We start from the raw sequence: 144179 nt of genomic DNA, 5'->3' as shown, positions 1-144179 counted from the left end.
GAACAGGAAGCGGACAAGCAAGGGCTGGGCATGCGAGAGGAGCAGCTAGGTATGTTACATAGCCTCCCTCTTAAAGTGCCATAAAGCATTTTGAGTTATGTGCATATTCTAAAAGGGTCAACTGAGATAAAACAGTGTGTGAAAAAATTTGTGTAAAAAAAGCTTATAGGTATTTTAAAACAATTTCCAAAATTCTGCAAAATTTACTTACACTTCAGTGTTCCAAAATGAAGCTTGCTCTACCCCCCTTATCATTGTCTTACTCCAAACCCAGAGATATCATGTAACAAAGTGTGCACATGAGGATTATTACCTAAGCAAGTAAGGGTTGAGGAGGGACATCAGATACTGCTTTTGTTTGTTGCCAAGAGGCTAGCTTGTTTCCATGGAGATATAATGTCACATGCTTTGTGAAAGCTTCAGCATTATGCTGTGCCCTGCTTTAGTCAGGTGTCATGTGACTGTACCCCCTACCGTGTATGTGCACGAGTGCATTCTGCCATAGCTATGGCCTGTATAGCACCTTCCATATATGGAAATGTATGGGGGGGGGGTTTAGTTCATACTGTTTTATGTCCCTTTAAGGGTACCACTAAGACCCTAAGCTGGCTTGGAGGGATGAGCAACATGAAACCTGGAGACAAGAGAAGGAGCATGGACATGACAGGAACCCAGAAACAGTCTGCCACGGAGTAACCCTTCCAGTGTACAAGGCATTGTAGTTGCTTGCTCCTGCATCTGGAATGCAGGATCTTAGCAATCTCATATTCAGGTTCGCCTTGAACAAAGAGTGGAGGAGGAGGTGATCTGACATGAGTATACCTGTTAACAAGATAAGGCTTGAGCAAGGACACCTGAAACACATGATGTGCAAAGTCTTGGGCAAGGCAACTTTATAAGCAAAAGGAGAAACTCTCTTAAGGACTTTATATGGATCTATAAAATGCGTTCCAAATTTATGGGTAGGCTGATGAAGCAGATGTGTCTGGTACCGAAAAAGCATACATGGTAGCTTGATGACGATCAGCGAATACCTTGTATCTAGAGACAGGGGAGCGTAACTTTGACCATATTTGATGCCAATGAGCAGAGAGGTCAGTAAACCAAAGTTCAGCAGCTGGAACCCCTATAGTAGTGAGGCTGATAGCCTGCAGCAGCTTGAAAAGGAGAACATCGTAGAAAGAGTGCCAATAACTGTTATTACCTAGTTTAGCTAAGAGTAACAACTCAGACCAGTTGGAATGCTGTTAGTTGACATAGGCTCTGAGATAACCATCAATATCTGTCTGGCCATTAGTTTGAGGATGATAACCAGAGGACAATGAGATGGTTGTACCAAGTAATTTACACAAACCTCCCCAGAATGTAGAAACAAATTTACGTCCTCTGTCAAAGATGATATTCAAGGGTATACCATGGAGTCGAACAACATGAAAAAGGAACAAATATGCCAATTCTTGAACTGTGGGTAGCTTTGGAAGAGGTATAAAATAGGCAAGCTTAAAAAATGGATCTACCACATTCCAAAAAAACTGTATTATTACTGGAAGAAGGTAGATCCCCAACAAAATCCATGGCAATGTTTGTCCATGGTTGCTTAGGTATGGACAAGGGTTGAAGCAGTCCATGAGGCAAGGATTGAGGGGTTTTGTTCATAGCACAGGTCTGACTCTTTAGTATCAGATTTCAGGGTGGGCCACCAGACATGTTGAGAGAGAATTTTAAAAGTTCGCACCAAGCCAGGATGAGAGGACAGTTTGCTGTTATGAGCTCAGGACAATACAGCGGTACGGAGAATTGGAGGTACAAAAAGGATATTAGAATCTGCTGGAGCTTTGGGTGATCTCCTAACTTGTGCCTGTTGCAACCTTTTGAGAAGAGACTTGTTGAGTTGACTTATAACACAGGAAGGAGGAATGATATGCTCAACAAGAGTTTCAGTGGAAAGGTTGTCTGCCTTTTTATTTGTGGATCCAGGAAGATAAGAGACCACAAAGTTAAAACAAGAGAAAAATAGAGACCACCTGGCCTGCCTACAATTGAGTCAGTGGGCAGTCTCCAAATACATCAGGTTCTTATGGTCAGCTAGAATCTGAATTGAAGTATCAGTACTCTCTAGCCAATGTCGCCACTCTGTGAGAGCCATCTTCATAGCTAAATGTTCACAATTTCCTACATCATAATTCCTCTTGGTAGGAAAAATCGCCTGGAAAAGAAAGCCACTAGGTGCATTTTGGATGTGGAAAGTTCCCTTTGGATCAGTACACCACTAGCTCAATCTCAGAGGCATCAACTTCTAGAGTGAACTGAAGATCAAGATCAGGATGTCGTAATACAGGAGTAGTACAAATGGCTCTTTTTAACAGTAAAAAAGCAGCCACAGCAGCTGGAAGCCAAATCTTGCAATCCTTATTGTACTTAGGCAAGTCAGTGAGAAGAGCAGTGATTCTGGAGATTTTCTTATTAAACTCAGAATAGTAATTTGCTAAGCCCAAGAATCTTTGTAATTCTTTAAGAGTGGTGGGTTGAGGCCATTCCAAAACTGCTGCCAGCTATGAAGGATCCATGGCAAAACCTTCTTTGGAGATAACATAACCATGAAATTGGATTTGGACTTTATCAAATTCACAATTCTCCATCTTAGCAGCAAGTGAATTATCTCTGAGATGTTGGAGCACTTGTTTGACCAGCACATGATGCTCTTCCAAAGACTTGAGAAAAATGAGAATGTCTTCCAAGTATACAATGAAAGTACAATTAAGAAGGTCAAAAAAGATAGGGCGGAGTCTGGCCATGCTCGTGAATGGCCGCAGGCAATTGAAGCTCTGTGCTAATGTGGGACTTTATCTCTGATATATGGAGATGGAAGCTGTCAATTACGATCCAAATTGATCTAGGAAGCTCCTAACTAACTTGGACTCGATTTCACTTGAGCAAGGTACCTAGGCTGTGCGGTACTGCAGCATATCTACCAGCGGCGGAGGTATGTCTCCTCCTCCGCCATCTTGGCTTCACCCGTATCACTTCTGAGCTGCTGAAACGCTATCGCAGCTGGACTGCAGACAACCTAACAGGCTCCAATATAGGTCAGTGCTGATCCTCATGGAACAGGTGGCATTTAGATAGTACCCCTGATACTCTTCGGTACATACCCTACCCCTGAGAACTGACGACTATAAATTTACAATCTGCATCATAGTGGCCTAATGGCCAAACAAGCCTCCCATGTTCAGCTAGCTCTAGCAGATGTAGGATCTGAGGACTGCTTGAACTCTAGGCTCAGATACATTATACTGGATATGTTTGTTAAGAGGTTATTCTCTATTCCTCTTTTATCCCTAGAACTCTGCTTCTCACATTCTATGCATAAAGGAATACATGTTTCTTACACTCTATGATGGTCTTTACAGAGGCACAATACAATCAAGATAGATGGGCCTGACCTCTTATGTCTGATTTGTTACAACAACTTCAGCAACACAGCACAGAGAGTGCCAGCTTGGGGGCAACTGAGATTTATTATTGGTTTCTTAACCCCATATACCTTATTGAGGGTAGCTCTTCTTAACTCTATCATGTCCACATAAAGCTGAAACACCCCAGAAAGGCCAAACGTCTCAATTAAAATCAGTTATCAGCTTTTTTCAAGGATCAGGCTCTACCACGCCTTCCAGGCTAGATCAATTACAATCAATTCCAATTCCTACAGAAGACTCATCCTCAACCACAAATATGCATGAAGTGGATGTTAAAGAGCTTAAAGAAAATATAGCTAACCTGCCCACTAAGGCAGATTTTGATGCCCTCAAGTCTTTAATTACATCTGAACTTGTAAATATGAAAAGGGAGATGAAAGATCTAGGCCATCGAATTGAAGACGTTGAAGAATCTCAAGAATCTATTAACACGCTTTATGATAACTTTTCTACAAGCACAAATGTTAACAGCTCGCAAATCGAATCCCTACAAGATAAAGTAGAGGATCTCGATAATAGGGGGAGACGCAGTAATTTTAGGATTATAGGCATACCAGAGATTGTCACGTTCACAGATTTGCAGAATTACTTGCAAGGCCTCTTCAAGTTCTTACTTCAAGACCCACATGCCCCAGACATGGAACTGGAAAGAGCCCACAGAGCACTAAGGCCATTACCTCCCCACCTAGGGATGTCATTTTGAAGCTTTTGAGGTTCACTGACAAAGAAAAAATTTGGCAACAGGCCAGAAAATCTCAAGCTATCTCATATCTGGATCATCGACTTCAAATGTACTTGGACCTATGGCCTACCATAGTACAGAGGAGAAAGGAGGTTCGCTTTATAACTAAAGTACTTCAAGATAAATCTATTTGATATCGATGGGGTTTTCCTTTCAGCCTACATATCACACACAAAGGTTGATCGATCACATACAGATCTATGGAGGACCTGGAGTCGATTTCCAAAAGCCTTAAATGTTACATTCCATGCCCCTCAGCTTTCAGATGTCTCAATAAGGGATCTTCCATTAGAAACAAATAATGCTCTGAAGACCAGACCACAAGAATGGACAAAAGTCAATCCCAAAAAAAAGAAGGGAGCACCAACCCCTACACCCGAGAGAGATGATTCTGTTACCTGAAAGACTGTCTTTCATCTTACATGGTGAGATCTTTCCATTTACGCAGTTCTTGCATAGACTCATTGGGTTATTGATATAAGTCTGACAATCTAATATGACCATTTGTATTTCTGTACTGAAATCTTTTCAAATGTTCTCTATAATATGTATCTGTTTAAGCATTGCTCATGCATTTAGTTACAGATAATTCTGTATCCTATATGGATCTAAGTTGTTATCATATAAATATCACAAACTTACAACTGTTTTATTTTGTCTGAAGTCCACGCTGAGCATTTCCTCACATTGTAGTCATGTTATTTGACTTTGTTAATGTTTATTGTTCTTGTTATATTTTTGCTTTTTTATTTTTCTTGTCTAACATGAAACATATCCTGAATTACCAAAATACAATTCCCAACAGCCCTCCATTTAAACTTATAGATCCATCCCAGTTCTCACATAGACATCCATATAAATTACACTACTCCCAATATTTTGGGATTATTGGACGACATCTCCACCCTAGTCCACATAGATTACACAGGTAAATAGATATCTGAACATTATTACAGCTAATTCCAAAGGTTTAAATTGCCCCATAAACGTAGTGTGGTGGCGCGATATATGATTCACCGTAAAGATGATATTATTTTTTTGCAGGAAACGCACTTTATACACTGCAAAGAACCTAGGACTTTTTCCTTTAAATTTAGAGCTGCATATTATGCTACTAATTCAGTCAAAACAAATGGAGTAGGGGCGGAGCTTGTAGCTGAAGCAGCAGGACGCATCTGAGAGGAGTTCCTGACATTAATCACTCTAAATAGCCACTAGTTTTAGATATTCCATTAAAACAAAGTATATGCTTTACAATAGTCTGCAGAAACTTGAAGTTTGGAACCGTATCAAGATTGCTGACCACCTATGTTCTTTAGCTGAGCCATGAAGTGATTTCTAACAAGACCTTCATCTGCGCGACCAGGGCTGCCGCATTATACCCCCCCCCAGGAAACTGGGTTACTAGGCAGATATTTAATGCTGCCCCAAACCATCTAAGCGATCATTGGGTCATATGTATAGCTGGGAACACTGGACTTCATATAACAAATTGTAGACCTGTTCTGGCTAACCATTAGGAATCCTGTGCCAATACAGAGGTACATTGCATCTGCATGACAACGTGCTCAAAATGGAGACTGTGGTTGCAGTAGTACTGCAAGATGTGGAGGCAATGCTTAATGCTCATTTTTATGCGCTCCAAGAAGCATTCACAGCTGAATGAAACTTTCTGAGAGCAGTGTGTGGCTCCTTCCATAGGAGATCAAAATCTTCAGCTGAGCCTATAGTGCCCTACCTTACACAAGAACCTACGGAGTTACACACCTCTCCTCCATCAGGTCTGGGTGACTCATGGCATTACGCCCCAGAGATGAACATGGACCTTGGACCGGACACGCCAGATGTGATTGTGGAGGCTGATGCTCGTTGCAGAGCTGGCGATCAGCTGACCAAGCTGGGAAGGGCAGTTGACTCATCGGATATTGGTGAGCATGAAAGAATTTCAGTAGGTGGCAAACTAGATACTCAGGGGTCGGTGACACACCCTAATACTACTGTAGATGTCACATTAATTCCCAGCTCCCTGTTCCTACTTGAGGAGAACTTTGTTTGGCAGATGAGTGCAGACTTTTTGCCCTTGCTGAGAGACTATGTTGGGGGCCCACAATCGTGGATCTATCTGAACATAGGAACCATGATGAGTCACCTTAAAATTTCACAAATACAGGCTAGTATATATGACTCTTGGAGGGTTCCACTTTACTGCACATATCTGAGACTTTCGTGCTTGGTTTCATATCTAGGCAATACATGCCTTTAAGGTTGGAATAGGATAGATTACTTGCAGTCACTAATGTTCAATGGAGCATACTGTATATCAATCCACTATATTGTTTTCTGTTCTTCCACCTTATTGTCCTAATACTGATGGTCATCTTATCTGGAGCTCTATAAGATATTTTACCATGTTCACACATTTCCTGTTGACCCATTTGGCGTCTCATATTACATCCCCTATTGCTAATTCACATGTATATCTGTGTAACAATGGGGAAATTACCCTTTGCATCCTAAATATATTTATTGGCAGTTTATACTTTATTTTATGTTTATACTAATTTTATGTGGGGGGAGAAAGGACATATGCCTCCTATACTCTCAAGCTCAAAGAGCACTTTTGTTGCTGCTCTTATATTTTCAGCTGCTATTATACTTATATCACAATACTGTCAGGGTGCCATGAATCAGACTGAGACGAGAAGTGAAAAAATAATCACACCTTTATTAATAACAAAAAATAATAAAAAGTCCACAAGTCAAACAACAAGCCAGGAGTCAAAGTCAGAGCTGGTAGTCAGATGAGCTGAATCAGGAGCCAAAGTGAATAGCCAGATGAGCTGAGTCAGGAGCCAAATCGAGTAGTCAGATGAGCCGGAATCAGGCACAAGGAGAACAGCAGTCAGGAACAAGCCAGGGATCAGGAACCATGAGGGACATCAGACAGACAGGTAATACTCAGGAACACAGGAACTCACAAACAGGTCTGAGACAACGCAAGGGCAAAGCATACTGAACAGAGGCCCTTTAAATAATAAGTGACGACATCACAATTCTGAGACTACAACCTGTCTCACACGGATGATCTACACCAGTCTGGCCATAAGAGGGTGTGCAGGAAATGAGCAGCATCACACACTCTGCACCAGATTCAGCAAGAGAGGTGAGTAAAATGGCTTCCAGCACAACATGGTAAACAAAGCAGGGAAAAAACCCTGACCATACCCTCCCCTCAATGACCCCTCCCCCGCGGGAGGACAAAAGGCTTATTGGGGAAATGGGCATGGAAGGCACGGAGGAGGGCAGGAGCATGAACATCAGAGGGGTGAACCCATGAATGCTCCTCCAGACCGTAGCCCCTTAAGTTAACCAAATACTGTATGCGGCCCCTGGACATACAAGAGTCAATAATTCTGCTGACCTCATATTCTTAATGGTTGTCAACAGAGATAGGATGGGGACGAGGCAACACAGTGGTAAACCATCTACAAACCAATGGTTTCAAGAGGGAGACATGAAAAACATTGGAGATGCGCATTGCAGGAGGAAGATCAACAGCATAGGCCACAGGATTGACTCGTCAGAGTATTTGAAAAGGACCAAAATAATGTGGAGACAGTTTATTGGAAGTCACATGTAGGTTCAAGTTGCGGGAGGACAGCCAAACCCTCTCACCAACCTGGTAGGAAGTCGCAGGCAGACGCCTACGATCAGCCTGGAACTTTTGGCACTGCAAAGAATGATGAAGGCAATCCTGAATCTGCACCCACATGGAACGGAGTTGACGGAGATGCTCCTCCAAAAAGGGAATACCCTGAGACATTAATGAATCAGGCAACAAGGATGGTTGAAACCCATAATTCGCCATGAACGAGGAAAACTGAGAGGAAACATTAATAGCACTATTACGAGCGAACTCTGCCCAAGGTAACAGTTCAGACCAATTATTGTGGTGATCTGAGACATAGCAATGGAGGAACTGTTCCAGAGCTTGATTAGACCATTCCGCTGCCCCATTGGATTGAGGGTGATATGCCGAAAGAGAAGGAAAGCTGGATACCCATTTGAGCACAAAAGGAATGGCAAAATCTGGAGACAAATTGGCTACCCCGGTCTGAGACTATCTCCTTGGGTAACCCATGTAAATGGAAGACCTCCCAGGCAAAAATTGAAGCAAGCTCCTAAGCGGTAGGCAGCTTCTTCAAGGGAATGCAATGTGACATTTTAGAAAAACAGTCAACCACCATTAGGATAACAGTATTGCCATTGGAAAATGAGAGATTGAACAATCTAGTCCATGGCAAGATGTATCACCATTAGTAATAGGTTAAAGAAGACCCACAGGAAAACGTCGAGGAGTCTTATTCTGTGCACAAACTGAGCAGGAGACAACATATGCAGCACCTTCAGAACGAAGACCTGGCCACCAGAATTGTCGAGTGACAGACCAAATCATTTGGTTCTTGCCCAGGTGACCTGCAGCTTTAGGATAGTGGTAAGTGTGCAAAAGTTTAGTTCAAAGATTCTCAGGAACAAAACACTTACCACTAGGTTTCTCAGGAGGTGCATTGGTTTGTGCAGCCAGGATCTCCTCCCCCAAGGGAGAAGTCAAATTAGTACGTATGGTAGCCAAAATATGGTCAGGAGGTATAACTGGAGTAGGTACAGACTCCTCCTTGGACAGAGGTGAAAATTGTCAAGAGAGGGCATCAGCCCTAACATTCCTACTACCAAGCAGGTAGGAGACCACATAATTAAACTGAGACAAAAATAGCGCCCATCTGGCCTGTTGGGGCGACAAACGTTTTGCTTCGGATAGATAAGTTAAATTATTGTGGTAAGTAAGAATGAGCACTGGTATGCTAGTACCCTCAAGAAGATGCCTCCATTCCTTGAGTACCAAAATTATGGCCAGTAATTCCCTGTCTCCAATTTCATAATTGCACTCCGCTGGAGACAATTTCTTTGAGAAGAAACCGCACGGATGCAAGGAACCGTCAGGCCTAGGACGCTGAGACAAGATGCACCTACTCCAGTCTCAGACGCATCAACCTCAAGAACAAAAGGCAGGACAGGGTTAGGATGAGACAGAACTGGAGCGTCAGCAAAGGCAGTCTTAAGACTATCGAAGGCCTTAATGGCAGTAGGTGACCAATGGAGTGGATCATTCCCTTTACGGGTCATGTCTGTGATAGGTTTGACCAAGGAAGAAAAGTTTTTAATAAACTTTCTATAGTAATTGGCGAAGCCCAAAAAACATTGAATAGACCGAAGACCAACTGAGCGAGGCCACTGCAGAACTGCAGATAACTTGTCAGGATCCATGGAGAACCCTGCAACGGAGATAATATTTCTCAAGTTTAAAAAACAGGCCGTTCTCACGTAGTCTATGAAGAATCCTTGTAACATTAGATTGATGAGTCTCAAGTGTGGGTGAGTGTATGAGGATGTCATCTAAGTACACCACAACACACTGTTACAACATATCACGTAGGACATCATTAATACATTTCTGAAAAACAGCATGAGAATTACATAGGCCATAGGGCATTACAAGATATTCATAATGCATGCTCCTGGTGTTAAATGCTGTTTTCCATTCGTGGCCCTCCTTGATTCTAACGAGATACGCTCCTCTCAAATCAAGTTTAGAAAAGACTGTAGCTCCCTTGAGGCAGTCAAAGAGTTCCGTAATGAGCAGAATAAGGTAAGCATTCTTAATGGTAAGATGATTAAGACCCTTATAATCAATTCATGGTCTTAACTCGCCACCCTTTTTCTTCACAAAGAAGAAGCCAGCTCCTACAGGAGAGCAGGATTTGTGGATGATCCCCCACGACAGAGAATCGGCAACATACTCCTCCATAGCATAATTCTCTGTAAACAGACAGAGGGTAAACTCTGCCCCGAGGAGGAATGGCTCCGGGTTGCAGGTCTATGGCACAATCGTAAGACCGTTGAGGAGGCAACGTACCGGCACACACCTTGTCAAAAACATCTAGGAACTCTCGGTACTCCTCTGGCAATTGAGATACCGAAGAAGTGCACAAGACTTTGAAGACAAGTGGAAATACATTGCGGAGAAAATGACAAAATTTCAGACCTGCACCAGTCAAGACTGGGATTGTGCTTTTGGAGCCAGGGATAACCCAGAACAGCCGGAAAATGCAGATAGTTTATTGGCTGGAACTGGAGGGTTTCAAAATGGAGAGCTCCAACAGCCATGGATAACGGAGCATTTTCATAAGTAACGAGTGTGGGCTGAAGGGGCCTGCCATCAATGGCCTTAATAGCAAGCCGAATGGACCGAGGCAATACAGGAATGGAGTGTCAAAGAAATAGCCCGCAGCACCGGCGTCAACAAGAGCCTGGGTGACTATGGAGGAGTCCACTGAGGCAAGGACAACTGTGACCAAAGGTTTCTCCTTTAGCGGTTCCGGGGATAAGGATAAACCACCCAAGGTCTGCCCACAACAGGACCTTAGGTGTCAGCAATTCCCAGCCGTGTAGGATAAGACTTTAAAAGGTGGCCCTGTAACCCACAATAGAGGCAGAGCCCCTCCCTCCTCCTAAAGGCCCTCTCCACCGTGGAGAGATGTGTGAGTCCCAACTGCATCGGCTCAGCAGTACCTGGTGACTCTGGACCAGGAGGCATGGGAGGAGAGGGAGGCATGGGTGGGAACTAACATGTAGGAGACAACGGAACAGGAGGCTTCCACAAGCGCTTCTTGAAAGAGGGCCTCTCTCTGAGTCTGATGTCAATTAGGATCAAAAAAGACACCAATACCTCGAGATCCTCTGGTAAATCTCTGGCAGCAACTTCGTCTTTAATCGCATCAGAGAGCCCATGAAAGAAGGCAGCAACAAGGGCTTCATTGTTTCAACCTATCTCTGTGGCAAGTGTACGGAACTCAAGGGCATATTAAGCAACAGATCTTGTACCTTGCTGAATGGACATGAATCATTTAGCAGTAGAGGAGGAGCGAGCTGGAACATCAAATACCCTTCGAAAGGAGGCCACAAATTCAGGGTAATTTGAAATCACAGGGATTAGCCCAGGCAAGATCTGTGCCAGAGAGTAACAAGATGAGAAATCCCACCTTAGCTCTGTCTGAGGGAAACGCCTGAGGTAACATCTCAAAGTAAATGCCCACCTGGTTCAAAAACCCTCTGTACTGAATAGGATTGCTTCCATATCACTGAGGTTGAGGTGCAGAACTGGACAGGCTCCTGGTAGTACTAGGTGCAGCAGCGGAAACAGGAGCAGCAATAACTTGTGGGACGCTCTGGTCCAAATGTGCAGTGTGAGTCAGCAGGGTTTGCAGGGCTAGTGCAAATTGATCCAAGCGGTGATCCTGTTCATCCATCCTGGAAATGATGGTAGGTAAAGGTGGATTATTAGCACCATCAGGATTCATGGCCCTTGAGTAATGTCAGGGTGCCAGGAATCAGACTGAGACGAGAAGTGCAAAAATAATCACACCTTTATTAATAACAAAAAATAATAAAAAGTCCACAAGTCAAACAACAAGCCAGTAGTCAAAGCCAGAGCTGGTAGTCAGACGAGCCAAGTCAGGAGCCAAAGCGAATAGACAGACAAGCCGAGTCAGGAGCTAAAGTGAGTAGTCAGATGAGCCGGAATCAGGAACAAGGAGCACAGCAGAGTCAGGAACAAGCCAGGGATCAGATAACCAGGAGGGACATCATACAGTCAGGCCCTTTAAATAATAAGTGATGACATCACAATTCTGAGCCTGCAACCTGTCTCACACGGATGATGTACACCAGTCTAGCCATAAGAGGGCGTGCAGGAAATGAGCAGCATCACACACTCTGCACCAGATTCAGCAACAGAGGTGAGTAAAATGGCTGACAGCAGCACATGGCAAACAAAGCAAGGGAAAAACCCTGACAAGTACTCTGTAATAATCCTTTGTTATTTGGAGATTTAACTAAGGTTGATCTAAGTATTCTAAGAGTCCTCCACTTGGGTACAGTTCAATCTCCTCATCTTATCCTTCATATTACCCCCTATAGGCAAGTGGGCTCATAGTTGGAATTTTATAGTAATTGTAGAACATCCGATAGCTTACCCAGAGTGGTACTTTTCCCTTTTACTAAATCTGCTTGGGCCAGGGGGATGTAAGATGATGATGAGCACTACGATATGTCACTCTTTTCCACAGTTATTATTAATTCACCTAACTGTTATACCAGTTATACTAGGCCAGTTTTATTTTCAAGTACATCATTGCTATATTACATAAAATTGATGTTTCAAGTTTATTACTGTATGTGTCATTATATCGTATGCTAATTAATAATTAGTAACTTCAAGGTCCAAATTGACCATCTAGTGGTTATCAAGTGAGAGACATTATACACAATCAAATCGCCCACGAGTGATCAGTTTAGTAACCACTCATACGATTACATTAGTTATAGAAAATTAGGTTTTTATTGCTTAACATAACACAAGGTATATAATTCTCTAATTTCAGTACGTATTCTGTTGTTTTGTACTCTCAATATCTGTGACATGACTTCAATTTTTTGTTAGAATCTGTGTATAACCTCAATAAAAGAATATTAAGCAAACAAGAAAAAAACAAATGGAGTAGGTATCTTAATAAAAAGGGATATACCATTTACTCTTCTCAAAAAAATATAAGAATAATACTGGGCGCTATCTCATACTAGTGGGAAAACTATATAATACTTTTGTAACTTTGGTTAATGTACAGTAAGTGCAGAATTATTAGGCAAATGAGTATTTTGACCACATCATCCTCTTTATGCATGTTGTCTTACTCCAAGCTGTATAGGCTCGAAAGCCTACTACCAATTAAGCATATTAGGTGATGTGCATCTCTGTAATGAGAAGGGGTGTGGTCTAATGACATCAACACCCTATATCAGGTGTGCATAATTATTAGGCAACTTCCTTTCCTTTGGCAAAATGGGTCAAAAGAAGGACTTGACAGGCTCAGAAAAGTAAAAAATAGTGAGATATCTTGCAGAGGGATGCAGCACTCTTAAAATTGCAAAGCTTCTGAAGCGTGATCATCGAACAATCAAGCGTTTCATTCAAAATAGTCAACAGGGTGGCAAGAAGCGTGTGGAAAAACCAAGGCGCAAAATAACTGCCCATGAACTGAGAAAAGTCAAGCGTGCAGCTGCCAAGATGCCACTTGCCACCAGTTTGGCCATATTTCAGAGCTGCAACATCACTGGAGTGCCCAAAAGCACAAGGTGTGCAATACTCAGAGACATGGCCAAGGTAAGAAAGTCTGAAAGACGACCACCACTGAACAAGACACACAAGCTGAAACGTCAAGACTGGGCCAAGAAATATCTCAAGACTGATTTTTCTAAGGTTTTATGGACTGATGAAATGAGAGTGAGTCTTGATGGGCCAGATGGATGGGCCCGTGGCTGGATTGGTAAAGGGCAGAGAGCTCCAGTCCGACTCAGACGCCAGCAAGGTGGAGGTGGAGTACTGGTTTGGGCTGGTATCATCAAAGATGAGCTTGTGGGGCCTTTTCGGGTTGAGGATGGAGTCAAGCTCAACTCCCAGTCCTACTGCCAGTTTCTGGAAGACACCTTCTTCAAGCAGTGGTACAGGAAGAAGTCTGCATCCTTCAAGAAAAACATGATTTTCATGCAGGACAATGCTCCATCACACGCGTCCAAGTACTCCACAGCGTGGCTGGCAAGAAAGGGTATAAAAGAAGAAAATCTAATGACATGGCCTCCTTGTTCACCTGATCTGAACCCCATTGAGAACCTGTGGTCCATCATCAAATGTGAGATTTACAAGGAGGGAAAACAGTACACCTCTCTGAACAGTGTCTGGGAGGCTGTGGTTGCTGCTGCACGCAATGTTGATGGTGAACAGATCAAAACACTGACAGAATCCATGGATGGCAGGCTTTTGAGTGTCCTTGCAAAGAAAGGTGGCTATATTGGTCACTGATTTGTTTTTGTTTTGTTTTTGAATGTCAGAAATGTATATTTGTGAATGTTGAGATGTTATATTGGTTTCACTGGTAAAAATAAATAATTGAAATGGGTATATATTTGTTTTTTGTTAAGTTGCCTAACAATTATGCACAGTAATAGTCACCTGCACACACAGATATCCCCCTAAAATAGCTATAACTAAAAACAAACTAAAAACTACTTCCAAAACTATTCAGCTTTGATATTAATGAGTTTTTTGGGTTCATTGAGAACATGGTTGTTGTTCAATAATAAAATTAATCCTCAAAAATACAACTTGCCTAATAATTCTGCACTCCCTGTATATGCACCCAATCAGCAGGACACTTTTTTTAAACACCTTACAAATGTGATTCTAGAAGTGGCTAAGGGAGTTAACATTATGGGGGGTCACTTCAATCTCACTCTGAACCCCAAAATGAATCATTCTAATGAACAGTCATCCGCCCCACATAAAGTTATAAATTCGGTAAAGCAGTGTCTGAAAGATCTCACTCTCTATGATGCATGGCAAATAATACATAAAGAAACTAGGGAATATACTTTTTTCTCCAATCCCCATCGTAGACACTCACGTATAGATTATTTCTAGACATGTGCGATTTGTTTGCGGATTTATTCGGAAATTCGGAAAATTCTGTAAATTCGGAGATTCGGATCGATTCGAATTTACGAATTAAAATACTTCCGAATCTACCGAATGAATCCAAAATAGCTGCCGTATCTCCGAATAAATCCGAATTAGCTCGGTAAAATTCGGTATTCCCCCATAGGAAACAATGGGGCAGTTTCGGCTGAAAAAAAACCTAACACCGCAGCCCCATTGTTTCCTAAGGGGAAACAGTAAGTCTGCACCTAACACCCTAACATGTACCCCGAGTCTCTAAACACCCCTAATCTAACACTTATTAACCCCTCATCTGCCGCCGCCGCGTTTGCTGACACCTGCATTATCTTATTAACCCCTAATCTGCCGACCGGATATCGCCCGCCACTAAAACAAAATGTATTAACCCCTAAACCGCCACACTCCCGCCTCGCAAACACTATAATAAATTTCATTAACCCCTAATCTGCCCCCCCCAACGTCGCCGCAATCTAACTACAAGTATTAACCCCTAATCTGTCGACCGGACATCGCCGCCACCTACGTTATAGCTATTAACCCCTAATCTGCAGTCCCTAACATCGCCGACCCCTACATTATAGTTTTTAACCCCTAATCTGCCCCCCCCAACGTCGCCGCAATCTAACTACAAGTATTAACCCCTAATCTGCCGATCGGACATCGCCGTCACCTACATTATAGCTATTAACCCCTAATCTGCTGTCCCTAACATCGCCGACCCCTACATTATAGTTATTAACCCCTAATCTGCCACCCCCAATGTCGTTGCAACCTAACTACAAGTATTAACCCCTAATCTGCCGACCGGACATCGCCGCCACCTACATTATAGCTATTAAAACCCTAATCTGCTGTCCCTAACATCGCCGACCCCTACATTATAGTTATTAACCCCTAATCTGCCCCCACAATGTTGCTGCAATCTAACTACAATTATTAACCCCTAATCTGCTGACCAGACATTGCCGCCACCTACATTATAGCTATTAACCCCTAATCTGCTGTCCCTAACATCGCCGACCCCTACATCATAGTTATTAACCCCTATTCTGCCCCCCCAATGTCGCCGCAACCTAACTACACTTATTGACCCCTAATCTGCCGACCAGACATCGCCACCACTATAATAAATGTATTAACCCCTAAACCGCCGCACTCCCGCCTCGCAAACACTATAATTAATTTTATTAACCCCTAATCTGCCCTTCCTAACATCGCCGCTACCTACCTACAATTATTAACCCCTAATCTCCCGCCCCCAATGTCGCCGCTACTATAATAAAGTTATTAACCCCTAAACCTAAGTCTAACCCTAACCCTAACACCCCCTAACTTAAATATAATTTAAATAAAACGAAATAAATTTACTATAATTAAATAAATTAATCCTATTTAAAACTAAATACTTACCTGTAAAATAAACCCTAATATAGCTACACTATAACTAATAGTTACATTGTAGCTAGCTTAGGGTTTATTTTTATTTTACAGGCAACTTTGTATTTATTTTAACTAGGTACAATATTTATTAAATAGTTAATAACTATTTAATAACTACCTAGCTAAAATAAATACAAATTTACCTGTAAAATAAATCCTAACCTAAGTTACAATTACACCTAACACTACACTATCATTAAACTAATTAAATAAATTAATCCTGTTTAAAACTAAATACTTACCTATAAAATAAACCCTAATATAGCTACAATATAACTAATAATTACATTGTAGCTATCTTAGGATTTATATTTATTTTACAGGCAACTTTGTATTTATTTTAACTAGGTACAATAGCTATTAAATAGTTATTGACTATTTAATAGCTATCCTAACCTAAGTTACAATTAAACCTAACACTACACTATAATTAAATAAATTAAATAAATTAACTACAAGTACCTACAATTATCTACAATTAAATAAACTAAACTAAAGTACAAAAAAACCCACTAAATTACAAAAACAAACAAACACTAAATTACAAAAAATAAAAAAATATTACAAGAATTTTAAACTAATTACACCTAATCTAAGCCCCCTAATAAAATAACAAATCCCCCCAAAATAAAAAAATGCCCTACCCTATACTAAATTACAAAAGTTAACAGCTCTATTACCTTACCAGCCCTTAAAAGGGCCTTTTGCGGGGCATGCCCCAAAGAAAACAGCTCTTTTGCCTGTAAAAAAACCCCACAATACCACCCCCCAACATTACAACCCACCACCCACATACCCCTACTCTAACCCAAACCCCCCTTAAATAAACCTAACACTACCCCCCTGAAGATCTCCCTACCTTGAGTCGTGTGCACCCAGCTGGGCCGAAGTCTTCATCCGATGGGGCAGAAGAGGACATCCAGACCGGCAGAAGTCTTCATCCAAGCGGGGCAAGAAGAGGTCTTCCATCCATCAGAAAAGTACCAAAAAACAAACAAACACTAAATTACCAAAAATAATAAAATATTACAAGAATTTTAAACTAATTACACCTAATCTAAGCCCCCTACTAGCTATTAATATAGTTACAATATAACTAATAGTTACATTGTAGCTATTTTAGGATTTATATTTATTTTACAGGCAACTTTGTATTTATTTTAACTAGGTACAATAGTTATTAAATAGTTAATAACTATTTAATAACTACCTAGCTAACATAAATACAAATTTACCTGTAAAATAAATCCTAACCTAAGCCAATCGGAACAGCCAATAGAATGCGAGGTCAATCTGATTGGCTGATTGGATCAGCCAATCGGATTGAACTTGAATCTGATTGGCTGATTGAATCAGCCAATCAGATTTTTCCTACCTTAATTCCGATTGGCTGATAGAATCCTATCAGCCAATCGGAATTCAAGGGTACAGTCATTTAGTCGTCGGATCAAGAAAGAAGAGGATGCTCCGCGTCGGATGTCTTCAGGATGCTGCTGCTCCGCTCCGGATGGATGAAGATAGAAGATGCCGCCTGGATGAAGACTTCTGATGGATGGAAGACCTCTTCTTGCCCAGCTTGGATGAAGACTTCTGCCGGTCTGGATGTCCTCTTCTGCCCCATCGGATGAAGACTTCGGCCCGGCTGGGTGAACACGACTCAAGGTAGGGAGATCTTCAAGGTGGTAGTGTTAGGTTTATTTAAGGGGGTTTGGGTTAGAGTAGGGGTATGTGGGTGGTGGGTTGTAATGTGGGGGGGGGGGTATTGTGTTTTTTTTTACAGCCAAAAGAGCTGTTTTCTTTGGGGCATGCCCCGCAAAAGGCCCTTTTAAGGGCTGGTAAGGTAATAGAGCTGTAAACTTTTGTAATTTAGTATAGGGTAGGGCATTTTTTTATTTTGGGGGGCTTTGTTATTTTATTAGGGGGCTTAGATTAGGTGTAATTAGTTTAAAATTCTTGTAATATTTTTTATTTTTTGTAATTTAGTGGGGTTTTTTGTACTTTAGTTTAGTTTATTTAATTGTATTTAATTGTAGGTACTTGTAGTTAATTTATTTAATTTATTTAATGATAGTGTAGTGTTAGGTTTAATTGTAACTTAGGTTAGGATTTATTTTACAGGTAATTTTGTAATTATTTTAACTAGGTAGCTATTAAACAGTAAATAACTATTTAATAGCTATTTTACTTAGTTAAAATAAATACAAAGTTGCCTGTAAAATAAATATAAATCCTAAAATAGCTAGAATGTAACTATTAGTTATATTGTAGCTATATTAGGGTTTATTTTACAGGTAAGTATTTAGTTTTAAATAGGATTCATTTATTTAATTAATTTAATGATTGTATAGTGTTAGGTGTAATTGTAACTTAGGTTAGGATTTATTTCACAGGTAAATTTGTATTTATTTTAGCTAGGTAGTTATTAAATAGTTATTAACTATTTAATAACTATTGTACCTAGTTAAAATAAATACAAAGTTGCCTGTAAAATAAATATAAATCCTAAAATAGCTACAATGTAACTATTAGTTATATTGTAGCTATATTAATAGCTAGTAGGGGGCTTAGATTAGGTGTAATTAGTTTAAAATTCTTGTAATATTTTATTATTTTTGGTAATTTAGTGTTTGTTTGTTTTTTGGTACTTTTCTGATGGATGGAAGACCTCTTCTTGCCCCGCTTGGATGAAGACTTCTGCCGGTCTGGATGTCCTCTTCTGCCCTATCGGATGAAGACTTCGGCCCAGCTGGGTGAACATGACTCAAGGTAGGGAGATATTCAGGGGGGTAGTGTTAGGCTTATTTAAGGGGGGTTTGGGTTAGAGTAGGGGTATGTGGGTGGTGGGTTGTAATGTTGGGGGGCAGTATTGTGGGGGGTTTTTACAGGCAAAAGAGCTGTTTTCTTTGGGGCATGCCCCGCAAAAGGCCCTTTTAAGGGCTGGTAAGGTAATAGAGCTGTTAACTTTTGTAATTTAGTATAGGGTAGGGCATTTTTTTATTTTGGGGGGCTTTGTTATTTTATTAGGGGGCTTAGATTAGGTGTAATTAGTTTATAATTCTTGTAATTTTTTTTTAATTTTTTGTAATTTAGTGGGGGTTTTTTTTGTACTTTAGTTTAGTTTATTTAATTGTTTTTAATTGTAGGTACTTGTAGTTAATTTATTTAATTTATTTAATGATAGTGTAGTGTTAGGTTTAATTGTAACTTAGGTTAGGATTTATTTTACAGGTAATTTTGTAATTATTTTAACTAGGTAGCTATTAAATAGTCAATAACTATTTAATAGCTATTGTACCTAGTTAAAATAAATACAAAGTTGCCTGTAAAATACATATGAATCCTAAAATACCTACAATGTAACTATTAGTTATATTGTAGCTATATTAATAGCTAGTAGGGGGCTTAGATTAGGTGTAATTAGTTTAAAATTCTTGTAATATTTTATTATTTTTGGTAATTTAGTGTTTGTTTGTTTTTTGGTACTTTTCTGATGGATGGAAGACCTCTTCTTGCCCCGCTTGGATGAAGACTTCTGCTGGTCTGGTTGTCCTCTTCTGCCCCATCGGATGAAGACTTCGGCCCGGCTGGGTGAACACTACTCAAGGTAGGGAGATCTTCAGGGGGGTAGTGTTAGGTTTATTTAAGGGGGGTTTGGGTTAGAGTAGGGGTATGTGGGTGATGGGTTGTAATGTTGGGGGGTGGTATTGTGGGGTTTTTTACAGGCAAAAGAGCTGTTTTCTTTGGGGCATGCCCCGCAAAAGGCCCTTTTAAGGGCTGGTAAGGTAAAAGAGCTGTTAACTTTTGTAATTTAGTATAGGGTAGGGCATTTTTTTATTTTGGGGGGCTTTGTTATTTTATTAGGGGGCTTAGATTAGGTGTAATTAGTTTAAAATTGCCGGTCTGGATGTCCTCTTCTGCCCCATCGGATGAAGACTTCGGCCCGGCTGGGTGAACACGACTCAAGGTAGGGAGATCTTCAGGGGGGTAGTGTTAGGTTTATGTAAGGGGGGTTTGGGTTAGAGTAGGGGTATGTGGGTGGTGGGTTGTAATGTTGGGGGGTGGTATTGTGTTTTTTTTTTACAGGCAAAAGAGCTGTTTTCTTTGGGGCATGCCCCGCAAAAGGCCCTTTTAAGGGCTGGTAAGGTAATAGAGCTGTTAACTTTTGTAATTTAGTATAGGGTGGGGGCATTTTTTTATTTTGGGGGGCTTTGTTATTTTATTAGGGGGCTTAGATTAGGTGTAATTAGTTTAAAATTCTTGTAATATTTTTTTATTTTTTGTAATTTAGTGTTTTTTTTTGTAATTTAGTGTTTGTTTGTTTTTGTACTTTAGTTTAGTTTATTTAATTGTAGATAATTGTAGGTACTTGTAGTTAATTTATTTAATTTATTTAATGATAGTGTAGTGTTAGGTTTAATTGTAACTTAGGTTAGGATTTATTTTACAGGTAATTTAGTAATTATTTTAACTAGGTAGCTATTAAATAGTCAATAACTATTTAATAGCTATTGTACCTAGTTAAAATAAATACAAAGTTGCCTGTAAAATAAATATAAATCCTAAGATAGCTACAATGTAACTATTAGTTATATTGTAGCTATATTAGGGTTTATTTTACAGGTAAGTATTTAGTTTTAAATAGGATTCATTTATTTAATTAATTTAATGATAGTGTAGTGTTAGGTGTAATTGTAACTTAGGTTAGGATTTATTTTACAGGTAAATTTGTATTTATTTTAGCTAGGTAGTTATTAAATAGTTATTAACTATTTAATAACTATTGTACCTAGTTAAAATAAATACAAAGTTGCCTGTAAAATAAATATAAATCCTAAAGTAGCTACAATGTAACTATTAGTTATATTGTAGCTATCTTAGGGTTTATTTTACAGGTAAGTATTTAGTTTTAAATAGGATTCATTTATTTAATTATAGTAAATTTATTTAGTTTTATTTAAATTATATTTAAGTTAGGGGGTGTTAGGGTTAGGGTTAGACTTAGGTTTAGGGGTTAATAACTTTATTATAGTAGCTGCGATGTTGGGGGTGGGAGATTAGGGGTTAATAATTGTAGGTAGGTGGCGGCGATGTTAGGGAGGGTAGATTAGGGGTTAATAAAATTTATTATAGTGTTTGCGAGGAGGGAATGCGGCGGTTTAGGGGTTAATACATTTATTATAGTGGCGGCGATGTCCGGTCAGCAGATTAGGGGTCAATACTTGTAGTTAGGTTGCGGCAACGTTGGGGGGGGGCAGATTAGTGGTTAATAACTATAATGTAGTGGTCGGCGATGTTAGGGACAGTAGATTAGGGGTTAATAGCTATAATGTAGGTGGCGGCGATGTCCAGTCGGCAGATTAGGGGTAAATAAGTGTAGTTAGGTCGCAGCGTCGTGGGGGGCAGATTAGGGGTCAATAACTATAATGTAGGGGTCGGCGATGTTAGGGACAGCAGATTAGGGGTTAATAGCTATAATGTAGGTGGCGGCGATGTCCGGTCGGCAGATTAGGGGTTAATACTTGTAGTTAGATTGCGGCGACGTTGGGGGGGGGCAGATTAGGGGTTAATAACTATAATGTAGGGGTCGGCAATGTTAGGGACAGCAGATTAGGGGTTAATAGCTATAATGTAGGTGGCGACGATGTCCGGTCTGCAGATTAGGGGTTAATACTTGTAGTTAGATTGCAGCGACGTTGAGGGGGGGGGCAGATTAGGGGTTAATAACTATAATGTAGGGGTCGGCAATGTTAGGGACAGCAGATTAGGGGTTAATAGCTATAATGTAGGTGGCGGCAATGTCTGGTCAGCAGATTAGGGGTTAATAATTGTAGTTAGATTGCAGCAACATTGGGGGGGCAGATTAGGGGTTAATAACTATAATGTAGGGGTCGGCGATGTTAGGGACAGCAGATTAGGGGTTAATAGCTATAATGTAGGTGGCGGCGGTGTCCGGTCGGCAGATTAGGGGTTAAATAATTTTATTATAGGGTTTGCGATGTGGGGGGGCCTTGGTTTAGTGGTTCATAGGTAGTTTATGGGTGTTAGTGTACTTTGTAGCACTCAGTAGTTAAGAGCTTTATATTCCGGTGTTAGCCCATAAAGCTCTTAACTACTGACATTATTCGGTAGATTAGGATGGCCGTGTATTACACTAGTACTATTTATACCTAATATACAGTACATAATACTAGTCTAATACACAGCATATCCCACCTAAAACATACCAAATTTCAGAATTTCGGAACCGAATCGAACCGAATAGAACCGAATTCAGCCGAATTTATTCGAATCCGAATAAATCCGAAATGAATTCATTCGAATCCGAATAAATCCAAAACAAATTCATTCAAATTTTGCCGAATTTTAATCGATCAGAACCGAAATTCGAAAAGTCCGAATCGATCCGAACCAAAAACGAACCGAATTTTTTAGCCATGCACATATCTAATTATTTCTTGTTAGATGTGTCTAACTTAGCCAGAGTTACACAAATAAAAATATGCCCCAATACTTGGTTGGATCACTCAATCGTTAGCTACTCCTTAGATTGTCCCCATAACCCTCCTCAGCACAGTGTTTGGAGAATGGATGACAGTTTATTATCTGATCTGGTTTATTTTCAAAGAATTGAGAAGGCACTGCAGGAATATTTTCTTTTTAACTCTAACTCTGACATGGATATTAGAACAACTTGGGAGGCTCACAAGGCAGTTATTAGGGGTGAAATGATTAGTATTAAATTCCACCAAAATAGAGTGTCCAGAAGACTTTTAGATGACACCCTTAACGAACTTACAAACTTAGAAGCCCAGCATCAGGATAGACCATCGGACTTAAATATTTTCCAAAAAATAACCGATTGCAAACTGTGAATTAACGCAATGTTACATAAAGACTGTCAAAGATATGCTCTTAAATTGCAACAACAGTATTTTGAGGGAGACAATAATAGTAGCACCTTATTTTCTAGAAAACTAAAACGAAAAGTAAACAAAAAATTTATTCTCACCCTCAAAACAAATAAAGGAAAAGACCTATTCACATCCCAACAAATTGCGAACGCTTTCAGGGAATATTATGAAAATGTATACAATTTAACTCCTAAGCTTGATACCCAAGATTTGAGTTCAGGGGCCGACAGCACCATAGTAGAGCAGTATCTCAACGGCATCACTTTACCTCAACTTACCACTGACCAAAGTGACCTTTTAAATTCTCCCATTACTTCGAATGAGATACTTGAGGTCATAAAAAACCTACCTAACAATAAGACACCTGGCCAAGATGGTTTCTCAAACACATTTTATAAACTTTATAAAACCTTACTTATCCCTCACATATTAGGTTTATTTAACTAAATTTACAACAATAACCCATTCCCTACCTCAGCCCTTGAGGCCCACATTGTAGTTATACCCAAACCAGGGAAACCCACAGACCGTGTAGAGAACTTTAGACCAATTTCGCTTCTTAAGTCAGACCTACAAATCTACGCAAAATTTTAGCAAACAGACTGCCACTGATCCTCCCATGTCTCATACAGAATGACCAAGTTGGATTTATACACTTCAGAGAGGCACAGGATAACACAGTTAGAGCCTCCCATCTTATAAACTATGCTAATGTTCATAAAATTCCTTCAGTGGTGGTGTTGACGGACACTGAAAAAGCTTTCGACCGCATCTGTTAGCACTTTTTGAGAACTACCCTGGAGAAATTTCAGATGGGGAAAAAATGTATTTCAAAACCTATGGTGCTCTATTACTCCCCGAAGGCCAGAGTTAAAGTAAATGGTCTATTGTCAGAACCATTCCAATTATCTAATGGCACTAGGCAGGGGTGTCCTCTGCTCCCTTGCTTTTTGCTTGTGTAATTGAAACCTTAGCTATTACAATTAGATCTAATGTATATATCACTGGTATCAGTATAAATCACACTATACACAAACTGCTGCTATACGCAGATGATGTATTATTTTTTCTCATGAACCCGCTCTCCTTTATTCATAAATTATTACTAGAATTTGATAACTTTCACTATTCACTATCAAACTATTTGGTTAATAAATCCAAATCTGAGATGCTGGTGATTCTGTGAGAAGACCATCATCTTTCTCTTGTCACGACAGTATGCCCCTTCTGCTTAGAGGTCAAAAATCTAAAGTATTTGGGGATATTTTTGGCAACCACCACTCAGATTTCCAAAGCAAACTACGACATTTTACATAAGTCCATTATCGCGGATCTTTGTTCGTGGAGATCCAAGAATATCTCTTGGGTAGGTAAAATTAGCTTGATTAAGATGAACATTTTCCCAAGGTTATTATACTTATTACAGACACTCCCTATCCCTCTACCCAAAGGTTTAATTGTCTGCTTTACAGGATAATATTTTTTTATTTCATTTGGGATTAAAAAAAAACAACAAGAATCAACAAATCTTTAATGTGTCTGCCTGTCTCTGAAGGCAGCCTAGGAGCCCCAAACTTAGTTAAATACAGACAGGCATACTTTTTACAGAGAATAGTGGACTGGTTCTGCCACCACCAACATAAAGCATGGGTCCCGCTGGAACATGGATTTAGCAGAAAAATCTCATCTGGGCCAATATGTTGGCAACCAAGACCAAATTTAACAGTTAATTTCAAGCAAAATTATATATTAATGGAAACATTAAATGTATGGAGAAGGGCGGTGGTTGAATTTCCATGTCTTACATCTCAATTTTCCCCACTGACACCTATCACAGAGAACACAGACTACCCCACCAATATGTTAAAAAAAATGAGAAACCTCGGAATACCTATAAGAGCACTCACGACCCATCATTTTGGTAATGAATCAAAACTGTTTACCCTTACAGAGTTAGTACATAGGGATTTGATAGTGTTCAATAACTGGTTCCTACTATATCAATGTCACTCATACATCTCTAAACACCCAGACAGATGTAACCTACTCAGACCACTAACTGCCTTTGAGTCTTTTTGCCAGTCCGAAGCCCCAAAAAAATGATCCCTTTCCTTAATTTATTCATCGTTACAAAGACCACCTCAGGGTTATAACCCTTTATTATGTAGATAGATGGAATGGGGAATTGAATAAGGAACTGACCCTTATAGAGATATCTCAAAGATGTTTTCAAATATTACTTAAGTGTCGGTCTCCAGCAACCTTATTGAATTAAACTTAAAAATAATCCAGAGGTGGTATCTCACTCCTGTTAGGATTAATAAACTATTTCCTTCCACCTCCATTAAATGTTGGTGATGTGGCCAGGGAATTGGATCTATGCTTTACATTTGGTGGGCATGCCCATCGCTAACCCCAACCTGGCAATCCATAATTAAAGCAACTTCCACCATGATAGCGGTGAACATTCCACTTGACCCACACATATGGCTACTTAATGTTGTCCCGAGTAAGCTCCCACCCTTCAAGAAAAAACTATTTTTTATAGCTAGTAATAGCCTAAAGAAACTGATAGCTAAAAACTGGAAGTCCCAGTCTACTCCAAATATCGCTATGTGGTATGACCAGTTCCAACATATATTAACCGTTGAGGAGTATGCATACATGAAACATGGGAGGAGGGAAGTTTTTCTTCAAATGAAAGTTTTATGGGAAATGTTTATAAAAGATGTCTTTGTTTAATTCTTAGGAATTGTTGAACTGGACTATCACAATGAAAGGTCTGTTGGACACACAGATCAAGAGAGATTTTCAAGATATGTATGGGAAATGTGACTTTGATGGGAAATTGTTAGACAGGTTCATTTTTATGTGTTTATGTTTATTACCTTTATATGGACTGTTAAATCTGACAAGATCAGCATTTATCTTCCAACGGACTTAAAGGGACAGTCTACACCAACATTTTTCTTATTTCGAAAGATAGATAATCCCTTTATTACCCATTCCCCATTTTTGCATAACCAACACAGTTATATTAATATACTTTTTACCTCTGTGATTACCTTGTATCTAAGCCTCTGCAGACAGCCTCCTTATCTAAGTGCCTTTGACAGACATGCAGTGTAGTCAATCAGTGAAGACTCCTAAATAACTTCATGGGAGTGAGCACAATGTTATCTATATGGCACACATGAACTAACACTGTCTAACTGTGAAAAACTTTCAAAATGCTCTGAGCTAAGAGGCGGTTTTCAACGGTTTAGAAATCAGTTTGAGCCTAGCTAGGTTTAGCTTTTCAAAAATATCACCAAGGGAACAAAGCAAATTTGATGATAAAAGTAAATTGAAAAGTTGTTTAAAATTGCATGCCTTATCTGAATCATGAAAGTTTAGTTTCGTCTTTACTGTCCCTTTAATGAAACTTTCCAGGAGAGATTTTTAAACATTCTACTGTTATTTACCATATTCTATGGGGGGTAGTTATCAACGTGTCAACTTTCCTGCCTTCGCCGGCCCAATACGCCCGCCTAAGCTCGCCTCACATCGCCGCCACGGACCTGAAAAAAATTTGCCTAAGTTATCAAGTAAAGCTGCTCTTCGGCTGTTTGACAGCTTTCTTGCTAGCCTGTCACTAAGCACTCACACTAAACTACACTGTTCTACCCCCTATACCGGCGCCCCCGGAGCCCCCCGCAACTAAATAAAGTTACTAACCCTTAAACCGCCGCTCCTAGACCCCGCCGCAAGTCTTATAAATGTATTAACCCCTAAACCGCCACTCCCGGACACCGCTGCCACCTACATTATACCTAGTAACCCCTATCCTGCCCCCCCTATACCGTCGCCCTCTATAATAAAGTTATTAACCCCTATCCTGCTGATCCCGCACCTCGCCGCAAATAAATAAATAGTTTAACCCCTAAACCGCCGCTCCCTGAACCCGCCGCAACCTATATTAAATTTATTAACCCCTATCCTGCCCCCCCTACACCGTCGCCACCTATAATAAATTTATTAACCCCTATCCTGCCCCCCACTACACCGCCACCACTGTAATAAAATTATTAACCCCTAAACCTAAATCTAACACTAACCCTAACACCCCCCTAACTTAAATATTAATTAAATAAATCTAAATAATATTTCTATTATGAACTAAATTAATCCTATTTAAAACTAAATACTTACCTATAAAATAAACCCTAATATAGCTACAATATAAATAATAATTATATTGTAGCTATTTTAGGATTTATTTTTATTTTACATGTACCTTTCAATTTATTTTAACTATGTACAATAGCTATTAAATAGTTATTAACTATTTAATAGCTTACCTAGCTAAAATAAAGAGAAATGTACCTGTAAACTAAAAACTAACCTAAGTTACAATTACACCTAATACTACACTATACTTTAATAAATTATTCCTATTTAAAACTAAATACTTACCTGTAAAATAAACCCTAAGATAGCTACAATATAATTAATAATTATATTGTAGCTATCTTAGGATTTATATTTATTTTACAGGTAACTCTGTATTTATTTTAGGTAGTTAGAATAGTTATTAAATAGTTATTAACTATTTAATAACTACCTAGCTAAAAGAAATAAAAAATTACCTGTAAAATAAATCCTAACCTAAGTTACAATTAAACCTAACACTACACTATCATTAAATTAATTAAATAAATTAACTACAAATAACTACAATTAAATACAATTACATAAACTAACTAAAGTACCAAAAATAAAAAAAAAAGCTAAGTTACAAAAAATAAAAAAAATAAGTTACAAACATTTAAAAAAATATTACAACAATTTTAAGCTACTTACACCTAATCTAGGCCCCCTAATAAAATAACAAACCCCCCAAAATAAAAAAAATCATCCAAACCCCCCTTAAAATAACCTAAACTAATCCCCTGAAGATCATCCTACCTTGAGTCGTCTTCACTCAACCGAGCAGCGATGGAACCGAAGAGGACATCCGGAGCGGCAGAAGTGATCATCCAAGGGGCGCAGAAGAAATCTTCCATCCGATGAAGTGATTCTCCAAGCGGCGCTGAAAAAATCTTCCATCCGGGCGAGGTCATCTTCCAAGCTGGGTCTTGAATCTTCATCCCGCCGATGCGGAACATCCTTCTTTCCCGACTGACTACCGACGAATGAAGGCTCCTTTAAGGGACGTCATCCAAGATGGCGTCCCTTCAATTCCAATTGGCTGATAGGATTCTATCAGCCAATCGGAATTAAGGTAGGAAAAATCTGACTGGCTGATTGAATCAGCCAATCAGATTCAAGTTCAATCCGATTGGCTGATCCAGTCAGCCAATCAGATTGAGCTCGCATTCTATTGGCTGTTCCGATCAGAATCCTATCAGCCAATCGGAATTGAAGGGACGCCATCTTGGATGACGTCCCTTAAAGGAGCCTTCATTCGTCGGTAGTCCGTCGGGAAAGAAGGATGTTCCGCGTCAGCGGGATGAAGATTCAAGACCCAGCTTGGAAGATGACCTCGCCCGGATAGAAGACTTTTTCAGCGCCTCTTGGAAGATGACCTCGCCCGGATGGAAGATTTCTTCAGCGCCGCTTGGAGGATCACTTCAGCGGATGGAAGATTTCTTCAGTGCCGCTTGGAGGATCACTTCATCGGATGGAAGATTTCTTCAACGCCCCTTGGATGATCACTTCTGCCGCTCCGGATCTCCTCTTTGGTTCCATCGCTGCTCGGCTGAGTGAAGACAACTCAAGGTAAGATGATCTTCAGGGGATTAGTTTAGGTTATTTTAAGGGGGGTTTGGGTTAGATTAGGGGTATGTGGGTGGTGGGTTTTAATGTTGGGGGGGGGTTGTATTTTTCTTTTACGGGCAAAAGAGCTGAATTCTTTGGGGCATGCCCCCACAAAAGGCCCTTTTAAGGGCTGGTAAGGTAAAAGAGCTTTGAACTTTTTTAATGTAGAATAGGGTAGGGCATTTTTTATTTTGGGGGGTTTGTTATTTTATTAGGGGGCTTAGATTAGGTGTAATTAGCTTAAAATTGTTGTAATATTTTTAAAATGTTTGTAACTTATTTTTTTTATTTTTTGTAACAGCTTTTTTTATTTTTTGTACTTTAGTTAGTTTATTTAATTGAATTTAATTGTAGTTATTTGTAGTTAATTTATTTAATGTATTTAATGATAGTGTAATGTTAGGTTTAATTATAACTTAGGTTAGGATTTATTTTACAGGTAATTTTGTATTTCTTTTAGCTAGATAGTTATTAAATAGTTAATAACTATTTAATAACTATTCTAACTAGCTAAAATAAATACAAAGTTACCTGTAAAATAAATATAAATCCTAAGATAGCTACAATGTAATTATTAATTATATTGTAGCTATCTTAGGGTTTATTTTACAGGTAAGTATTTAGTTTTAAATAGGAATAATTTATTTAAGTATAGTGTAGTGTTAGGTGTAATTGTAACTTTGGTTAGTTTTTATTTTACAGGTACATTTCTCTTTATTTTAGCTAGGTAAGCTATTAAATAGTTAATAACTATTTAATAGCTATTGTACCTAGTTAAAATAAATTGAAAGGTACCTGTAAAATAAAAATAAATCCTAAGATAGCTACAATATAATTATTATTTATATTGTAGCTATATTAGGGTTTATTTTATAGGTAAGTATTTAGTTTTAAATAGGATTAATTTAGTTCATAATAGAAATATTATTTAGATTTATTTAATTAATATTTAAGTTAGGGGGGTGTTAGGGTTAGTGTTAGACTTAGGTTTAGGGGTTAATAATTTTATTACAGTAGCGGCGGTGTAGTGGGGGCAGGATAGGGGTTAATAAATTTATTATAGGTGGTGACGGTGTAGGGGGGGCAGATTAGGGGTTAATAAATTTAATATAGGTTGCGGCAGGGTCAGGGAGCGGCGGTTTAGGGGTTAAACTATTTATTTATTTGCGGCGAGGTGCGGGATCGGCAGGATAGGGGTTAATAACTTTATTATAGAGGGCGGCGGTATAGGGGGGGCAGGATAAGGGGTTACTAGGTATAATGTAGGTGGCGGTGGGCTCCGGGAGCGGCGGTTTAGGGGTTAATATGTATAGAGTAGCTTGCGGTGGGCTCCGTGAGCGGCGGTTTAGGGGTTAATCATTTTATTTAGTTGCAGCGGTGTAGGGGGGACAGATTAGAGGTGTTTAGACTCGGGGTACATGTTAGGGTGTTAGGTGTAGACAGCTCCCATAGGAATCAATGGGATGTCTGGCAGCAGCGAACATGAACTTTCGCTATGGTCAGACTCCCATTGATTCCTATGGGATCCGCCGCCTCCAAGGTGGCGGTTTGAAAACCAGGTACGCTGGGCCGTAAAAGTGCCGAGCGTACCTGCTAGTTTTTTGATAACTAGCAAAAGTAGTCAGATTGTGCCACACTTGTGTGCGGAACATCTGGAGTGACGTAAGAATCGATCTCTGTCGGATCCGAGTCCGGCGGATCGAAGTTTACGTCACAAAATTCTACTTTTGCCGGTCTCTAGCCTTTGATAACTAAGGCGAATCAGCCTCGCCACAAATACGCTGCGAAATTCCAGCGTATTTGAGGTTGATGGCTTGATAACTACCCCCTATGTATTGTCTTGAAAACTTCAATAAAGCTGATTTAATAAAAAAAAAAGAAGAAGGTCACAAAAGATATCGACAGGGGCGTTACAAAGCCCAAAGGGCATTATTAGGTACTCATAGTGTCCTGTTCTGGTATTGAATGCAGTCTTCCATTCATCTTCGGTTCTTGATTGTAATTTGATTCAAGGCCCTAGAGTCTATACAAGGCAGCCCCGGCCGATAAGGAGGAGGGTCAAATAAAGCCTTTGGCTAACTTTTCTTGGATATAATGTTCCATGGCCTTGGTTTTTGCTTTGGAAAGTGGATAAGTCTTTCCCTTAGAAAGTGGGTCACCAGGAAGCAAATCTATCTTGCAGTCATAGGATCGATGAGGTGGGAGTATATCAGCTCCCTTCTTTTCAAACACATCAGCGTAGTCAGCATAAATTGAAGGAAGAGATGGAGAGCTTTGCATAGTGGCTAGAGGAATGTGATAAATATGATCAATCTTAGTTAGACATGAAAGGAAACATGATTTGTACCAAGAAGCTAACTGACCCTCAGTCCAGTCAAATTGAGGATTATGTCTCCAAAGCCAAGGGAGACCAAGGACACCAGGTTGAGCAGGAGAGTGAATTACATCAAATTACATTTGTTCAGAATCTAATACTCCCATAGTCATAGTAAGGAGCAAGGACTCAAACTGAATCAAACCAGATCCAAGAAGGGTGCCATCCAAGATAGTGATCTTGAGGCATTGTGCTTTGTGTAGAAGCAGAAAGCCAGACTGAATCATGAAGTGGTGGTCTAGAAAGTTTTCAGCAGCTCTGAATCAATGAAGGCTTGTACATGAACGGAGCGCTAAAGAAAGCTTAAAGGGGCAGTCTACACCAGAATTTTTATTGTTTAAAAAGATAGATAATCCCTTTATTACCCATTTCCTAGTTTTGCGCAACCAACACAGTTATATAAATACACTTTTTACCTCTGTGATTACCTTGTATCTAAGCCTCTGCAAACTGCCCCCTTATTTCAGTTCATTTGACAGACATCCATTTTAGCCAATCACAGCTGGCTCACATGAACTTTACGTGCTTGAGCACAGTGTTATCTATATGACACACATGAACTAACACCCTCTAGTGGTGAAAAAATATAAAAATACCCAGAGAGAAGATGCGGCCTTCAAGGGCTTAGAAATTAGCATATGAACCTCCTAGGTTTAGCTTTCAACTAAGAATACCAAGAGAACAAAGCAAAATTGGTGATAAAAGTATATTGGAAAATTCTGTAAAATCATATTCTCTTTCTGAATCATGAAAGTTTTTTTTGACTAGACTGTCTCTTTAAGGTAAATAGGTACAAGTATCTTAGTAGAATGAGGAGTATTGGTAGTGGCCATGCTTAAAGGGTTTTCTCTAGACATGTGCGACGCTAAAAAATGTATTTCCTTTTGTTTCATTTTCATTACTTAAAGGGACACTGAACCCAAATTTTTTCTTTCAGGATTAAGATAGAGCATGTAATTTTAATCAACTTTCTAATTTAATCTTATTGTCAATTTTTCTTCGTTCTCTTGCTATCTTTATTTAAAAAAGAAGGCATCTGAGCTAAGGAGCCAGCCAATTGTAGGTTCAGAACTCTGGATACCACTTGTTTATTGGTGGGTGAATTTATCCACCAATCAGCAAGAACAAACCAGGTTGTTCACCAAAAATGAGCCGGCATCTAAACTTTCATTCTTGCTTTTCAAATAAAGATACCAAGAAAATGAAGACAATTTGATAATAGGAGTAAATTAGAAAGTTGCTTAAAATTGCGTGCTCTATCTGAATCACGAAAAAATTTGGGTTCAGTGTCCCTTTAAATAAATAATATTCGTTATTCAGAGCTTGATCAGGTTGATTGGGACCCCCTGCTAGCGGTTGATTGCCACCCCCTGCAGGGGGCAGTATTGCACCAGCATTTCACAAGAACTGCTGGTGCAATGATAAATGCCGACAGCGTATGCTGTCAGCATTTGTCGATATGCGGTGGTCATGATACACTACATCGTATCATGTCCATCCACACTTTAAAGGGACACTGAACCCACATTTTTTATTTTGTGATTCAGATAGAGCATGACATTTTAAGCAACTTTCTAATTTACTCCTATTATCAAATTTTCTTCATTCTCTTGGTATCTTCATTTGAAATGCAAGAATGTAATTTTAGATGCCGTCCCATTTTTGGTGAACAACTTGGGTTGTTCTTGCTGATTGGTGGACAAATTCATCCACCAATAAAAAAGTGCTGTCCAGAGTCCAAAACCAAAAAGAAGCTTAGATGCCTTCTTTTTCAAATAAAGATAGCAAGAGAACGAAGAAAAATTGATAATAGGAGTAAATTAGAAAGTTGCTTAAAATTGCATGCTATATCTGAATTACAAAAGAAAAAATGTGGGTTCAGTGTCCCTTTAATAAATTTAGCCCAAAATCACTATAGATGCCAATCCAGCTTAAAGCAAACGCAGCACAAAACCTACCTGGAAGATTATTGAAACGCTTAAGGACATAAACTCTGAAATATCACAACAAATAAAACAGCTTTGGGAACAGGTATTCAGTTATGTCGACAACATCACACAGACCACTTGTGATGCATCGTCACTAGAGGGAGCTATAGGACAGCTATCTACAGCTCATACGCAATATCTTGCGCACAGTCAAATTTATGTCTCTACTTTAGAGAAGATAAACCCAGAAGAAGCTTTAAAATAAATAAAAGAATTGCAATGCCTTAATTCAGAAAGAGACAATTTAGTACATCAGGCCAGAGTAAAGGCGGAAACAAGAATTGCTCATCTCCAAGATATTGTTTCCCACGCTTCCACGCCTAGCAAGCATACAAGATGCTCGGATTCCAAAAGGTCAAAATCCTCACAATATTCAAAGAGTTCAACACTCAGCCAAAACTTATTCAAGCCTGTGCAAAAGCAGAGGCTACCAAGATACAGGCGGCCTTTGCGCAAGGCAAAGTTGAAATCGAAGCAGCAGCAGCTAAGGAAAGAGCAGAAATAGAATCTCTAGAGAAACAATGTGAGCACGCTACAGCCATGGCAACACTAAAGGTTCTAAAATAAGCTACCAGTGGGAGTGAGAGAGACAGCCCTGACTTAAGTGATCTGGATACCGAGGATCCCCTTAAGCGCCCTAGTGACTATGTACTAAACCAAAATAGTGAACTGCTGATTGCCTCAAATGTTACTGACTCTTCAGCAGCACCCTGTGTCCAAGGTCAGTGCAATGCACTACCCACTAACCACAGTGGTATATGGTAAATTACAGTGTCTGCAGGGGACTACAGGCTAGTAATTTTACACAGCTGCACTGCCCTAAAAGCAGCTAATTTTGTATAATATCTGGCTTATATAAAGACCTGAATAGGTAGTGCAAAAAATATGTATTGCAAAAAAAATATTTAATTTAAAATAAGCAGGGTTTACCATTGAGCTTGACAAAGTCTGTACGCAGCTGAAACGCGTTGTTCTGTTTTTTAAATCACTTAGGCATCCGTAGATATACTGAACGGATGCTGTAGGAGTTCACTGAACCCATCCATAGGAAAAATACTCTCTGGAGCTGCATTTCTTAAAGCTACACAGGCAAGGAGGGAGGACTACAGACCCGGATATACTCCCTGGGGAACAACTACACACAGCAACGGGTGATTTTCCTGTCCTTCTTCTCGCCCACACCTTGCAGCTTTTTAGCTTTGCATCTCTCCAGCTTTCCACCTGTTGTCAATAACGATTGTGGCTATCTCTGCTAAAACTAACTAGCAATTAACAAACTACGACAGTTGTCTCAAAAAGTCTTTTACTTTATAAAACGGCGGACTTAACCTGCAACTTGCTGCTACACTTGTAATTTGCTGCAATATTTTGTGTATATGCAAATAAGTCTATGTTAGACTGTATGAAATGTTTTTTTATGTGATGTTGATGTGATTATCACATGGTTTTATGTCTATGCTGCACATTACAATCTATACCTATGTTGTTTGTGTTTTCTAAACCCTGTTTATGTCTTTAAACCCTGCTTATTTTAAATTAAATATTTTTTGCAATACATATTTTTTGCAATACCTATTCAGGTCTCTATATAAGCCAGATATTATACACATTTAGCTGCTTTTAGGGCAGGGCAGCGCAGCTGTATACAATTACTAGCCTGTAGTCCCCTGCAGAAACTGTAATTTACCATATACCACTGTGCCTTTTAAGGATTTGGGGAATCCTTTTTAATTACAGCTGCTTTGTGTAACTTTCTCCGTGCTGAGGTTTCTGTTGTATTACTACTCACTAACCACCCTGACCTTTCTTCACACACCTTAGTGCACCAGCAAACCCAGACGCAAGCCAACCCGCCAAATTCCTGGCAACCATACAGCTTCAAACCCATGCTTGACAAGGTCTGTAAACTTTAAACTGACTCCAGGGCTAAATACCTATGCAACCCACTACACTATGTCATCTAACCAGAATACCACAAGCAAGATGATCAACACCTTTCAACCTGCAATTTCTTTGCAGAAATGAAGAATGACCCCAGTTTTTCCAATGGTGAGTTCAATGCCCCTGGCCCCCCTCCTCAGACATATGACAGCCCACGCTCAATTGTCAGAAACTGCAAGGGTCAAGTAGCAGCAAAAAAGAGTAATGTCCTTCCCCCTCCTACCTCAGACAAGAGCAAACAGGGTGAAAAGATTGAGAATCCTAACCATAAGAAGCCACATAAGAAGCCACATCTCCTCAAAAAGTGTATCAGCTTTAGAAAGAAACTCCTCCAGGAGTGCATAGAGCTCCAAAATACATATGGGGTGTGTTTCAGATGTTGTGCTTCCACTGAGCATTTCGCCAAGGACTGTAAGCTACCTATCAAGTGCATAGAGTGTGATTGTGAGGATCACGTACAGGGGCTGCATCCATCTCAGTACATTGGCTTTATAAAGAAACCACTCCAGGAGCGCATAGAGCTCCTAAAGACATATGGGGTGTGTTTCAGATGTTGTGCTTCCACTGAGCATTTTGACAAGGACCAATCAAGTACATAGAGTACGATTGTGAGGGTCATGTACAGGTACTGCATCCATATAGGTACATCCCTGCATCTTCAGCAGACTCCCTTCCTGTGACAAAGCACAGTGGGGAGGCTACAGATCAAGTAGCTACCACAGTGTCTTCTTCCTGTACAGAAATCTGTGGGCAAGTCCTGTGCTAAAATATGTTTAGTTAATGTATACCCCAAGGGTCATGCAGAAAAGGTGTATGCCATCCTCGATAATCAGAACAATCGATTGTTCGCAAGATCGAAACTCTTTGATATTTTCAACTTAAAGGGAGATGCCTACCCTTATACCTTGGGAACATGTAGTGGCATTACAGAGGTCTTTGGAAGAAGAGCCAGCGGACTCATAGTAGCTTCTCTTGGGGGCAAAAATAAGCTACTTAAATGGAGATGCCTACCCTTATACCTTGGGAACATGTAATGGCATTACAGAGGTCTTTGGAAGAAGAGCTAGTGGCCTCATAGTAACTTCTCTCGGGGCAAAAAGAAAGCAAACAGAGGCGCCACAATGGTCTAGTACCATCAAACCAAGTGATAAAAAGAGTAGGACAAATGGTTACTCACAAACGTGATGCACCCAAAGGCAATCTGGAGTTATGTTTACCAACACTTGTAGAGGGCAACCAGATCCCATCTAACAAAGAAGATATCCCTACACCAGAGGCTGCTCTTCCCCATTCTCATCTAAGGGCTATTGCTAAAGAGATACCAGCCCTCGACAAGAACACAGATATCCTGCTTCTCCTGGGCAGAGACATTCTAAGAGTACACTTGCCACTCTTAGAGGTCAAGGTGACTATCAGTGGTGTTGTATGTTGTTTCTTCTGGCCAATCACTGAACTAGTCCTCCTTTTGTCAAGGGAAGAAGTCATTTGAGAGTCTCTGATAAAGGTCACAGGAGGAAGGAATACTTCCTCATGCTCCAGAGCCATCACAAGTGGCGGATGCTCAAACCTAACCTTCAAGTAGGGGACCTCATCCTTTTAAAAGAGAATGGGGCTCATCACAAACATAAACTGGACCCCCCCAGCTACATTACTCACCCAAAAGATTGGAACTGCTGCAAACCCACCTGGGAACTTCAAATGCAGCAATATTTTCAGATGCCAGTAGATGCAGGTATAACATATGTCTAATGTATTCTGGCATCATTGGAGGAAGGAATACTTACTCATGCTCCAGAGCCATCACAAGTGGAGGATGTCCAAACCTAACCTTCAAGTAGGGGACCTCATCCTTTTAAAAGAGAATGGAGCTCATCATAATGAATGGCCGATGGGTCTTGTCACTCAGGTCATGCCCAGTGTCGATGGAAAAAAACGTAAGATAGAGGTCAAGGTGACTAGGGGTGGTGTTGTATGTTGTTTCTTCAGGCCAATCACTGAACTAGTCCTCCTTTTGTCAAGGGAAGAATTCATTTGAGAGTCTCTGATAAAGGTCACAGATCTTGGCAGGAAGCATTTCCATGGACCTCCAGCTGTGTCATTCAAGATACTTCATCTTCTTGGAACATTCTAGCCACCTTGGATTACAACATGGATTGGTGGAAGTTTTGGCCTAGTGCAGCTTCCCCAGCATGAAGATGGGTTTTACTTGTTAGGTTATTATTCCTGTCATCTTGGACAATGGCCAACCTTCAAGCCACAAAACCTTTAAAACATTCTACTCAAGTTTATGTTTATAAAGTTTATAGTTGTAATATTGTATGCTTTCTCTTTCTGTCTTCCAGGTCCCAAAATTTGGACTCATATGAGGACATTAATATTTACAATATTAGAGTTTATTTTGAAATCTAAAGATTTCAGACAGGGATTGTCATGTCCCGTGACTCAGGCTTTATTTTTGTATTGCTGCTGGCTCCTGTTATTTAATAGTTATTTTGTCCCTGCTGGGTTGTATTCAGCTAGCTCCTCCCATTCTGTTCATGCAAGTACTGTTAATTTTACTGGTCATGTAACAGCCATTTTGTGAATCCTGCTAGCCAGAACTACTGTATTTTTATCTGCATTTCTGTACATATTTAAAAGGGTTGTCAGCCTGAATAATAAAAAATTCAACTGAGATACTGTTTTGTCTGGCTTTCAGCACTAACTCATGCGCCACAACAAAGTTTGTGGTTTAGCACTAGGAAAGGGAGGACCAATACAAAATACAGTGAAATAATAACAGTGTTTTATTATGATATTAAATGTATTTACATAAGACAGCAGATAGTTTTAGTTTTAGTGGCATTCAATACAATATTACATTAAGCAATGTAAAACAATGTTGCAAATTAAAATACAATAAATATACTTAGCTTCGAGGATGGATCTCACTGTACAATAGCAAGGCCAGTCCACATTACAGCAGCCTGGAATGATCTTATTCTCATAGTCTCAATGATATGTGTCAGCAGCAATTCCCCAAATGAGATGTATACAAGAAGGAGCCCAATGCACTCTCTGGTCTCCCTAACCAAAGTTCTCCTAATTCAATTTGCTGTATTTAGTAGGCATGTTTAAAAGTATACTAAAACTCTTCAAGGCTAATGGGCCTCTCAGAACACATACCATTCTTCTAAGATTTTACTATACCTATATAAGCTTTCCCAAAATATATAGATATCTCACAGACAGTTCACCACTCACTTGCTAGATAAGATGCTGTGTGGAAGCAGACATACAATGAAAGCAGTATAGAGTAAAAATACATATCTAACTTTCCTTAAAGGCATTTCTATTAAAGATATATATATATGTATATATATATATATATATACTAAATATAGGGGGTGTGAGAGAGTAGGTAATATTGCTAATTTGCTTTAAATGGTGCCACCCTTATAGTAAATATAAAATATAAAAGAAAGATAGAAAAAAATACCAGGGTATATAAGATTACCCTAGAACAGCAAGGGAATAAACGGCACACATAGAAGACTTTCAAAAATTTATTTATAATAATTTCCCAAAAATACACTTAAGTATATAGCGATATCTTATCTGTCAATATCAGTTACCACTAAAGACAGCAAAATCTAAAACATTTTAAGTGCACTTAGACCTAATACTTTCCCTATGCTATAAATTACAAAAAGACATCATAAACAATAAGGGGTTAACCAGAAAACTCATGTTTATAACGAATGTTACATAGAATCTAATGTTTATAGGACATTTATAGTAAGTAGGCAAAATACATGTTAAACATATGGCTGCAGTCCAAACAGAGGTGAACTATATTATGTATCAAAAAGCGCTTGTTTTTCCTCTTTATATATACCAGGGAATCTTCTCTTAAGGCAAATAAATATGCCGCAAGTAGTACTGCTGGATAAAGAGTCTCTAGCAAGTGTAATAATTCAGTTGGAAAACACAGCATATACTTAGCTTAAGTCCTCCGGTTTTTGTTGTTTCCACTTGTCTTCTGCTTGCAAGCACCTGTGATGATTACTTGGCGTGTGACATCAGCAATAGTGGGAGTGGTCTCTCGTCACCAGGGACTATGAGTGGCTATAGACAGAAGGATCCATTTGAATCAATTTTGCATTGTAAGTTTTGCCAAGAACTTTGACAAATGACTGTATCGCAAAGTTATGTATATGTTCACCTATCGTATAGGCACATCTTCCATTGCACTCCAATAGCACACTCCTCAAAACCACTTACTCCACTGTCGGAGTCACACCTGAAAGATTCGTAGCTCACTTTAAAGGTACAGCTGCATGTATAGAGCCAAAAATGTCTCTGAAGAAACAAAAGATTCAGGGAATAGGCCTGGACAGGTGCACTAGAAATCCTGGCCCACGGTACATTCGACAGGTACCTGGGTTCTCATAAACACATAGTGCCAACGCACGTTTCTCCCCCACCTCCAGTATGTGTTACAGGGGATCATCAGGGCATGTAGAGTCCTCAGTGGACTTCCTCTTTTATGCAGATACCTAATTGCTTACAGGTGTTTTTTCCCAAGTATCCTTGCAACACCTTAAAGCTGTATCACTTTTAACCCTGTATTTCAAAAAAGCCTCTCAAAACTCAAAATTGTGTTAGAAAGTAATAGGTAAATATGTTTTGGTTCAACCTAATTCCTGGTTACCCCCAATACTTTCAAATACACAACAGAAGAGATAGAAATTACCCTCTTAAACTGGCGCACACTTCAAACAGATGTTTATTATATTTAAAAAAAAATGAAAATTTATAAAAAGTGGACAAATTCAAGCTTATCGTTTAAACCTTTTGGGAATCTAGTTCCCAGTCTGTAGATCCATTTCGCCTCTTTTTGCAGGAGGACCCTATCATTATTTCCACCACGTCCATTTGTGATGCCTTTATCTATTATGATAAATTTCAATGAATCTACATTTTTATTGTGTACATTACAAAAATGCCTGGCAACATTAGTTTCTCTGGAGTGGAGAATATCGTCCCTGTGCTCCTGTACTCGGTCCTTCACCAATCTTTTCGTTTTTCCAACATAGAAAGCCGGACAGGAGCACCGCAGAAGATATATCACCCCCTCCGATTTGCAGTTAAAGAAGAATCTTATATCAAAGATCTTTCCATCCTGGACAGAGAATTGTTTAGTGCTATCCATGTGGGCACAGTATACACAGTGCCCACATGGAAAGCTACCCTTAATACCTCTGTCCTTTCTCAGCCAATCAGAGGCCGAAGGGCCCCTTGAGAATTGGCTCCTCACCAGTTTGTCCTTTAAACTTTGTGCTTTTCTAGCTGTTAGCAAAGGTGTATCCCCCATCACACTGTTCACTTTTTCATCAAGGGATAGGATGTGCCAATTTTTCTTGAAAACTGACCTTAGACTCTCCCATTGATTATTAAAATTAGAGATAAATCTAATTTTATTAGTTTCATTTTTAGAATTATTGCGATATAGTAAGTCATCCCTGGACATATTTCTTGCTTTCCAGAGAGATTTCTTGAGGCACTTGTTAGAATAACCTCTTTTTAGGAATCTCTCTTTCATTAGGGCTGCATGAGTGTCAAACTTGGAGAGAGAAGAGCAATTTCTCCTCAGACGGAGGAATTGGCCATACGGGATCCCTTTTTTAAGGTGGTTCGGATGGCTACTATCTGCATGTAATATATTGTTAGTTGCGGTCTTTTTCCTGTAATTTTCCGTCACTATTCTTACTCCCTCTTTTTTCAAAGTCACATCTAGAAAATTTAGTTCTACTGTATTGGTTTCTGACGTCAGGATGATGTTCTTGTCGTTGTGGTTAAGGACCGCAACGAATTCATTGAATTCTTCTGCCGTCCCATCCCACAGGACAAGAACATCATCCACATATCTAATCCATAGTAGCACTTTGTCCTCAAAGATCCTTGAATAGTACTCAAAGATCTCTGATTCCCAAAGGCCCAGATGTAGACATGCATATGTGGGGGCACAAACTGCCCCCATCGCTGTCCCACACAGTTGGCGAAATATCTGTCCGTCAAATGAAAAAATATTATTTTTCAAGACAAACTCTAACAGGGAGTAGACAAATTCAGTATGTTCAGCATATGTTGGTCCTCTGGTCTCTAAGAACCTCCTTATTGCTGTTAAGCCTATTTTATGTGGTATGGAGGAGTAAAGACCCTCTACATCAAGAGATGCCAGAATGGTCTTTTCATTTACTACTACTCCATCCAACTTTCTCAAAAGATCGGCTGTGTCTTTAACATATGATGTTAAGGTTAGTAAAAAGGGTCGCAGGTATTTATCAACATACTCCCCAATTTTTTCAGTTGCACTCCCTATTCCCGAGACTATAGGCCTTCCCGGGGGGCACTGCATGTTTTTATGCAGCTTTGGCAATACATAAAAGACAGGCATAACTGGATGCTCAGGATATAGGAATTTGAACTCATTTTGGGTAATTACCCCTTTGCTTCTTGCATAATTCAAAAGTTTAAAAAGGGAATTTTGGACATGGACCAGAGGGTTGCCACCAATTTTTTCATATTGCTTTTTGTTATTTAGCTGCCGTTTGACTTCATTCACATAAAAATGCTCATCAAGTAAAACCAAATTACCGCCCTTGTCGGCAGGCTTTATCACCAAACCTTTGGCCATACTTAGTTCTTTTAGTGCTATTCTTTCCCTAGGTTTTAGGTTATCAAAAGTTTGTTGGCTCGATATATCTTCTATATCTTTCTCCATTTGTTTTACAAAGAGATTAACCGCTGGAACCAGGGAAAGTGAAGGCATATATGTTGATTTTGGTTTAAAGGCATACTTTCTATCCACCAAAGATTCTCTCTGTGTGTCATTATCAAAAACAGCTTGGTTTTCAGCAAGAAGTAACTCTAAATCATTAAGGGCCACTTGATCAGTTGCATCTAACATATAGTTGTTATCTGATTTAGATTTCATAATGACAGACAGGACAATCTTTCTTGCAAAAAGATGTAGGTCTTTTATGACCTCAAACTTGTCAATTGGTGTATTGGGGCAGAAGGACATACCTTTTTTAAGGAGTTCAATATGAGCTAGGTTTAGAGGAAAAGAGGAGAGGTTTACTATCTGTAGTTCCTCATCCATTGGGGTTTTTAAAAGCCCCTGCGTAATCCCCTCCCTCTGTACCTCCCCCTGCTCTGTGGAGCCTGGTCCCCTCTCCCTCTCTTTTCTCTGGTAGGATATCTCTTTTCCTTCCCTTGCCCCCCATAAGGGTCTCTTCCTTTTTCCCCTTCTGTTTTTCCTCCTCCTTCTATTTGTGTGTTTGCTAGGGAGTTTTTTGAGGGTCCTGATTCTGAGTCTGACATATCAGTCCCGGAGTCATAGGTCCCTTTCTGAGATTTATATGTGTAAACCCTGCCATTTTTATAATCATCCTGATCTCTCCTTAGTTTCCTACATTTTCTTGATTTAATGTCAATTTTCAACTTTGAGATATTTGAGCTTGTTTCTCCATTCAATTTCTCAAATTTAGGGTCACATTCGAAAGAGTTAACCTTGATCATTGCTATTTCTGCTTCCCCCTTTACTTTCTCTAACCTTTTATTGTTTCTTTTGATCATCATTTCCATTAGATCAAGGGAGGTTGAGGAGAGTTTCTCATTCCATTCTTCTATGAAAGAGTCTCCCTCCTCATCCTCCCTTGTATTGGCACCTGGATCAAGTGACAATCTTAGTCCCCTAGGGATTATTTTCTTTTCAATATAGTTTGCCAGACTAGCATTTTCTGCCTTAATTTTCAAAGTGTATTTGAAAGTATTGGGGGTAACCAGGAATTAGGTTGAACCAAAACATATTTACCTATTACTTTCTAACACAATTTTGAGTTTTGAGAGGCTTTTTTGAAATACAGGGTTAAAAGTGATACAGCTTTAAGGTGTTGCAAGGATACTTGGGAAAAAACACCTGTAAGCAATTAGGTATCTGCATAAAAGAGGAAGTCCACTGAGGACTCTACATGCCCTGATGATCCCCTGTAACACATACTGGAGGTGGGGGAGAAACGTGCGTTGGCACTATGTGTTTATGAGAACCCAGGTACCTGTCGAATGTACCGTGGGCCAGGATTTCTAGTGCACCTGTCCAGGCCTATTCCCTGAATCTTTTGTTTCTTCAGAGACATTTTTGGCTCTATACATGCAGCTGTACCTTTAAAGTGAGCTACGAATCTTTCAGGTGTGACTCCGACAGTGGAGTAAGTGGTTTTGAGGAGTGTGCTATTGGAGTGCAATGGAAGATGTGCCTATACGATAGGTGAACATATACATAACTTTGCGATACAGTCATTTGTCAAAGTTCTTGGCAAAACTTACAATGCAAAATTGATTCAAATGGATCCTTCTGTCTATAGCCACTCATAGTCCCTGGTGACGAGAGACCACTCCCACTATTGCTGATGTCACACGCCAAGTAATCATCACAGGTGCTTGCAAGCAGAAGACAAGTGGAAACAACAAAAACCGGAGGACTTAAGCTAAGTATATGCTGTGTTTTCCAACTGAATTATTACACTTGCTAGAGACTCTTTATCCAGCAGTACTACTTGCGGCATATTTATTTGCCTTAAGAGAAGATTCCCTGGTATATATAAAGAGGAAAAACAAGCGCTTTTTGATACATAATATAGTTCACCTCTGTTTGGACTGCAGCCATATGTTTAACATGTATTTTGCCTACTTACTATAAATGTCCTATAAACATTAGATTCTATGTAACATTCGTTATAAACATGAGTTTTCTGGTTAACCCCTTATTGTTTATGATGTCTTTTTGTAATTTATAGCATAGGGAAAGTATTAGGTCTAAGTGCACTTAAAATGTTTTAGATTTTGCTGTCTTTAGTGGTAACTGATATTGACAGATAAGATATCGCTATATACTTAAGTGTATTTTTGGGAAATTATTATAAATAAATTTTTGAAAGTCTTCTATGTGTGCCGTTTATTCCCTTGCTGTTCTAGGGTAATCTTATATACCCTGGTATTTTTTTCTATCTTTCTTTTATATTTTATATATATATATATATATATATATATATATATATATATATATATATATACAGTATATATGTGCTAAACATATGCTAAATAAACGTAAATACTGAAATCTACATAACTATTCAGTGTATATATGTTCTCTACTAAGCAATATTGATTAATTATTTGTCTTTGGAATCATGAACATTTTGCTATCCATTACAGATACCCTTCTACGTGTCAGTTTGCTGAGTTGACGCTGCCTGTTGAACCTTCATTGTAGGAGTACTGGTCAATACAGACTTAGCAGAAAGTCTCAGGAACGCACATCTCACAGCTCTGTTAGAGAGGCAGAATACTAGCAAGAGACCCACTCCAAGTATTACAAGCCCTTGATACCTTTGATACATTGGTAGGTACATGAATACTACTGTATTAAGAATTTTACAGGGGGGAAAAGACTTTATGAAGATTTAGTTAAGGTTTGCTTTACCCCTGGAGCAAGAAGCTGGTGTTTCCCAGTCTCTAGGTTGTGACTTTAGTTAGCTGCCAGTGTTCCTGTGTTAAAGAGGATTTTGCATCTAGTGTGTTAATCTCATCTCCCTTTCTCTGAGAGTAGTGATTGTTCAGTTTGAAGAAAGAAGACCAGGGGGCCTATTTATCAAGTATGGAGCTTGATGCCCCGTGTTTCCGGCGAGCCGTCAGAAACACAAGTTGTGGAACAGCGGTCTAAAGACCGCTGCTCCATAACCTGTCCGCCTGCTCTTAGGAGGCGGACATCGATCGCCAGAAATCAACCCAAGCGAATACGATCGGGTTGATTGACACCCCCTGCTAGCGGCCGATTGGCCGCGAATCTGCAGGGGGCAGCATGCTGAATGCGGAGAGTGTAATGCTGTCCGCATTCAGCGATGTCTGTTGGACATGATCCGCTGATCGGATCATGTCGGACCGACATTTGATAAATAGGCCCCCAGGCCTTATCCAGATCATTCAGCAGGAGGATTCAGGTAGTGGAAAAATTGCATTTAATTCCTCACACTAAACAGATCTATATGTAAGATCTATATGTAAGTTGCTATCTGCAACTAAGGGGCCCAATGTGTACCACCAAAAGGGACTGTACATATTATTGCAGATCAATTGGGAAGAGGGTATCCTGCAAAGTGTGGGACTTTTTGCCAATGTGTTATATGCTATTGTTATGGTATAATTATTTTGCACTTTATTGAGGATATTTGTAAGCAGCAGCATTTATACAGATAGACAGGCATACTGTTATTATTGTTTTTATTGCATTGTGTTCTTTGTGCATTTAAATACATTCCATTTTACCTTATTATCTGCTTGTCTTATTAATGTGTATTTGTGGGGTATTCATTGTCTCAGTGCTGTGGGCTCCCTGAGAATTATATCACGGATTGGAGGCATTGTATGCTATGCTATTCAAGATGTCCCAGACTCCCTGTTCCATCTGAGATTTAGATCATTTCAGTGAAGCCACAGCATCAAAGGTGACTGCCCAGTCTGCCCCATTTCCACCGAAGATGGGTAGGAAGGGGTTATACAAGTTAAATTGTAGTGAAAACATTTAAGTTTAATTTGGAATTGATGCAAATGGAGCCTTTACATCAGCCCCAGGGGTTATCCAGTTATCTTCTTTCTCCCATGTGAAATTGTGTATCCCAGAGGGCTTCATTACTTTCTATGGAAGGCATCTCTCATCTCAATGGGATTTCCAGGCTCCTCCCATTTCTTAGAACATTCAGTAAGTTCTGCCTCTGTGAAGTATGCTCTTTAATTAGAATTTTTAAAATCAAAATCCTAAATACACTTCTGTACACAAAATAGAATACAAAATATAAATTACAAAGTTTAAATGTAATAAAATGTAATCGGAAGTGTAAAGGGATATAAAATAGAAAACACAAAGTGTAAATGCAGCAGAACTGTCATGTCATGCAGTGCTATATTGCACTGGGCTTGTCTCTACTTCACATACAGAAATGCAGGGATCTACTCTTGGAGAAGTAAAGCAAAATCTGCCTTTTCAAAATTTCACTAGGGATCTCGAAGTGCTGGGGGATCATTTTAGTGTGTCTCACCTGAGCGGAGAGGTTCTGAATATCAGGGCCATAGAGAAAAGGTGCTGAGCTCAGATTACTTAACTTGATTTCAAAACTCTTTTAAGTGAACTGCTACTTTAAAGGGACATGAAACCCAAACATTTTCTTTCATGATTCAGAAAGAGCATGCAATTTTAAACAACTTTCCAATTTACTTCTATTATTTAATTTGCTTCCATCTCTTGTTATCCTTTGCTGAAAGGTTTACATAGGAAAGCTCAGTAGCAGCAACTAACCTAGGTTCTAGCTGCTGATTGGTAGTTGCATATATATAACGATTGTCATTGGCTCACCCATGTGTTCAGTTATAAACCAGTAGTGCACTGCAGCTCCTTCAGCAAATGATACCAAAAGAATGAAGCAAATTTGATAATAGAAGTAAACTGGAAAGTTGTTTAAAATCGTATGTTCTTTCTAAATCATGAAAAAAAAATTTGGGTTTCATATCCCTTTAAGGAAGTGGAATCACTGTAAGACACTAGTTTTCAAACCTGTCCTTAGGCCTCCCTAACAGGCCATATTTTAGGATATATTAAATAGAGTACAGTTGAAATAATCAGCTGATTAATAAACATGCGGCTAGATTACGAGTTTTGCGGTATGAGTGAAGAAGCAGCGTTAAGGCTCTTTTTCACTACCGCTGGTATCATGAGTCTTGCAGGTTTAGGGGCACCGCAACGTAATTACCGCAGCTTTCAAAAAGTCCTTTTTCAATGGGACTTCCATAGCGCTGGTATTACACCCTATACCACCAAGATCCATACCATAAACTCAAGTCAGTAGTTATGAGTTTTACACTACAAAGCTGTAGCATAAAACTCATAACTAAAGTGCTAAAAAGTACACTAACATACATAAAATACCTATTAACTCCTAAACCGAGGCCCTCCTGCATCACAAACACTAAAATAAAATGATTAACCCCCAATCTGCCGCTCCAGACATCGCCGCCACTATAATAAACATATTAACCCCTAAACCGCCGTACTCCCGCATCGCAAACACTAGTTAAATATTATTAACCCCTAATCTGCCGCCCCAACATCGCCGCCACCTACATTTATTAACTCCTAATCTTCCGCACCCAATTTCACCGCCACTATACTAAATTTATTAACCCCTAAACCTAACCCTAAATCTAACCCTAACCCTAACACCCACTAACTTTAATGTAATTAAAATAAATCTAAATAAAACCTACTATTAATAACTAAATAATTCCTATTTAAAACTAAATACTTACCTGTAAAATAAACCCTAAGCTAGCTACAATATAACTAATAGTTACATTGTATCTAGCTTAGGATTTATTTTTATTTCACAGGCAAGTTTGTATTTATTTTAACTAGGTAGAATAGTTACTAAATAGGTATTAACTATTTACTAACTACCTAGTTAAAATAAATCCAAATTTACCTGTAAAATAAAACCTAACCTGTCTTACACTAACACCTAACCTTACACTACAATTTAAATAAAATTACAAAAAAAGAAACACTAAATTACACAAAATAAAAAAAGAAATGATCAGATATTTAAACTAATTACACCTAATCTAATAGCTCTATCAAAATATATAAAAGCTCCCCCAAAATAAAAAAAACCCTAGCCTAAACTAAACTACCAATAGCCCTTAAAAGGGCCTTTTGCGGGGCATTGCTCCAAAGAAATCAGCTCTTTTACCTGTAAAAAAAATACAAACAACCCCCAACAGTAAAACCCACCACCCACACAAGCATTTAGCTCTTTTTCCGCTCAAAAGCCCTAATCTAAAAATAAAACCCACCCAATAAACGCTTAAAAAAACTAACACTAACCCCCGAAGATCCACTTACAGCCAATAGGATTGAAGCTCAATCCTATTGGCTGATTGCATCAGCCAATAGGATTTTTTCACCTTTAATTCCGATTGGCTGAACCAATCGGAATTCAAGGGACGTCATCTTGGATGACGTCACTTAAAGGAACCTTCATTCTGGAAGAGTCGTCGTAAGAATGTTTTGAAGATGGACCCGCTCCACGCTGGATGGATGAAGATAGAAGATGCCGTCTGGATGAAGACTTCTGTCCGGTTGGATGAGGACTTCTGCCGGCTTTGTTGAGGATGGATGTCGGGTCTTCAAAAACTGTAAGTGAATCTTCGGGGGTTAGTGTAAGGTTTTTTTAAGGGTTTATTGGGTGGGTTTTATTTTTAGATTAGGGCTTTTTGGGCGGAAAAAGAGCTTAATGCCCTTATAAGGGCAATGCCCATCTAAATGCCCTTTTCAGGGCAATGGGGAGCTTAGGTTTTTTAGTTAGGATTTTATTTAAATATCTGATAATTTCTTTTTTTATTTTGTGTAATTTAGTGGGGGTTTTTTAATTTAGTTAATTGTATTTAATTTATGTAATTTATTTAATTGTAGTGTAAGGTTAGGTGTTAGTGTAAGACAGGTAAGGTTTTATTTTACAGGTAAATTTGTATTTATTTTAGCTAGGTAGTTAGTAAATAGTTAATAACTATTTAGTAACTATTCTACCTAGTTAAAATAAATACAAACTTGCCTGCCTGTGAAATAAAAATAAAACCTAAGTTAGATACAATGTAACTATTAGTTATATTGTAGCTATTTTAGGGTTTATTTTACAGGTAAGTATTTAATTTTAAATAGGAATTATTTAGTTATTAATAGTAGGTTTTTTTTAGATTTATTTTAATTACATTAAAGTTAGTGGGTGTTAGGGTTAGGGTTAGACTAAGGGTTAGGTTTAGGGGTTAATAAATTTAGTATAGTGGCGGCAACATTCGGGGCAGCAGATTAGGGGTTAATAAGTGTAGGTAGGTTGCAGTGACATTGGGGGCAGGAGATTAGGGGTTAATAAATCTAATGTAGGTGCGAGCGATGTTGGGGGCAGCAGATTAGGGGTTAATAAGTATAATGTAGATGTCGGCAATGTCGGGGGTGGCAGATTAGGAGTTAATAAGTATAATGTAGGTGTCGGTGATGTCGGGGGTGGTAGATTAGTGGTTAATAAGTGTAAGATTAGGGGGGTTTAGACTCGGGGTTCATGTTAGGGTGTTAGGTGTAAACATAAATTTTGTTTCCCCATAGGAATCAATGGGGCTGCATTACGGAGCTTTTGGCTGCTTTTTTTCAGCCGGCTATCCCTATAGATGTCTATGGGGAAATCGTGCACAAGCACATAAAACCAGCTCACCGCAGCTTTCAGCAGCGCTGGTATTGGAGTGCGGTATGGAGCTCAATTTTGCTCTACGCTCACTTCTTGCCTGCTAAACGCCGTTTTTTTTTAAACCTGTAATATCAGCGCTGTAGGTAAGTGAGTGGTGCAAATAACTTGCAAGTTAGTACCACACCCCTCATAACGCAAAACCCGTAATCTAGCCGATGGTTATTTTACCTGCTCAAACCCACAGTGATCCTGAAAATCTGACATGTTAGGGAGGCCTGAGGACTTGTTTAAAAACCATTGACATAAGCAATGGAACCTAGCTGTGGGCCTTGAAATTTTTAGTGGAAAGAAATATTGGTGTCAATCACAATCTTTTGGAAAACTTTATCAAATAAGTTATCTATAAAAAATCCCTATAGACTTTAATCATTGATTTAGAAAGGACATATTTTAAATAACGGTCCTTAATGTGTTAAACAGATTTATACCCAGCTATAATAGTATAAGTATAATAAAAACCTTTGGAAGTGCAAGGTAAGGGCTTAACACATACGTGTTTACCTAAGTGCTAGATTTCATAAAGTACAGAGCGCAATCGATAAGGGGCAATTTGCGGCTCTTGGAAATAGCGCGTGTATTAAGAGTTGAAAGTTAACGCGTTGGGTTGAGTGCAATCGACTTTAACGTGCGTCACGTTAGCGCTACTTCACTGCTCTGGTCAACTGTTACACGAGTCAAAAAAGTTGAACAGAAAACTTTAAAAATACATTTCAATGTACAGTTACACTCATAATAGCACTTTAAAAACATTGCATTCAAATGTTATAAGGGCTCAAAGATAAGAGGTCTCAGTTGTTAAAAAAAATAAAAAGGCTGCAAAGGGCTCTAGCATAGAGACACATACATATACATGTCATGACATGTAAAAAAAATGCGTTTTTCCGCAAATTGTTTTTCGATTTAGATTTTAACGCATAGGGTTAGGGTTGCCACCTCGGCCATGTTTTTCTGGACACCTATGAGTTACACATGTTGCAGGGTGTTCAGGGAGGAACATGAACAGTGCTGTCCAGAAGCACAATGCATGTTCCCCTCTGCACACCCTGCAGCATGTGTAACTCATATGTGTCCAGGAAAACATGGCCGAGGTGGCAACCCTAGGTAGGGTTAGCACACATGAAAACTTAGTATTATCAAAGGGACAGTCTACATCGTAATCATTTTAAAGTCTTACCTTAGATTAAGCTGCAAATAGCCTCCTGCACCCCTTTCTATATCATGCAGCAGGAGGGCAAAAACAGTTAGTTTGAAATTAATATTGTTTCTGGCCAGTTTAAAATGGCTGCCAAGCTCCACCCACTGATGACATCACAGTCTGGGCAGCGGGCTGCATATTGCTTCCAATCACATAAAGCTCACTAGTTGGATTCAACAGACTGTTAATGCTTTTCAGCAGAGTTCATGTATGCAGCTCAGATCAAGATGTCATCGGTGGGTGGAGCTTGGCAGCCATTTCAAACTGGCCAGAAACAATATTCATTTTAAAATAACTTTTTAACTATTCCTGTTGCATAATAAAGAAAGGGGTACAGGGCACTATTTACAGCTTAATCTAAGGTAAGACTTTAAGATGACTAAGGTGTAGATTGTCCCTTTAAGGCACATTATTGAAATATTACAGATAAAATATTAAAAAAAATAATAACAATTATTTAAAAATTATTAAATACTGTTAAATATTTTAAATAATCCATATAATAAATCTATATATTTTACAGTATGTTTATTTTTTTTAATAATTCCAGAAAAGCACAATCCACTCCACAATTAGGCTTTTGCTGACTTAACCTTGTAACTCAATCCTGATTCTTAAAGCAGCAATTGCAACTCCCATTGCCTCCTTTCTGTTGATATAATACTCTGGATGGATGTAACATAGGGCTAGATTACAAGTGACACACTCTTAGTAGCACAGGACGTGATAAGCAATATTGTGACCTTGCTTACTAGCGTGGATATTACAAGTTGAAAGTAAACAGTTGTGCTCAAGGGCAAACAAAATTTGCGTTCTCAGATTAGCGCACCCGAAGTCCTAGCATAAAGTGTAAGGGTTAAAAAAAAGTTGCACCAAACACAACATAAATACATTAAAATAAAGTATTACACTCATATATACACTTTCCGATAAAAAATATTTTATATAAATATTAATAAATATGTGATATGTGTGTGTGTGTGTACAAAAAATAATCATATATATATATATATATATATATAAATATTTATAAATAAAAAGAACATATTCTTGTATGTGAAGAACATTGGAATGTTAAATATTACTACTTTGAGTTTTAGCGCTGTTGGTCTAACACGGTGTGGGGTCAACTTGCAAGGGATAAGTGTTATTATTTTTTTAATAGTATGGTCCATTGAAGTTTATGGAGTCTTGATATCCAAAGTCCTGAAATTAGCACTAGTCGTGTTTAGCTCTTGTAATATGCACACAAAGTTTATAATGAGCGCAGTTAGTGCACATGGGAAAGAAAAAGTTAGAGTGCCTCTTGTAATCTGGCCCATAGCCTTAGATCTTTCAGAAAGAACTACTAAGCTCAAACTACCCTTTAGCACCTGCTTTGCTCTCTGCTGTTTACTAGAGTAGTGCTGCCTCCTGTAATGGACACCATGCTGTATTGAAGATCCCTAAGAAATGGGTAGACCTTCTGAAAAAAAAAAATATAATACCTAGAATAAGAGTAGCTGACACATTTATATATAATCGGACAGAAATCAATGAGATCTTTTATCAAATATATTGAAAGTTTTACAGTGCTTGTGAGATAGATAGCTCCAAGAAGAAATTATTCTGGGAAACGATTGTAACCCCTAGTTTATCAGTAAAAGAAATTGAAAAAATGAATCTACCAATCACAGAAGAGGAAGTAGAGAGAACAATAAATAAGATTAACTTAAATAAAGCCCCTGGACCGAATCATCTTCCAGCCGAATTCTATAAAATATTAAATACAGAAATTGTTCCATATCTGACCAGATTATTTCATTATTACTATACGGAGAATGGTGCAATGTCAAGGAGTTTCACTAAAGCATTCACAATTATGATTTTTAAAAAAGGAAGGGACCCCGAGAGGACAGATGCATACAGACCAATTTCTCTACTTAACGTAGATTATAAGATTTTAGCTACAATAGTCGCAGAAAGATTAAAAAATATTATAGGTAATATTATCCACCCCAACCAGGTGGGTTTCATGAACGGCCGAAGTTCTGTGGTAAACATTCGGAAAGCATGCATTATTATTTAATATTTTAAAGAAATGTCTAATCAATCTGAGAAATTGCACAAATTAAATTATGATGCAGCTTTAATAGCTATAGATGCTGAAAAAGCTTTTGATGCTATGCAATGGGACCATCTTTTTACATCTTTGTCCAAATTTGGCTTCTCGGGACCCTTTACGAATTTTATCAAAGCAATATATAATAACCCGATATCCTCAATCTCTGTGAATGGCATGGAATCTACAGAAATAACATTGGAAAGAGGTACTAGGCAAGGTTGTCCTCTATCGCCCTTTCTATTTAACTTATCCATTGAGCCCTTAGTGATTAAAATTCGCCAGGTCTTGCAAGGGGTCTTATGTAAGAATACAGAAAAAAATTTTTTATTATATGCGGATGATATAATGATTTTTTTAAGAAATAGCAAGCAAAATATCCCAAAATTAATGGAAATAATAGAAACATATAGCTCATTTTCGGGATATAAAGTTAATTTTAATAAAACAGAGTTGTTATGGTTAAATAAATATAAGGATTCGAGCATAAGCCCGTTTAAAGTTGTAGATCAAATTACGTATTTAGGCATTAATCTAAGCAAGAATCCAAAGCTATGGTATGAATTGAATTTCAAGCCAATCCTGCAAAGAATATATGATTAGCTCAATGCTTGGAAACATTTACCATTAGCGTTATCAGGAAAGATCGGATTAATTAAAATAATTATCTTCCAAAAGATACTCTATAAATTGCAGAATTTACTTCTCTTATTAAAGAAAGTAGATATTAAATCATTCAATAAAAATATAACGGAATTTCTTTGGGGAAAGAAAAGGAGGAAAATCTTATTTAAAATATTATCATATTTAAAAGAACATAGGGGTTTTGCATTACCGGATATTGGAAAATATAACTTAGCATGCCTGGTCAAAATAGCGGCTGAATGGCTGATAGATAAGGAATATTATACAGCTAAACCTTTAGAAGAAGAGATAGTGAAACCTTATTTATTAAAAGCGTTACTGCATACACAAATTAAAGATATTCCAAAGGAGATTAAAAGTATCAGTTCAATTATGGGTATTATAAAAGCATGGCAACAATATTGTAAGAAACTTAAAGTTAACTACACAGTCTCTAACTTTTAAACAATAGTTGGCTATCCCCCATTTCCCGAGGCATTAAAATCTGCAGTATTCCATAGGTGGAAAAGAAAGCGTCTGATATATGTTAGTCAAATGATTAATTTTACTACAGATATATCCCAGATCGAAACATTTGAAGATCTAAGATGTGAATTTGACCTGCCCAGTAAAGATTTCTTTGCTTATCTACAATTAAGAAATCTTTTTAATAAACTACTACAAACTCAGAATAAAGACTGGGGTTGGTCTTCACTTACTCATAATTTGGAATTATGCAAGATGGAAGATTTCTCCATAAAAAATGGTATAAGGAGTCAATACGGCATGAGGGTAATTTAAACCTACAACTGATTGTTAAAAAATGGCATCTGAAGGGAGTAACGGAGTGTAATGAAGAATATATCCAGAACAGCATTAGCAGAATAAATAAGATTTTTATTTCCACTATCTACAGAGAAGCACATATTAATGTATTAAATCAAACATATTTCATGCCCTCGGCAATAGCAATATGGAATAGTAAAACTCAAGATAAATGTGTTAAATGTGGTAGCAGAGGGGCCGACATTGTGCATTATTTTTGGGGCTGTACATTAGTTAGACAATATTGGAATAAAATAAGTTTCTGGTTATCTAGGATATTAAAAGTAGAGATAAAAATCTATCGAGACCTAGCATTTTTTTTATTTCCTCTTGAAAATAAGGTTATAAATAAGGAATTTATCAAATTGGTTATTGGTGTGGCCAGGTTTTTACTCCTGAAAACTTGGATTCAGCTATAGCTGAAGTAAATAACCAGATTTTTAAACAAATGACTGTAGAACAATGTATGATAGAACAAGATAAAACGAATGAAGTCGATAGATTCTTTAAAAAATGGGAAATATTTATATATTCGCAGTCAGTAAATCTGCAAAAGAAAATTATTTATCCACTTAGATCCACAGATTATGTTATGAATGCTATATTAAGAAATGAACTACCACAGGTATATTAGGCTGAGAAGAAGAGAAGGCTGAAGTTTATTTTTATGTTTTGTTTTTTTCCCTTTATTTCCTTTTTTGTTCGGCTTTGTAGAAAATAGTATCCACCTGGGGGAAAATTGACTGTTTTATTATTTGTAGAGGAAGGGCTGGTTTAAAAAGTGGATTATGGTTTGTTAATGATTATGGGTTTTGACTTTGTGTTAAACCGGATGGTTTATAACGCAGAAGAAAATGTACCTGCCTTTCAGTTGTACTTATTATATTGATAGTTTAAGATATATATATATAACCCCCAAGTATGAAAACATTGTTTCATCATCCCTCTCTCCTTTTTTTTATTTTTCCTGTACCCCATATGGATCTTCAATAAAAACATTTAAAAGAAAAAAAAAGAAATGGGTAGACCTTACAGTTGTCACTAGCTAGTTAATAGGCACCACTATGTTGTGCCATGAGGACCTTGGAATGCTCCAGCCCAAGACTGAACTACAACTTTACAATTTAAATTGAGAAAAAAATCCAGGCAGCAGTTGCAGTGTTTGCTCTTAGAGTAAATCCTTTTAATATATCCTCTTCAAGTCATCTAGCAAAAAAACTGTACTCTCACCATTTGGTTTCCAATGACATGTTATACCAGCTACAGAGTATTAACTCTATGGGGAATTGCTCCTTTTGGTGTATTTTTGTATTAGAAAAAAATGTGTTTATTACGTGAAACCCTAACCTATTGTTCTCAAGAACATGCCCATTAAAATGGAATTGAGGTGTTAATATTTTCAGTTTACTCTCAGCTATCTAGGGTCTAAGCTAGGGTCCTTTTCTGTATGGAGAAAGGATTGGCGAGCATCCGGGGCAGATTGAGACCAACCAGGCAAAAAATAGGTAAGGGTCCCCCACTTCCTCCCTCTTTAACCCAATGCACTTCTAATGCCTCTCCCTCAACCCACCACCATTAGGGCCCCCAACCACCATGGACAGGGCCACCAACATCAAGAGCAAGGGACCTCATACTCTAGGACCACCACAGCCATAGACCCTCCCACCAGGGCCCCTCACCCTCCAGGGCCAGAACTCACACTACAGAGCCCCAGAGCAACCACTAGTGCAGCTGTCAGCACTGCAGCTGCTCTAGGTAATTTTTGAACCGGGGGGGCCGCCTGCTACAATCCCCTTGCAGTCGCAACCGCTAGAGTAGCTCATCTGTTGCCACTGCGGTGCCTCATTTAACCAACTGTGACATTGATCATAAGCAGCACACCTGGAACCCCCCTGGTACCCCTTTACATGCCAGGCTCTCAGTCCGGGTCCTATTGCCTGATTGTTCAGTCAGCCGCTTCTAGTACCGCAACAATATGTAAGCACCATATGTTGAATGATGCTTCAGTGTTAAAAACACATGTACCATTTCTTAGAAAGCAGTTCAATTCACTCTAAGTTAAAAAAAAAAAAAAAAAAAAAAAGGACATTCGGAGGAGGCGGAGCCTGGCCGTGCCGGAACATGGCCGCACTGAGATAGAGCTCCGGTCTGGATAACTCATTTCCCTCATATCGTCACCGGCCACCGATATTGCAGACGGCCACAACCCACATCTAAAGACACCCTGCGTTTGTGGAAACCCGAGGGGAGTTATGCCGTGAACGCAGGTCTGTAAGCAGCACTTGTAAAGATACGCTCATGCACTCACAGGGACCGGCGCCATCTTGCCTAACAATACCATCAGCCCTCCCGGTCTCTGTGTGGGTGTATGGGGCGGCAGAGGTGGAAACATACTTAGCTCAGGGCGCACTGTCAAATTGCCCTGTAGGCTACAAATAGACAATCTGGCCGATACTGCCGCACATATCCCAAACGGGTACACATCTTTGAACATGCTGCGATCTGAGCGATACCCCCACGTGGCGTAAGCCCGTTACCCTAGATATGCGGCTGGACAAAATATAGAGGAACTTGCTGACACCACAACAGGGGCACAACAGTAGCGCAAATAAGACACAAGTGACCGAAAAACCAGGCATGCTACCCACGGTCCCCACATGTAAAGCTTAAATACAAGGAAAGAAAATAAACAGTCTCATATCCTCATTTCTCTGGTATACTGGACTGCTGGGCGGCTGGTGTTTATAAGAACTGGTGAAGGGGAACAGTGTACTCCTAAGAGTGATAAAGGAAGTTTTATTTTTCGATCGCAATGGCAACAAGAAAGGGCCCAAAAATGGATAAAGCTAATAAACAAGCAACGCTGCCTGTGTCTGTGAGCAACTTTTTCTGCACCAATGACACGACTAATATGGAGCAAAGAGACACAGGGAGCAACACACAGTCTCATACAGATAACATTCAACAACAAGTGGTTCCAGTGGAGCTAATGAATCAACTAAAATCTGATATTGCCAATCTCCCTTCAAAAACAGACTTTGATTCCTTAAAGAACTTAATTAAATCGGAGCTTACAACTATAAGAAAAGAGGTTTCTGAGATTGGGCTTAGACTGGAAGATATAGAGGGGACACAGGAGACACTGAATACCCTGACTGATTCAATTATAACACAAGCTAACATACATGAAGCTAAACTGTCCGCACTACAGGACAGACTAGATGATATGGACAATAGAAACCGCAGAAATAATGTAAGGATCCGCGGTATACCAGAGAAAATCACTAACACCGAGTTGGAAACTTATGTCCAAGATCTGTTTCGCCATCTGAAGAAAGACCAGCAAGCCCCAAATGTGGAATTAGATAGGGTCCATAGGGCCCTTAGACCTCCCCCACCAGACAAGGCCCCTCCGAGGGACGTGATACTGAGGTTCCTACGATACAAAGATAAAGAGGAGGTGTGGACTGCTGCCCGCCAACTAAGAGACATATTATACATGGATCACAACTTACAAATCTATTTGGACCTGAGCCCCAACACGCTGCAGAGGAGAAGGGACATTGCTTTTATAACTAGAGCGCTCAGGGACAAAAAGATTAAATATCGTTGGGGGTACCCCTTTAGCTTGGTTGTTTCATTCGACGGCAAGTCCTTTACCTATAAAGAACCACACGACCTAGAGACTCTTTCTAAGGGACTAAACATAACCTTCAACACTCCCCCGGACTTTGAACCCCAGGGGAGCATTGATCTTGAGGAGCAATCGGATCAGAGCTCACTTCAGGGAAGAAACCGATGGCAGCTGGTGAGCTATGGCAAACGAAAAAAGGACAGAAATGACCCTTTTAACAAAAATGCCATGATTTCTACCGTCCAAGAGACATGAAGCGGAACATTGATGGGTGAGATTGTGTTCAATTTTCAAAAAACAAAACAAAAAAAACAAAAAAACAAAAAAAAAAAATTATTTTCTTTTAAAAAATGATTATGCAATTTACTTCTGTGGGGATGGGAAGAGTTAAACATTATGCCTAAACATGCTGGTTTTGTGACATGTTGTGTGGCCTGTTGGGTGGTTGGGAAGTACATTCACATGAGAGGGAGATGTTGTTGTTTAGCATTCCTCCTTCTTTACCTTTTTCCTTGCACTGAATTATTATTTTGTTCTAACAGTTCACTGTTTAATGGTTGTTTTTACAAAATTTTTATATGTTTTTGTTAGTTTTGTAGATTTTCATAGACTGACGTACAAATATCACAAATTCCAGACTAGTTGGGGGCGCATGACAACTTGGGGGGATTACTATACACGCATTTATCAAAAAGGAACTTTAGGTGATTATGGGTGCTCCCAACACAATATAATATATGGAATCAATAAATAAGCAAAAGGGAATCACCTTCATTTCCATTAACGCTAAGGGCCTCAATAGTCCATCTAAGAGACATGTAGCTATGAGAGATTTCAAAGAAAGGAAGGGCGACGTGGTCTTTATACAAGAAACGCACTTCTTAAAGAATAGAGAACCCCAGGCGTTTAAATACAAATTCGGAGATTCTTATTCCGCTTCCAACAACACCAAAAAGGGTGGGGTCGGCATACTGTTTAGGAAGGGTATAGCATTTCAAGCCCACAAGTGCATCAAGGATACTTCAGGGAGATACCTAATTCTAGTGGGCAAGCTGTTTCATAAACAAGTAACATTGGTCAGCGCTTACGCTCCAAACACATCACAAGACACATTTTTTAAATCCTTATCTAACGCCATACTAGATGCAGCGAGGGGCACCTTGATAGTATGTGGAGACCTCAATTGTACATTAGACCCCACACTAGACAACTCCACAGGGACATCCTCTACCGCACACGCAATCATTAATAAGCTAAAAAAGTACATTAGAGATCTAGCCCTACATGACACATGGAGAATACTTAACAGAACAGTGAAAGATTACACATTCTATTCTCACCCCCATGTTAGATATTCCAGAATAGATTACATCCTCACGGATGTTACTAGTCTGGCAATGGTTGAGAACTGTAGGATACTCTCCACATCATGGACTGACCACTCCATGGTCCGCTGCAAAATGCATTGGGATACCAGGGAGGGTACTAGCTACCTATGGAAGTTGGACGACAGACTCTTTGACGACCCTACATACACAGTAAAAATAGAAAAAGCTCTGGAGGAATTCTTCCAGTTTAATTCCAATTCAGATATTGACATTAAATACCGTTGGGGAGCCCACAAAGCGGTTCTTAGGGGGGAACTTATGAGTATAAAAGCACACCAAATTAAACAGCAAAGAACATATTTTGAGTCGGTTTTGAATAAGATTGAGGAACTGGAGAAAGCTCATAAACAAGACCCAAATGATACACAAACACTAGATAGCCTGCTGGATTATAGAGGAAAGCTTAATATGATTATCGACAAAGAGTGTAAGGTATCCGCTCTTAAATTAAAACAAATGTCTTATGAGGGTAACAACAAATGTAGCAGGCTTTTCGCAAGGAAGCTGAAACGCAAAACTAATAAATCCTTTATAATGAAAATAAAAGACCATAGGGGGGGGGAGAACACCTCATCTGCACATATTGCTGAAGCTTTCCGCGCTTATTATGAGAAATTATATAATCTGCAGGAACCCTCCTCGGATAACGCCCACACATTTATAGATCAACTAATGCTACCAAATATAGGGGAAGAGGAAAGAACCCGCCTTAATGAACCTTTCACGTTAAGGGAAATAAAGTGCATAATTAAAGATCTTCCTAATGAGAAAGCACCTGGCCCTGATGGCTTTACAACCTACTACTATAAAAAATTTACTGATATATTATCTCCCCAATTATTAGAATTATTCCAATCCATTTCGGAAAAGAACCCCTTTCTGGAGGAATCCCTAACTGCACATATAGTGGTGCTTCCCAAACCGGGTAGGAACACAGATAGAGTGGAAAATTTTAGACCTATATCCTTACTAAATAATGATATAAAAATATTTGCTAAATTGTTGGCCAACAGACTGAACCCTGTCATTCCCCAGATAATTGATAAGGACCAAGTAGGCTTCGTTATTGGCAGGGAGGCAAGGGACAATACGGTAAGAGCCATTGACCTTATAGATTACGCGACATCACAAAATATCCCACTAGTACTGATTTCCACGGACGCGGAGAAAGCCTTCGACCGCGTCCGGTGGAAATTTTTGAGGTCAATATTAGAAAAATTCGGAATTGGGTCCCCTTTTGCGTCGAAAATTATGGCATTATATTGTTCCCCATCGGCAAGGGTTCAGGTGAACGGGGTATTGTCTCAGCCCTTCCAAATAAGCAACGGTACGAGACAGGGGTGCCCCCTGTCCCCTCTGCTGTTTGCGTGTGCGGTGGAAGCTCTGGCGGTTAAAATTAGGAATGATGTAGACATTGAGGGAGTCAGAATTAAAGAAAGAGACTATAAAATCATGTTATACGCTGACGACATCCTATTTACCCTTACCAATCCACTCACTTCACTACCACATGTGCTACAACACCTGAGGGATTTTCAGCTCGCCTCCAATTTTCTAATTAATAAATCAAAATCAGAAATACTTAATATTTCCCTCGATCAGGCCCACCTCACTCAACTAAAAAACATCTGTCCTTTCCGATGGCAGGAAAAATCACTAAAATATTTGGGGATTCAGCTCACAAAAAACACACAAGATTTATTCAACACTAACTACATCCCTTTACAAAGACGCTTAATAGCGGATCTATCCTCCTGGAGATCCTTACAAACTTCCTGGACGGGGAGAATCAATATATTTAAAATGAATGTCCTGCCCCGTATATTATATGTCTTGCAAGCTCTACCTATCCCACTCCCAACTAATTTTCTCTCATCCCTGCAGTCAAAAATCCTAGACTTTGTTTGGGACAAGAAAGCGGCCAGAATAAACAAAAATATTATGTGTACACCTTTATTGGATGGCGGGCTGGGAGTCCCCGACTTAGTGAAATACAGATATGCAATCTTTCTACAACGAATACTAGACTGGCACTATAATTTTCAAAATAAGGCCTGGGTACAGCTGGAACATGAAATGTCAAGCTATAACCATTTGGGATCCCAATGTTGGGCTGGCCTGGGCGGTACAAATGGGGACCATCAGCTACACACACTGACCTCTGAGACCTTTAAAATTTGGAGTAATATCTTACTAAGATTCCCACATGTGTCATCTAGACACTCCCCGTTGACCCCTCTTAGTGAAAATAAAGACTTTACACCTGGATCTCGTTGCTCCCGTTACAGAACTAGTATGACAAGCAGAACACTGCAGGTACACCAACTAGGCAATGAACAGGCTTTTTACACAAGGGATAAACTGGTAGAGGAGGGCCTTCAGATGTTTAGGGACTGGCTTTTTCATCAGCAATGTATCTCCTTTATCTCCAAACACAGCGATAGGAGAAACCTAATTAGACCCCTAACTCAATTCGAAAACATGTGCACATCGTCAAAACCAATAGGCCATTCCCTTTCCATATTATACAAAATCTTGCAGATACAACCTTGGGGTCACAACCCATATTACTTGGAGAGATGGAATGACAAACTAGGTCTTGATATTAACCAAGGCGAGGCTAAGAGGGTCTTCCACAATATGGCTAAGTCATCAGTGTCAGCCAAACTAACAGAATTAAATCTCAAAATACTTCACAGGTGGTATATGACACCTGTCAGGATTCAAAAGCTATTTCATACAAGAACCAACACTTGTTGGCGCTGTGAAATGGAGAGGGGTACAATGTCACATATATGGTGGTCTTGTAACAGTATAACACCAATATGGGAAAGTATAGCCACCGAAGCTTCCAAGATACTAGAAAAAACTATTCCACCAGACCCTAAAATATGGTTATTCTTATGTACACCTAAAAACTTTACGACAGCACAAAGAAAAATGTTGTGTATTTTAAGTAACAGCATGAAAAACCTAATAGCCCAGAAATGGAAATCGAGAAACATCCCAGACTTAACACAATGGATACATAAGTGTAATGACATCTTAAAAATGGAAGAATACCACTACATGCGAATAAAATGCATGGAGATATATGCTCAGCTGAAAGAGATGTGGGAGGGTTACATAGAACATAGATACAAGGGTTGACACTGAGACATGGTATTGGAACCACAGAGGTAGTATAACCAGAAAGGAGAGGCTAAGGGGCTGACAAAGAAGAGGTTAGTTATAAAGAATCTTATGGGTCACCAATAGTTTCTAAACTATATGGGCTCTCTGAGGGGTATTGCGCGCTCACACTACATAATTAATTCGTCAGGATTACATTCTAGTTTTTTCTTTTTTCTTTTTATTTTTTTTCTTTCTCTTTTCCTTTCTGTTTTCAGTCTGATTTATTGTCTCACAGAGAAATTTATTAAAAGGAATCCAAACCTTTTTCCTCTTGTTAATTGAGTCATTACAATGTAAAAATTTTCACATGTAAAATCTCAACATGTATGCTTGTATTGACCATTGTATGTATACGTATACTCTGTTTTGTTTTGGATACCCAATAAAAGATATTTAAAAAAAAAAAAAAAGGACATTCAACCATGGTCGTCCAGAAGGGGGGGCAAGAGGGGGCATCCCCCCCCCCTGAATTTTCCTCCCCACCTAGAGTAAAACTGCAGGGGAAAAAAAGATAATAGAATGTATGTTTCTATGTCTTTTAATTCTTTCAATGTAGTTCAGTGTTAGTGGAAGAAGCACAGTATTCTGGGAGTTACAAAGCATTCTGGAATTTATACTTCACCATATCCTTCTCAGTATTGTTTAACTGCAGTTCTAGACTCCAATTCCCAGCATGCATTTTTTTCCTCCCTCTCTTGAACTGGTGATCCTATGAAGGAACATGAGTGATCATGTGTGAAAAAACAAGCCTATTATAAGCAGCCAGCACTGGGGAAAGTCAGATAAATTCTGTTACAGCTACACAACATTTTTAGTTTTTTTTTCTTTTTCTCTCCTTGCACCTTTGTGGCACTGAATATTTTTTTCTAGTTACACAATCAACATTTAGCAATGCTGATTGACACCAATGAACAAGCAAAGTGTTGCTAAATCCTGCTGCTACCTGTATAACTGTTAACAATCAGGGAGCACAGTGTATACACAGTAATAGAAGAATGGCAGGCAGCTTGCATTTGGAAGGTAAAGGAAACAGGGCTTACAGGAAGCTAGGTCTGCCTAGTATGGCTCCCCTTTAATCCCCTATTCTGTGTGTGCATTATCATTTAAAGGGATAGTAAACACTAAATAAATGCAAGAATGATGCATTCAAAGAAAAGATTAGTCTGAGAAAGTTTAATTAGTTGTTAAAATAAGTCTAACGTTTTAGTTTCTATAAAACAATTGGAGCTGCCATGTTGTAACTTAGGTTACCTTCTCTGCAGTGGGACAGTTATAAATAGGTCACTAGAGTGTGCAGCCAATGGCTGTGCGGAATATAACAGTGTTCTGCACTTCCATTTTTAACAGGAAATAAAAAGCCCAGAATTACAGGAAAGGGGGACTAAATAAATAATAAAAGTATATTGCAATATATATATACAGTATATATTTATAATTTTATATTACCATCTCAAAATGTTTAACTACTCTTTAGACTACACAATTCTGGGATATATTGCTTTCTGCAGCAGCCTAAGAAAATGCTATTTAAAGGGTCATGAAACCCAACATTTGTCTTTCATGATTTAGGAAGAACATACAATTTTAAACAACTTTCTAGTTTTATTCATTATCAGATTTGCTTCACTCTCTTAGAATCTTTTGTTAAAGGAGCAGCAATGCACTACTGGTTTCTAACTGAACACATGGGTGAGCCAATGACAATCAGTATATATATACATATTATTTAGCCATCAATAAGCAGCTGGAACCTAGGTTCTTTGCTGCTCCTGAGCTTACCTAGTTAAACCTTTCAGCAAAGGATAACAAGAGATGGAAGCAAATTAAATAATAGAAGTAAATTGGAAAATTGTTCAAGATTGTATGATCTATCTGAATCAGTGTTTCTCAACTCCAGTCCTCAAGACCCTTAACAGGCCAGAGTTTCATTATATCTTAAAGTGATGGTAAACTCTCCCTTTTTAAAATCAGATCCGGAAAGTTAGTGATATTTTAGATGGAGTTTCATTCATTAGATGTAACAAAGGTGCGCTGTAACTTACTTTTTAATATAGATATGAAAATAATATTCCCTGCGCTCCACCGGCCACTTCAAATGTCAATTTTCCTGTGAGCTAACGGTTTGAATTGTTGTCCAATAAGCGCTCTCCCCATATGGCACTTTTGCTGTACCTAGAGCGCTGATTGGAAAATAATTCAAACTTTTATCTCACAGAAATATTGACTTTTGAAGTGGGTGGCTGAGTGTGGGGTATTTTAATTTTATATCTATATTAAAAAGCAAGTTATAGCACATCTGCATTACAACTAATTAATTAAACTCTATCTAAAATATCACTAACATTCCTGATCTGCTTTTAAAAACTCATGAGTTTATCATCACTGAAGGGTTGAGAGCAGGTTAGTAACCATAGTTACTAACCATAGTTACTGATCAGCTGATTATTTCACCTGTGCTCTAGTTACTATGTAATGAATATCTGGCCTGTTAATGGTCCTGAGGACTGGAGAAACACTAATCTAAATCATGAATGTCTGATTATGACTTTACTGTCCCTTTAAATAAAAACAGGATAATTTTTAAGACCTCACTTGCACACTGGTGCATATGCTGCTGAGTATAAGATGATAGGAAAACAGGTTAATGTGAATATATGTGGCTTATTTTGGCAGAGTACATGTTTCCAATATCTATGAGCATGGGCTAAACTTTACTTTTATTTATGTGTAATACATAAGCAACTGTAAGTATGGGTATGTGTTTCTGCTCATAGGATTCTTTTATTTAAAAAATATATACATATATGCATCTTGTGAAGCAGTGGAATAATATATCATTCTTGCTCTCTGGTTGGTGTAGTTTGGATACAGCAGCCTTAGTGTTGCTGAATTGTTTAACCCTTTTTAGTGCTAACGAAGGCTCTGAGCCGTTGCAGAGTTTCTCACTCAGGTGCTAACGACGGTTCAGAGCCGTCGCTAGCACTCTTCCAACTTGAGGGAGATCTGGGGGCTCCCACCCGCTCCTACCCCGGCAATCGGGCCTGTATAGTGACAGGCATCACTGGTGCTTCATGTTTTGCACAATGACGTGATGACGTCACCGCGCCACTTTATTTAAAATAGACAATGGCAAGAATAATGAAAGGGGGCATGCTGCTTAGAAGCCTGTAACTCAGGCATCTAAGCAGCTACAGACCCCCAAGACCCACCGTTGGAAAGGTAATCGCCTAACCTTTCCAACCGTGTAAGTCTTGGTGATCTGTAAAAAAAAATACTATACTAAAGTTATTAACCCCTAAACCGCCAGCCCTCACGCATCGCAAATAATATTTAAATATTATTAACCCCTAATCTGCCGTCCGCCCACATCGCCCACACTTTACTAAAGTTTTTAAGCCGTACACCGCCGCCACTATACTAAACCTATTAACCCCTAAACCACAAGCCCCCCACAACAAAATATACTAAACTAAACTATTAACCCCTTAACCAAAAGCCCCCCACATTGAAATAGACTAAATAAAACTATTTACCCCTAAACCTAACAACCCCCTAACTTTATATATATATATTTGGATAATTTCATTTGTTTTTTTTGTAATGGTAGTTTTTTTTTTAATTTTAGGTTTTAGTGTAAGGCAGGTTAGGTTTTATTTCACAGGTAAGTTTGTATTTATTTTAACTAGGTAGTTCGTAAATAGTTAACAACTATTTACTAACTAGTCTAACTAGTTAAAATAAATACAAACTTACCTGTGAAATAAAAATAAAACCTAAGCTAGCTGTAGCTACCTTAGGTTTTATTTCATAGGTAAGTATAGTTTTAAAAAAGGAATTATTTAGTTAATAATTGTAAATTTAATTTAGATCTAATTTCATTATGTTAAAGTTAGGGGGTGTTAGGGTTAGGATTAGGGTTACGTTAGGGTTAGGGTTAGGTTTAGGGGTTAATATAGTTTAATTTAGGTTGTTGCAATGTGGGGGGCTGGCGGTTTAGGAATTAATAGGTTTATTTAGTGGTAGTTATGTGGGAGGCCAGAGGTTTAGGGGGTTAATAACTTTATTTACTGGCGGTGATGTCAGGGAGTGGCGGAATAGGGGTTAATAACTTTAATATAGTTGCAGCGATGTTGGGGTGCGGCGGATTAGGGGTTAATAACTTTAGTATAGTGGCGGCGATATCGGGAGTCGAACATTAGGGGTTAATCATTTTATTAAGGTGGTGGCAATATCAGGAGCGGCAGATTAGGGGTTAATAACTATAGGCAGGCGTTTGCGATGTTGGGGGCAGCAGATGAGGGGTGTTTAGATGTGGGTTTTATGTTAGGGTGTTAGGTTTAAACTGTATTTTCTTTTTCCCCATAGACATCAATGGGGCTGTGTTGCGGAGCTTTTGTTTCCGTGATCGCAGGTGTTAGACTTTTTTCTGACCCACTCTCCCCATTGATGTCTATGGGGAAAGCGTGCACGAGCACGTCAAAACACCGCTTTTCTATGGTTAAATCTCCATAACGCCCGTGCAAGCCGTGTTTTTTTAAACTTGTAATGGCAGCGCTATAGGGGGTTAAATAATGCAACTTTTGTTGCGTTCTTTACTTTCCCTATAGCGCTCAAAACTCGTAATCTAGGTGACTGTCTGATAAAAATTATTTTAACTAAAATTTCAATAAAAACTTACAAGGGCTCAAAGATATGAGCTGTTAAGTGTAAGAAAAAAAAGGCATGGAAAGGGCTTTAACTTAGCAGTACATACAAACACATGTCTAAATATGTATATGTGTGTGGATACATGTTACTCATATTTTACATTTCTATGTTCTTCACATAGAAAATAATGTACTTTTTACTAAATATATATTACTATATATAACTGATAATGTTTATGTAAATTATATATACCTGTATATCTATAGGAATAGATATACAGGTATAGGTAATATAGATATATATAGGAATTTGTTTTTACAAGAAAAAAATGACATTGTTCTATGGAATGTAAAATCTTCATAACTCCTGTCAGGTTAACGTGCAAGTATAGGTGTTAGGCTTTTTCATATAAACACCAAGGAAGAATGGTATAAAGGATACCAAACTTCCCAAAGTATGCACTTACAGCACTCTAGGCCTGAACTAAGGGATGGGATTCCCCAACAGGATATTTAAAATATAACTTTTATTAGTGTTAATATTAAAAAACCAAAAGGTTTGGTTAATACACACACAATTAAAATGTTTACCAGTATCCTAATCAGTGAATTAAATATACCTTAGATCACAGAAAGTAATGATTCGGCCTCAATGAATTTACTAATATTGATGATCTAGATAGTCACATCAATAAACTGGGTAGAGGTTACAGCAGTAGTTGTAACTAGAGTTAAAGAGCTTGTGTAAAAGTTCCGATCTAGGTAGTGTGATTTCTACTCAATGTGATTCAGATAACACTATTAAGTATGTAATATAGTAAATAATATCCAACTTAAGAATATTTCACATTGATGATAATAATCAAAGAATAGGGGTAATAATAAATTACAGACTCACAGAATAAAGAACTTGATCAATTGTAGCCTGAACTACAGCTGTAGCCAGTGTATTTATGTGAATGACTCACAATGTGTGCGTGATTGGTGCTACTTTATTTTCAGTATCGTGTTAAGCGCCTATACATGAAAATTGAGATACAATCAATGTTTTATTAGACGTACAACAAGGGGTGGGATGGATATAATTTTGTATTTCCTAGACTTCAAATATAGCCTATTTCATAAATAAATGGTTTCACCCTTATTAATAATGTATTTCCATCTGTTACAGTCCAGATTCAATACTCAAAATTGCTGGGTTAAGCACATATAGCAAATGCTGCCAGAATGATATGGCTAATATTTATCAGTCTACCTGATCTTAGGCATAGAACCTTAGAACAACTTGGTAGGTGATTACTCAGGATCCACCCTAGTTGTATAGATAGCACCTAAATTAAATTCAATTTTCTTTAAGTTCAGGGTATATGCATTCATTCATATCCTAAGTGAGTAATCAAGGTTGAGTCTGCTACACTCGGCACAGCCCTGCTTTTATAAAAGAGTTTGTAAGTATCATTCAGTTTATAGTTTAGTTTCCATAACGTCACATATAAATATTTCAAATATTATATTAAGTAGTTAAATAAATAAAGTCTGGCGTAACCCAGACTAAGTAAATGGTAATTGTTCTGCGGCTTTATAGAAAATAAGCAACATGGTTGTGAGTAAATATGGAAGTTCTAAATATAGTGCCTTTTAGTACAGCGAATACTATGATTATAAATTGTTACAGCTCCTGTTCATTTGTTTGTAAGATCTTGTGATGCACACTCTTGCATATGCTAGGTTTATAAATTAAATCTGGCACAATCCAGAATTGATGAATGCTTGCTATCCTTTAGTTTGTATCAGTGTGAACGGCATAGCGTCAAATCATTCAGAGAGCCCCTTGAATCACATTTCTAAGTTTCCATTGGTTTTTTAATAGTATCACCAGCGTAACAAACATTCATTCTTCACACTCAATTATTATTTAGATAAATAAAGTCTGGCACAACCCAGATTGTTAAATAATAATTATCATACGGTATATAGTAAATGCGCAACTATGTTGCCAATTGTTCAGCAAATTTCTGTAATGTACCGTATGGTACAACGAATGTTGTGGTTATAAAGTAGTCTCACTCGCACACATTGGTCTGTGAAGTCATGTGATACACTCTCATTCATACAATAGTTTTGTGGTTCAAGTTAAGGCTGGCGTAACTCTGTTTCTCTAACCGCTCACTATTTTACGGTTTACTATAACTGTCACCGGCGTAACAACATAATATTTGAGTAAATAAATAGCTATCAGTAAAGTAAATAAAGTCTGGCACAACCCAGGCTGTATGAGTCTAAATTAGTTTTTACTTAATATAGATGGTCCCTATTCAGACCGCACTACATGGAGAGGGCAAATGCCGATAATTAGCTCTGCTTCTGCTGTAACTATCTGCCCCACATGATTGAGAGATACTAGGTTTGTTTAAAAAACATATAAGAAAATAGAGCGTGAACTCGTTCACCACTCTCCCCTGACGCGTTTTGCCCGATTGGGCTTTATCAAAGGCAGCGAGCCGCCGTGTTTGTGGGGATTTATACCCTGTGGAACCGGAAGTCCCACCCCCGCTACACTCTGATTGGTGTTGTGATTCGTTCAAGATTATTTGATAGACGGCTAGTTACATGAATATCGGAATCATAATCATCGATCTGCATGTTCTGTATACATCATCGTAAAGCAACCAAGTGGCCATCAGATTATATCCTCATATCTAAAATGCTTCATATATAACTGTATTATTGTCTAACACAGATTGTTATAGATTATGATAGCGTGTTACTAGTATAGATGAATAGAAATTTCCTAGAGACCATATTATCCTGTCTATATACTGACAATTGTCAGTATCAAGACAAATTGACATGTTATTCATATTCTCTAACCATGTCTATAGATGTGCTGTATGTCATTATTTCTGCTTTTATACCGGACATTCTTCCCTAAAGAGTTACTTAAAATGGCATTGTGTATCAATATTTCTGGGTTCATTATGAAACAGGTATATTCCAGTTTCAAGATTCAAGTATTTCAAAGGAAAATTAATTAGTATAAGTGTAACGCGTGCAACACCAGTTGAATTATTTTATCAGTGCTATCTATACATAAAATGCTAAGTGTTCATAAAGAGTGTAAGTTATATAACTGTGATATACTCTGTGAAAAAGAGGGAGGAGAAGGAAAACGTGTTTAATGGTCATGATGAAGATCTGTTGTAACCTATGTGATTCCAAATGTACACATTTATATTGTGATGGCATCAAAGTGTATTAGTGCATAAGAAGGGGGAGGGGTAGGGAAAAGAAAGGGGGAGAAGAAATAGGAAGGTGGTGATTATGATGATAGTAAAAATAACAATGAAAACGAAAAAATAATAATAAAATTGTGTTTTTTAAAATAAAAATAGTGTGATGAGAGATAGAAGATCTCCCAAAAGAATACAAAACATTAAATATGTGACTATGTGAGTGTGCTGTGAAAGTGAATATCATTATATTCCTTATAATAATTAGTAAATATTGTTAGTTAATTGACTTTTTCATCATATTTCTTGTGATATATATTGTCATTATTATCAACATGACTCTATTGTTTTACTTAAAGTAGAATGACATTATAAGTAATATTAGTCCTATTAGGCATTAGATATGTGATTATTTAATTTTTGTTATGTTAATTCATGTTGAGATATTCTGAACTTGAATATTTGATCATTAATAATTTTTATTCTATAGGTTTCTTAATATTACCCAGTATGGTATATTATATATTATATATGGATTTATTTAGATTCTTATGACAAATCGTTTGATTCTTGATCTGTTCATATAACTTCACATAAGGAGAAAAAACAACAATTGTTATAGTCAAACGTTTATAGTGATGGGTATCTCCACCATTATGTGGTTTCTTATTTTTTCAAAATAAAAATTTTTTTAGAGAATTTTTTGTGTGTATGTTTGGTTTGAATCAATAGATACATTATATGTTCTAATCTTGTTCTGTCAACTCCTATATTGGATGGAATTGATAGTTACAAGTGAACCCATACTGGGTAATATTAAGAAACCTATAGAATAAAAATTATTAATGATCAAATATTCAAGTTCAGAATATCTCAACGTGAATTAACATAACAAAAATTAAATAATCACATATCTAATGCCTAATAGGACTAATATTACTTATAATGTCATTCTACTTTAAGTAAAACAATAGAGTCATGTTGATAATAATGACAATATATATCACAAGAAATATGATGAAAAAGTCAATTAACTAACAATATTTACTAATTATTATAAGGAATATAATGATATTCACTTTCACAGCACACTCACATAGTCACATATTTAATGTTTTGTATTCTTTTGGGAGATCTTCTATCTCTCATCACACTATTTTTATTTTAAAAAACACAATTTTATTATTATTTTTTCGTTTTCATTGTTATTTTTACTATCATCATAATCACCACCTTCCTATTTCTTCTCCCCCTTTCTTTTCCCTCCCCCTCCCCCTTCTTATGCACTAATACACTTTGATGCCATCACAATATAAATGTGTACATTTGGAATCACATAGGTTACAACAGGTCTTCATCATGACCATTAAACACTTTTTCCTTCTCCTCCCTCTTTTTCACAGAGTATATCACAGTTATATAACTTACACTCTTTATGAACACTTAGCATTTTATGTATAGATAGCACTGATAAAATAATTCAACTGGTGTTGCACGCGTTACACTTATACTAATTAATTTTCCTTTGAAATACTTGAATCTTGAAACTGGAATATACCTGTTTCATAATGAACCCAGAAATATTGATACACAATGCCATTTTAAGTAACTCTTTAGGGAATAATGTCCGGTATAAAAGCAGAAATAATGACATACAGCACATCTATAGACATGGTTAGAGTATATGAATAACATGTCAATTTGTCTTGATACTGACAATTGTCAGTATATAGACAGGATAATATGGTCTCTAGGAAATTTCTATTCATCTATACTAGTAACACGCTATCATAATCTATAACAATCTGTGTTAGACAATAATACAGATATATATGAAGAATTTTAGATATGAGGATATAATCTGATGGCCACTTGGTTGCTTTACGATAATGTATACAGAACATGCAGATCGATGATTATGATTCCGATATTCATGTAACTAGCCGTCTATCAAATAATCTTGAACGAATCACAACACCAATCAGAGTGTAGCGGGGGTGGGACTTCCGGTTCCACAGGGTATAAATCCCCACAAACACGGCGGCTCGCTGCCTTTGATAAAGCCCAATCGGACGAAACGCGTCAGGGGAGAGTGGTGAACGAGTTCACGCTCTATTTTCTTATATGTTTTTTAAACAAACCTAGTATCTCTCAATCATGTGGGGCAGATAGTTACAGCAGAAGCAGAGCTAATTATCGGCATTTGCCCTATCCATGTAGTGCGGTCTGAATAGGGACCATCTATATTAAGTAAAAACTAATTTAGACTCATACAGCCTGGGATTGTGCCAGACTTTATTTACTTTACTGATAGCTATTTATTTACTCAAATATTATGTTGTTACGCCGGTGACAGTTATAGTAAACCGTAAAATAGTGAGCGGTTAGAGAAACAGAGTTACGTCAGCCTTAACTTGAACCACAAAACTATTGTATGAATGAGAGTGTATCACATGACTTCACAGACCAATGTGTGCGAGTGAGACTACTTTATAACCACAACATTCGTTGTACCATACGGTACATTACATAAATTTGCTGAACAATTGGCAACATAGTTGCGCATTTACTATATACCGTATGATAATTATTATTTAACAATCTGGGTTGTGCCAGACTTTATTTATCTAAATAATAATTGAGTGTGAAGAATGAATGTTTGTTACGCTGGTGATATTATTAAAAAACCAATGGAAACTTAGAAATGTGATTCAAGGGGCTCTCTGAATGATTTGACGCTATGCCGTTCACACTGATACAAACTAAAGGATAGCAAGCATTCATCAATTCTGGATTGTGCCAGATTTAATTTAATTTATAAACCTAGCATATGCAAGAGTGTGCATCACAAGATCTTACAAACAAATGAACAGGAGCTGTAACAATTTATAATCATAGTATTCGCTGTACTAAAAGGCACTATATTTAGAACTTCCATATTTACTCACAACCCTGTTGCTTATTTTCTATAAAGCCGCAGAACAATTACCATTTACTTAGTCTGGGTTACGCCAGACTTTATTTATTTAACTACTTAATATAATATTTGAAATATTTATATGTGACGTTATGGAAACTAAACTATAAACTGAATGATACTTACAAACTCTTTTATAAAAGCAGGGCTGTGCCGAGTGTAGCAGACTCAACCTTGATTACTCACTTAGGATATGAATGAATGCATATACCCTGAACTTAAAGAAAATTGAATTTAATTTAGGTGCTATCTATACAACTAGGGTGGATCCTGAGTAATCACCTACCAAGTTGTTCTAAGGTTATATGCCTAAGATCAGGTAGACTGATAAATATTAGCCATATCATTCTGGCAGCATTTGCTATATGTGCTTAACCCAGCAATTTTGAGTATTGAATCTGGACTGTAACAGATGGAAATACATTATTAATAAGGGTGAAACCATTTATTTATGAAATAGGCTATATTTGAAGTCTAGGAAATACAAAATTATATCCATCCCACCCCTTGTTTACGTCTAATAAAACATTGATTGTATCTCAATTTTCATGTATAGGCGCTTAACACGATACTGAAAATAAAGTAGCACCAATCACGCACACATTGTGAGTCATTCACATAAATACACTGGCTACAACTGTAGTTCAGGCTACAATTGATCAAGTTCTTTATTCTGTGAGTCTGTAATTTATTATTACCCCTATTCTTTGATTATTATCATCGATGTGAAATATTCTTAAGTTGGATATTATTTACTATATTACATACTTAATAGTATTATCTGAATCACATTGAGTAGAAATCACACTACCTAGATCGGAACTTTTACACAAGCTCTTTAACTCTAGTTACAACTACTGCTGTAACCTCTACCCAGTTTATTGATGTGACTATCTAGATCACCAATATTAGTAAATTCATTAAAGCCGAATCATTACTTTCTGTGATCTAAGGTATATTTAATTCACTGATTAGGATACTGGTAAACATTTTAATTGTGGGTGTATTAACCAAACCTTTTGGTTTTTTAATATTAACACTAATAAAAGTTATATTTTAAATATCCTGTTGGGGAATCCCATCCCTTAGTTCAGGCCTAGAGTGCTGTAAGTGCATACTTTGGGAAGTTTGGTATCCTTTATACCATTCTTCCTTGGTGTTTATATGTATAATTGTGCACAAGCACCATTTCCTCTAGTATATAGTTGATAAGAATATACTCATACCTCCTGACTTAAATTATCATTAGAGGAAAAGTCCTAAGTAGTGCCACTGTTCATCTCTGTTCGTTTTAGTTAGGCTTTTTCAGTTTGCACTCTCCTTTGACTTCTATGGGGAGAATATATTAACACGGTCGCAATATTTTGTTAGCGCATGTCAGGTTTCACTTGGATGTAAACTTTTTACTTTTAACTTGTAGCACGAGCACAAGCCGACGTATGCAAAAAACATTTGTCTAAATAGTGCTACACTTGTAATCTAGACCTTAATTGTGTATTATGGGCAAGTAATCCACTCCAAAGTTTAGATGTGGCAGAGATGAAGGAAGGGAATACCAATTAGCATTCGTTAAACAGTATATGCAAGGGCAGTACCTGTGAGAAAGAGAAAAAAAAACAAACAAGCAAACATGTCAAGCTGCTGTTTAAAGGTTCTAGGCCTGTAAGTTTGTTTTTTGTCTAGTTAGGATACTTTATATTGTATAGTAAGCTCTGTGGAACAAGATTATTTTTGTTTTGTTTGTGTTTAAGAATTACTACTGCACATTGTCTGAAAAGAAACAGGCCAAGGCGTTTACACCTAAACCAGTGTGTGGAGTACTTTTCTGCTATAAAATAAATGTGCGCTTTAGCTGTTACCCAGACAAATTACTAAAGAAAGAGGTATTCCCAGAGGCTTTCCAGGACATAGAGGTGGGGGAACTTGCGGTCAGGACTGGCAGGATTGTGAGTTGTGTTCCATGGGAAGTGAGGTTCTACAGAGGCAGGGCATGTTGTGAGCAGAGCCAAGGCTCTCCCTGGAAAATTGGACATTTACCCTCATGGGGGAAGATGCAGGAAGGACAGAGAACAGACCCCCAACCTGACAATCTCACAAAGCATTAGAGTTGGGAGGTATGTAAATTTAGTTAAAAAAACATATTGAGTTCCATCGTCCATTAGTACCAATCTATTTTATGCTTGGGCATGGATGCTGTTGGCCATTTAGATATTTATATTGAATAAACGAGTGAGAAGTTGAGCCATACTTTGAGGAAGCACAATTTTAAAATTCAGTTAAATAATACAATTGAAAAAAATATGTCAAGGCATTATCTGCATGTAGATCTGAGACCTTTATTTAGTCATTTGTTGTAATAAAAGCTGGCCATAGCTTTTCTATTCATGATGATAAAATTCAATGTAACAAATCCTTAGATAGAAACTTTCAATTCTGTTTAAAAAATAAATAAATATATGGCGTTTAAAAAAAAAAAAAAAAGTCTGTAATCATGCAGAACCCCCAGATGTGGTATACATTGGAGAAAATATTTTCATAGAAAGAGAAAGGCATCAGTAAGATCAGAGTGAGGCTGCATGTCCGCCATATGTTGTATAGCTTTGTAGGGGGGTTTATGACATAGTACATTAATCAGAATGAATCATTTGCTTAATGAATGGAAAAATATTTCATTGTAGAGCACCATTTATTATATACCTGAATCTAGAACTTAAAGATTTAGAGTCAAGTAGCAAGCATCAAGGATAAATTCTTGGCTTCCTTTTTTTAATGACCCTGAACAGTCTAAATGTGTTAGTATTTAGTGGCTGTGTTAGAATACTACAGTGTATTGTGTTTTGTTTGATCTGAGATTAACAAGCATTATGGTCAAATTGTTCAAAAAGGCATATGTTATTCATAATGTACTGCAGTGTGAGGCACTAATGTCATTTGGTATCAATTTTTAGATCATCCCTGCTGAGTAAAATAGATTTACAGTAACATGCAGATAGTAAAAGTCCTCTTCGCCAAACACTCACTTAAACATTGTGCTATATTTAGTTGAGGATCTAAAAAACTGGTTAACAACATAATATCTTCCTATAAATGAATGATAATCTGTGTGAAAGATGATTTAAAGGAATCTTATTTCTATTATAACTGCCCAAAATTAAAGGGGTAGAAAGGTCAAAATTGAAATGTGCATGGGTTCATTTAAATTTTTAAAAAAAAGTATTTTTGTAATATTATTCCATTAGCAAAAATGCTTCTAGTAAAAGTTCTTATTGGTTTTCATGCTGTGAGGCCTCATCCACAAGCATTCAAACCCCACACCTTCTAAAAGTGTCAACCGTGCCTTTTATGAAACAAACTCTGTAAAGCTCTCTGGGCTTGTGAGGTTTTATAATAAATCTCTCTAACACTATGAAGCCCTTGTTCTAATTCTATAAAGGCAGCTTTTACCTTGTGCCTGTAATAAATATGTGAAGGTGATGCACACATTACAATAGGACTCATAATAAATCATTATTTAAAAATTGTAAAAATATGCAGTAAAAAAATTGTATAGTTTAATTAGCATTAAAAATCACAACAAAATTGTTCTTTTTTATTTTTATTGAAAAATTTAAATTTGTATTGAAATTGTGCAGGAAAGAAACAATTTATGGTGCACTGTAGAAATTGAAATATAACTGCACTGCACATGCAAAAAACACTATGAAATGTTGTATTTATAATACAACGTTCAAAGCATATTATTTTTCTTATTGTAAAATTAGTTTTCCAGCTTCTGCTAGTGGGTTGAACAGGGACATTTAATGGGTATAGCTGACATTTTCCACTAGTTGTATTCTGTAAAAATTTAAATCTCGCTGATTTTTTTTGCAAAAAAAAAAGGTGTACAGATACAGGACCGCTGCTCCTTAAAGGGACAGTCTACTCCAGAATTTTTATTGTTTAAAAAGATAGATAATCCCTTTATTACCCATTCCCCAGTTTTGCATAACCAACACTGTTATATTAATATACATATTACCTCATGATTACCTCAGTGCTTTTGACAGACATGCAGTTTATCCAATCAGTGCAGACTCCTAAATAACTCCACGGGAGTGAGCACAATGTTTATCTATATGACACGCATGAACTAGTACTGTCTAACTGTGAAAAACTTTTAAAATGCTCTGAGCTGAGAGGCAGTTTTCAACGGTTTTAGAAATCAGTTTGAGCCTAGCGAGGTTTAGCTTTTTAAAAATACCACCAAGGGAACAAAGCAAATTTGATGATAAAAGTAAATTGGAAAGTTGTTTAAAATTGCATGCCCTTTTTGCATCATGAAAGTTTAATTTTGACTAGACTGTCCCTTTAACTCTTCCGCCACCTCTGAGGTGGCAGACTGCAATCATTCCGATCAGATATGATCGGGATGATTGACAACCACTGCCGCTTGGTGGCGAATGTGCAGGGGACAAGCATTTCCTCAGTGTATGTATTTATATATGTGTGTATGTATGTGTTTGTGTATATGTATGTGGATATGTGTATGTATGTGTGTATGTGTTTGAGTGTGTGTTTATACTATATATATATATATATATATATATATATATATATATATATATATATATAAAAGCGCAACCTCGATTCAAGCGATTTTAATGATGGATTCACAGCTACAACACAAGGTAAGAATTGCACTTACCAAATGACAATTAAAAACATGCACATAAAAAGTAAAGATGGTCTCCACAGGAACAACAGGGTACACCGGTTTAATTCGCCACGTCCCACCAGGTGAATTCCGGATCCCAGTACTCCTCCAGACCTGTGATGACTATTTAGAGTCCATATATGTATATCAATTATACATTAAAGTATTGCAAACACCTCAACGCGTTTCCCCTGTCTAACGGACAGGCTTTCTCAAGAGGAACAATGGTTATGATCTCTCCCCATAATGTGACCATTTAACTGTGTAGTAATTACCTATAATTGGCAAACTGTGTGTCAGCTACCTTTGGACACCTCTAAATTCACAAGGTTTTTAAAGTACCAGCATTGTCAATTGCACTTTCATGTTTAAAATACAAATCAATACATGCTTTAAACATATAATACATAATAGGAATAACTATAATTTTATCCCTATATGAGAAGACTTACATTTAAAACTTTACTAATATGATGACCCTAATTGGACCTGAATGCATACAAAAAATAAATATATATAATATTAAATACATATAAAAATTCATATAGAAAATACTTTTATAAGATTTAAAAAATAATAATAAAAAAATAATAAAAAAATAATAAAAAAAGGGGGGGCTAAAAGCATCTTATAACTAATTGGCACTTGCTTATCTATACACACATAGTATTTAAAACATACCACATTAAAAACTGCCTGATATACTACATATGAGCTGCCACATCAATATCAATATTTAATCCCAAAGGGGCTAGAGAATTAATTTTATAAATCCAAAAAGTTTCAAGCTTTCGAAGTTTTAGAAGTCTATCACACTCTTTGGGGGATACCCAGTCAATTACTTGAATTTTTAGACTGCTAGGGTCACAGTTGTGAACTTCCATAAAATGCCTTGGTACGCTATGTTTATTAATTTTTTCTTTGATATTATAGATGTGCTCATACAGTCTTCTTTTTATTTTCCTTTTCGTGCGGCCTACATAAAATAGGCCACACCCACACTCTAAAAGGTACACCACAAAAATTGAATTGCAGTTACTTCTAACTTTAATATCAAATGTTTTAGTTTTTGTGGAGTCTTGGAATGTCACTGCTTTGTTTATGTGTTTACACATTAGACAATTCAATTTTCCACATTTGGAAGTTCTCTTACTATTTTCTAACCAGTTTTTAGTATTTGTTGTGATATCTTTCTGTTCATTTATTGTCTTTAATCTACTGGGGGCTAAGATATTTTTATCACAACAAATACTAAAAACTGGTTAGAAAATAGTAAGAGAACTTCCAAATGTGGAAAATTGAATTGTCTAATGTGTAAACACTTAAACAAAGCAGTGACATAAGGTTTTATTGAACGTTTTATTTAATTTTTATGTTTATTAATTATGTATAAATTAATTGTATTTGATAAGATGCCAATTTATATATATTTCTGCTATGTGGCAAAATAATTTTTCTTTATTGAATCAGTAAGACATTAGGACTCTGTCAAAACACCTGCATAAGAATCCAGGACCCATTTAGAAGTGGAGTTACAACTATAAAAGGTCATCAGGACCATCTTGAAGTCATCCTTGAAAAAGCCAAGCTGTGATTGATGAAACATACGTTGGAGTAGTGACATCAAAAAAGGGGCGGAGCCTTGTTCCTTACCGGACTAACAGAACAATCATTGGACTTTGTGATACACACAGTCTTTTGCTTGTAGTAGTCTATGATTGGGACAGTCTCATTGCATATGCCTTGTGACTTGTTTTTAATAAATTTGTTATACTTTTTTAACCACTTCTGATTCCTCCTTTGGAGCTGGAATATCCTTCTTACCCTTGCCTCCTGTTAGGAGCTTCCTGTGCCTATATATCTAGAGCTTGATTTTGAAGCTCTAGACAATGTGAGTACCTTTCTAGGTTCTGCTGTAAATTTCACATAACCACATAACTTCACTATATGTTTTTCTTTTTTCCCTGAGGTTCACTTGCTGAGCATTACCACTGTGATAACCTGGGACTTTTATTCATTTTTGTGCACCATCACATTTGTTTTTGTATTTTATTATGCCTTATATTGTGATCTAAGCAAGTTTTATATATTGTTTTTCTTGTTCTTTTGTATTGTTATTTTATATTCACTTGTTTATTGTGCACTATATCTATTTTTGATATTAGAAGGAAAAGATCCACTAATATGGAATCCTTCCACCTAATGTTGATAATAATTGAGAAAATTCTATGAAGTCATTAGAGAAATTGATGTCTAAAGAAATAAGGTTTGAACTTGAAATTATCACACTAGAAAGATATTTAAAAGATAAAACTACACCAAGAGGCTTAGGAATTTAAAAAAAAACCCCTCTTTTGGCTTAGATAATATTGAATTTTTAAGCAGATGGAATTCTATCTTAGAAGATTGCACTGTTAAACTTATGCAATTAATAATAAATGAGATAACACTTGAATTCACTTAATGAAGATATTGTTTTAATTGAGGAAGAATTAGAGGGAAAAATATTAGCAAAGCAGTTGATGAGGTCAAAGAAAACATTAAAGAAATTAAAAGAAAAAAATATAAGAGAGATCTTAATGATTACAGAGAAAGGAAATAAATACATTTTTCAAAAAGAGAGACTAATCATGCACATGTGATAGATAACCAGAGAAGAAATTACAACAACCAAAATAGAGATAATAAAGGACCTTATAAAGAATATATATAGAGATTTTATAATTAGCCACAATTTAATCAATCAAGGGTTTATCAATCAAATTATATAAGGTCACATGACAAACATTAAGAATTCAGACAACAATCAGGAATTAACATGGACTGTAGTGGCAATAAAATATGAACAGGATCATTATGAGACCCCTACCAGTAACAGATATGAGATTTTGAGTAGTGAAGAAGAAGAAAAAAAAATATTTTTTAGAGAGAGGAAAGAGGAAAAAACAGTGGAGGCAAAACACAGATGTAAAAAAGAAGAAAAATTGCGAAAAACAGGGAAATCACAGAAGGATGTGGTAAAATGTAAAGGCATTTTTAATCTTATTTAAAAAAACTCTTACTTAGGAACAGATTTCAGTCTTGAATAAGGGTCTCAAGTATGCCCCCACCTCTCAAAGTAATACATTTCAGACATATATAGGGATAAATAAATGTATACATAATTTGAATTTAAAAAAGTTCTTTCAAAATAATCCAATGGTAAGAAATACTAACAATACCCTGGATAATGCATTTAAACATGACAAATTAAATAAGAAATAAAAAAATTTCCTACTCAATTTAAATCTAGCGCTATGGATGCTTTTACTGAACTTGTTGAAAATGATTTAAGAAAATTTAAAAAAGTACATAAACTGAATTTAAAACAGTCTGAATTTCAAGCTTTAGAACAACTTGAGAAAGATAAGAGTCTGGTCATAAAGCCAGCTGACAAAGGCGGTGGCATTGTCATTATGGATAAAGAAAATTATATTAAAGAATGTTATAGACAATTAAATGACATAAAAACATTTGAAAAGTTGAATAATAACCCTCTGACTAGCTTTAAAAATAGACTTAACCATTTAGAACAAAAGGGAATTTGGTTATATAAATATTATACATCCAAAGATCCCCACTTTTTATGTACTACCTAAAGTACATAAAGACCCTGAACATCCCCCGGGGAGGCCAATCATCTCCGGGGTGGGTTCTTTAACAAGTAACTTACCAGCTTATATAGATAAGCTACTTCAACCTTATGTAGTCAATAACAAAGCCTATTTGAAAGACACACTAAGTATATAACAAATCCGAAATGATATCAAATGGGAGAAAGATTGGTGGCTGGTTTCAGCAGATCTTTCATCTTTATACACCAGTATAAATAAAGAAAAAGTAATAGAGGCAGTTAAATGTATTTTAGAAAAGGATGGAAAGTTAGATCCAATTCAGATAGACTACATATTAAAAGGGATTCAAATCATATTGGAGACCAACTTTTTTTGGTTTGAAAATACTTTCTTTTTGCAGATAGATGGAACAGTGATGGGTACCAGGTTTTCACCCAGCTATGCAAATTTGTACATGTCAGCCTGGGAAGACATCCATGTGTATGCTGGCAGGGGTGCAAACCTGGTATCCTATCACAGATATATACACAATCTGTTCATGATCTGGAAGGGGACAGAGGGAGATCTTAAAACCTTCATGGAATGGCTTAATGTTAATCACTGGCCAATTAAACTAAATTGGGAAAGTAGTCAAGAAACTATAAATTTTTTTGATTTATCGATATATATTGAAAATGGTATGTTAAAAGCTAAAAATGAAGTCTCCCTAAGTGTGATGCAGGAATCCAGACGTGGACCCGTTGCTCAGTGTGCCTAGAGGGATATGGCTGCACCTCACTGACGAGGCCCACAATAGGCCGAAACGTACGTCTGGGGTTTTGCTGTTTCTCTCGTTCAGAGAAGGATTGCCTGGTATTTCGGGGCTGGACTGTACTGTGAAGTCAGGATCAGACTGATATGCTTCAGGAAAGTTTTTCTCTGTGAAAGGCACATGTTGAGCAAAAAGAGGCTGCTTCTTGGGTGGTAACTAGCCATAGAACAAGCTATTATGCTATTGTTCGTTTCCAGGTTGAGCGCTTCTCTCTTTTTATTTATGCAAATTATGGCATTTTGGGAAGTCTCCCTAAGTGTGATGCGGGAATCCAGACGTGGACCCGTTGCTCAGTGTGCCTAGAGGGATATGGCTGCACCTCACTGACGAGGCCCACAATAGGCCGAAATGTACGTCTGGGGTTTTGCTGTTTCTCTCGTTCAGAGAAGGATTGCCTGGTATTTCGGGGCTGGACTGTACTGTGAAGTCAGGATCAGACTGATATGCTTCAGGAAAGTTTTTCTCTGTGAAAGGCACATGTTGAGCAAAAAGAGGCTGCTTCTTGGGTGGTAACTAGCCATAGAACAAGCTATTATGCTATTGTTTGTTTCCAGGTTGAGCGCGTCTCTCTTTTTATTTATGCAAATTATGACATTTTGGGAAGTCTCCCTAAGTGTGATGCGGGAATCCAGACGTGGACCCGTTGCTCAGTGTGCCTAGAGGGATATGGCTGCACCTCACTGACGAGGCCCACAATAGGCCGAAACGTACGTCTGGGGTTTTGCTGTTTCTCTCGTTCAGAGAAGGATTGCCTGGTATTTCGGGGCTGGACTGTACTATGAAGTCAGGATCAGACTGATATGCTTCAGGAAAGTTTTTCTCTGTGAAAGGCACATGTTGAGCAAAAAGAGGCTGCTTCTTGGGTGGTAACTAGCCATAGAACAAGCTATTATGCTATTGTTCGTTTCCAGGTTGAGCGCTTCTCTCTTTTTATTTATGCAAAAATTATTTTAAACCTGTAGATGGCAATAGTTACATTCAATTAGACAGTTGTCATCTTTACAACTGGCTAAAATATATCCCCAAGAGCTAAATAAGCAGACTGCAAAGGGATTGTAGTGATAACAGTGTTTTTTATGAACAATCTAAACAATTTAAAACTAAATTTATAGAAAAAAAAGTATCCAGAGCAAAAGATTGATCTTATTATACAAGAAATAGGCCAAGAAAAAAGAGAGACCTTTTTGAAATATAATGACAAAAAGAATGACAAGTTTGAATGCAATGAAGGGAAAGTAGGCCCTATAATCTTAGATTATTGTGCCCAAATAAAGAAATAAGGAACATCATTAATAGAAATTGGGACGTACTTAAAAAAGATTATGGTCTGAGAGATATTATACAGGATAAACCATTTATAGTTTTTAAAAGAGTACCCAATATAAAAGATAACATTAAAAAATAAGTTAAGAGAAGATCTAAATGGTTTCTACAGTATGTGGGAAATGTATAGGCTGTAAAGAAATCTCTCCACAAGAGAGGAATATTAGATCTCTAAAAATGGGTAACGATAAACAATAAGACAAATGATCACACGTAATTCAAATAATGTTATTTACTTATTAAAATGTTCTTGCAATTTAATCTATATTGGAAGGACCTCTATAAAACTGTCATTTCGATTTAGGCAACATGTATATAATATCAAAAAAGGTTTTGATAAACATGCACTATCTGATCACTTTAAAAGGAAACACAACTGTGATCCTAAACATATAAAAGTACATATGGGTATCCAAAAGACCCAATTGCATTGGAGAGGTGGGGACATTAATGCGATTTAAGGTAGATTGGAAATGAAATGGATCTTTGACCTAAACAATGGTTTAAATAAAGATTTTAAATTGCATCACTTTTTAGAATAATATTCCTTTCTTTTGTTTTTATTACTCTATACCTTTGACATGTTTCAGAAATTCAAACATCCTAGTGGGTTGTGATAGTATCATAATAATTTTAAGATCTTAAAGACATTGGTTTGATCCCAGGTAAATGCTATTTTATAATCTTCTCTGTACACTACAACTAATTGTTAATATTAATAAAACGTCAAAAATTATAGGACTTTCCTGTTAGTGCAGGAAGCTAAGACATAGATTTAGCCATTTTATGAACATTTAAGACTAAGGTTCGATTCCTATATTACTCCCAATGGTTTAAATACATTTTGAATTACATCATTTTTCAGAATAATTTTCTCCTCTGGTTATAATCACTTTATGCTTTTTGTATATTTCATAAATTTAAATAGCCTGGTGGACTTTCACAGTAACATAATAATAATTTTTACAATCTTGAGGACATTGGTTCGATTCCAGGTAGATGCTATTTTATGAATATTTCTGTACAACATAAATATTTGTTAACACTAGTAAAGAGTCTATATCTTTAGTATTATCATGTTAGCTCAAGATGTAAAGACATAATTTAATTTTTTTTTTAACCCTTAAGACAGAGGTTTGATTCCCATATTTACCTTTAGATTTATAAGGTTTTATTGAACGTTTTATTTAATTTTTATGTTTGTTAATTATGTATAAATTAATTGTATTTGATAAGATGTCAATTATATATATTTCTGCTATGGTGCAAAAGTATTTTTCTTAATTGAATTAATGAGACAAGTGGACTCTATCAAAGCACCAGAAGTGGAGTTACAACTATAAAAGGTCATCAGGATCATCTTGAAGTCATCCTTGAAAAAGCCAAGCTGTGATTGGTGATACGTATGTTGGAGTAGTGATGTCACAAAAGGGGCAGAGCCTTGTTCCTTACAGGACTAACAGAGCAATCATTGGACATTGTGATACACACAGTCTTTTGCTTGTAGTAGTCTATGATTGGGTCAGTCTCATTGTATATGCCTTGTGACTTGTTTTTAATAAATTTGTTATATTTTTTAACCACTTCTGATTCATCCTTTGGAGCTGGAATATCCTTATTTGCCTTGCCTCCTATTAGGAGCTTCCTGTGCCTATATATCTAGAGCTTGATTTTGAAGCTCTAGACAATGTGAGTACCCTTCTAAGTCCTGCTGTAAATTTCACATAACCACAGAACTTCACTATATGTGTTTCTTTTTTCCCTGAGGTTCACATGTTGAGCATTACCACTGTGATAACCTGGGCCTTTTATCCTTTTTTTGTGCACCATCACATTTGTTTTTGTATTTTATTATTCCTTATATTGTGATCTAAGCAAGTTTATATATTGTTTTCTTTATTCTTATATATATATATATATATATATATATATATATATATATATATATATATATATATATATCAATCATTAAATATGCTTTGGGGTGCTGTTTAAGTGAGGGGGGCCCTGCCACAGTGTTTGCCCTGGGGCCCAGTGAGCTCTAGTTAAGCCTCTGTCTTGCTGTGCTATTTGTATTATTATTAAAGTTTGACACCACATCTAAAACCAATAATCTGTTCACTATTTAGTCTTCTTTATTTGCAGATTTAATAATTAACAAAAACAATTGGTGTTTTGGCTGCTAAGCCATTTCCCACCTGCTACTTTTTTAGATATATTTATTTTTTACTTTTAACTTTTTTTCCAGATCTCCAAGACTGATAACGTTGGAAAGGTTAGGTGATTACCTTTCCAACGATGGGTCTTGGGGGTCTGTAGTTGCTTAGATGTATGAGATACAGGCTTCTAAGCAGCATGCCCTGGTGATGCTTTTCACTATTCAGGCCAGATGAACAGGGCGGGAGTAGGTGGGAGCCCCAAGATTGCCCTCAAGGTGGGTGAATGCTAGCGACGGCTCTGAGCCATCGATAGCACCTGACTGGGACAATTTGCGACGGCTCAAAGCCATCGTTAACACTCAAAGGGTTAAAAGAACAGTCAATGAGAGCTCATGTTGTAACAAAATGGAGGCAGACATTCTGGTATTTTACCAAGAAAATATAAATATAAGCATTTTCTTACTCACGTAAAGAAGGGCATAAGTCACCTATGTATTCAAAAATTAGACTTACGGATGAAAACAAGCTAACACTAGAACCTGAGACAGACAGATATGCAGGTAGAAAGATAGGGATGGAAGTTTGCCTTCAATGCAACACTAGACATATTGGGCTCCATTTATCATTGCAATTCTCCTACATTTACGCCTATAAATACGCCGGCGTAAATTCTCTCCTATGTATTAAAACAAAATACGACTAAAAAAACTGATTTTCGACCGAAATATCCGACCACTCTATTCTATCTCGCCAAGGCGCACATGTGCGCCGATTGAAGCTTAAAACAGCGCTTTTTCGGTCGTATTTTCATCAAATCGACTAACAGATCGCCAAATTTCATATTTATCACTATTTTGCGCCATGGGAGAACCTAATATTCTCCTACAATTACGCCCTCCAAAGTTCTCCATATCCACTGAGGAGAACATTTCATTTACTTCATTTTTTGTGAGAGAGAAGATGGAATATTTTCTGCTGTTGGCTGCTATTTCTTTGGCAAGGGGCCGTGAAAATCGTCTTGATGATGGTAATATGCCCATACGGAGACGCCAAAGAGTGCCTAGAGTTTTTTTACCCCGGTGTGGACTACAGGCATTGTCTGATAAGGAGATAAAGCAAAGATTTCGCATAAATAGGGAGAGTATTATAAATCTTTACTCTCTGATCCAAAATGACATAGACCCTAGGACAAGAAGAACAAGGGCGATACCTGGACTTTTAAAATTATTAGCAGTTTTGCATTTCTTGTCAACTGGTTCATTTCAGGCAGTCTCTAGTGCTGTGGTGGGCATTAGCCAGCCTTCATTTTGCAGGCATCTAAGAATTGTTTTAAAAGCAGTTTTGAAACATCTGAAGAAGTTTATTTTTGTACCCAGGAATGTGCAAGAATGGCACACAGTTAAGGCATCTTTTTATCAAGTAGCTGGTATGCCTAATGTTCTTGGTGCAATTGATTGCACACACATAGCTTTAAGACCACCAGCTTTAAGGGAGGAGCAATACAGGAATAGAAAAAGCTTCCATTCACTGAATGTTCAGGCTGTTTGTGATGCCAACCTCAAAATTTGGGCTGTGAGTTCAGGATTTCCAGGTTCCTGCCACGATTACCATATCCTCAAACAATCAGCATTATTTACATCGTTTGAACGTGGAGACATGCCCCATGGTTGGCTATTGGGTGAGTTTAACTTCATATTTGTTGTTGTTATTGTTTTTATGTTTAATTTTGGTTTTCAACTTTGAAGGACATAGATTTTTAGTTAGATGTATATACACTTTAGACCTTTTTTTTTTGTGAAAATTAATTTTATGATCTTTTCATTTATGTTATTATTTATTTCATTAATTTCTGTATTTCTAAAAGTGCATATAGATTGTTATTCCAATGTAATAATTCTTTTGATTTTTTTATTTGTAGGTGATAGTGGTTATCCGTGTAGGCCTTGGCTTCTGACACCAGTACCATCGCCCCATACACGTGCAGAGATCAAATTCAACGAGTCACACCGTAGTACAAGAAGTGCTATCGAGAGAACCTTCGGTGTGTTGAAGATGAGATTTCGTGTGTTGGACAGGTCAGGGGGAGACTTGCAATACTCACCAGAGAAGTGCAATGACATTATTTTAGTATGCTGCATGTTACATAATATTGCAATATCTCAAGTTAACGATGATGATTTGTGTCTTGAGGATCAACCAGATGACATCTATGTCCCCCAACAAATATTAAACAGGCACACTACTAGGGCCGGTGTTCAAAATCGTATGGAAATTATTGAGAGATACTTTTCATGTAAGTAATTTTTTTTTTTTTGGGTGTGGGTGGGGCAAAGAATTAGTATTATATTTCTGGATTGCTAATTATCTTTTACCATTGTATTACAGAAACCACGGATAACACAGGAGTTTTTTGAAAATTGGACAATAACAATCATCACTACTGTTATATAATCAGACAGATGAAAAAAAAAAGTTGTGTTTATTTGTTATTAAAATTTTTTTGTTTTTCTTCTTTTAACCCCTTAATGACCACAGCACTTTTCCATTTTCTGTCCGTTTGGGACCAAGGCTATTTTTACATTTTTGAGGTGTTTGTGTTTAGCTGTAATTTTCCTCTTACTCATTTACTGTACCCACACATATTATATACCGTTTTTCTCGCCATTAAATGGACTTTCTAAAGATACCATTATTTTTATCATATCTTATAATTTACTATAAAAAAAATTATAAAATATGAGGAAAAAATGGAAAAAAACACACTTTTTCTAACTTTGACCCCCAAAATCTGTTACACATCTACAACCACAAAAAAACACCCATGCTAAATAGTTTCTAAATTTTGTCCTGAATTTAGAAATACCCAATGTTAACATGTTCTTTGCTTTTTTTGTAAACTATAGGGCCATAAATACAAGTAGCACTTTGCTATTTCCAAACCATTTCTTTTCAAAATTAGCGCTAGTTACATTAGAACACTGATATCTTTCAGGAATCTCTGAATATCCATTGACATGTATATATTTTTTTTTAGAAGACAACCCAAAGTATTGATCTAGGCCCATTTTGGTATATTTCATGCCACCATTTCACCGCCAAATGCAATCAAATACAAAAAATCGTTCACTTTTCACAAATTTTTTCACAAACTTTTGGTTTCTAACTTAAATTATTTACAAACAGCTTGTGCAATTATGGCATAAATTGTTGTAAATTCTTATCTGGGATCCCCTTTGTTCAGAAATAGCAGACATATATGACTTTGGCGTTGCTTTTTGGTAATTAGAAGGCCGCTAAATGCCACTGCGCACCACACGTGTATTATGCCCAGCAGTGAAGGGGTTAATTAGGGAGCATGTAGGGAGCTTTTTGGGATAGTTTTAGCTTTAGTGTAGTGTAGTAGACAACCCCAAGTATTGATATAGGCCAATTTTGGTATATTTTATGCCACCATTTCACCGCCAAATGCGATCAAATTAAAAAAAAAGTTAAATTTTTCTCAATTTTAGGTTTCTCACTGAAATTATTTACAAACAGCTTGTGCAATTATGGCACAAATGGTTGTAAATGCTTCTCTGGGATCCCCTTTGTTCAGAAATAGCAGACATATATGGCTTTGGCATTGCTTTTTGGTAATTAGAAGGCCTCTAAATGCCGCTGCGCATCACACGTGTATTATGGCTAGCAGTGAAGGGGTTAATTATGTAGCTTGTAGGGAGCTTGCAGGGTTAATTTTATCTTTAGTGTAGAGCTCAGCCTCCCACCTGAAACATCAGACCCCCTGATCCCTCCCAAACAGCTCTCTTCCCTCCCCCACCCCACAATTGTCCCCGCCATCTTAAGTACTGGCAGAAACTCTGCCAGTACTAAAATAAAAGGTATTTGGCCATTTAAAAAAAAAAAAAAAAAAAGCATATTTACATATGCTGATGTGTATGATCCCCCCTTAGACCCCAACCTCACTGATCCCCCACCTAACAGCTCTCTAACCCTTCCCCTCTGCCTTAATGGGCGCCATCTTGGGTACTGGCAGCTGTCTGCCAGTACCCAGTTTTGCAAAAAAAGTGCCATTTTATTAAAAAAAAGCAATTTTCTGTAGTGTAGCTTTCCCCCCCACCAAGACCAACCCCCCACCCTTCCAGATCCCTGAGATTATATTTTTTAAAGTTTAAACTTTATTTTTTTTGAATACTTTTTACTATGTTTTTCTGTAGTGTAGCGGTTCCCACCCGCTCCCGCCCCGTGCACGCGCCCGCCCTCCAACCCCCGTGCATGCGCGCGCTCCCGTGCGCGCCCCCGTGGATCCCGCCCCCGATCCCGCCCCCCTCCACTCCATACACAACATCGATGGCCGCCCACCCGCCTCCCACGTAAGCTCCCACCCACCAACGATACCGGCCATCGATGTCCGGTGCAGAGAGGGCCACAGAGTGGCTCTCTCTGCATCGGATGGCCAAGGGGGGTTATTGCAGGATGCCTCCATATCGAGGCATCACTGCAATAACCGGAAAGCAGCTGGAAGCGAGCAGGATCGCTTCCAGCTGCTTTCCAGACCAAGGACGTACGCCACACGTCCTCGGTCATTAAGTGTATTTTTTTAGAGGACGTGTGGCGTACGTCCTTGGTCGTTAAGGGGTTAATAAAAAAATTTTGAACGAACAAACAAACCGCCTTAATTCTTTTTTGTATTTTAAATAACATTTTTATTGTAATAACAAAAACTTGAATACTGAAACATGTAACATTTTTTCTAAAATAACTTAAACTGTAACCAAATTCTAGTGTTTAACTTTTCAACATGAAAAAAAATTGGAACATTAAAGTGCAAAAACAAGAAATATTAATAATTAATTATTGAGTCGGAAATCTTCGATTCAAAATTTCTAATTTCTTTTTGGAATAATCCCTCTTAAATTCGGAATCAGCTTTTAAAATTGCATTTCTTTCTTCTTGTAATCTGATCAGTTCTTTAAAAAATGCACTTTGCTCATTCCTGAACCCCAATGCCATGTCTGTGAGGTTTTGGATATCATTTACCCTGCCTGTGACATCTTCTGGGTTTATCAATTGTTCTGGTCTTTCATCTTCTTCAGAGTCATTGACCATGATATTCTGAGGAGTTTCTAGATTTGGTGGTGTTGGTCCCTCTGATGTTTGTCCCTCAACCTGAGTCTCATCCTCATCTTCTGGACATACCGAATCCTCAACCAGAGGTTCCAAATTGATTTCAACCTGATCTTCTGTATGACATGGAAAATATGTATTATTAATAGGTTAAATTCTTAAAAAAAAAAAAAAATTAACATGACAATTAAATTAGAAGACAACCAACCCTCGAATAATAATATAGAATTGTCCTGCATCGATTGTAGTAAAGCACGAACACCTACAACAACATAAAAATAATATTAGAATATCAACTGCATCGATTTATACAATCAAAATATACATTAGACCACAAGTTATCATCAGTGCTCATCTGGTTTTTAATCATTATTAAAATATATAACAACTATTGTTTGTTTTTTACAAATAACTTACTCTCCCCTTCTTCTCTTTGTACTGTGGATGTGGAGGGTTCTTGGTCTTGTGAGGTGAATTCATTTTCCAAAGGTTGATCCTCTTGTGCATCAATCTCCTCTTCCTGACGTCCCTCATCTTCTTGCTCTAAATAATATAAATATACTTGTATTAAATTTCAATAATTATAGATAAAAACACAATTTCAAATATTTAGATCGATTTCGATAGACAATAGATAGTTATAACACTGACTAGATTAATTTTAATATAGTTCATGTCTCCATTTTCTCCATAATCCTTTTCTGACAAATAAAAATGTAAACTAATCACATTTTTAATATCCAATAGCAGAAATCTACAAAATTAAAGAGATAGTGAGCATATCTACATATACTTTCCATAAAGGAATATCTATTGAATCAAAATAATTACATAATAGATTTCAATAATAAAGATATATAGTTTTTCATTGTCTTTTTTTAAATCATGAACAACAAAATTTTGGTGTCGTTTACATTTAACTTACCTCTAAAATCCATAGTGTCTGCTGGGACATCCAGGCCAACCACAACGGCATCACCCATCCGTGCATAAAGCATCTGTTCAAAGTCCGTTAATTCGGCCCTATATCCAGGGCCTCCACCGGTTCCTTTGGCAGATTGCTTTTCCCTGCAAACCTTTTTCTTTATGTTTTTTCTAATATCCGTTACTCTCTTCCGACAAGCCCGCACATCCTTAGGAAAACTTCCTTCAGCTGAAACAGATCTACTGATTTGTGTCCAAATTGTTCTCTTTCTCTGTGGGTTTACAGTTCTTGCTTGGTACCCAATGATTTCATCGTAGTGTTCGATCACAGCTTCGACCAAAATACAATTCTGCCGATGAGTGAACATGATACTTCTCCCGCTTTTGGTCTTTCCAGCTTGGGAAGATGCCATTGTAAAAATGTGATACAATAGAGCGCAAAAAATAACTAAAGTGTTGATACAAACTGAATAAAGTTTTCTTTTATAACGGTTTCCAAAAAAGTATCTAAATGTAGTTGATGAAAATGGGCGTATACTGTCTGATGTTCTGGAAAGATATGTCGCAGTTTATTTTTAATATGGAATACCTGGATTTCCATTTTTGTTTTTAATAACAATTTTACATGTAAATAAAGATAATTTTGTTATGAATAACAATATTAAATTTAAATATCATTAAATTGTTATATGTATCTTTAATTTTATTTCACCTTATCAACGGATACATGTAACATTTGTTAATGTTGCCCAAAAAATAGTGCTGTTGTGGCGCAGTTCTATACAATGTTTCATTGTTATTAAAATGGATAAAAAAAAACATCAAGTTGTATACTAAAATACGATTCTTGATAATATTTTACAAAATATGTATCCAAATTGAGTGCTATTTGTAAAAATAGGTATTAGCTTACAAAATTGCGCATTTAAAAAAAAAAAATTAGTCCCGTCAGTGAGTAGAGATTGAATAATATTTAGAAAATGCCACGATCCAAGAAGTTCTCTATTGGAGAATTATTGATTATTTCTTACACTATGGATAAATATTTTCCAAAAAAAAGGAAAGGGATTTTCACTTTGGACCAGGACACAAGAAACCGAATTCTCTGTGAAATGGTGCGAAGAGTAAGGAGAGTCTCTGGGCAAAAACGAACGAGGAAACAATGTCTGAAAAGATATAACGACTTGTACCGGAGGCAATCGAAAATGCGCACTTTGATAAAGAGTTATCTTAAAAAATGTAAGCAATATAGATATAAATATAGTTTAATTATATAATCTTAAGTATTAAAAATGTATAGTTTTTAATTGGAATATTTTCAATAAGATAAACAAGTTAAACAATTATAGGATTAAAAGATTACCATTGCCTGCAGATAAGTGTGAATGAATCAAGTTTTTATAGGATTTTCAGACAAATTTTTTGTGTGTTTGGATTTTTAAGAATATATTTTCACAAATTTTTTATTTTATATTTTTTAATAGTCAAAAGAAGAAGAGCTCCAAGGTACCTTCTTCCCATTGATACCAATTCTAGTTCTGAAGGGGAATCAGACCCATTGCCCACAGTTTTTATGGATGAAGATAGGACTCAAGACACAGGTATAAAAAATGTAACTGTAATATCGAGAAAAAAAAATATTCAAAGACAGGTATTAAAGTAAATTTATCTTTTAACTATTTTTTTTTATAATGCTATAGATAATAGCACTCCAAATAATAATGCAATGGATGAGCAAGGAGAAGAAGATATCGATAACATAGAAGGTAATCTAAAAAAAAATTCTTTGAGATTTCTTTAACATATATATTTTATAAATATAAATTTATTTGTAATAATAATTTTAGGACATGTAGAGCCTACAGAGTCAGAAGAACATTTGGAACAAGATGAAGAACATTTGGAACAAGAGGACGAGGAGGGCCATGAAGAAGATGAGGTTCATCAAGGAACATCAGGTGATTTTTTATTTTTTTTATGTTGATATATCCATTATAAAAACATTATATATATATATATATAAATATATATATATATATATATATATATATATAAAACAATTGATATGTATGCATATATATATATATATATATATATATATATATATATATATATATATATACACATATATATATATCAATTTTATTAATGTGTATATATTTTTTGGAAAAACAAATATATATATATATATATATATATATATATATAAAAAAACACAAACACATATTTTTTTATATATATCAATATATATATATATATAGATATATATATAGATAGATCAATATATATAGATAGATAAATAGATAGATAGATAGATAGATATATGTATATAGATCAAAAAAGACAGATGTAAATATAGAAATAAAATTAATTGAAAGATAACATAGATAGAGAGAAAAATATTGTGTAAGATAGATATATTTTAAAATTACATTATCAATACATTGTAATCAAAATTTTGTTTTTTGAAGAAACTCAACAAAATTTAATAAACTTAGAGGTACACGATGAAGACTCTCAGTCACCTCAATATTATAACTGGGGTAAGTGTTATAGCATTTATGAATAAATATATGTTATTGCTGTTGGTAATTCCATTGACAGATATTTTTTTTACTCTCATGTCTATAAATGCTATTCAAAATAATCAAAATATATATATATTTTTTATTTTTTAGTTCCGGATGATGAAAAAATTGTAATAGGCAAAAAAGAGCTCCTTGAAGTCCTGCTTAAAGCTGAAACTGGACTGATAAGCAGTTACTCAGCAGTCAGGAAAATGAGGCTGAAATATGAAAACATGTAACTTTTTCATTTATGTGTTATTAAAAAATTTATGAATGTGCTGGCAACATTTTTTTTTATTTTATTTTATATACAGAATAAATGCATATTATTTAACAAATATAAACAATTGTCGTTATTGTGTAATATATATTGAAACATCTTATCAATGAATTGAAACATCTTATCAATGAAAGTGTAAGATTAGGTCAATGTAAGACGTTAATTTGAAAAGAATAATAGTAGTGAAATGTCTAGAGGGGTTGTGTAAAGTAGGTAGAGAAAAACAAATTAGTTGGTAAAGATAAAAGACGTGTTGAAAATCAAAAGGAATAATAGTTAAAGGTCTGCATGGGGTGTCTAAAATAGCTAAACAAAAGACAAAAAAACAAGACTTTGTAAGACATGTGTTAAAATAACGTAGAATAATAGTAAGGTCTGTATGGGGTGTCTAAAGTAGATAAACCAAAAAATAAGGACTTTGTAATATGTGAAACGTGTTAAAATAACGTGGAATAATAGTATGGGCTCCATTTATCATGATAAATGGAGGCCTAAAAGGTCTGTATGGGGTGTGTAATGTAGAGAAACCAAAACACATGACTTTGTAATAAGTAAGACATGTGTTAAAAATAACGTTGAATAGTAGAAAAAGGTCTGCATGCGGTGTGTTAAGTAGATAAACCAAAAAAAATAACTTTGTAATATGTAAGCCATCTGTTAAAAATAACGTGGAATAGTAGTAAAAGGTTGTGGTTTGTAAAAAAAACACAAAAAGAATAATAATATAGAAATTTGTTCAATTCATATTACAAATATAAATGTTTATATAACCTTAAATTACAACAAATAAAAAGAATGCCTATAATAAAAAAGGAAAATACCAAAAATATGCGCTTTTTTACGATGATGGAATGGTAAATATAGTCGAGATTTATCATTAACACGCCGCATCTCGACTTTGGAAAAAAGCGGTATAATACGACCAGTTTTTTGATAAATATTGGCGCACAAGTGCGCCTCACAGAGGGCGAGCTGCGGAGAACTTCTTGGAGAACTGAAAGTCGGATTTCTCCAAACAATGATAAATGGAGCCCATTGAAACTAAGAGTTAATTTATTTTCCACTTCACTAAATAAAGTCATGTATGTTGCTGTATTATGCTGGACAGAAAAAAAGACTTCCAAATTAAAAACAAAATAAAAAACAGAAAGACAAATTCTGCTTCATCTTAGGGATCAAATGAATAGCAGAGCGAGTGGCACTAAATCACTGCCTGGTACTTGATGACAGCCCAAAACATGTAGTGCATTATGTACAGAATATAGAATGTTCAAAACTTGTCAGCTTTTTTTATGTGTTTTTGTTTGTATTAAGAATGTTATAACTGTTTTGTTACTTTATTGACATGACAAGTTAGAATGTGCTGCCAAGTTAAACACCTCTTGCTTTTGTGTAAAAATTGTGCTTGAACCACATTCCATAGAGAAATATTTTTTTCACAATGCCTTAAACCAGCAATTTATTGCAGCATTTTGAAGAAAAAATATTAATGTGGCAGAAGGATTTTAACAGTTATCATAAGTGACAATTGCTTATCAGGCAAATTCTGTAACCTGGGTTTTCTCAGAAATGGCAGAATTTGCATTTTGATGTCTCTAGGGAGTGGGCCGACTAGAAATTTACAAAAGTATATGTATTTTATAGACATATATATGTGATCTAGTACAGCTAATGATCTGTAGAAAACTATAGTAGATGAAAATCACAATTGTCACTTATGAAAACTTTTAAAATCATGCTATAGACGAGAGATTTCTACCACTTTCTTCTAAAGAAAATTAATTTCCTGCAGAGTGCTTCTTTATTTAAATAAAAATCTTGCCAAAATGGAAAAGAAGGTTTTCTCAATGAAAAAAAAAATAATAATATAATAAACGTTTTTTTTAAAAAAAATCATTAAGCAGAGATGCCCAGAAAATGCCATATTGCCCATATACAAATTGAATTCAGATTGTTTAACAATTACCAGAAACACCACTATATCCAATTGCAAAACACACATGAACTTCATTAACCCCATTGACCCACTTCAGCTTTCATGATCAATGGCCATTATTGGCTATTAAAGGGATAGGAAAGTCAAAATTCAACTTGCAGGATTCAGAGAGAGCATGCAATTTTGCAATTTTTTAAATTCACTTCTATTTTCAAATGTGCTTCATTCTCTTGGAATCCATTGTTAAAAATGAATACGCACATATCCTACACTAGTGGGAGCTAGTTGCTGATTGGTGCCTGCACACATTTGTCTCTTGTGATTGGCTAACTAGATGTGTTCAGATAGTTACCAGTAGTGCAATGCTGTTCCTTCAGCAAAGGATAACAAGATAATGAAGCACATTTGATAATAGAAGTACATTGGAAAGTTGTTTAAAATTGTATGTTCTACCTAAATAATGAAAGAACAATGTTGGGTTTCCTTTCCCTTTAACAGGGCCATTATGCAGAAATGGAGAATGAATATTGTGGAAATTAACAAGAAGCACTGTGATTGCTTTGATTATATTATGAATGAGGATTTCAGGAAGATTGTAATTGACCCCATAGTTACAGTGGGGCAAAAAAGTATTTAGTCAGCCACCAATTGTGCAAGTTCTCCCACTTAGAAGATGAGAGAGGCCTGTAATTTTCATCATAGGTATACCTCAACTATGAGAGACAAAATGTGGAAACAAATCCAGACAATCACATTGTCTGATTTGGAAAGAATTTATTTGCATATTATGGTGGAAAATAAGTATTTGGTCACCTACAAACAAGAAAGATTTCTGGCTCTCACAGACCTGTATCTTCTTCTTTAAGAGGCTCCTCTGTCCTCCACTCATTACCTGTATTAATGGCACCTGTTTGAACTTGTTATCAGTATAAAAGACACCTGTCCACAACCTCAAACAGTCACATTTCAAACTCCACTATGGTGAAGACCAAAGAGCTGTCGAAGGACACCAGAAACAAAATTGTAGACCTGCACCAGGCTGGGAAGACTGAATCTGCAATAGGCAAGCAGCTAGGTGTGAAGAAATCAACTGTGGGAGCAATAATTAGAAAATGGAAGACATACAAGACCACTCATAATCTCCCTCGATCTGGGGCTCCACGCAAGATCTCACCCGTGGGGTCAAAATGATCACAAGAACGGTGAGCAAACGTCCCAGAACGGGGGGACCTAGTGAATGACCTGCAGAGAGCTGGGACCAACGTAACAAAGACTACCATCAGTAACACACTACGCCGCCAGAGACTCAGATCCTGCAGTGCCAGATGTGTCCCCCTGCTTAAGCCAGTACATGTCCGGGCCCATCTGAAGTATGCTAGAGAGCATTTCGATGATCCAGAAGCGGATTGGGAGAATGTCATATGGTCAGATGAAACCAAAGTAGAACTGTTTGGTAGAAACACAACTCGTCGTGTTTGGAGGAGAGAGAATTCTGAGTTGCAACCAAAGAACACCATACCTACTGTGAAGCATGGGGGTGGCAACATCATGCTTTGGGGCTGTTTCTCTGCAAAGGGAACAGGACGACTGATCCGTGTACATGAAAGAATGAATGGGGCCATGTATCGTGAGATTTTGAGTGCAAACCTCCTTCCATCAGCAATGGCATTGAAGATGAAACGTGGCTGGGTCTTTCAGCATGACAATGATCCCAAACACACCGCCCGGGCAACGAAGGAGTGGCTTCGTAAGAAGCATTTCAAGGTCCTGGAGTGGCCTAGCCAGTCTCCAGATCTCAACCCCATAGAAAACCTTTGGAGGGAGTTGAAAGTCCGTTTTGCCCAGCGACAGCCCCAAAACATCACTGCTCTAGAGGAGATCTGCATGCAGGAATGGGCCAACATACCAGCAACAGTGTGTGACAACCTTGTAAAGGCTTACAGAAAACGTTTGACCTCTGTCATTGCCAACAAAGGATATATAACAAAGTATTGAGATGAACTTTTAATATTGACCAAATACTTATTTTCCACCATAATTTGCAAATAAATTCATTCCAAATAAGACAATGTTATTGTCTGGATTTGTTTCCACATTTTGTCTCTCATAGTTGAGGTATACCTATGATGAAAATTATAGGCCTCTCCCATCTTCTTAAGTGGGAGAACTTGCACAATTGGTGGCTGACTAAATACTTTTTTGCCACACTGCATATTCAACCAAAACTGCAATAATAAAATGCTCTAAATATTAGAGCATTTTCTTGTTTCACTTTAATTCTCTCATTGAGTTATTTGTTTGGAACAAGAGAATGGGGTCATACCCAGGATGCCAGTCTAGTACTCTGAGAAGGGATTTTGCATATTTATAATTTAATAAATTTAGCACTACTAATCTTTCCTTTCAATTGGAATTTTCTATTCACACTGGGCTATATTTTCCAAAGCTAAATAGTTAAATCTATGGAGAATATTTATTTATACTGTATTATGAGGTAAAGGAAAAGGTGGCGTTTGTTGGATGAAGACTCAGTATTTTAAGTAGATTGTTCATTTTTACTGTATTAATTTGACCTATTCGGGAAATATTCTTGAAACTACTCAAATATAGCTAATCAAGTATGCTTTAAGGTTTAATAATTAAAATTAAATAACAATGATGTTTTTGGCAATAGATGGATTCTTCATTTTTATGTTTTATGTTGCAAATAAAATGGGAAAATACTTTATGCCCATGAAGAAAACCCTATGGGGATATGTATCAAGCTCTGAATGGAGCTTGATGCCCCGTGTTTCTGGCGAGTCTTCAGACTCACCAGAAACAGCAGTTATGAAGCAGCGGTCACAAAGACCGCTGCTCCATAACATGTCCGCCTGCTCAGGCGGACAGACATCGCCGGAAATCAACCCGATCGCATACGATCGGGTTGATTGACACCCCCTGCTGGTGGCCAATTGGCCGCGATTCTGCAGGGGGCGGCGTTGCACCAGCAGCTCTTGTGAGCTGCTGGTGCAATGCTGAATACGGCGAGCGTATTGCTCGCCGTATTCAGCGATGTCTGTCGGACCTGATCCGCACTGTCGGATCAGGTCCGACAGACATTGATAACTAGGGGCCTATGTCTTCTGGTGGTAATATTTATAAGCTACCTAATATTCAAATCCCCTAATATTCTCTATTATGGATATTAGTTTTCTAGTGATAGTGAAGAAAGTCCAGTCTGTATATAAGGATAAATTATAGTTTTCCTTATCTTTTTGCACTTCTTTACATGCATGTTATTTCTGATGTGTAATGCAAGCGATTCAATTGCAAACATTTTGCGTAACATGCATAAGGGAATTTTTTTTTAATTATTACCATTTGTGTCTTATGGATTTTAGATAAGTGTGTGACTTGTAGTGGTTTGATAGTCTATCCATCTTTATGAGCATGGTATAAATCTTTCTTTACTTATAAGGTCAAGTAGCATGGTTAATCCATGTAGCTATGATCTTTGCATAGTTTAATATCTGTGTTTAGAAGGGATACAGGCTGAAACATTGTAGGACTATAGAATCATAGTTTGGTAAAGCATAATGGGGGGTTCAATTGCCAAGAATGTAAAAGAGGATCTGAGGAAGGGACTCTTATAGCTTGATGTGTAACTACAATCTAACAGTATAAAGAGAGATGAATGAAGCAGCAGCACAACACTGGATTACAGGGTGATTTTGCCTGTCTCAAGAGGAGATTAAGCACAACTTTACATTTCTGTATCTCAACTAGGGATGGGCGAATGTGTTTATATTCGAATTCGAATGTTAGAATGAATGTTATTGTAGAAATTCGATTTACATAATAGAATGTTGATTTTCTTAAAAATTCTATTATCGAATGTTATTTACAGTTTTTGAATGTCACATTCGAATTTGAATGTCACATTCGAATGTCACATTCATAAAACACAATTGTAGACTAGAAATACTATTTCGAATTTGAATGTCACATTTGAATTTGAATGTCACATTCAAATTTGAATATTACATTTATAAAACACAGTATTAGACTAGAAATATTATTTTGAATTCAAATGTGACATTCCAATTCAAATGTCACATTTTAATTCAAATATTACATTTATAAAACACAATATTAGACTAATAATACTATTTTGAATTTGAATGTTACATATGAATTCGATTCTAGCATTCAAATTCGAATATTACATTTATTAAACACAGTTGTAAACTAGAAATACTATTTCAGATTCGAATGTGACATTCGAATTCGAATGTGACATTCGGATTCGAATGTGACATTCGGATTTGAATGTCACATTGGAATTCGAATATTACATTTAAAAAAAAAAGTATTAGACTAGAAATACTATTTTGAATTTGAATGTGAAATTCTAATTTGAATGTCACATTCAAATTTGAATATTACATTTAAAAAACACAGTATTAGACTAGAAATACTATTTCGAATTTGAATGTGACATTCAAATTCAAATGTAGCATTCGAATTTGAATGTAGCATTCAAATTCAAATATTACATTTATTAAACACAGTTGTAGACTAGAGATACTATTTCAAATTTGAATCTCCCATTCGAATATTACATTTTGAAATTTAATGAATACATATCTAAACATTTTATTATTATTCGAACCAATATTCTCATTTTCCCCCTCAGGCAACATATATACTGTACCTATCTTGTGTGGTGCTGTTTTACTACCTAAATAATATATTTTTTTCTTTATTTTAACGTTTTCCCAATTATCTGGTTTACATTCTTTAGTGTAACAAATTATTTATAAGTAGCCAGTTTACCTTTATTTTGTCATTTAAAATAGCTGTTTTTGCCTATTGAAACCGCCACCTTTACTGAAAATATGAATACTTTAGTATTCTCTATTAAAGAATAAAAAACTATATAAACAAGATGCAGGAAGCAGCAATCAAGTTCCCAGTGAGGTAGGGGTGGAAGAGATAGGTAATACAATTTTCTTTTTCAATTGCTCTTCCTAAGTATTTGCCATTGCGTATAGACAGAGATATAAGATAAAGAGAACTTAATGTAGAAAGAGATAGATAAGATTAGAAGGTATGCTATTTCTGCAGACTCAGCACATTTATATGGGCATGTTCATAAGAACAATGGATTTAGTCTTCAATCTGCAAAAAAAACAACAGCTATTTCATTTATAAGAATAAACATAAATGATCAGTTTACATACATGTTATACCCTGCAGCTACTATAACATTAGGTACACATTAGGGGAAAACTCATTTTACAGTATAATGTCCCTTGAAAGGTTATGCACTAAAGCGTGAGTAAATTTAAAATGTTTAATTGTCATACATAGAAAATGTTTTGTTGTCATTTTTGTTGGAATGTGTTAATGTCTTGTAATAAAGCTGGAAGTTGTCCTTTTAGGAGTCTTAACTTGGTATTTAAAACCAATTATATAAAATAAAATCAACCTAAAAAATAATTTATACAGTTTCATTATTTTTAATGTCTCAAACAAAACTAGCATCACACAAATTATAGTTAAAATACACAGAAAATGGAAACCCTGAACCAATTCACCTTCGGTTACTTATTCAAGAAAGAACTAAGATACAGACCTCCCGACTGTCCCTATTTGATAGGGACAGTCTAATTCCCTAATTCTGAGCTCTGTCCTGGTGTCCCTCTGAGAAAAAATTTGCAGAATTTCCCTTAGCCCACGAGACATGCCCATCAACCAACCAGACACATCCATAATCCCACCCACTATCCATAAGTGACCTCCCCCGAGTCCTTAACACCATTCTATAAATGTTGGGATGTATGCAAATAAATGTTCTTGCCTAAATGATACAGGAGCCTTCAAATTAAATAGCTAGATAGTGTCTTGTATTCAATAAGTAACCAATGTCATGCCCTTTGGTACCTAAATGTAAAACATGGGCCCAAAACAATTCTGTACATGAATCTCATTTACATTTCTAGAAAAGGTCTCTCGGGGAAAACACCTTAATCTTCAAGAAATAGACTTCTTTATTTCCTGTTACATCCTTGTACATACTGTAAATGCCAGCTGTCTGCTACATTTATAAAATAAATACCATTCTCTGAGTTACAGGTAACCTTCTGTTCTAGTTTTTTTACCTAAAGCTTGTGGTAAATAATCTTAACATGCATGAGCTAACTACATGTAGTCAAATATTCTCCACGCCTATAACACCGTATAAAATGTATATTTAACCCCTAAACTATCCTCTTCATTTCTGTACAATGAGAGTTCACTTCTAACTCAGCATAATGCACACATTTTAATAACTTACAAGTTTAAATTTTAACAACATATAATGAAGGTTGATAGATTGACAGATCCATAAGCATAAACAGAAAAACAATCTAGGGAGGGGCAATAAAATAAAATGCCACAAACAAAATAATATAGGCGGCAAAATGTGAAGCAGCGAAGAGCTGCTTGTTGTACACCGGTAGGGTTGTCAGGCATCCAATATTTAACCAGACAGTCCTCTTTTTAGGCATCCCTCATTGTAAACTAAATGGTAAAGGTCCCATATGCCTCTATGCATTACACATATGGCCCAGGGGTCAAGCTGGGTGGGAACGCATGGAACGGAGTTCCTGCACTATTTTTGCAGGAGGAACTAAGTTCCCCCTGGACAGAGAACAGAAACTCTGCAGTAAACACTGTTGCTGCTGGTGGGAGGAGCTGAAGCACAATCTGATTAGAGGTATAGTGAGATCCTCTAGTAATGGGTATTAACACTTCCTACAATACACTAAATGCAAGCCTCTCAGCGCTCCTGTTGTGTGATCACCCCGCAATGTGTGAAACACATGGTGCTAACATTTCTGTGTGGCTTGCACTGGGGTTATTTAGCTCCCCTCAGCAGAAATAGGACAATTGCACCTTAAGTGGGCGAGACTCTGTGACAGAGGAGAAGTCTCAGGCCCAACGGCAACCATTCAACCCTTAATTGGTTTTAATTTGCTTTCATTAACCAAAGTGTATATATTATATACATATAAATACAGTCTGTGCGTGTGTGTGTATGAAACAATATTGTTTGGGGGTGGAAGTCTTGGTGAGTTCCCACACTTTTTTGTGGTTGGTCTTGCCCACACTATTATGTGTTCTACTGGCAGTAATGTGGGGTGCCAAATCACCACTTTGTGTGTGTTCCTAGCAGTCTTGGGGGTCAACTCAATATTGTTTATCTATGTTACTTGCAGCCAAAAAGGAAACATATACTAGCAGACAACTAGATAAAATGACTGCTCAGTTATGAAAAACATATATGGTGGGGTCAAAGGTAGCACTCTTGTGGGTAGCCATTGTGTGATCTTCCTCCTGTGCCCAGGCAGCTACAGGTTTTCCAATATTTTTGTGGAGTGCAGCTGGCAACCCTATACACAGGAGCTGCACATGGTGTCACACTGACTTCTTAAAAGTGACACAACTGTTAGAGATGTAGAAAATGTAGAAAGAATAACATTTTGAAAACACTGTATGACTGCTCAGATGCTGTTTACTTTGTATTCTAAGCCATTCTGACACATAATATAAATAAGAAAAAAAAATATTGAATTAGAAAACAATGTAACATAAAAACCAAAAGAAACACAAAAGAAAACAGAATTTTCACAAACATTGATTAATGTAAAAAATATACAGTCAGGGAAGTAAAATATAATCAATGTAATTCAATATTTATGATATTAGAGTCATATGTTTGAATGCAGATTTTTTTTTTAACTATCAATGACCTAGATTACGAGTTGTGCGTTCGTGTTTTAAACCTGAAAAAATGGTAATTTCAGCATTAAAACAGCACCTCAGCCATTACATGTCTTGTCGGTATAGCTGTACCGCGCGCCTTTTAGCCTGTACCACAACGTCAGTCCTGCACACGTAAAAATTACGTTTTTTCATGGGACTTCCATTGCGCTGCCATTACTTACGGGTTTTGCGGTCAGGCTAAAAAGCTAGTGTTGCAGCCTATACAGTCAATATCTGTTCCGCAATTAGAGTGTTACAAAGTACACCAAACACTCATAAACTACCTATTAACCCCTAAACCGAGCCCTTCCGCAGCGCAAATAGTGATGTCGCGAACTGTTCGCCGGAGAACAGTTCCCGGCGATCTTAGCTTGTTTGCGTTCGCCGCGGCGGGCGAACATATGCGATGTTCGATCCGCCCCCTATTCGTCATCATTGAGGAAACTTTGACCCTTTATCTCACAGTCTGCAGACACATTTCAGCCAATCAGCAGCAGACACTCACAGACCCTCCCAGCTCCTGGGCAGCAGCCATTTTAGATTCATTACGATCCTGCATTGTTAGTGAGAGGAGGTTTCGTGCTGCTGCTGCTGATATTATAGGGAAATAGATAGCTAGGCTAGTGTATTTAGTGTCCACTACAGTCCTGAAGGACTCATCTAATCTCTGCTGTAAGGACAGCACCCCAAAAAGCCCTTTTTAGGGCTAGAACTTCAGCCCAAAAAGCCCTTTTTAGGGCTAGAACTTCAGTCGTTTTTTTTTTTTGTTTTTTTTAATTTTATTTGCATTTGCCTGGCTGTCAGCCTGTGTGTGAGGATCACAGCATATACTGTGATTAATGCCACCACTGATATCTGCTTAACATTAGTGTAAATTTAAAAAATACAAACTTTTACATCATTTTGCTAGTGTAATCTAATTTCATTTTCCATCAGGCCTGTGTGTCAGGCCCACATCATATACTGTGATTAATTGCTCTGTTTTCCACCACTTATATCTGGTGTAACATTAGTGTAAATTTAAAAATATAACTTTTACATCAGTCTTCTAGTGTTATTTAATTTTAGTTGCCAGGCCAGCCTGACACTAGTGCCAGCCTGTGTGTCAGGCTGCCAGCATATACTGTGCCAAATGAAAATTATTAAAAATAAAATTAGAGGCGCCCTCAAATACTAGCACTAATCCGCCAGTATTAATGTGCAATGTGCTGCAAAAATGTCATAGAAAAGTTGTTAATATTGACAATAATACAACAAAAACAGTAATGATAACCTACAAATAGATGTATAACCTGTTCAGTTAAAAGTATCTAAGTATGATGTGGTTTACTATAATGAATAAACTATCTCTCTAACAATGTATAATAAGATAGTCCACACTCTCAGAGGTGTTTGTAATCTCCAGGCAGCAATCTCATTCCAGAAAGGTGTTGGCAATCACAGGTTCTGTTCAAAAAGAGAAGAGAGAGAAGAGGCGCCAAATGGTGTGTATCGTTTTAAATTCAGTAGGCCTTGCCCCCAAATAAAAACTACTTACAAAATTTCCAGCACTTGAGAAGTGCCACAAATGCCTTCTGAACTGTTAGCAGCCGTCCAGCTAGCTGAAATGTATCAGAAATGCTTCTATACTGTGCTGTTCAAGACAAAAAAACACAAAAGTGCCACAATAGTGTGTATCAGTGTGATCATTTGATGTAGCGCAACAAATGTAATATACTCACAAGATGTAGGGCACTTGAGAAGTGCCACAAAAGCCTCCTGGACACTTGTCAGCTGTCCAGCTCACTGATAGCATCGATATCCCCTTGGTTCACTTGTTCAGCTCACAAACGGGCTCCAATGCAGCACACTTGGATCTCCCTGCAGCTCAATGTTCAGATGAGTGCAAGTATGGCTACCAATGTTGGATGTGCAAAGTTGCTAAAAATTGCCGTGTACAAGTAGCACGGCAATTTTTAGCAACTTTGCACATCCAACATTGGTAGCCATACTTGCACTCATCTGAACATTGAGCTGCAGGGAGATCCAAGTGTGCTGCATTGGAGCCCGTTTGTGAGCTGAAAAAGTGAACCAAGGGGATATCGATGCTATCAGTGAGCTGGACAGCTGACAAGTGTCCAGGAGGCCTTTGTGGCACTTCTCAAGTGCCCTACATCTTGTGAGTATATTACATTTGTTGCGCTACATCAAATGATCACACTGATACACACTATTGTGGCACTTTTGTGTTTTTTTGTCTTGAACAGCACAGTATAGAAGCATTTCTGATACATTTCAGCTAGCTGGACGGCTGCTAACAGTTCAGAAGGCATTTGTGGCACTTCTCAAGTGCTGGAAATTTTGTAAGTAGTTTTTATTTGGGGGCAAGGCCTACTGAATTTAAAACGATACACACCATTTGGCGCCTCTTCTCTCTCTTCTCTTTTTGAATATACTGTGCCAACTTCCATTCTCAGTGCCCCCACTCCTATCTGTTGTAACATTAGTGTAACTTTTTTAAAAAAAACCTTTTACATCAGTCTGCTAGTGTTATTTAATTGCAGTTGCCTGTCTGGCAGCGTGTGTGCCAGGCCCACTTTCCAACTAGTGCCACAAATCATATTTGTTATAACAGTAGTGTAAATATTTAAAATAAAAACTTTTTTGACTGTGAATCATCAGTCTGCTAGTGCAATTGAATTGCAGTTTCCTGCCTCCCAGCGTGTGTGCCAGGCCCACTTGCCAACTAGTGCCACCAATCATATTTGTTATAACAATATTGTAAATATTTAAAATAAAAACTTTTTTGACTGTGAATCATCAGTCTGCTAGTGCAATTGAATTGCAGTTGCCTGTCTGCCAGCGTGTGTGCCAGGCCCACTTGCCAACTAGTGCCACCAATCATATTTGTTATAACAGTATTGTAAATATTTAAAAAAAAACTTTTTTGACTGTGAAACAAACATCAGTCAGCTAGTGTAATCTAATTACAGTTGCCTGCCTCCCAGCGTGTGTGCCAGGCCCACTTGCCAACTAGTGCCACCAATCATATTTGTTATAACAGTAGTGTAAATTTTTTAAAAAAAACTTTTTTGACTGTGAAACATCAGTCTGCTAGTGTAATCTATTTGAAGTTGCCTGCCTGCCAGCGTGTGTGCCAGGCCCACTTGCCAACTAGTGCCACCAATCATATTTGTTATAACAGTATTGTAAATATTTAAAATAAAAACTTTTTTGACTGTGAAACATCAGTCAGCTAGTGTAATCTAATTGCAGTTGCCTGCCTCCCAGCGTGTGTGCCAGGCCCACTTGCCAACTAGTGCCACCAATCATATTTGTTATAACAGTAGTGTAAATATTTAAAAAAAAACTTTTTTGACTGTGAAACATCAGTCAGCTAGTGTAATCTAATTGAAGTTGCCTGCCAGCGTGTGTGCCAGGCCCACTTGCCAACTAGTGCCACCGATCATATTTGTTATAACAGTATTGTAAATATTTAAAATAAAAACTTTTTTGACTGTGAATCATCAGTCTGCTAGTGCAATTGAATTGCAGTTGCCTGCCTGCCAGCGTGTGTGCCAGGCCCACTTGCCAACTAGTGCCACTAATCATATTTGTTATAACAGTATTGTAAATATTTTAAAACAAAACTTTTTTGACTGTGAAACAAACATCAGTCAGCTAGTGTAATCTAATTGCAGTTGCCTGCCCCCCAGCGTGTGTTTGCCAGGCCCACTTGCCAACTAGTGCCACCAATCATATTTGTTATAACAGTAGTGTAAATATTTAAAAAAAAAACTTTTTTGACTGTGAAACATCAGTCTGCTAGTGTAATATAATTGAAGTTGCCTGCCTGCCAGCGTGTGTGCCAGGCCCACTTGCCAACTAGTGCCACCAATCATATTTGTTATAACAGTATTGTAAATATTTAAAATAAAAACTTTTTTGACTGTGAATCATCAGTCTGCTAGTGCAATTGAATTGCAGTTGCCTGCCTGCCAGCGTGTTTGCCAGGCCCACTTGCCAACTAGTGCCACCAATCATATTTGTTATAACAGTAGTGTAAATATTTTGAAAAAAAAACTTTTTTGACTGTGAAACATCAGTCTGCTAGTGTAATCTAATTGAAGTTGCCTGCCTGCCTGCCAGAGTGTGTGCCAGGCCCACTTGCCAACTAGTGCCACCAATCATATTTGTTATAACAGTATTGTAAATATTTAAAATAAAAACTTTTTTGACTGTGAATCATCAGTCTGCTAGTGCAATTGAATTGCAGTTGCCTGCCTGCCAGTGTGTGTGCCAGGCCCACTTGCCAACTAGTGCCACCAATCATATTTGTTATAACAGTATTGTAAATATTTAAAATAAAAACTTTTTTGACTGTGAATCATCAGTCTGCTAGTGCAATTGAATTGCAGTTGCCTGCCTGGCAGCGTGTGTGCCAGGCCCACTTGCCAACTAGTGCCACCAATCATATTTGTTATAACAGTAGTGTAAATATTTTAAAAAAAACTTTTTTGACTGTGAAACATCAGTCTGCTAGTGTAATCTAATTGAAGTTGCCTGCCTGCCAGCATGTGTGCCAGGCCCACTTGCCAACTAGTACCACCAATCATATTTGTTATAACAGTATTGTAAATATTTAAAATAAAAACTTTTTTGACTGTGAAACATCAGTCAGCTAGTGTAATCTAATTGCAGTTGCCTGCCTCCCAGCGTGTGTGCCAGGCCCACTTGCTAACTAGTGCCACCAATCATATTTGTTATAACAGTATTGTAAATATTTAAAATAAAAACTTTTTTGACTTTGAATCATCAGTCTGCTAGTGCAATTGAATTGCAGTTGCCTGCCTGCCAGCGTGTGTGCCAGGCTCACTTGCCAACTAGTGCCACAAATTATATTTGTTATAACAGTATTGTGAATATTTAAAATAAAAACTTTTTTGACTGTGAAACATCAGTCAGCTAGTGTAATCTAATTGCAGTTGCCTGCCTCCCAGCATGTGTTTGCCAGGCCCACTTGCCAACTAGTGCCACTAATCATATTTGTTATAACAGTAGTGTAAATATTTAAAAAAAAAACTTTTTTGACTGTGAAACATCAGTCTGCTAGTGTAATCTAATTGAAGTTGCCTGCCTGCCAGCGTGTGTGCCAGGCCCACTTGCCAACTAGTGCCACCAATCATATTTGCTATAACAGTATTGTAAATATTTAAAATAAAAACTTTTTTGACTGTGAATCATCAGTCTGCTAGTGCAATTGAATTGAAGTTGCCTGCCTGCCAGCGTGTGTTCCAGGCCCACTTGCCAACTAGTGCCACCAATCATATTTGTTATAAAAATATTGTAAATATTTAAAATAAAAACTTTTTTGACTGTGAATCATCAGTCTGCTGGTGCAATTGAATTGCAGTTGCCTGCCTGCCAGGGTGTGTGCCAGGCCCACTTGCCAACTAGTGCCACCAATCATATTTGTTATAACAGTATTGTAAATATTTAAAAAAAAAATTTGACTGTGAAACATCAGTCTGCTTTTTTGTGTCAGGCTCACAGCGTATACTGTGCCCACTTGCCCAGTGGCACCACTCATAATTTGTTTAATAGTAGTGTAAGTGTACATTTTAAAAAAAATGACAGGCAGAGGCAGGCCACCCCGCAGGTGCCGTCGAGGTCGTGGTGCTGTGATTCCCTTAGACCCTACAACTATGCACAGTGTTCAGAGGCCACGTGCCATGGATGCAAAAAGTTCTGAGGAGGACCTAGTTGAATGGCTAACACAGGACACCCAATCTTCTACAGCTTCCGCTCCTAGTCCTAACCTTGACGCACCATCCACCTCTAGCTTAGCTTCAGGCACCTCTCAAGTGACCAGTGCCACTTGCCCGCCTGCCACCACCACCAACACTAGAACCACAGCCGCTTCACTTGATCTGTCAGAGGAGTTATTGACACATCAGTTGGATGAAATGAGTGATACGCAACCATCATTGACAGAGGATGTAAATAAGAGTGATATGTCTCAGTCAGGCAGCATTACAGACATGGACGTATGGTGTGATGATGATGATGATGTTGTACCCGCTGCTGCTTCCTTTGTTGATTTATCAGATACAAGTGAAGCGGTTGATGATGATGTGTCCATGGATGTCATGTGGGTGCCTGCTAGAAGAGAAGAAGAAGAGGGGGAAAGTTCAGATGGGGAGACAGAGAGGAGGAGGAGGAGACGAGTTGGAAGCAGGGGGAGGTCGTCGCAAGGAGCTAGTGGCACAGTCAGACAGCATGCATCGGCACCCGGGGTCAGCCAGACAGCACGCCAATCAACGCATGCTGTTGCCACCACCAAAATGCCGTCATCGCAGAGCTCAGCAGTGTAGCATTGTTTTTGTGTGTCTGCCTCTGACAACAGTAATGCCATTTGCAACTTGTGCCAAAAGAAATTGAGTTGTGGGAAGTCCAACACCCACCTAGGTACAACTGCTTTGCGAAGGCACATGGCCTCACATCACAAACGCTGATGGGAAGAACACATGAGTAGAAGCAGCACACAAACTCAAAGCCGCCATCCTCCTCCTGGTCCAGCATCTTCAGCCACGTCAACCACTGCTGTCCTCCTTGCCCCCTCTCAACCATCCTCCACTCAGTCTTTCTTACGTAGCAGTTCCTGGTCATCTGCCCACAGTCAGGTGTCTGTCAAGGACATGTTTGAGTGTAAGAAGCCAATTTTCCAAAGTCACCCCCTTGCCCTGGCTTGTCTGAACTCTTAGCCCGCCAGCTTTTACCATACAAGCTGGTGGAGTCTGAGGCGTTCAAAAAAATGTGTTGCTATTGGGACACCGCAGTGGAAGGTACCCGGCTGAAATTTCTTTTCACAAAAGGCAATCCCCAACCTGTACTCGATTGTGCGAAAGGACGTAATGGCATGTCTGGCACACAGCGTTGGGGCAAGGGTCCATCTGACCACTGATAGCTGGTCTGCAAAGCATGGTCAGGGCAGGTATATCGCCTACACTGCGCATTGGGTAAACCTGCTGACGGCTGCCAAGCATGGAATGCATGGCTCTGCAGAGGAGTTGGTGACACTGCCACGACTTGCAGGCAGGCCTGCTGCTACCTCCTCTACTCCTCCTACTCCATCCTCTTCCATAACCTCTTCCTCGGCTGAGTCCTCTTCTGCTGCTGCGTCTTGCTCCACATCAACGGCACCCCCCCAGCTCCCCAGGTACTATTCAACATCCCGGATACAGCAGTGTCATGCCGTCTTGGGGTTGACTTGCCTGAAAGCTGAGAGTCACACCGCACCAGCACTGCTGTCCGCCCTCAATGCACAGGTGGATCAGTGGCTGACTCCGCACCAACTGGAGATTGGCAAAGTTGTTTCTGACAACGGAAGTAATTTGGTGGAGGCATTGAAATTGGGCAAGTTGACACACGTGCCGTGCATGGCACATGTGTGTAATTTGATTGTACAACGATTTGTGCATAAGTACCCAGGCTTACAGGACGTCCTGAAGCAGGCAAGGAAGGTGTGTGGCCATTTCAGGCGTTCCTACACGGCCATGGCGCACTTGTCAGATATCCAGCGGCGAAACAACCTGCCAGTGAGGCGCTTGATTTGCGACAGCCCGACACAGTGGAATTCAACACTCCTAATGTTCGACCGCCTGCTCCAACAAAAAAAAGCTGTTCACGAGTATTTGTATGACCGGGGTGCTAGGACAGCCTCTGGGGAGCTGGGGATTTTTTTGCCATGTTATTGGATGCTGATGCGCAATGCCTGTAGGCTCATGCGTCCTTTTGAGGAGGTGACAAACCTAGTCAGTCGCACCGAAGGCACCATCAGTGGCATCATACCATTTGTTTTCTTCCTGGAGCGTGCCCTGCGAAGAGTGCTGGATCAGGCTGTAGATGAGCCTGAAGAGGAAGAGGAAGAGTTGTGGTGTCCATCACCACCAGAAACAGCCTTATCAGCATCGCTTGCTGGACCAGCGGCAACACAGGAAGAGGATTGTGAGGAAGAGGAGTCAGAGGAGGAATGTGGCTTTGAGGAGGAGAAGGAAGACCAAGCACAACAGGCATCCCAGGGTGCTCGTTGTTGTCACCTATCTGGTTCCCGTGGTGTTGTACGTGGCTGGGGGGAAGAAGATAACTTCAGTGAGATCAGTGAGGACGAGGAACGAGACATGATTAGCTCGGCATCCAACCTTGTGCAAATGGGGTCTTTCATGCTGTCGTGCCTATTGAGGGACCCTCGTATAAAAAAGCTGAAGGAGAACGACCTGTACTGGGTGTCCACGCTACTAGACCACCGGTATAAGCATAAAGTGACTGAAATGTTACAGAATTCCCGCAAGTCGGAAAGGATGGAGCAGTTCAAAAATAAATTAAAAAGTATGCTTTACACAGCGTATAAGGGTGATGTCACAGCACAACGGGAATCTAACAGGGGAAGAGATGAAAGTAATCCTCCTCCTCCTCCCATGACCACACCGGCAAGGACAGGATGCTTTCCAGATGTGTTGTTGATGGAGGACATGCGGACCTTTTTAACTCCTATGCAAAGCCACAGCCCTTCGGGATCCAGCCTCAGAGAAAGACTCAACCGACAGGTAGCAGACCACCTCGCATTAACTGCGGATCTCGACACTCTGAGGAGCGATGGACCCCTTGACTACTGGGTGTGCAGGCTTGACCTGTGGCCTGAGCTATCCCAATTTGCAATCGAACTTCTGGCCTGCCCCGCTTCAAGTGTCCTGTCAGAAAGGACCTTCAGTGCAGCAGGAGGTATTTTCACTGAGAAGAGAAGTCGCCTAGGTCAAAAAAGTCTTGATTATCTCACCTTTATTAAAATGAATGAGGGATGGTTCCAAAGGGACTGACATTGTGCAATACATTAGAGTAAAAAAGGCATGATGAGATGACGAGCTGCCTTGGGCTACAAATGGTACACACGCTGCTGTATTTTATCTTCAAATGCCGGATGACTTGCGTGACTTATCCGCCAACAACTAGGGTTCAAGCCGCAATGTTTTAGGGCACTTTCTAACTGTCAAACAAACATCAATTTTTCTGGCCGCTGTTACAGCAGCGGCTGCAACAATACCAAATTTTTCAGGCATTTGTACATGCCTAATTTTTCTGGCCTCTGGTGCTGCACTGTGGCTACAAAACCCAAACCAAAAAAAAGGCACATAACAGTGATTAAACTGTTAAGAATAGTACTACTTAACACACCACTCATATCTGGTGGCACAGTAGATTGCACGCGCAGTGCCCCAAATTTGAAGTAGGAGGACCGACCAAGCATCTTTTTCCATCTCCCGGTTCCTAAAAATGATCTCCGGGTTCCTAAAATCGATGCCATACCTGTACTCGATTATGCAAAAAGGTTGGCATATGTGTTATTTCATGCTGTTGTGCCTGTTGAGGGTCGTGGACCATCGTATAAAAAGGCTGAAGGAGAATGACCTGTACTGGGTGTCAAAGCATCTTTTTCCATCTCCCGGTTCCTTCCTAAAAATGGTCTCCAGTTTCCTAAAATTGATGCCATACCTGTACTCAATTGTGCAAAAGGATGGCATATGTGTGATGGTATTTCATGCTGTTGTGCCTGTTGAGGGTCGGGGACCCTCGTATAAAAAGGCTGAAGGAGAACGACCTGTACTGGGTGTCCAAGCATGTTTTTTGTTCAATTTCCCGGTTCCTAAAATTGATCTCCGGGTTCCTAAAATCGATGCCATACCTGTACTCTATTGTGCAAAAGGATGGCATATGTGGTGTTTCATGCTGTTGTGCCTGTGGAGGGTTGGGGACACCCGTATAAAAAGTCTGAAGGAGAACGACCAGTACTGGGTGTCCAAGCATCTTTTTCCATCTCCCGGTTCCTAAAAATTATCTCCGGGTTCCTAAAATCGATGCCATACCTGTACTCTATTGTGCAAAAGGATGGCATATGTGGTGTTTCATGCTGTTGTGCCTGTGGAGTGTCGGGGACACCCGTATAAAAAGGCTGAAGGAGAATGACCAGTACTGGGTGTCCAAGCATCTTTTTCCATCTCCTGGTTCCTAAAAATTATCTCCGGGTTCCTAAAATCGATGCCATACCTGTACTCTATTGTGCAAAAGGATGGCATATGTGGTGTTTCATGCTGTTGTGCCTGTTGAGGGTCGGGGACCCAAGTATAAAAAGGTTGAAGGAGAACGACCTGTACTGGGTGTCCAAGCATCTTTTTCCATCTCCCGGTTCCTAAAAATTATCTCCGGGTTCCTAAAATCGATGCCATACCTGTACTCTATTGTGCAAAAGGAAGTAACCTTACCATGGGTCTCAGACCGCATGTTTTATTGTTATACTTTGTCAGGGTAATCAGGCAGGCCATATAGACCTCCCCCGATAGGGGGAGTAAAAGGGATTAAAGTGCTAAGAATAGTACTACTTAACACAACCTAGTTACCATGGGTCCCAGACCGCATGTTTTATTGTTATACTTTGTCATGGTAATCAGGCAGGCCATATAGACCTCCCCCAATAGGGGGAGTAACAGGGATTAAATGGCTAAGAATAGTACTACTTAACACAACCTAGTTACCATGGGTCCCAGACCGCATGTTTTATTATTATACTTTGTCAGGGTAATCAGGCAGGCCATATAGACCTCCCCCGATAGGGGGAGTAACAGGGATTATACAAACCATTGGGATCCAGAATCCCTGAAAGAGAAATGCTTGGATAGCACTCTGTGCCCAGACTATATAGGTAGAGGCAATGCTAATTAAAATTTAACTTTTATTTGCTTTATTAAAAAATGGGTTAACACAAAAACATTTAAAATTTCCTCTATCGTGGGTAGCTATATGATATGTGAGATCTGTTATTCTCAATTTAGCCTGATACCAACTAATTCATTATTGGGTCTCACTGTATCATTAATACCATTCAGGAAGTAGTTTTATATCGAGGTTGTGTTGTGATTATGATACACTAGTGGTAACTTATTATTAATCACACTCTAGTCCTGGAGAGTAAATTCTGGCTGTCTCAGTGAAGTCACCTCACAGGTAATGAAGTTACCAAATGGATTATGTTATCATGTATTGATTCAAACTAACGTAAATACATTTTCTATCATCGTGTGGCACATTAGCACTCCATATTACTAAAAGGGTGGAATGGGACAGTTGTATTCTGACAGGATATAATGATGATCCAATTGTAGATAGACTATAATTCGTCTTGTGTTGTGGTGTACACTTTGTGTGAATAAAATTGTGCCCAACTCAGTGTCACTGTTATTTGTCTCAGTGTGTCTCTATATATATTTTATTGTCTTCTTGTGGCTTTCATTCTCACATGGGATGTAACAGTTCTCATGCGTGTTAAACTGCTCAATAAATTTAATGTACTGCTTTCACTTGTGTGAATTTAATTGTTGTCATTTTACACATAGATTGCATGATAATCTAGCTTGAATGTTTTACCCACAGTAAGCACCTCATTCCAACATTTGTTATAGCTGTATTATTTTTATCTTTAATCACAATATAGGTGTCTTGTTGTAGAACCTTATTTTAACATTTGTTATAGCTGTATTATTTGCTTTACTTTTTATCTTTAATCACAATATAATTATCTTGTTATAGAACCTTATTCCAATGGTTGCGATAACTTTTCAGATTTGTAACTTGTATACAATAGTATGTTCTGTTAGTGCACACTGTATTGATTTGAATATTCAATTGGGGCTAAAAAATATATATACAGGAAATTGTTCCTAGTAGAATTTGTAATAAGCCTCAATATTTCAGCACAATAATGTACATTATCTGAGCATTAGGTTTGCCAAGTGCAGTTATTTAGTGACTATGGAACCTTATTCCAATGGTTGCTATAACTTATGGGATTTGTAACTTATGTGGATTGCGCATTGTCCGAGCATTAGGTTTACCCTGTGCGGTTATTAACCGATATTTTTCTTTGTCCTCAAGCTGCTAATTATTAATGTGCAGTGTAGCCACTATTTATCTCTATCAGGTACTGCCATCAGTTGTTCATCTCATGTACGCTTGTAACATGGATTGCTACATATGTTGCGCACCCAAATCATACACGCATCATTCAATATCCTTGTAGCTTTTACATAAAAGTGTATATCTATCCCGGTATCTAATCCGGTAATAAGGAATGTTTATCTGCCCCGGTGTGTAATCCGGTGATTAGTTATTGTTGGATGCTTTAAGCTATATTAGTTCCATTGTGTAATCAAACTAATCTGTTTTCTGATTACACACTGCAACTGTTTGCACATTGGGTTAAGTTAATATATATAGTTCTGAAATAGATTCAATCATTAACCCCAATGCATATGGACAGTGCTGCGTGCTATCAATAAGATTAACGTTAGCTGTATCGAAAAAATGTGGATTGGTACTGTGTCTCTGTGTTCACAGATTGCTCTCCACTGTAGTGCGATCAAACACTCACAACCTCTTTTGCGGCTAAGCCGTCAACTATTATTGCGGTACTAATGATTGGTATTTTAAACTACGATAGATTTCTATTAAAACATACAATGATTGCAGGACCCCATTGTCCCACACAACTCCCCTGATGCATTTCGCCTGTTTAGGCTTTGTCAAAACATTTGGTAACTTCATTACCTGTGAGGTGACTTCACTGAGACAGCCAGAATTTACTCTCCAGGACTAGAGTGTGATTAATAATAAGTTACCACTAGTGTATCATAATCACACCACAACCTCGATATAAAACTACTTCCTGAATGGTATTAATGATACAGTGAGACCCAATAATGAATTAATTGGTATCAGGCCAAATTGAGAATAACAGATCTCACATATCATATAGCTACCCACGATAGAGGAAATTTTAAATGTTTTTGTGTTAACCCATTTTTTAATAAAGCAAATAAAAGTAAAATTTTAATTAGCATTGATTTGCCTCTACCTATATAGTCTGGGCACAGAGTGCTATCCAAGCATTTCTCTTACCATGAGTCCCAGACCGCATGTTTTATTGTTATACTTTGTCAGGGTAATCATGCAGGCCATATAGACCTCCCCCGATAGGGGGAGTTACAGGGATTAAAGTGCTAAGAATAGTACTACTTAACACAACCTTACCATGGGTGTCAGACCGCATGTCTTATTGTTATATTTTGTAAGGGTAATTATATATCATGCAGGCCATATAGACCTCCCCCGATAGGGGGAGTAACAGGGATTAAACTGCTAAGAATAGTACTACTTAACACAACCTAGTTATCATGGGTCCCAGACCGCATGTTTTATTATTATACTTTGTCAGGGTAATCAGGCAGGCCATATAGACCTCCCCCGATAGGGGGAGTAAAAGGGATTAAACTGCTAAGAATAGTACTACTTAACACAACCTAGTTACCATGGGTCCCAGACCGCATGTCTTATTGTTATACTATGTCAGGGTAATTATATATCATGCAGGCCATATAGACCTCCTCCGATAGGGGGAGTTACAGGGATTAAAGTGCTAAGAATAGTACTACTTAACACAACCTAGTTACCATGGGTCCCAGACCGCATGTTTTGCTGTTATACTTTGTCAGGGTAATCATGCAGGCCATATAGACCTCCCCCGATAGGGGGAGTTACAGAGATTAAAGTGCTAAGAATAGTACTACTTAACACAACCTAGTTACCATGGGTCCCAGACCGCATGTTTAATTATTATATTTTGTAAGGGTAATCATGCAGGCCATATAGACCTCCCCCGATAGGGTGAGTAACAGGTATTAAAATGCTAAGAACAGTACTACTTAACACAACCTTACCATGGGTCCCAGAGCATATGTTTTATTATTATATTTTGTAAGGGTAATCATGCAGGCCATATAGACCTCCCCCGATAGGGGTAGTAACAGGGATTAAAGTGCTAAGAATAGTACTACTTAACACAACCTAGTTACCATGGGTCCCAGACCGTATGTCTTGTTGTTATACTTTGTCAGGGTAATCATGCAGGCCATATAGACCTCCCCCAATAGGGGGAGTTACAGGGATTAAACTGCTAAGAATAGTACTACTTAACACAACCTAGTTACCATGGGTCCCAGACCGCATGTCTTATTGTTATACTATGTCAGGGTAATTATATATCATGCAGGCCATATAGACCTCCTCCGATAGGGGGAGTTACAGGGATTAAAGTGCTAAGAATAGTACTACTTAACACAACCTAGTTACCATGGGTCCCAGACCACATGTTTTGTTGTTATACTTTGTCAAGGTAATCATGCAGGCCATATAGACCTCCCCCGATAGGGGGAGTTACAGGGATTAAAGTGCTAAGAATAGTACTACTTAACACAACCTAGTTACCATGGGTCCCAGAACGCATGTTTTGCTGTTATACTTTGTCAGGGTAATCATGCAGGCCATATAGACCTCCCCCGATAGGGGGAGTTACAGAGATTAAAGTGCTAAGAATAGTACTACTTAACACAACCTAGTTACCATGGGTCCCAGACCGCATGTTTAATTATTATATTTTGTAAGGGTAATCATGCAGGCCATATAGACCTCCCCCGATAGGGTGAGTAACAGGTATTAAAATGCTAAGAACAGTACTACTTAACACAACCTTACCATGGGTCCCAGAGCATATGTTTTATTATTATATTTTGTAAGGGTAATCATGCAGGCCATATAGACCTCCCCCGATAGGGGTAGTAACAGGGATTAAAGTGCTAAGAATAGTACTACTTAACACAACCTAGTTACCATGGGTCCCAGACCGTATGTCTTGTTGTTATACTTTGTCAGGGTAATCATGCAGGCCATATAGACCTCCCCCTATTGGGGGAGTTACAGGGATTAAAGTGCTAAGAATAGTACTACTTAACACAACCTAGTTACCATGGGTCCTAGACCGCATGTTTTGTTGTTATACTTTGTCAGGGTAATCATGCAGGCCATATAGTCCTCCCCCGATATGGGGAGTAACAGGTATTAAACTGCTAAGAACAGTACTTCTTAACACAACCTAGTTACCATGGATCCCAGACCGCATGTCTTGTTGTTATACTTTGTCAGGGTAATCATGCAGGCCATATAGACCTCCCCCAATAGGGGGAGTTACAGGGATTAAAGTGCTAAGAATAGTACTACTTAACACAACCTAGTTACCATGGGTCCTAGACCGCATGTTTTGTTGTTATACTTTGTCAGGGTAATCATGCAGGCCATATAGTCCTCCCCTGATATGGGGAGTAACAGGGATTAAAGTGCTAAGAATAGTACTACTTAACACAACCTAGTTACCATGGGTCCCAGACCGTATGTCTTGTTGTTATACTTTGTCAGGGTAATCATGCAGGCCATATAGACCTCCCCCAATAGGGGGAGTTACAGGGATTAAAGTGCTAAGAATAGTACTACTTAACACAACCTAGTTACCATGGGTCCTAGACCGCATGTTTTGTTGTTATACTTTGTCAGGGTAATCATGCAGGCCATATAGTCCTCCCCCGATATGGGGAGTAACAGGTATTAAACTGCTAAGAACAGTACTTCTTAACACAACCTAGTTACCATGGATCCCAGACCGCATGTCTTGTTGTTATACTTTGTCAGGGTAATCATGCAGGCCATATAGACCTCCCCCAATAGGGGGAGTTACAGGGATTAAAGTGCTAAGAATAGTACTACTTAACACAACCTAGTTACCATGGGTCCTAGACCGCATGTTTTGTTGTTATACTTTGTCAGGGTAATCATGCAGGCCATATAGTCCTCCCCCGATATGGGGAGTAACAGGGATTAAACTGCTAAGAACAGTACTACTTAACACAACCTAGTTACCATGGGTCCCAGACCGTATGTCTTGTTGTTATACTTTGTCAGGGTAATCATGCAGGCCATATAGACCTCCCCCAATAGGGGGAGTTACAGGGATTAAAGTGCTAAGAATAGTACTACTTAACACAACCTAGTTACCATGGGTCCTAGACCGCATGTTTTGTTGTTATACTTTGTCAGGGTAATCATGCAGGCCATATAGTCCTCCCCCGATATGGGGAGTAACAGGTATTAAACTGCTAAGAACAGTACTTCTTAACACAACCTAGTTACCATGGATCCCAGACCGCATATCTTGTTGTTATACTTTGTCAGGGTAATCATGCAGGCCATATAGACCTCCCCCAATAGGGGGAGTTACAGGGATTAAAGTGCTAAGAATAGTACTACTTAACACAACCTAGTTACCATGGGTCCTAGACCGCATGTTTTGTTGTTATACTTTGTCAGGGTAATCAGGCAGGCCATATAGACCTCCCCCGATAGGGGGAGTAAAAGGGATTAAACTGCTAAGAATAGAACTACTTAACACAACCTAGTTACCATGGGTCCCAGACCGCATGTCTTATTGTTATACTATGTCAGGGTAATTATATATCATGCAGGCCATATAGACCTCCTCCGATAGGGGGAGTTACAGGGATTAAAGTGCTAAGAATAGTACTACTTAACACAACCTAGTTACCATGGGTCCCAGACCACATGTTTTGTTGTTATACTTTGTCAAGGTAATCATGCAGGCCATATAGTCCTCCCCCGATATGGGGAGTAACAGGTATTAAACTGCTAAGAACAGTACTTCTTAACACAACCTAGTTACCATGGATCCCAGACCGCATATCTTGTTGTTATACTTTGTCAGGGTAATCATGCAGGCCATATAGACCTCCCCCAATAGGGGGAGTTACAGGGATTAAAGTGCTAAGAATAGTACTACTTAACACAACCTAGTTACCATGGGTCCTAGACCGCATGTTTTGTTGTTATACTTTGTCAGGGTAATCATGCAGGCCATATAGTCCTCCCCCGATATGGGGAGTAACAGGTATTAAACTGCTAAGAACAGTACTTCTTAACACAACCTAGTTACCATGGATCCCAGACCGCATATCTTGTTGTTATACTTTGTCAGGGTAATCATGCAGGCCATATAGACCTCCCCCAATAGGGGGAGTTACAGGGATTAAAGTGCTAAGAATAGTACTACTTAACACAACCTAGTTACCATGGGTCCTAGACCGCATGTTTTGTTGTTATACTTTGTCAGGGTAATCATGCAGGCCATATAGTCCTCCCCCGATATGGGGAGTAACAGGGATTAAACTGCTAAGAACAGTACTACTTAACACAACCTAGTTACCATGGGTCCCAGACCGTATGACTTGTTGTTATACTTTGTCAGGGTAATCATTTAGGCCATATAGACCTCCCCCAATAGGGGGAGTTACAGGGATTAAAGTGCTAAGAATAGTACTACTTAACACAACCTAGTTACCATGGGTCCTAGACCGCATGTTTTGTTGTTATACTTTGTCAGGGTAATCATGCAGGCCATATAGTCCTCCCCCGATATGGGGAGTAACAGGTATTAAACTGCTAAGAACAGTACTTCTTAACACAACCTAGTTACCATGGATCCCAGACCGCATATCTTGTTGTTATACTTTGTCAGGGTAATCATGCAGGCCATATAGACCTCCCCCAATAGGGGGAGTTACAGGGATTAAAGTGCTAAGAATAGTACTACTTAACACAACCTAGTTACCATGGGTCCTAGACCGCATGTTTTGTTGTTATACTTTGTCAGGGTAATCAGGCAGGCCATATAGACCTCCCCCGATAGGGGGAGTAAAAGGGATTAAACTGCTAAGAATAGTACTACTTAACACAACCTAGTTACCATGGGTCCCAGACCGCATGTCTTATTGTTATACTATGTCAGGGTAATTATATATCATGCAGGCCATATAGACCTCCTCCGATAGGGGGAGTTACAGGGATTAAAGTGCTAAGAATAGTACTACTTAACACAACCTAGTTACCATGGGTCCCAGACCACATGTTTTGTTGTTATACTTTGTCAAGGTAATCATGCAGGCCATATAGTCCTCCCCCGATATGGGGAGTAACAGGTATTAAACTGCTAAGAACAGTACTTCTTAACACAACCTAGTTACCATGGATCCCAGACCGCATATCTTGTTGTTATACTTTGTCAGGGTAATCATGCAGGCCATATAGACCTCCCCCAATAGGGGGAGTTACAGGGATTAAAGTGCTAAGAATAGTACTACTTAACACAACCTAGTTACCATGGGTCCTAGACCGCATGTTTTGTTGTTATACTTTGTCAGGGTAATCATGCAGGCCATATAGTCCTCCCCCGATATGGGGAGTAACAGGTATTAAACTGCTAAGAACAGTACTTCTTAACACAACCTAGTTACCATGGATCCCAGACCGCATATCTTGTTGTTATACTTTGTCAGGGTAATCATGCAGGCCATATAGACCTCCCCCAATAGGGGGAGTTACAGGGATTAAAGTGCTAAGAATAGTACTACTTAACACAACCTAGTTACCATGGGTCCTAGACCGCATGTTTTGTTGTTATACTTTGTCAGGGTAATCAGGCAGGCCATATAGACCTCCCCCGATAGGGGGAGTAAAAGGGATTAAACTGCTAAGAATAGTACTACTTAACACAACCTAGTTACCATGGGTCCCAGACCTCATGTCTTATTGTTATACTATGTCAGGGTAATTATATATCATGCAGGCCATATAGACCTCCTCCGATAGGGGGAGTTACAGGGATTAAAGTGCTAAGAATAGTACTACTTAACACAACCTAGTTACCATGGGTCCCAGACCACATGTTTTGTTGTTATACTTTGTCAAGGTAATCATGCAGGCCATATAGACCTCCCCCGATAGGGGGAGTTACAGGGATTAAAGTGCTAAAAATAGTACTACTTAACACAACCTAGTTACCATGGGTCCCAGACCGCATGTTTTGCTGTTATACTTTGTCAGGGTAATCATGCAGGCCATATAGACCTCCCCCGATAGGGGGAGTTACAGAGATTAAAGTGCTAAGAATAGTACTACTTAACACAACCTAGTTACCATGGGTCCCAGTCCGCATGTTTAATTATTATATTTTGTAAGGGTAATCATGCAGGCCATATAGACCTCCCCCGATAGGGTGAGTAACAGGTATTAAAATGCTAAGAACAGTACTACTTAACACAACCTTACCATGGGTCCCAGAGCATATGTTTTATTATTATATTTTGTAAGGGTAATCATGCAGGCCATATAGACCTCCCCAGATAGGGGTAGTAACAGGGATTAAAGTGCTAAGAATAGTACTACTTAACACAACCTAGTTACCATGGGTCCCAGACCGTATGTCTTGTTATTATACTTTGTCAGGGTAATCATGCAGGCCATATAGACCTCCCCCAATAGGGGGAGTTACAGGGATTAAACTGCTAAGAATAGTACTACTTAACACAACCTAGTTACCATGGGTCCCAGACCGCATGTCTTATTGTTATACTATGTCAGGGTAATTATATATCATGCAGGCCATATAGACCTCCTCCGATAGGGGGAGTTACAGGGATTAAAGTGCTAAGAATAGTACTACTTAACACAACCTAGTTACCATGGGTCCCAGACCACATGTTTTGTTGTTATACTTTGTCAAGGTAATCATGCAGGCCATATAGACCTCCCCCGATAGGGGGAGTTACAGGGATTAAAGTGCTAAGAATAGTACTACTTAACACAACCTAGTTACCATGGGTCCCAGAACGCATGTTTTGCTGTTATACTTTGTCAGGGTAATCATGCAGGCCATATAGACCTCCCCCGATAGGGGGAGTTACAGAGATTAAAGTGCTAAGAATAGTACTACTTAACACAACCTAGTTACCATGGGTCCCAGACCGCATGTTTAATTATTATATTTTGTAAGGGTAATCATGCAGGCCATATAGACCTCCCCCGATAGGGTGAGTAACAGGTATTAAAATGCTAAGAACAGTACTACTTAACACAACCTTACCATGGGTCCCAGAGCATATGTTTTATTATTATATTTTGTAAGGGTAATCATGCAGGCCATATAGACCTCCCCCGATAGGGGTAGTAACAGGGATTAAAGTGCTAAGAATAGTACTACTTAACACAACCTAGTTACCATGGGTCCCAGACCGTATGTCTTGTTGTTATACTTTGTCAGGGTAATCATGCAGGCCATATAGACCTCCCCCAATAGGGGGAGTTACAGGGATTAAAGTGCTAAGAATAGTACTACTTAACACAACCTAGTTACCATGGGTCCTAGACCGCATGTTTTGTTGTTATACTTTGTCAGGGTAATCATGCAGGCCATATAGTCCTCCCCCGATATGGGGAGTAACAGGTATTAAACTGCTAAGAACAGTACTTCTTAACACAACCTAGTTACCATGGATCCCAGACCGCATGTCTTGTTGTTATACTTTGTCAGGGTAATCATGCAGGCCATATAGACCTCCCCCAATAGGGGGAGTTACAGGGATTAAAGTGCTAAGAATAGTACTACTTAACACAACCTAGTTACCATGGGTCCTAGACCGCATGTTTTGTTGTTATACTTTGTCAGGGTAATCATGCAGGCCATATAGTCCTCCCCCGATATGGGGAGTAACAGGGATTAAAGTGCTAAGAATAGTACTACTTAACACAACCTAGTTACCATGGGTCCCAGACCGTATGTCTTGTTGTTATACTTTGTCAGGGTAATCATGCAGGCCATATAGACTTCCCCCAATAGGGGGAGTTACAGGGATTAAAGTGCTAAGAATAGTACTACTTAACACAACCTAGTTACCATGGGTCCTAGACCGCATGTTTTGTTGTTATACTTTGTCAGGGTAATCATGCAGGCCATATAGTCCTCCCCCGATATGGGGAGTAACAGGTATTAAACTGCTAAGAACAGTACTTCTTAACACAACCTAGTTACCATGGATCCCAGACCGCATGTCTTGTTGTTATACTTTGTCAGGGTAATCATGCAGGCCATATAGACCTCCCCCTATTGGGGGAGTTACAGGGATTAAAGTGCTAAGAATAGTACTACTTAACACAACCTAGTTACCATGGGTCCTAGACCGCATGTTTTGTTGTTATACTTTGTCAGGGTAATCATGCAGGCCATATAGTCCTCCCCCGATATGGGGAGTAACAGGGATTAAACTGCTAAGAACAGTACTACTTAACACAACCTAGTTACCATGGGTCCCAGACCGTATGTCTTGTTGTTATACTTTGTCAGGGTAATCATGCAGGCCATATAGACCTCCCCCAATAGGGGGAGTTACAGGGATTAAAGTGCTAAGAATAGTACTACTTAACACAACCTAGTTACCATGGGTCCTAGACCGCATGTTTTGTTGTTATACTTTGTCAGGGTAATCATGCAGGCCATATAGTCCTCCCCCGATATGGGGAGTAACAGGTATTAAACTGCTAAGAACAGTACTTCTTAACACAACCTAGTTACCATGGATCCCAGACCGCATGTCTTGTTGTTATACTTTGTCAGGGTAATCATGCAGGCCATATAGACCTCCCCCAATAGGGGGAGTTACAGGGATTAAAGTGCTAAGAATAGTACTACTTAACACAACCTAGTTACCATGGGTCCTAGACCGCATGTTTTGTTGTTATACTTTGTCAGGGTAATCATGCAGGCCATATAGTCCTCCCCCGATATGGGGAGTAACAGGGATTAAACTGCTAAGAACAGTACTACTTAACACAACCTAGTTACCATGGGTCCCAGACCGTATGTCTTGTTGTTATACTTTGTCAGGGTAATCATGCAGGCCATATAGATCTCCCCCGATAGGGGGAGTAACAGGTATTAAAGTGCTAAGAATAGTACTACTTAACACAACCTAGTTACCATGGGTCGCAGAACGCATGTTTTATTGTTATACTTTGTCAGGGTAATCATGCAGGCCATATAGACCTCCCCCGATAGGGGGAGTTACAGGGATTAAAGTGCTAAGAATAGTACTAATATAAACACAACCTAGTTACCATGGGTCCCAGACCGCATGTTTTGTTGTTATACTTTGTCAGGGTAATCATGCAGGCCATATAGACCTCCCCCGATAGGGGGAGTTACAGGGATTAAAGTGCTAAGAATAGTACTACTTAACACAACCTAGTTACCATGGGTCCCAGACCGCATGTTTTGTTGTTATACTTTGTCAGGGTAATCATGCAGGCCATATAGTCCTCCCCCGATATGGGGAGTAACAGGGATTAAAGTGCTAAGAATAGTACTACTTAACACAACCTAGTTACCATGGGTCCCAGACCGTATGTCTTGTTGTTATACTTTGTCAGGGTAATCATGCAGGCCATATAGACTTCCCCCAATAGGGGGAGTTACAGGGATTAAAGTGCTAAGAATAGTACTACTTAACACAACCTAGTTACCATGGGTCCTAGACCGCATGTTTTGTTGTTATACTTTGTCAGGGTAATCATGCAGGCCATATAGTCCTCCCCCGATATGGGGAGTAACAGGTATTAAACTGCTAAGAACAGTACTTCTTAACACAACCTAGTTACCATGGATCCCAGACCGCATGTCTTGTTGTTATACTTTGTCAGGGTAATCATGCAGGCCATATAGACCTCCCCCAATAGGGGGAGTTACAGGGATTAAAGTGCTAAGAATAGTACTACTTAACACAACCTAGTTACCATGGGTCCTAGACCGCATGTTTTGTTGTTATACTTTGTCAGGGTAATCATGCAGGCCATATAGTCCTCCCCCGATATGGGGAGTAACAGGGATTAAACTGCTAAGAACAGTACTACTTAACACAACCTAGTTACCATGGGTCCCAGACCGTATGTCTTGTTGTTATACTTTGTCAGGGTAATCATGCAGGCCATATAGACCTCCCCCAATAGGGGGAGTTACAGGGATTAAAGTGCTAAGAATAGTACTACTTAACACAACCTAGTTACCATGGGTCCTAGACCGCATGTTTTGTTGTTATACTTTGTCAGGGTAATCATGCAGGCCATATAGTCCTCCCCCGATATGGGGAGTAACAGGTATTAAACTGCTAAGAACAGTACTTCTTAACACAACCTAGTTACCATGGATCCCAGACCGCATGTCTTGTTGTTATACTTTGTCAGGGTAATCATGCAGGCCATATAGACCTCCCCCTATTGGGGGAGTTACAGGGATTAAAGTGCTAAGAATAGTACTACTTAACACAACCTAGTTACCATGGGTCCTAGACCGCATGTTTTGTTGTTATACTTTGTCAGGGTAATCATGCAGGCCATATAGTCCTCCCCCGATATGGGGAGTAACAGGGATTAAACTGCTAAGAACAGTACTACTTAACACAACCTAGTTACCATGGGTCCCAGACCGTATGTCTTGTTGTTATACTTTGTCAGGGTAATCATGCAGGCCATATAGATCTCCCCCGATAGGGGGAGTAACAGGTATTAAAGTGCTAAGAATAGTACTACTTAACACAACCTAGTTACCATGGGTCGCAGAACGCATGTTTTATTGTTATACTTTGTCAGGGTAATCATGCAGGCCATATAGACCTCCCCCGATAGGGGGAGTTACAGGGATTAAAGTGCTAAGAATAGTACTAATATAAACACAACCTAGTTACCATGGGTCCCAGACCGCATGTTTTGTTGTTATACTTTGTCAGGGTAATCATGCAGGCCATATAGACCTCCCCCGATAGGGGGAGTTACAGGGATTAAAGTGCTAAGAATAGTACTACTTAACACAACCTAGTTACCATGGGTCCCAGACCGCATGTTTTGTTGTTATACTTTGTCAGGGTAATCATGCAGGCCATATAGACCTCCCCCGATAGGGGGAGTAACAGGGATTAAACTGCTAAGAACAGTACTACTTAACACAACCTAGTTACCATGGGTCCCAGACCGTATGTCTTTTTGTTATACTTTGTCAGGGTAATCATGCAGGCCATATAGATCTCCCCCGATAGGGGGAAAAACAGGGATTAAAGTGCAAGAATAGTACTACTTAACACAACCTAGTTACCATGGGTCACAGAACGCATGTTTTATTGTTATACTTTGTCAGGGTAATTATATATCTATCAAATCTATCTATTTATTTTCTATCGATTCTATCTAACTGTCAATCTATGTATATCTATCTATCAAATCTATCTATCTCGTGGCCGGACTGATTTGAGACACCCACTTGTGTTTCGTCCAAATTTGAAGTAGGAGGACAGACCAAGCATCTTCTTCCATCCCCCTGTTCCGAAAATCAAGGCCATATAGAACTCCCCTGATAGGGGGAGTAACAGGTATTAAAGTGCTAAGAATAGTACTACTTTAACACAACCTAGTTACCATGGGTCACAGACCGCATGTTTTATTATTATACTTTGTCAGGGTAATTATATATCTATCAAATCTATCTATTTATCTTCTATCGATTCTATCTAACTGTCAATCTATGTATATCTATCAAATCTATCTATCTCGTGGCCGGACTGATTTGAGACACCCACTTGTGTTTAGGCCAAATTTGAAGTAGGAGGACAGACCAATCATCTTCTTCCATCTCCCTGTTCCAAAAATGCAGGCCATATAGACCTCCCCCGATAGGGGGAGTAACAGGTAGTAAATTGCTAAGAATAGTACTACTTAACACACCACGGATCCCAGACCGCATGTCTTATTGTTATACTCTGTCAGGGAAATTATATATCTATCAAATCTATCTATTTATCTATCAAATCTATCTAACTATCAATCGTATCTATCAAATATATATTGCATCTATTGATCTATGTAATTCGTATCTATCAAATGTATATTGCATCTTTTGATCTATGTAATTCGTATCTATCAAATGTATATTGCATCTATTGATCTATGTAATTCGTATCTATGAAATGTATATTGCATCTATTGATCTATGTAATTTATATCTATCATATGTATATTGCATCTATTGATCTATGTAATCTATGTATCTATCTATCAAATCTATCTATCTCATGGGAGTTTGGTCTGTCACTGTGAAGCAGGCGTAATCCTTACACTACCTGATTGATACAACATCATACCTGATGTTTTAAAGCACGTTATTCAAACATTTTTTAGGAATGTTAGGTGATTAAGGCCCTTTATGGGTTAAAACCAGACTCTGCATCAACTATGTAATTTTCCATGGGAGTTTTGCCATGGATCCCCCTCCGGCATGCCACAGTCCAGGTGTTAGTCCAGTTGAAACAACTTTTCCCTCACTATTGTGGCCAGAAAGAGTCCTTGTGGGTTTTAAAGTTCGCCTGCCTATTGAAATCAATGGCGGTTTGCGCGGTTTGCGGGTTCGCGAACAGTAGCGGAAGTTCGAGTCCGCCGTTCGCGAACCGAAATTTTAAGGTTCGCAACATCACTAATCACAAATACTATATTAAACTTATTAACCCCTAATCTGCCGCTCCCGACATCGCTGCCACTAGAAATAATTATTAACCCCTATTCTGCCGCTCCCCGATATCGTCACCACTATAATAAAGTTATTAACCCCTAAATCACCACCCTCCCGCATCGCAAACAGTATTTAAATAATATTAACCCCTAATCTGCCGTCCGCCCACATCGCCCCCACTTTACTAAAGTTATTAAGCCCTACATCGCCGCCATATAATAAAACTATTAACCCCTAAAACGCAAACCCCCCACAATGAAATATACTAAAGTAAACTATTAACCCCTAAACCGAAAGCCCCCCACATCGCAATAAACTAAATCAAACTAGTAAACCCTAAACCTAACTCCCCCCTAAATTTATATTAAAATTACTATTTCTGGGCACAGAGTGCTATCCAAGCATTTCTCTTTCAGGGATTCTGGATCCCAATGGTTTGTAGAATTCAAGTAATTAATGCTAGCACCACTTCTCACAATATAAATAAGTAAGGATACTGACCCAATAAGTATCTACCAAGACTAAGATAAGCGAGAAGTTTGCCTCAATAGTGCCCTTGTTATTTTGTGTGGGGAATATAAAGTAACAGGGATTAAACTGCTAAGAATAGTACTACTTAACACAACCTAGTTACCATGGGTCCCAGACCGCATGTTTTATTGTTATACTTTGTCAGGGTAATCATGCAGGCCATATAGACCTCCCCCGATAGGGGGAGTAACAGGGATTAAACTGCAAAGAACAGTACTACTTAACACAACCTAGTTACCATGGGTCCCAGACCGCATGTCTTGTTGTTATACTTTGTCAGGGTAATCATGCAGGCCATATAGACCTCCCCCGATAGGGGGAGTAACAGGAATTAAAGTGCTAAGAATAGTACTACTTAACACAACCTAGTTACCATGGGTCCCAGAACGCATGTTTTATTGTTATACTTTGTCAGGGTAATTATATATCTATCAAATCTATCTATTTATCTTCTATCGATTCTATCTAACTATCAATATATGTATATCTATATATCAAATCTATCTTTCTCATGGCCGTACTGTTTTGTGACAGCCACTTGTGTTTCGGCCAAATTTGAAGTAGGAGGACAGACCAAGCATCTTCTTCCATCTCCCTGTTCCGAAAATCAAGGCCATATAGAACTCCCCCGATAGGGGGAGTAACAGGTATTAAAGTGCTAAGAATAGTACTACTTTAACACAACCTAGTTACCATGGGTCCCAGACCGCATGTTTTATTATTATACTTTGTCAGGGTAATTATATATCTATCAAATCTATCTATTTATCTTCTATTGATTCTATCTAACTATCAATCTATGTATATCTATCTATCAAATCTATCTATCTCGTGGCCAGACTGATTTGAGACACCCACTTGTGTTTAGGCCAAATTTGAAGTAGGAGGACAGACCAATCATCTTGTTCCATCTCCCTGTTCCAAAAATGCAGGCCATATAGACCTCCCCCGGTAGGGGGAGTAACAGGTAGTAAACTGCTAAGAATAGTACTACTTAACACACCACAGGTCCCAGACCGCATGTCTTATTGTTATACTCTGTCAGGGAAATTATATATCTATCAAATCTATCTATTTATCTATCGAATCTATCTAACTATCAATCGTATCTATCAAATATATATTGCATCTATTGATCTATGTAATTCGTATCTATCAAATGTATATTGCATCTTTTGATCTATGTAATTCGTATCTATCAAATGTATATTGCATCTATTGATCTATGTAATTTGTATCTATCATATGTATATTGCATCTATTGATCTATGTAATCTATGTATCTATCTATCAAATCTATCTATCTCGTGGTTATGCAAATGGACTGTTTGCGGTTGTTTGCGGTGCGTTACACAGGGAGTTTGGTCTGTCACTGTGAAGCAGGCGTAACCCTTACACTACCTGATCGATACAACATCATACCTGATCTTTTAAAGCACGTTATTCAAAAAATGTTTTAGGAATGTTAGGTGATTAAGGCCCTTTATGGGTTAAAACCAGACTCTGCATCAACTATGTAATTTTCCATGGGAGTTTTGCCATGTATCCCCCTCCGGCATGCCACAGTCCAGGTGTTAGTCCCCTTGAAACAACTTTTCCCTCACTATTGTGGCCAGAAAGAGTCCTTGTGGGTTTTAAAGTTTGCCTGCCTATTGAAGACAATGGCGGTTTGCGGGTTCGCGAACAGTAGCGGAAGTTCGAGTCCGCCGTTTGAACCGAAATTTTAAGGTTCGCGACATCACTAATCGCAAATACTATATTAAACGTATTAACCCCTAATCTGCCGCTCCCGACATCGCCGCCACTAGAAATAATTATTAACCCCTATTCTGCCGCTCCCCGATATCGTCACCACTATAATAAAGTTATTAACCCCTAAATCACCACCCTCCCGCATCGCAAACAGTATTTAAATATTATTAACCCCTAATCTGCCGTCCGCCCACATCGCCCCCACTTTACTAAAGTTATTAAGCCCTACGTCGCCGCCATATAATAAAACTATTAACCCCTAAAACGCAAACCCCCCACAATGAAATATACTAAAGTAAACTATTAACCCCTAAACCGAAAGCCCCCCACATCGCAATAAACTAAATCAAACTAGTAACCCCTAAACCTAACTCCCCCCTAAATTTATATTAAAATTACTATTTCTCTATCTTAAATTAAATTAAAACTTACCTGTCAAATTAAAAGAACTAAGTTTAAACTAACAATTAAACTAATATAATTTTTAAACTAAAATTAAACTAACTACCAATTAAATAAAAATAAACTACACATTAAAAAAAAATCCTAACACTACTCTATAAATTATAAAGTATTTAATTACAAAAAAACAAAAAAGACTAAATTACAAAAAAACGAAATTATCCAAAATAAAAAAGAATTCCACCTAATCTAATAGCCCTATAAAAATAAAAAAGCCCACCCAAAAAAAAAACCCTAGCCTACAATAAACTACCAATAGCCCTTAAAAGGGCCTTTTGTAGGGTGTTGCCATAAGTAAAACATCATTTTTACCTGTAAAAAAATACAGACCCCCCAACAGTAAAACCCACCACCCAACCAACTCCCCAAAATAAAAAACCTAATTCTAAAAAAACATAATCTACCTATTAAAGGGCATTTAGCTCTTTTGCTGCCCAAACCCTAATCTAAAAAAAAAAAACACTCAAAAAAACCTTAAAAAAACCTAACACTAACCCCCGACGATCCAATTACAGTTTTTGAAGTCCCGCTTGAACGATCTTTATCCAGGCGGCGAGAAGTCTTTATCCAGACGGCCTCTTCTATCTTAATCCAGGCAGCGAAGTCCTCATCCAGGCGGCGAGAAGTCTTCATCCAGGCGTCCTCTTCTATCTTCATCCAGACGGCATCTTCTATCTTCATCCTGGCAGCGCGGAGCGGGTCCATCCTGAAGAAATCTGGCACGGAGCATCCTCTTCATACAGTCGCCGCTGTACACTGAAAGTACACTGAATCTCCAATGCAAGGGAGCCGTTTCAAAATGGCGTCCCTTGCATTCCTATTGGCTGAAAAATTTGAATCAGCCAATAGGAATTAGAGCTGCTAAAATCCTATTGGCTGATTTTTTTCATTTTGTGGGTTTGGGGGGGATGGGGGTTTGTAATGTTAGTGTGTCTTTGTAAAACAAATTGAGGTAAAAGAGCTGTTTAACTTTTTAAGGGCTATTGGTAGTTTATTCTAGATCAGGTTTTTTATTTTGGGGTGTTTTTTTTTATTTTTTAATGGGTATTAGAATAGGAATAATTTTTATTATTTTTGATCATTTGTTTGTTATTTTGTGTAATGTATTTTTTTCATTTTGGGGTGTGTTTTTATTTTTAGATTAGGGCTTGGGCAGCAAAAGAGCTAAATGCCCTTTTGAGGGCAATGCCTATACAAATGCCCTTTTCAGGGCAATGGGTAGATTAGGTTTTGCTTTATTTTGTGGGTTTGGGGGTTGTATACTTTTAAGGGGTGTTTTGTTTTGTAGCAAAAGAGCTGTTAACTTTAGGGCAATGCACTACAAAAGGCCCTTTTAAGGGCCCTTGGTAGTTTATTATAGATTAGGTTTTTTTTTTATTTTAGGGTGTTTTTTTTAAAGGGTATTAGAATAGGAATAATTTTTATTGTTTTGTAAAATGTCATTTGTTATTTTTTTATAATGGTAGGTTTTTTTATTTTTTGTAATTTTAGTGTTTTTTATTTTTTGTAATGTTAGGTTTTAGTGTAAGGCAGCTTAGGTTTTATTTCCCAGGTAAGTTTGTATTTATTTTAACTAGGTAGTTAGTAAATAGTTAATTACTATTTACTAATTAGTCTATCTAGGTAAAATAAATACAAACTTACCTGTGAAATAAAAATAAAACCTAAGCTAGCTACAATATAATTATTAGTTATATTGTAGCTAGCTTAGGTTTTATTTCACAGGTAAGTATGTATTTTTATTTAAATAGGTATTATTTAGTTAATAACTGTAACTTTAATTTATCTCTTTTTTAATTATGTTAAAGTTAGGGGGTGTTAGGGTTAGGTTTAGGGTTGGGGTTAATATAGTTTAATTTAGGTTGCTGCTATCTGGGGGGCTGGCGGTTTAGGGGTTAATAGGTTTATTTAGTGGTAGTGATGTGGGAGGCCAGAGGTTTAGGGGTTAATACCTTTATGTAGTGGCGGCGATGTCGGGGAGTGGCGGAATAGGGGTTAATAACTTTAATGTAGTGGCAGTGATGTTGGGGTGCGGTGGAATAGGGGTTAATAACTTTAATATAGTGGCGGCGATATCGGGAGCGGTAGACTAGGGGTTAATAACTGTAGGTAGGTAGCGGTGATGTTGGGGGCGGCAGATTAGGGGTGTTTAGATTTGGGGTTTATTTTAGGGTGTTAGGTTTAAACGTAACTTTTATTTTCCCCATAGACATCAATGGGGCTGTGTTACTGAGCTTTTCATTCCGCAATCGCAGGTGTTAGGCTTTTTTTTTATCTGCTCTCCCCATTGATGTCACGTCAAAACAGAGCTTATATTTTGTGTGGTATGGAGCTCAACGCAACCATATTGCACGCACAAGCCGACTGTTTGAAAACTTGTAATGTCTGCGCTAAAAGGGGTTAAATAACACAACTTTTGTTGCGTTTGTTAATTTCCCTATAGCACGCATAACTCGTAATCTAGCTGAATATTAGTTAATGACAAATTAATAGCCCTATAATTTTCCTTAATTTGCCAATTAAAAGGCCATTGCAGTGAAAAAATGCAGTGCTCTATTCTCATTCACATTGGAATTTGAATATTACATTAAAAAAAACACAGTATTAGACTAGAAATAATATTTTGAATTTGAATGTGAAATTCTAATTTGAATGTCACATTCAAATTTGAATATTACATTTAAAAAAACACAGTATTAGACTAGAAATACTATTTTGAATTTGAATGTGACATTCAAATTCAAATGCAGCATTCAAATTTGAATCTCACATTCAAATTCGAATATTACATTTCGAAATTTAATGAATACATAGCTAAACATTTTATTATTATTGCATGTAGTGGTACAAGTGAGGTCAGGAGGTCCCACACTGATAGACCTGGCATTAATGCGTATGGAAGCACATCAAGGGTCCTCATGTCTTAAGTGTGTGGTGGGCAACTAGCATCACTGAGACCACATGTAGGCCTCCACTGGATCAAACCTTCCACCTAAAGTAGGAACCAATATTCTCATTTCCCCCCTCAGGCAACAAATATACTGTACCTATCTTGTGTGGTGCTGTTTTACTACCTAAATAATATATTTTTTTCTTTATTTTAATGTTTTCCCAATTATCTGGTTTACATGCTTTAGTGTAACAAATTATTTATAAGTAGCCAGTTTACCTTTATTTTGTAGTTTTAAATAGCAGGTTTTGCCTATTGAAACCGCCACCTTTACTGAAAATATGAATACTTTAGTATTCTCTATTATAGAATAAAAACTATATAAACAAGATGCAGGAAGCAGCAATCAAGTTCCCAGTGAGGTAGGGATGGAAGAGATAGGTAATACAATTTTCTTTTTCAATTGCTCTCCCTAAGTATTGGCCATTGCGTATAGACAGAGATATAAGATAAAGAGAACTTAATGTAGAAAGAGATAGATAAGATTAGAAGGTATGCTATTTCTGCAGACTCAGCACATTTATATGGGCATGTTCTTAAGAACAATGGATTTAGTCTTCAATCAGCCAAAACACAGCTATTTCATATATAAGAATAAACATAAATGATCAATTTACATACATGTTATACCCTGCAGCTACCATAACATTAGGTACACCTTAGGGGAAAACTCATTTTACAGTATAATGTCCCTTGAAAGGTTATGCACTAAAGGGTGAGTAAATTTAAAATGTTTAATTGTCATATATAGAAAATGTTTTGTTGTCATTTTTGTTGGAATGTGTTAATGTCTTGTAATAAAGCTGGAAGTTGTCCTTTTAGGAGTCTTAACTTGGTATTTAAAACCAATTATATAAAATAAAAATCAACCTAAAAAATAATTTATACAGTTTCATTATTTTTAATGTCTCAAACAAAACTAGCATCACACAAATTATAGTTAAAATACACAGAAAATGGAAACCCTGAACCAATTCACCTTTGGTTACTTATTCAAGAAAGAACTAAGATACAGACCTCCCGACTGTCCCTATTTGAGAGGGACAGTTTAATTCCCTAATTCTGAGCTCTGTTCTGGTGTCCCTCTGAGAAAAAATTTCCAGAATTTCCCTTAGCCCACGAGACATGCCCATCAACCAACCAGACACATCCATAATCCCACCCACTATCCATAAGTGACCTCCCCCGAGTCCTTAAAGGGACAGTCTAGTATGAATTAAACTTTCATTATTCAGATAGGACTTTTAATTTTAATCAACTTTCCAATTTACTTTTATCATCAAATTTGCTTTTTTCTCTTGGTATTGTTAGTTTAAACTAAACATAGGTAGGCTCATATGCTAATTTCTAAGCCTTTGAGGGCTGCCTCTTATGACATGCTTTTTAAATCTCTTTTTAACACAAAGAGACAAAATACACGTGGGCGATATAGATAACACTGTGTTCAGGCACAGGGGGTTATTTAAGATTTAGCACAGAACAATTCTAAATTTAAGACAATAGATAATAAACAGTCACAGTCATGTGATCAGGGGGCTGGAAGAAGGTTCCTAGATACAAGGTAATCACAGAGGTAAAAAGTATATTAATATAACTGTTGGTTGTGCAAAACTGGGGAATGGGTAATAAAGGGATTATCTATCTTTTAAAACAATAACAATTCTATGGTAGAATGTCCCTTTAACACCATTCTACAAATGTTGGGATGTATGCAAATAAATGTTCTAGCCTAAATGAGACAGGAGCCTTCAAATGAAATAGCTAGATAATGCCTTGTATTCAATAAGTAACCAATGTCATGCCCTCTGGTACCTAAATGTAAAACATGGGCCCAAAACAGTTCTGTACATGAATTTCATTTACATTTCTAGAAAAGGTCTCTCTGGGAAAACACCTTTATCTCCAAGAAATAGACTTCTTCATTTCCTGTTACATCCTTTTACAAACTGTAAATGCCAGCTGTCTGCTACATTTATAAAATAAATACCATTCTCTGAGTTACAGGTAACCTTCTGTTCTAGTTTTTTTACCTAAAGCTTGTGGTAAATAATCTTAACATGCATGAGCTAACTACATGTAGTAAAATATTCTCCACGCCTATAACACCGTATAAAATGTATATTTAACCCCTAAACTATCCTCTTTATTTCTGTACAATGAGAGTTCACTTCTAACTCAGCATAATGCACACATTTTAATAACTTAGAAGTTGTTTTTTTTAACAACATATAATGAAGGTTGATAGATTGACAGATCTATAAGGATAAACAGAAAAACAATCTAGGGAGGGCAATAAAATAAAATGCCACAAACAAAATAATATAGGCAGCAAAATGTGCAGCAGCGAAGAGCTGCTTGTTGTACACAGGTAGGGTTGTCAGGCGTCTAATATTTAACCGAACAGTCCAGAATACTGGACACTTAAATATCCAATTTTTAAGCATCCCTCATTGTAAACTAAATGGTAAAGGTCCCATATGCCTCTATGCATTACACATATGGCCCAGGGGTCAAGTCGGGTGGGAACGCATGGGAACAGAGTTCCTGCACTATCTTTGCAGGAGGAACTAAGTTCCCCCTTGACAGAGAACAGAAACTCTGCAGTAAACACTGTTGCTGCTGGTGGGAGGAGCTGGAGCACAGTCTGGTTAGAGGTATAGTGAGATCCTCTAGTAATGGGCAGTAACACTTCCTACAATACACTAAATGCAAGCCTCTCAGCGCTCCTGTTGTGTGATCACCCCGCAATGTGTGAAACACATGGTGCTAACATTTCTGTGTGGCTTGCACTGGGGTTATTTAGCTCCCCTCAGCAGAAATAGGACAATTGCACCTTAAGTGGGCGAGACTCTGTGACAGAGGAGAAGTCTCAGGCCCAACGGCAACCATTCAACCCTTAATTGGTTTTAATTTGCTTTCATTAACCAAAGTGTATATATTATATACATATAAATACAGTCTGTGCGTGTGTGTGTATGAAACAATATTGTTTGGGGGTGGAAGTCTTGGTGAGTTCCCACACTTTTTTGTGGTTGGTCTTGCCCACACTATTATGTGTGTTACTGGCAGTAATGTGGGGTGCCAAATCAACACTTTGTGTGTGTTCCTAGCAGTCTTGGGGGTCAACTCAATACTGTTTATCTTTGTTACTTGCAGCCAAAAAGGAAACATTACTAGGAGACAACTAGATAAAATTACTGCTCAGTTATGAAAAACATATATGGTGGGGTCAAAGGTAGCACTCTTGTGGGTAGACATTGTGTGACCCATCTTCCTCCTGTGGCCAGGCAGCTACAGGTTTTCCAATATTTTTGTGGAGTGCAGCTGGCAACCCTATACACAGGAGCTGCACATGGTGTCACACTAACTTCTTAAAAGTGACACAACTGTTAAGCTTTAATATTAATTAGTTCCTTTCATTGCCAGAAAAAACTCACGGCTAGATTACGAGTCTTGTGTTATGAGTAAAAAAGCAGCGTTAAACCTCATAACGCTGCTTTTTTACTATCGCTGCTATTACGAGTCTTGCAGATTTAGGGGCACCGCACACTTTTTTGGCCCTACCGCAAATCAACTTACGCAATTTGTGTATAGTCTATCTTCAATGGGACTTCCATAGCACCGGTATTACAAGCTTGTCCTAGGAGGCCAAAAAGTGAGCGGTACAGCCTATCCCGTCAAGATTCATAACGCATTCTAAAGTCAGTAGTTATGAGTTTTACACTACAACGCTGTAGCATAAAACTCATAACTAAAGTGCTAAAAAGTACACTAACACCCATAAACTACCTATTAACCCCTAAACCGAGGCCCTCCTGCATCGCAAACACTATAATAAAAATATTAACCCCTAATCTGCCGCTACGGACATCGCTGCCACTATTATAAACATATTAACACCTAAACTGCTGCACTCCTGCCTCGCAAATACTAGTTAAATATTATGAACCCCTAATCTGCCGCCCCTAACATCGCCGCCACCTACCTTAATTTATTAACCCCTAATCTGCCGCCCCCAACGCCGCCGCCACTATACTAAATTTATTAACCCCTAAACCTAAGTCTAACCCTAACACCCTCTAACTTAAATATAATTAAAATAAATCTAAAGAAAACCTACTATTAATGACTAAATAATTCATATTTAAAACTAAATACTTACCTGTAAAATGAACCCTAAGATAGCTACAATATAACTAATAGTTACATTGTATCTAGCTTAGGGTTTATTTTTATTTTAGAGGCAAGTTTGTATTTATTTTAACTAGATAGAATAGTTACTAAATAGTTATTAACTATTTAATAACTACATAGCTAAAATAAATACAAATTTACCTGTAAAATAAAACCTGTCTTACACTAACACCTAACCTAACCTAACCCTATAATTAAATACATTCCCTAAATTAAATACAATTCCCTAAATTAAATACAATTAGCTAAATTACAAAAAAACCCCCACTAAATTACAGAAAATAAAAAACAAATTACAAGATCTTTAAACTAATTACACCTAATCTAATAGCCCTTTTAAAATAAAAAAGCCCACTCAAAATAAAAAAAACCTAGCCTAAACTAAACTACCAATAGCCCTTAAAAGGGCCTTTTGCAGGGGAATGGCCCCGAAGAAATCAGCTTCTTTATTTTATTTTTTTATTTTGTAAAAAAAAAATACAAACAACCACCCCAACAGTAAAACCCACCACCCACACAACCAACCCCCCAAATAAAAGCGTAACTAAAAAAACCTAAGCTCCTCATTGCTCTGAAAAGGGCATTTGGATGGGCATTGCCCTTAGAAGGGCATTTAGCTCTATTGCGGCCCAAAGCCCTAATCTAAAAATAAAACCCACCCAATACACCCTTAAAAAAATCCTAACACTAACCCCCGAAGATCCACTTACCGGGAGAAGTCTTCATCCAAGCGGCAAGAAGTCCTCAACGAAGCCGGGAGAAGTCTTCATCTAAGCCGGCAGAAGTGGTCCTCCAGACAGGTAGAAGTCTTCATCCAGATGGCATCTTCTATCTTCATCCTTCCAAAGCGGAGCGGCTCCATCTTTAAGACATCCGGCGCGGAGCATCCTCTTCAATCGATGGCTTCTTCTACAATGAAGGTTCCTTTAAATGACGTCATCCAAGATGGTGTCCCTTAGATTCCGATTGGCTGATAGAATACTATTGACTGATGCAATCAGCCAATAGGATTGAATTTGAAAAAATCCTATTGACTGATGCAATCAGCCAATAGGATTGAATTTCACTCCTATTGGATGTTGCAATCAGCCAATAGGATTGAGCTTTCATCTTATTGGCTGATTGGAACAATATCAATATCCGTTCACAATTAAAGTGTTACAAAGTACACTAAACGCCCATAAACTACCTATTTACCCCTAAACCAAGGCCCTTCCACATTGCAAATACTATATTAAACTCATTAACCCCTAAATTGCCACTCCCGACATCGCAGCCACTAAAAAGAATTATTAACCCCTATTTCGCCGTTCCCGACATCGTCACCACTATAATAAAGTTATTAACCCCTAAACTGCCACCCTCCCACATCGCAAAAACTATTTAAATATTATTAACCCCTGATCTGCCGTCCGCCTACATTGCCCCCACTGTACTAAGTTATTAAGCCCTACACCGCTGCCACTATAATAAACCTATTAACCCCTAAAACGCTAACACTAACCCCCAACGATCCAATTACAGTTTTTGAAGTCCAGCTTGAACGATCTTTATCCAGGCGGCAAAAAGTCTTCATCCAGACAGCCTCTTCAATCTTAGTCCAGGCGGCGAAGTCCTCATCCAGGCGGTGAGAAATCTTCATCCAGGCGTTCTCTTCTATCTTGATCCCGGCGGCGCGGAGCAGGTCCATCCTGAAGAAATCCGGCGCAGAGCATCCTCTTCATACGGTCGCCGCCGTACACTGAATCTCCAATGCAAGGGAGCCTTTTCAAAATGGCGTCCCTTGCATTCCTATTGGCTGAAAAATTTGAATCAGCCAATAGGAATTAGAGCTGCTAAAATCCTATTGGCTGATTTTTTTTATTTTGTGGGTTTGGGGGGATGGGGGTTTGTAATGTTAGTGGGTCTTTGTAAAAAAATTGAGGTAAAAGAGCTGTTTAACTTAGGGCAATGCCCTACAAAAGGCCCTTTTAAGGGCTATTGGTAGTTTATTCTAGATCAGGTTTTTTATTTTGGGGTGTTCTTTTTTTTTAAATGGTTATTAGAATAGGAATACTTTTTATTATTTTTGATCATTTCTTTGTTATTTTGTGTAATGTATTGGGGTGGGTTTTTATTTTTAGATTAGGGCTTGGGCAGCAAAAGAGCTAAATTCCCTTTTAAGGGCAATGCCTGTACAAATGCCCTTTTCAGGGCAATGGGTAGATTAAGTTTTACTTTATTTTTACTTTGGGGGTTGTATACTGTTAGGGGGTGTTTGCTTTGTTTCATAGCAAAAGAGCTGTTAACCTTAGGGCAATGCCCTACAAAAGGCACTTTTAAGGGCCCTTGGTAGTTTATTATAGATTAGTTTGGTTTTTTTTTTGTTTTTTTTAAAGGGTATTAGAATAGGAATAATTTTTATTGTTTTGTAAAATTTCATTTGTTATTTTTTTGTAATGGTAGTTTTTTTATTTTTTGTAATTTTAGTGTTGTTTTATTTATTGCAATGTTAGGTTTTAGTGTAAGACAGCTTAGGTTTTATTTCACAGGTAAGTTTGTATTTATTTTAACTAAGTAGTTAGTAAATAGTTAATAACTATTTACTAACTAGTCTACCTAGGTAAAATAAATACAAACTTACCTGTGAAATAAAAATAAAACCTAAGCTAGCTACAATATAACTATTAGTTATATTGTAGGTAGCTTAGGTTTTATTTCACAGGTAAGTATGTATTTATATTTAAATATGTATTATTTAGTTAATAACTGTAACTTTAATTTTGCTCTATTTTAATTATGTTATAGTTAGGGGGTGTTAGGGTTAGGTTTAGGGTTAGGGGTTAATATAGTTTAATTTAGGTTGTTGTGATGTGGGGGCCCGGGCTGGTGGTTTAGGGGTTAATAGGTTTATTTAGTGGTAGTGATGTGGGAGGCCAGAGGTTTAGGGGTTAATACCTTTATTTAGTGGTGGCGATGTCGGGGAGTGGTGGAATAGGGGTTAATAACTTTAATATAGTGGCGGCGATGTTGGGGTGTGGTGGATTAGAGGTTAATAACTTTAATATAGTGGCAGCTATATCGGGAGCGGCAGATTAGGGGTTAATAACTTTATTTAGGTGGCGGCGATATCGGGAGCAGCAGAATAGGGGTTAATAACTGTAGGTAGGTGGCGGTGATGTCGGGGGCGGCAGATTAAGGGTGTTTAGATGTGGGGTTTATGTTAGGGTGTTAGGTTTAAACTTAACTTTTATTTTCCCCATAGACATCAATGGGGCTGCGTTACGGAGCTTTTCATTCCGCAATCGCAGGTGTTAGGCTTTTTTTGACCTGCTCTTCCCATTGATATCTATGGGGAAAGCGTGCATGAGCACATCAAAACAGCGCTTGTATTTTGTGTGGTATGGAGCTCAACGCAACCATATCGCACGCACAAGCCGGCTGTTTGAAAACGTGTAATGTCTGCGCTATAGGGGGTTAAATAACGCAACTTTTGTTGCGTTCGTTAATTTCCCTATAGTGCGCAAAACTCGTAATCTAGCTGAATATTAGTAAATGACAAATGCAATTAATAGCCCTATAATTTTCCTTAATTTGCCAATTAAAAGGCCATTGCAGTGAGAAAATGCAGTGCTCTATTCTGATAGAACATAGCATTTTATCACAAGCAATGCTGCAAAGCTACAGTAGCTGTTTAACACCTGCAAAGTTAAAGTGAATGTCAAGTTTGATGAATCAGTGCCCGGTTTTTAAAAATCCTATTAAAAACAGGGGCACTTTCATTCATCAAACTTTACATTTCACTCGTTTTGTTAAAATACTTACCTTTTAATCTTGAAAGCTGCTCCAGCGATTCCCCCTCCTGCTGCTCGTCACTTCATACGTCAGCAATGACTAATACGGCATCCTCCAATCACGGCTTCCCCCCCAAGGGAATCATTACCTGAGGCAACACCGTGATTGGAGGAAGCCGGATTCGTCATTTTTGACATATGAAGAGGCTTGCGACAGGAGGGGGAAACGCTGGAGCGGCTTTCAAGATTAAACGGTAAGTATTTTAACAAAACGCGTGAAATGTAATGTTTAATGAATGAAAGTGCCTCTATTTTTAATAGGGTTTATAAAAACTGGGCACTGATTCATCAAACTTGACATTTACTTTTAATTAGCCTTAGGGATCTACAGAGCAGGTCCTAAATGGAAACTGCAGCTGAGCCAATAAGCAGCTTAATTAA

Source organism: Bombina bombina, chromosome 6 (genome assembly GCF_027579735.1).
Source record: "Bombina bombina isolate aBomBom1 chromosome 6, aBomBom1.pri, whole genome shotgun sequence".
NCBI classification, from domain to species: Eukaryota; Metazoa; Chordata; class Amphibia; order Anura; family Bombinatoridae; genus Bombina; species Bombina bombina.
Note: the sequence above shows the minus strand (reverse complement) of the source record.